Genomic DNA, 121,896 nt, shown 5'->3' with positions numbered 1-121,896 from the left:
AAATTTTTAGATGCCAAATGTGTCCATGGAGAAAATTTTGCAGCTCAAGCTCACCTCTGGGGCAGGGAAGACCTCTCAGGGTCTTATTCATTCAATCATATTTACTGAGCGCTTACTGTGTGCAGAGCACTGTACTAAGTGCTTGGAACGTACAATTTGGCATTATTAACTGACAACTATTTCTCTTAGATTGCAATGCCAAAATATAACAGCACTGCCCAGTCGCTGAACAGGGATCAAAAGACTACATCTATATTAATGGAGGGGCCAAATGCAGCTTGTATTTTGTATTTTTGAAGGTAGGAAAAATGAAGATTTTTGTATTAAGAAAAAAATACAAAAAAAATCTATTTCTATGAGAAAGTTCAAGGAAGAATGCCTAAGAGACACACAAAAACTTTGCAGCAGACACCTGGGCTTTTCCATCTGAACTTGTTTAGTTTCTAACATATTTGTTTACATTACCACTTTCAAAATATGCTGACAAAATTTAAGGTTAGAATTTTTATTCATAGTTAAATCAGTACTACAGAAAAAAAAACTTTCCCAAAATGAAGGTTACCAATAAATTATAAGCACTTTAAATAAAAGCTGGATTAAAAGGGATTCCTATTTCTAAGTTCTGCTAAAGACTTGCATTCATAAATCTTCAACAGATCAACAAAGTGCAATATAAGCCAATTACATGATTTTGTACTTCAAAAAAAAGTCAGAAGTCGAGGGCTTGAAATAAACTAATTTTGTTCAAAGGGAAGCTAGACTGCAAACAGGTAAAGCTTTGGATAGAAGCTATGGCTATGATTGATGATAGTGCACTTCCTTAGACAAGTAAGTTCAGTAGACACTAAATCAATGTGAACGTAGTAAGGGTGAGAAAGGCTCCTAGGTGAAAATTTCCTAGGTTTGCAGATCTTTTGGGACTTATATGGTGGGTTCACTGCTTATCAGCATCAATGGTATTTATTGCATACAACTGTGTGCACAGCACTGTACCAAGTGCTTGGGAAAGTACAATAGAACAGAGTTAGTAGACAGGTTCCCTACCGACAGGGAGACTGTGTGCCCTTTAACAGAGGAAAAGGAATACCAAACTTAAATAACCTGGATCAAAATAGAAGAAACAACTCCATTACCTAAACTATCAGGCTACCCATATTAGCCACAGTCTCATGCTTACTGGATAACTGAATTTTTACTGTAATAAATTTTAACTTGCCAGTAAAACAGGTATTTTGGGTCAGGCTTCAGACTAGGTGAGAATTCAGGGTAGTAAAGTTGCCTGTAGCAGCCAGAAAATTGAAGCCTACACTCCAAGGTCCAAAATGACCTGGTTACATTTGGACACAGGATTCAGAAGATAAGGCACGGAGACAAACCAGCTGTATTTCTGGAAGGTTTCGTTGAGACTCAGGATTAATAACATCATGAGAAGCTAACAAATGTAGTTTAGGAAAAAAAATTATAAGTCTAAAGTCAACTGACCTATGGCAATTTAGAGCCCAGAAGCTAAACATAGAGGCAGAATCTTTATTTCACAAGATTAAAGATATAGTACAAAATGAATCTGTACATCTTTCTATTAACAGGATTTTTGTTTGTACAATTATATTATACATTCCACCAGCCTTTATACTGCATTTTTAAAAAATACAAAATAAGTTTACAAAAATGCTTACCGGGTTGTTTCTTCAAAATGTCAGTTGGTAACTTAAGGTCTTTTCCACATTTTCTCTCCCCTAAACAGTTGTAGTGTTATCTTGACCACACTAACCTTTTTGGTTATTGTTGAATCAAAATGTATTTTTGAGGGGGGAGGGGAATGCTAAAGAAAATACTGGTGTGAGGCAGATACCCCCCACACCTGCCACGTTAATGCATTACATCAACTTTTTACTGAGCCATACCTGATCTTTACTGGAGAAAACAGGGAGTCAGTTTTTGAAGCTATAAAAATTCTTATGTTGCAAGTTTTTAACCAAGAAAGAGCATCCTGGAAAATAAAATTATCCAGTTTTTATTGTCTACATTTAAATTGCCTTGGGCAATTTCACCCCTGCTGAAATATCACCCCAAAATACTTCATTTCCATTTTAATTTTGAAAGCTGCATGAGATTAAAAAAAATTGCATCAAAACAGAATCCTTCAAGCTTTACAGACTGCTATTATTGACTCTTCTTTGGCAGCCAAAGTATTGTGACACATCTAAAGCCAATTCCAGAATAATTACAGGTGATGCTAGCCGTTAAAGGAGGAAATATTTAAAACCCCGAAGTCTCTTCTTGGAGGTAAAAGGAGCATTTTACCCAAGCAGTCTGTTCTGAGCTGTGTGAAATAAGTCAATCTATCTTCTATGACTTTCCAAAGAATATTAGAAATTTTCATAAAGGGCTTCATAAAAGTCTGTGGTGATCAATTTAAGAGACTATATTCACACACATTTCTAAATTATTGGATTGAGGGAAAAGAAAGATAGAAGGAGGATAAAAGAGGAAGAGAACTCCTTCCTGAAATTAATTTAGGCTTTTGGAGAGGTATCAGTGTCACTGTAATTAAGTACATCATCAAACAACATTACATGCCAGGTGGAAGTTTCCACTTTGTTGTCCGAATCAGCCCAGAATGCTTCAAACCAGATAGCCAAAGACCTTCAATAGTACCAACTTCACTGACTCACAATTTGATTTGGCTGTATGTATTAAGCAATGTCTTTTGAATAAAGAAGTGATTCATCCTCCCTTTTATGTGCCATGCTCACTAACAGAAAATGAGGTGTACCACAAAACTAGGAAAAATGAAAACCCAGTATTAGAGCAAAACAAAAATCAAAGATTCAGCCAATATCATTAGGAATCTGAAACAGTCAGGCATTCATGAGCCTAAAGGCTCATGGTAAAATATGCTAAGAGTCCTACCCCTTTCATTCTTCTTAGAAGCCAAGGTTACAGTACGGATTGGACGAGGAGAGCAAGGATTACCACACAGAAATGAAGCTGTTCTCTAAGTTAGTTGCCTATGCGTTCTATTAAATCTCCCTAACCCCTGAGTTACGTTAATGTCACTGACATTAACTAGCTTCTGCTACTGTCATTGTATTCAAATGGATGCCATTCAATTAGATTGGTGGAGCTCATTAGAATAGGGAGAAATATTTAAAAAAACCCTTATTGCTTGCATATGATGCCTTCTTGGAGAAAATAATTTCAAGGATAACCTGGGGTGGGGTGAAAAAGGGTGGAGTTTATTTCCTTGGATCAATTATCTGAAGACAGAGAACACACTAAATGATCATAAGAGGCCCACTTTGCCTATTGCTAGGACCAACTCCAGAGTAGGCTGGGATTATAACGATGATTCAGGAGGAAAGGCAGGCTGGTCAAGCAGCACACTGACTTTAAACTAATGCATTTGCTGGCAAATAGGATTAGGTTTTCCACCAGCCTTCATGTGGATGCATCTTGTGCCAAACAGAACACAATGGAGGGGAAATGAAGACAAAGGTGAAAATGTAGAGGAGAAATTTAGCTGATGGTGAAGGGAAATAGTCAAGGAAAAAAATAATTACTGACATTGATAAACATCATGAGTTAACACAGCTCTTATAAATTCTATACTGTTTCCTCTAGAATACTGGGGCATGATGGCCCCTTCACCTCTTCTCATTTGTCCCCAACTCCTCAACCCTAGGCCAACTGGATTCCACCACAAGTCCCCCTGAGAAATGAGGAAAGTGGTGAGGAGCAGCAAGAGGAAAGAGATCCACACTGCAATTTCAGTATTCAATCTCGAGCTTCATTTGCATTGGAAACTAGAACAGCCCAAAACAATGTTCTTTTTTAACATTTAAGGGGAAGGGTTCTAACTCAGATGTTTTTAATTATTCAATATTTGTATCCTCCCCAGTTATTCTTTTGCTTAACAACTTCTTCATAAATCACTGGATAAAAAAAATAAATCAAAAAAGGTTCACAATTTCAGCTTCAAAGCTCTTGTGAATATCCCAGGTTAATCAAACCAGGTTCTAAAGAAAACCCAAACCCCAGAGAACAAAACCCTTTTCTGGCCATGGAGGTGATTGGCTCCAAGTACTCCAGGGGATAATGGATTATGAAGGTGAGGAAGAAGTACCGAAATCGGAATTTACAGACTACACCCCCACCCCACTGGTAAACAAGTCACAAACTGGCCTCTTCATATAGGGACCACTGGCGAGTCACATCTAACAGGCAACAGACATCCAGCATATCAAGTATTTATTCAAATACATTCTTTTTCCTACCAAGGAAACAGAATTCCCATTTTCTTCCATCTATTACTGACCTGGGAAAGCCTGGCAGATTTGAGTTGGAATTCTCTCATTATTTCCCCAGTGCTACCTGTCTGATAAGGAAAGGGTGAAATAACTGCCAAGCAAGCAGTTCATCTGCTATTGCAACAAACATCTTGAGGGAAAAAGAGGGAAGCGACCCCTAAAAGGTTTTTCTTTTCTTTCTTAACCCACTGAGGTGAACCAACTTTTGGTTCTCTTACCCGACATTTCAAGTTCAGAGCCATGATAGTTTCCCCCTGCACCCAGGTGACAGTGATCTTTCGTCCGTGACAATCCATGAAATGGATCATATCTTTCACCCCTTGTGCAAAATCAAATGCAAGTTATAACAATTGCAGGGCAAATGCTTCCGCTTTTCACGAATGTTTCTTCAACTTGTCAACACCATGCAATTTCTCTTTTTCCAAAGAGAAAGCTCGAAGCCAACATTTTTTTTTCTTCCTTACATTTACTTCATCTCCTCGTTTCTGGACCAGAAGCTCAAAAATAAACACGCAATTATAATTGGGCGAGCAATTGGTAAAGTAAAACAAGAAAATGGCTCATTGTATTTGAAAATTTCATGTTCCTAGGTCACATTTCAGGTTCTCTTTAACCACGATTTTCACTGCTGTTTGGAAGAGAGAAGCTATGCAGTATACAATGTTAGGTGATTCAGAATTACAAGGATCGGGAACCCACTGTCCTCTCCAACCTTGGAAATTAAGAACAAATAGGAATACGTAGAATATGTACACTTGTGGTATACATAAGTAAAATAATTTATATCATTTATCACAGTTCTGGAACACTCTGAAGACATCAATCATTTCACTTCTAAGGTACGTTCTGTGTTTCGGATTTTCGCACACATGAAAGGAGACCCTGTGACTGGATTCTCCTTTTTACACAGACCAGCTTCTCAAGACCTTAAAGTTGGGGACTAGAGCTTCCACGCTCTGAGAGAATGATGACTGGCAGGCCTCAAGAAACACAGCTGCCTACGGCAGGCATTACTCTTGAACACCTCGCTTGGGTTTCCTGGAAAAATCAAATGAAAGCCACTGAAAGTTGTTACTCAAACAAACAATCAACTCAGTCTATGTAAGAGTTACTTATCCCTGAAAACCAAGGCATCAAATTTGAAGCAGCGAAAATAATTAAATGCTCCTTGGGGTGCCCTTCGGGGGGATGTGGTCACCAATCCAGAGTCTGAGATCACCGTCACGGGGTTCCCAGGGAGCAGGTCCAGCTCGTCCCTGGTGGTCATTGAGGGATGCGGCGTTCGGTTACTGCTATTGCTGGGGCTGCGGTTCTGGGGCTTCTTGTGGGGGTGGGGCAGGCCGGGGCCCTGCTGGTCTGAGCATGGCCTGATGCTGCCTCTGCCGGTATGCTATGACAGTCCCCAACAGCAAGGCGATGATCGTCATGAGGTAAAGGTCCCATTCTGGCCCCAACAGCTGGTCCATATCGAGCTGGGAGAAGATTTCCCGGACCTTAATGAGAATGACACCGCGTGACGGGAGGGGGAAAAGGACACGGTCAGTATCATGGTGGTGCCTTTCCAAATTCTAAAAATGAGTCCACACCCAAAAGACCACATGGGAAGCCCAACAAACTGCCCTGAAGCTGCACGGCTACCATTTGGAGTTTTATGACAAAGTCCCATCACCTAAATGCAGCTTGGACTTTTTGACCAATTATCCAATGAGGGAGAAGACCTAAGTTGCTGCCTCTGAAATAACTGGATTTCAGAGCTTCCTACATAGCGTGTTTCAGCTAAATTCTTCCTTACAGCTTAATCGCACCTGCCCACGCAGTGTGGCATAGTGGCTGCTACTTAACCCACATACCCATAGAGGGTTGGGGAAATAATTCTTTCTCCCTGCTTGCACACTCAGAGGAAATCTGACGGGAATCTGCCTGGAAAGACTTCATATAAATTCACTGTGGGCAGAGAACATGTCTTCTGACTCTACTGTTGTATGGTAGTCTCCCAAGCATTTAGTACAGTGCTCTGCACATAGTAAGCGCTCATTAAATACAATTGGTTGATTGACAGATCTGAAGCATCAAGATCACGGAGAGGCGCAAAGGTCCTGAAGGGCCACTTACATTTGCATCCCGGATATACTGCAAAGAGTAGACGACCCCAAGTTTGCAGAGTGCTAGGAACACAGGAACTTGAGCATCCGGGCTGGCTTCAGCTGCCATGTCGTAAAAACGTTTTGCTAGGTGAATATCCTGAAAATAAACACACAATCCATTAAGACTAATCTTGGAAAGGAAAAATAAAGAAAAATCAGTTCAACCAGCATCTACTTCTGGGCGAGGATTCAGTCTTTCCATTTCCTTAGGGAATCAACTAGAAACTCAAGGAAGTTATTAAACTTAACAAGCCTCCATCTGTTTGATATATCTGTTTACTACCTTTGATTTTAAAAAGAAACATTTTTTTAAAAAAACCTTCAAAGCTTGCTTTCCTTCTCACGAAGTAGCAATTTTCTTTTTCCTAGGTCATATCCACCTCCTCCAACACCACCTAAACTCTTCTGAGCCAATTAAGCACTTATGTGTACTCCTGCAGCCTTCCTGTACAAATTGAGTTGCATTCTTTACTATTAAAATCTTACTCCTCCACAGCCCTGTTCTTCCCTTCCTCTTCTTCTGTCTGTAAATAAGTGTCTGTCTCCCCAACTACACTATAAGATCCTTGAGGACAGAGAACAGGTCTTCTAACTCTACTGTACTCTCCCGATGCTCAATAAATACTATTAACTGACAGTATAATTTCAACTCCTTGTTTTTAACAACCCTTCTGGTGAATTCCAGAGGAAAGCCTGATACTCCTTACTTGGCTGTAGCCAGACTAACTTCAAGTTACAGTACTACTGCAGATGAAGATAGCTGGAAAATGTTATTTTGAAAATTGTTACACCAGGGTCCCGTTCTGCACTTTAGAATGTACGAACTTTTTTTTTTATCCTCAATGGTATTAATGGTATGAGTCAGGTACCAAACTAAATGCTAGATTAGATACAAGTTTATCAGGTTAGACAAAATCCCTGTTCCCACATAGGGCTCACAACCTTTCTCTCTGTTTCATGGATGAAGGAACTGAGGCACAGACAAATTAAGTGAGTTGCCCAAGGTCACACCAGCAGATAAGTGGCAGAGGCGGATTAGAACCAAGGTCCTTCTGACTGCCAGGCCTGCACTCTAGCCCCTAGGCCATGCTGCTTTGTTGTTTGGCAGGGAACATGCTTACCAACTCTTGTTTTATTGTACTCTCCCAAGCATTTAGTACAGTACCCTGCATGTGGTAAGGGCTCCATAAATATGCTTGATTGAATGTCTTGTTGAAAACCACCCCCAAAAATCAGAGACACAAGAATCTGGTGCCCCAAGTGTGTTTCCCACTAGAGATCCGGGAGGTGGGAAGTCATAGAGTGGGCCCCCACACCCTGAGTGGGGGAGAAGATAGAATCAAATCCCTACAATGTCTCTATGTTTGGCTAGTTGGTTCACTCCTGGCTGACGCTCAAGTTTCTAGTGACAAGTGCAGTATTGAGCTTCCTCTGTGCACTGGAGGAAGGAGACAGGGGAGCAGTGTCTCCTACACAGACATGGATACCTGGGACCCCTAGCCACTCGATACTGAGGGATCCCACTGTGCTACCCCTTAGGATAGACAGACACCTCTTTGGTCCATGCCCATGCTGACAATAGGACAAGAACCCCTGGAAACCTCCTGCAAATTAAGAGCAATGTTCAAGCCCAAAGTACTTGAAAAATGTTTATTTTCCAATTTTCTAATACTTTTCTAGAGCTGGTGAAGTCAATGCAATTTTTTAATGGTATTTGTTAAGCACTTACTATGTGCCAGGTACTCTAAGCACTGGGGTGGATATAAGCTAATCAGGTTGGACATAAGGACATGTGCCACAAGAGGCTCACAGCCTTAATCCCCATTTTACAGATGAGGTAACTGAGGCCCAGAGAAGTGAAGTGACTTGCCCAACATCACACAGCAGACAAGTGGCAGATCCGGGATTAGAACCCAGGTCCTCTGACTGCCAGGCTCGTTCTCAATTCATAACCTCCACATGTGACAGAAAGCCAAGCTGGAGAACTAGAATTTTAAAGAATTTGAATCCTGGCATTCTTGGACCAAGCTCGGTGCCCCAGGCTAGTGCCTGGAGGCAACAGTGTGGCCCTTGTGTGTTGAGATGTAGGTGAGATGCAACAACAGCAGCCATAAATGTGCCTCTGTTGCAGTGCCGTTACTAACGTGCTTCAAGATGAAAGAATGATGAAAAATCCAGACTCTAAGACAGCATTCTCTCTCGTGGCTTAGTGGATAGAGCACGGGCCCGAGGGTCAGAAGGACTGGAGTTCTAGTCCTGACTCTGCTACATGCCTGCTGTGTGACTTTGGGCAAGTCACAACTTCTCTGGTCCTCAGTACAGTACAGGGGATCTGAAAAATGGGGATTAAGACTGTGAGCTCCATGTGGGACAGAAACTGTGTCCTACCTGATTAACTTGTATCTACCCCAGTGCTTAGAACAGAACACAGTACCATAAGTACCATAAGTACTTAAGTACCATAATTATTATTATTATTGTAACATAAATGAAGACTTCGAAAGCTTCAGGTTCACGTGGCAGCAGAATGTCTGCTGGAAGCTGTGCTCACCTGCTTGATGCCAAGACCTTTCTCATGCATGTAGCCCAAGTTAAACATAGCCTGGGCACTGTGCTGTTGCTCCGATGCCAGGCGATAATGGATGAATGCAGTCTCGTAATCCACGTCAGTACCAAATCCATAGAAGTGATAGTCACCAAGTTTAATTCTCGCTACAGTGTAACCTAGAACAAAAAGATCACATTAAAATAATGTTGGCTGGACAAGTGACATATTGCTGGCTTCACAAAAAGACCTCTGGCCCCATAGGGACAACTTGTTTTCTACATTTTCTTAATAACGTCTCTGCTTTGGCTATTGGGAGAAACAACAGACGTAAGGTGGGACCTCTCCCATTTGGAGCTCAGGAACGAACTTCCCAACAAAATGCAAATCTGTGAAAAAACTGTATTGGGGAGCAGGTGGCTTCTGTGACCCTGAAAAGGGCTTTGCAAAGGTAGCTGCTTTTCATGCTGCCGTGGGCTCCCAATGTGGCCTAGTTGATAAGGCTTGGGTCTGGGAGTCAGAAGGACTTGGGTTTTAATTCCAGCTCCACCATTTGTCTGCTGTGTGACCTTGATTGATTGAAAGCGGCATGGCCTAGTGGACAGAATACAGGCCAGGAAGTCAGAAGGACATGGATTCTAATCCCAGGTCCGCCACTCGTTTGTTATGTTACCCTGGGCAAATCACTTCACTTCATGCCTCTGGGCCTCAAATTACCTCATCTCTAAAGTGGGGATTAAGAGTATGAACCCCACACAGGACAGGGACTGTGTCTAACCCAATTTGCTTATATCCACCTCAGCACTTAGTACAGTGCTTGGCACACAGTAAGCACTTAATACCACAATTATTATTATAACAAACAGCATTAAAAAGGGTTGGCAGGGGGATGGGAGTGGCAGGGCACTGCAGCAGTGGTCACGACATGCTCATTTCAGGACTGACTCCAAGCCAAGAGCTACTATTCCTAGGGTTTTAGGGTAGCAGAGGGTGGGTTGAGCTGTGAGCGATGAGAGAAGAATCTAGCTGATTTGAGCCTTGGAGTAGAAGTGTGCAGGCCAATGCCGACAGCAGGGCTAGGAAGGGGATAAAGCAGTAATTTTGCCTATTTTCGTTCCGTTCGTTTGCCCAGGTTGGAAATTCATTAAAACAGGCAATGTGCCAATGCTTTGAAGACCAGTACAGAGCCAGTGGTAAAAACATCTGCACAGAGACAAAATCGCACAGAGCTAACGCCTCGCCAGTTGTAAAGCCTGATCTCTACAGATGATTCGTGATTTTAAAAACCTCTAAAAATCCTACCCTTCAGGATGACTATAGGACTCGGAAACAATAGTACCAGATTTCCACAATGAGTCTATTTCTAGGATGAAGGTGGAACTTGCCAAGCAGGAAACCAATTTACCATGGGTTAAAACAACCTACTTAATTTTCAGGGTAAAAATCTCAGGGCAGAAGGAAACAAAAAGGACCACGGCAAAGTGCCCAACAATAAAAGGAAATCTTACCTTGGGAGGCCGCCCTGTTCCAGTGCAGTAAAGCTCGAGGATAGGTTTCATTTTCTCCTACTATGCTGGCTTCTTCTAGAGGGAAAGAGAGTTACAGAACCATAAGGCATTTCAGGGTCCTGTGAAGTCTTCTCCATCCCCCTGATCCCTGTAGCTAACACCCCTTCCAGTTCTCTGTTCCCATACCTGTCTAAACTGCTGGAATGAACTGAATACACCTGCTGCCTCCACTTACTCTCTTCCAATTCCCTGATTTACTACAATCTGGTTTCTGCCCCCTCTGCTCCAGGGAGACTTTACTCTCCAAGAACACCAATAACGTTCATCACTCCCCCCGTCCCACCCTTGATTTCTAAGCCACCTTCGACACTCTGGATAATTCAATCGTATTCATTGAGTGTTTACCACGTGCAGAGCACTATACTAAGAACTTGGGAGAGTACACCATAACAATATAACAGAGTTGGTAAGACACGTACCCTGCCCACAATGAGTTTATAATCTAAAGAAAGATTAGGAACAATCTAATCTTGGCTTTCTCATCACTTTCCTCCCATCTCTGCACACTCTTTTTGCTTGCACATATTTTGCCTCACCTCCTGTCAATCAATCAGTGGTATTTATTGAGCAATTACTGTGTGCAGAGCACTGCACTAAGGGGTTGGGACAGTATAATAGTAGGTTGACACAGTCCTCTACACTATAAGCTCCCTGTGGGCAGGTATGTGTCTTCCAATTCTGTTCTACTGTACTCTCCCAACCACTTAGCATAGTGCTCTGCACATAGTAAGTGCTCAGGAAATACAATTGATTGATCAATCCCCGCCCCTGTAGGAGATTAAAACATATGGGCGAGAGAGATGGAAATAAATTACAGATGGGGAAATAGCAAAGTATAAGGCTATATACACAAGTGCTGTGGGGATGAGGGTGGGCATCGAAGTGCTTAGGAGGTACGTATGTACGTACGTAAGCGCTTAGTACAGTGCTCTGCACACAGTAAGCGCTCAATAAATACGATTGATGATGACGTACCCAAGTGCACAGTGACAAAGAAGGGAGGGAGAATAGAGTGAGAAGATGAGACTTTTGTCAGGGAAGGCTTCTGCTGTGTGACCTTGAGCAAGTCACAACTTCTCTGTGCCTCAGTTACCTCATATGTAAAATGGGGATCAAGACTGTGAGCCCCATGTTGGTCAGGGACTGTGCTCAACCTTATCAACTTGTATCTACCCCAGTGCTTAGAGCAGTGCACTGCACATAGTAAGTGATTATCCAATACCACTATAATTATTATTGTTAGAGGAGATGTGATTTGAAGGCTTTGACGAAGGGGAGAGTATCTGACCCAGATATGAAGGGGGGAAGGAGATCCACATAGAATGGAGGATGTGTGCAAGGGGTCAATGGTCAGAGAGATGAGATTGAGACAAAGTGAGTAGGTTGGTGTTAGATGAGTGAAGTGTGAGGGCTGGGTTATAGAAGGAGACTAGTGAGGTCATGCAATAATAACGATGGTATTCGTTAAGCACTTACTAGGCACCAAGCACTGTCATAAGTGCTGGGGTAGATACAAGGTAATCATGATGTCCCACGTGGGGCTCACAGTCTTAATCCCCATTTTACAGATGAGGTAACTGAGGCACAGGCAAGTTAAGTGGCTTGCCCAAAGTCACACAGCAGACAAGTGGCAGGTCTGGGATTAGGACCCACGTCCTCTTACTCCCAAACCCATGCTCTTTCCACTAAGCCATGCTGCTTCTCCAAATCCACCTTTTCCTCTCCATCCCAAAGGCTACCACCCTGACCCAGGTACTCGTAATATCCCACCTTGGTTCCTGCATCAGCCTTCTCATCAGTTTTCCCCACTTCCAGCTTCTCTGGTCTATACTTCTCCCTGTTGCTCAGATCATCTTTCTAAAACAATGCTCTGCTCATGTCTCTCCACTCCTTGCATACCTCCAACGGTTACTGGCCTTCTTGTGCCACACAAACTCCTGACCATTGGTTTAAAGGCTCTATCAGCTCTCTCCCTCTTACCTAACCCACTTTTCTCCTATTCTGCACAGAACTGGTGCTTCCCAAATACTGCTGATTGATACAACAGACCCTCTGAGACCCAGATATTCAATTTATATGATCAAGTTACTCTTTGCAAGAGTCTACTGCTAATATCGCCCTACTCTGCTTCAAAAAAGAAAAGGTACAATATAATTGGTCAGGAAGAGTCTTATAAAATACATGTGAACAACTAAGCAAAAATCTTCAAAGCCAGCATTTGCAAGGATGATCGCAAAGTCTTATTTCATTGGCAAAGCACTTGAAATGGATGCTTCTGATGGTTCATAATTACAAATGCCACAAGTCAGAGGAACCAGAAATGCAATGACATAATCAATCAAAGGTATTTATTGAGCACTTACTGTATGCAGGGAACTTTACTAAGCATTTAAGTCACATTATAAGCAATCCCAAACTCTGGTGACATGACTAACAAATCCATACTGAGGGGGTGCCCTTTGTGCTTGGTGCCTGGCCAATGCAATATTCAGTGTTACTTAAATTCTAAAGTCCATGATTCAAATCAACTCGGATTTAAAATTTTCTCAAAGTTCCTCATATAACCAGAGGGTGGTTGGAAGTGTATGGAATAAAGGTAATAAAGCCTAATTCTAGCCAATAATGGACATCAGAGAAAATCATAATTACACACTCCTCCTCACACTCCTACTCCATTTCACTATTTGAATGAAAACATAATAACCACAGTAATAATAATAATGGCATTTGTTAAGCGCTTACTATGTACCAGGCACTGTACTAAGCACTGGGGTGGATACAAGCAAATCTGGTTTGACAGACCCTGTCCCATATGGGGTTCACAGTTTCAATCCCCATTTAACAGTTGCAGCAACTGAGGCCCAGAGAAGTGAAATGACTTGCCCAAGGTCACCCAGCAGACAAATGGCAGCTGCGATTAGAAGTCATGACCTTCTTACTCCCAGGCCCGTGCTCTATCCACTATGCCAGGCTGCTTCTCTGTCCATATCCATTCCCCCAGCCCGTTCATAAGCCTTATACATTTATGATTACTTATATACATATCCATAATTTATTTATAACAACATTTGGCTCCCCCTATAGATTGTAAGCTCGTTACAGGCAGGGAACATGGCTACCAACTCTGTTCTATGGTACTGTCCCTAGCATTCAGTACTATGCTCTGCACACAGTACATGCTCAAAATATAAGATTGATTGATTTGATTTAGCTGGAAGGGGAGACCCAGAAACATTCACGAGCTTAGTATACTGCTCCACGTATAATATGAGCTTCATGAATACCACTGACTTAAGAGTAAACCATCATCTTTTCTCAGCAAAGTACTTCTTCTATGACTTCTCTTAACAGGGACAGGAAGAGGCAACTTACTCTGATCAAGGATGAAGGCGGCATTGCTCTGTGCCACCTCATAGCCTTGTTCTGCCAACAGGAGGTACTGAACCACTGCAGCGTTGGAGTTTCCATCTTTATAACTGCTGTAGGCGGACATGAGCCTCTCTGACCAGCGGCCTCTTTCGCATACATTTTTAAACAACTGCCAAAGAGGAAAAAAAAATAAGTGACAGGAAAACTTATCAGCTAATCCCTATAGGAAATACGTTTAGGAGGCTGAGGAAGATAGGGTGAGTTACCTGGCAAGCAAATGTGGCATATTTATTTCCTGGGAGGTGTGGATTGTGCACAGAGGCATCATTATCAATTATTTACCCAAAGCAGTAGCCCAGTGGCCCCTCCCACAAGAGTTTCCAGCTGCCTCTTGCTCCCCACAGCCCTCCCTCACCTGGCACCTTCCCCACCCCACCAAGGCCTGCTTTCGGCCCCTCACTGACAGTGTCCCTAACCTCAAAACCCCTTCCACCACCCAGTTTCCGCAGTCTTTGCCAATATCACATTTTTAACTTGCGACTCTTCGGTCCCAAATGCTTGGCCACCCCTGTTTCGTGAGGAAAGTTTCACTGAGCAGCCTGCAGTCACTCAAAGATGCTTGCTGGAAAAACATCTCCACTTTCATTTTTCTTTTCAAAGTGATCTCACTAGCAACCAGCAGGGCACTTGCATGGTGACTGGGTAATACACTATTATTGGAATTCTAAACTACACATTTCAAATCAACTCATATTTAAAATTTCCTTCAAGTTCCTCACAAAACTACAGGATAGTCAGGAGTGTATTTAATGGCAATAAAGCCTAATTCTGGCCAATTGTGGGCATCAGAAAAAATTTGACAGGCCCCATACCAGACTCTCCAGTGGCTGTTGTGGCCAAGGCAAGGGGGGCCTGGAATCCACATTTCTCTCAAAACCCCATTTGGTTTAAATGCACTTGCTCAATAGATACTTACACAGTGTAATCTGCAGCGAAATCTTTAAAAGTGGACACATTTCTTCCCACTAACCATCCCCAGTACTTCTCCATCCTAAGGAAGCCATTTACCCAGCAACAATGATATGGTTCCACTGGCAGAACACGTCGGGAGCATCACCATTTCCCTCAGGAAGATTGGGTCCTGCACTGAAATGCTGGAGCCATCCCAATATGGAATCCTATTAAGACTTGAAAACCAGAACCCACAGACTATTTCCACAGCAGACATCTTGGTTGGCAAGACTGGGATTGAGGGGGCAAGATTTTCTCTTGGGAAGAGCCATTTCGGTCATAAAGCTGATGGAAAGCTGAGAGCTCTTACCTCCACTGCTGTAGGACACGATCTCATCACTCCAGTACCCGTTGCATGCATCTGGGCCAGGTTATAAAAAGCTAAGATATGGCCCCCTTGGGAAGCCAAATTGAAGTATTTCAGAGCCTGTTTATAATCTCTCTTGACGCCAATGCCATCTGAAAGACAAATCACCTTAGAGATTAACAGTGAATTTGATGAGCAAAGGAGCAATCTGTTTAGAAACCAGGAACCACTACATCAATCAATCATAATTATTGAGTGCTTACGGTCTGCAGAGCACTGTATTAAGCACTTGGGAGAGTACAGGATAACATAGAGTTGGTAGACACATTCCATGCTCACAACGAGCTACATGAATTACTAATTTCAAATGACTCATATTGAATTCAAGATTCTTGCCATTTCTTGGAGGCTGGGTAACGTTCAAGACTTCCAAAGTTAAAGCATGATATGAAAGAATACTATAGGCAATTACTATTACGACAGCACTTACGTACACATCTGTAATTTTATTTATTTGTATTGATGTCTGTCTCCCCCACCTCTAGACTGTAAGCTCAAGGTGGGCAGGTAATGTGCCGAATGTTGTACTGTACTCTCTCAAGCGCTCAGGACAGTGCTCTGCACACAGTAAGCACTCAAATACGATTGAATAAATGTCAGAACTGAGTTTTCCTGAGGTCCTATTTCTGTAGCAACAGCACCACTTGGTGGACATTACAGTAGTTTTATTTTATTTCCAGGGTCTCTAAGTATTTGACCCTACTTACTGTAATACATAGAGCCCAGCTGAAGTTGTCCATCCACCCATCCTTGTTCGGCAGCCTTCTGAAAATACTTCAGTGCCAGATCGTAGTTCTGAACAAAGAGAAGTCATGTCATGGTGGAGTTTGAAAGAAAAGTTAAAAAAGGGAGTTAATCAATCTGCATAGTTAGTTCTAAGGAGAACTAACAAATCCTCATGATGAATGAATTAATGGTATCTGGCACTTGTGTGCAGAACAATATACTGATCACTTGGGAAAGTATAACAGAATTAGTCTCTACATGATCCCTACCCTCATAGGTTTACAATCTAGTGGGAATTTACTCTTCCAAGTATGCTAAAGATCAGAGTGCTCTGCACAGAGTAAGCACTCAATAAACACTACTGGTTGACTGATTTGATCTTTGCTTAAGCCAACTGACAGTTGCCCTTAATCTGCTTCTCTCAAAAGAAGTAACTGAGCCTTATGTCCAAAGGCATATAATAAGCTAAGCTAAGACAGGATTTAAGAGACAATTCCCACTTCTCTGTGGTAAGATTGTAGGAACCTCATTTTCTACACTTGCAGTACATGGCTTCTACTATTTATCTCTCCCCTTCCTAACAGGGAGTTTAAAAAAATCATTTTAGCTCAACGGAAAAGATATGAGAGATATTAATGGCCCACAAAGCAATGTCTAAATAAACACTGTCAATTTTCAAACAAATTCAGGAAGTGTCTACCATGGCTCATCCTCAAATAAATCAAAACTAATATAAATATTTTTACAATTGCTTCTCTTGTTTTCTGTTTCATGAATTACCTGCATGCTCAAATTGGAAACAGAGCATGTACACGAATACATTTACCATAGTTTGTTTTTTTTTATTTAATGGTATTTGTTAAGCACTTACTATGTGCCAGGCTCTATACTAAGCTCTACCATTTCTGCTGTGTGACCTTGGGTGAGTCAATTCACTTCTCTGTGCCTCAGTCACAGAAACTGTAAAATGGGGATTAAGACTGTGAGCCCCATGTGCGCTATGGATTGTGTCCAACTTGATTAGCTTCTATCCACCCCAGCATTTAATACAGTGCCTGGCACATAATAAACACTCAATAAATGTAACTGATTGATTGCAAGCACTTGAATATCATAAAAAAGTGACGGTCCCATGTTTGGCATGTAGGAGGCACCAAAGATGCTGTTGAGGTGATGTGTAATATGACTGCGAGTTAGTTACTTCTTCAGCAAACTGTCAGATTTAATACTTACCACAGGAACTCCTCTTCCATACAGGTAAGCCATCCCCAGACCACTCTGCCCAACTGGATTGCCCTGAAATCCAAAGAAACAAAATCTGATCAAATAATCATTGGTATTCATTGAGGGCCTACTACGTGTGGATCACTGGATTAAGTGCTTGGAAGAGTATAATACAGTAGTGTTGGTAGACATGTTTCCTACCCTCAAGTAGCTTACAGTCTAAATGGGAAGACAGACATTACTATAAATGAATTATTGATATTCATTCATTTAATGATATTTATTGTGCTTACTGTGTCCAGAGCACTGTAATAAGCTCTTGGGAAAGTAACAGTGACATTCCCTGCCCACAAGCTTACAGTCTAGAAGATGAAGGTATGTACATAACTGCTGTGGGAACGAGGGTGGGGTGAATACCAAGTGCCTAAAGGATACAGTTCAAGGGCAAGGGTGGCAGAGAAGGCAGAGGGAGGTGGGAAAAAGAGGACTTAACTGAGGAAGGCCTCGTGGAGGACATATGACCTTAATATGGCTTAACAGATTGGGAAGGGAGCAGGTGCATATGGAGGGGGAGTGGGTTCTAAGCCAGAGAGAGGATATGGGACAAGGGTGGCTGTGTGATACACAAGAGTAAGCAAGCTAGCACCAGAAGAGTGAGAGGAGATCAATGAGGTAAGATAGGAGGGGGACAAGTTGACTGAGTGCTTTAAAGCCAAGGGCCATTTAAAGACAAGCAAATAGCTTGCTCCGGCCTGGAAACCCTATGAAATTGCCAAACTGCCCAACACCCTGCTTTGGTAGGTGGAAAAGGCTAAAATTAACAGTGTGTGTGTGTGTGTGTGTATGTGTGTGGGGTTGGGAGGTTGTTTGTTGGGGGAGGAAATTAGAGATTAACTGGGGAAGGCTTTCTGAGGACATGATCTCAGGAGGACTTTAGAAACCCCGAGGCACTTTTATATTCTATTTCTCCTCACTATAAAAGTATTAGTCTCCCTTAGTGGATTGTCACCTCTTTGAGGGCTGGGATCTAGTCTTTTGTACTCACTGAAGTGCTTGGTACAGTACTCTGCATACAATATGTATTTGATTAATGCTTTTGAAGGATTGATTTACTGGGGGAAAGCCTAGGTTTTAGATTTTTCCACGTGAAATAAGTATTTCCTGACTGAAATCAGCAAAGGGTGACACTAATAGTCAAAGCACAACCAACAACTGCTAAGGGAGTATTGTGTGATGGGGTGGCAGTGGTGGTGGTAATCAATGAAAGCTTACTTACTGTGTGCATAGCACCGTACTAAGTGCTTGTGGAGACCTGACCATCCCAGATTCTTGTCAGCATGCCAACCTGATCTGACAAAACATTTAGGGCTTTACCAACACTTTCCCTTAACTCCACTCTGCTGTTCCGCAAGTTGAGGCTGCAAGCTGGCAGGAGGAGGGAGGGAAGGAAGGAGGAAGGCAGGGAGAGAGGGCTAAGACAACTGAGTCCCTGGTATTCTAAGGCAGTAGCTATCAATAAATTAGACTCTTGAGCCAATCAAGAAGCACGAAAGAGAATGACTGAACTCCTTGTCTTCCCTCCCAAACCCTGCCCTCTTACTTTCCCATCACTGCTGACGGCACTACCATCCTTCCCATCTCACAAGCCTGCAACCTTGGTGTCATCCTCTACTCCACTCTCTCATTCACCCCTCACATTCAAGCCGTCACCAAAACCTGCCGGTCTCAGCTCCGCAACACTGCCAAGATCTGCCCTTTCCTCTCCATCCAAACCACTACCCTGCTTGTTCAAGCTCTCATCCTATCCCGTCTGGACTACTGCATCAGCCTTCTCTCTGATCTCCCATCCTCGTGTCTCTCCCCACTTCAATCCATACTTCATGATGCTGCCCAGACTGTCTTTGTCCAGAAACGCTCTGGGCATGTTACTCCCCTCCTCAAAAATCTCCAGTGGCTACCAATCTGAGCATCAGGCAGAAACTCCTCACCCTCGGCTTCAAGGCTCTCCATCACCTCGCCCCCTTCTACCTCACCTCGCTTCTCTCCTTCTACAGCCCAGGCCGCAACCTCCGCTCCTCTGCCACTAATCTCCTCACCGTGCCTCGTTCTCACCTGTCCCGCCGTCAACCCCCGGCCCACATCATCTCCCCTGGCCTGGAATGCCCTCCCTCTGCCCATCCGCCAAGCTAGCTCTCTTCCTCCCTTCAAGGCCCTACTGAGAGCTCAACCCCTCCAGGAGGCCTTCCCAGACTGAGCCCCTTCCTTCCTCTCCCCGTCGTCCCCCTCTCCATCTCCCCGTCTTACCTCCTTCCCTTCCCCACAGCACCTGTATATATGTATATATGTTTGTACATATTTATTACTCTATTTATTTATTTTACTTGTACATAGCTATTCTATTTATTTTATTTTGTTAATATGTTTGGTTTTGTTCTCTGTCTCCCCCTTCTAGACTGTGAGCCCACTGTTGGGTAGGGACTGACTGTCTCTATATGTTGCCAACTTGTACTTCCCAAGCGCTTAGTACAGTGCTCTGCACACAGTAAGTGCTCAATAAATATGATTGATTGATTGATTGACCACACATCCAAGAATCCTATATTTTTTCCTTTCAAGGGAATATTTGTTTTGTCTTCTACTCCTCTAACAGTGTAGACCTCTACCACGCGCAGACTCTTAGGTGTCCTATGAAATGTGACAATTGTGTTCTATCTACAACATTTGCATCCTTCAACTGATTTGGCTGCAGGAAAAAGAAGTGAACACTCCAAATATACCCTGTGTTTTTAGAGCGTTGGGGCTTCCTAAAACCCTTCTTCTTGAAAGCCGATCTAACTTGTTTTAACTAGTTAAACTATGTAAGGTTCTCTTAGCTGACACAACTTGGGCAATGATGCCCTTACTGGAATATAGTTAATTTAGCACTCAAGAAAGAGATGCATGACTCTAAATGTGCAATCTTGAAGAGTCAGCCACTCAGTTCAATTTATTAGAAACTGTACCTAATTTCTTCCACTACCTTTAAAGTTACAAATTGGAAGCACTTTCCTAGACTCAGGAATGACTCTCCTTGATCTTCCTCAATAGGACTGAGCCATGAAAACTTACCATGTCGGCAGCTTTCTTAAAGTAGTGAAGAGCTGTTTCATTGCTTTGGGGCACAATATCACTTCCCTCTGAATACATCTGGAGAGGGAAAAAACCCAGTAAGTTAAAGAGTTACCTAGAAACATCAAACTTCCTCAAAGTTAATGTTTCTACTTTATTTTTTCATTTTTAAATGGTATTTGGGAAACACTTACTATGTGCCAGACACTGTACTCAGAGCTGGGGTTGGACAAAATTCAAGTCCCTCATGCGGCTCATAGTCATAATCTCCATTTTGCAAATAAAGTTGCTGAGGCACAAAGAAGTAAGTGACTTGCCCAGGGTCACACAGCAGATAAGTGGTGGAGCCAGAATTAGAACCCAGGTCTTCTGACTCCTTCCTGGGCCCATGCTCTTTCCACTAGGCCAAGCTGTTCATGTGCTGTATTAGCAATGAAGCTACACAACACTACATCTTTTGCTAAAAACACATAAGGTATTAAGAATATGAAACAATCTTTACCACCATCAGATATGTCTTCAAAAATGATGTGTTTTTGAAATGGAGAAAATATATACTGATGCCAATAAAGAAAACAGATCATTGTAATATTCTGGTCAGCCCAAGAGAACAGCCTTCTTTCAATTCAAATTTTAAAATCATTTATTCAAAAATTAGCTCAATTTAACATTTGAAAAATGGCTAAGCCTCTTACAACAAAAGAATACAGGAATTTGCTCCCCAAGGCACTTACGTACATATCCGTAATTCGTTAATATTAACATGTCTCACCCTCTACACTGTATGCTCATTGTGGTAAGAGAACACAACTCTGTTCCACTGTACTCTCCCAAGCACTTAGTACAGTGTTCTGCACACAGCAAATGCTTAATAAATATGACTGATTGTTCCTAGATTCATATTTTTCTTCCCCTACACCACCTCAGCTCTTAAGCCCAAGGGCAGAACTGGATTCACTTCATGTTATGGCTACACCTCATTTTGAGGGAAGAAACTGAAGGCTGGCACAAAAGCTCTAGTCAAAAGAATACTGTTTGTTCCATTCCCATAAGGGCAGTGCTGGAATGAGGCTGACAGGCCAATAAGAAAAAGCAGGACTCAGAAACATACTAAATACTTTTTCCTCCTGAGGCAAGTCACCTTACACAAACCAAAGGAGGCTACCAATAGAGGGCAAGTTAAATGTAGAGCAAGAACTAAGGGGATTGCAAACAAGAACAACTAGAATTTCTACATTAAACAAGGGGGTTTGAAGTATTTCTTTGATAGGGTTGTGGAAAATCCTATTCAAAACTACTAGAACAATGTCAACTGGTGTTTAACCTCTGCTGGGGTCTTATTTGACTTTCCTTGGTGCAATGGCAGGATTTAATGTTATATCCCATCAAATGTAGTAATAGCATTTATTAAGTGCTTACTGTGTGCAGAGCACTATACTATGCACTATTTCTGACTTGATTACCTTAAGAGATTTTCAGTATATTATTTACTCAGCACCAGTACTCAGAAGAAATGACTGACTCACATAAAAGATTAATTTTACCTGAAAGTACAAGTTCAACCCAGTTAGCTTTAGGGTTTTTTGTTCATAAGAACTACAGATTGAAAAAAAATGGATGGATTTTAACTTTGGATCTTCCAAAACACAGCTAAAGGATGGCACATTTTATTTAGAAAGTTCAAAAAAAAAAAAAAAGGCAATTTGGTCTGTTTTCTTCAAATGTGAATTTTTCATCCTCACAATGGAGGGAAAGCAAATTGATCATGGAATTTTATGGTTCTCGCTACCCCAATTCTCCCGACAATGTGGGAGTAAAATGAGTCAAGCTGCACCCTGTCAAGAGGAATTTAAAATGGCAAAGGACAAGAACTGTTTTCAATTCAATATTCAAAGAAAATGTACCAGGCAGCTATTTGGGGGAATGTTTCACTTCCAGTTGATTTTTGGCAAAAAGAAGAAGTGGGCAGCCTACTGAGAATGCCCAATTTGCCATAGCAAGTCAGCATTGCATAACACACATTCAGCATACACCATATACCATACCTTTCCCAAGAAAGCCATAGCGTGAGAATTGCCAGCATTGGCTGCCAGATTGAAGTAGTCAAAAGCTCGCTGAAAGACAAGAACATGAGAAAAATTTTAGCTTCTATAGTTCTTGGGGAAGGGACAGTCAGATGCCATATCTGACCACTAGTGTTAATCAAATGCCCCAACCTTATTCTAAGCTTAATTGTTCTTGCAATGAAAAATGAGATTGGGCACTCACTCTTCTATAAGTACATGGCCAAAATTTTTACAAACTCACCCACATAAATCCTGCTAGAATGCAAACTTCTTGAGAGCAGGGAAAGGGTCTACTGACTTCTACTGTACTCTCCCAAGTGCTTGACAGAGTACCTTGGCCAGAGTAAGTGCTCAACAAATACCTGCCACTGACTGGCTGAAAAATACAATGGAAAGATGATGAAGCTCAGTCAGAATAAGCAGAATTCCTTTTTGCCTCCCCAAAAGATATACTGACAGATTGGTGGAAAAATCAAATCCCACTCAGCTGTTGTAAAGGTTGATTTGGATATCAATCCATCATATATATTGAGTGACTATGGGCAGAGTACTCAATTAAGTGCTTGGGAGAGTACAACACAAAATAATTATAGCACTAAAATCAGCAAACAGCTGCAGGAATAAAGTGGAGAAAGGTTTATAGCTACACTTAGTACACTGAACTAAGCACTGGGGTGGACACAAGCAAATCCAGTTGGACACAGTCCCTTGTCCCACACAGGGCTCACAGTCTCAATCCTCATTTTACAGATGAGGTAACTGAGGCACAGAGCAGTGAAGTGACTTGCCCAAGGTCACATTGCAGACAAGTGGCAGAGTTGGGGTTAAAACCCACAACCTTCTAACTCCCAGGCTTCTGGTCTATCCACACCCTGCTGCAATGTAACAGAGTTGGTAGACCTTTCCCTGCCCACAACAAGCTTACAGTATAGAGACGAGCTTAGAGGCAGAGTTCCCTTGCACCCTACCTCCTGGCTGACATGGAGTAGCAAATCTAGCTTGGCATATAATGGAGCGTGCAAAGACTCCACCTATTTTAATTTCCCTTTCCCACTCTGCTAGCTGGCACTTTTAACTGCCAATATTTTGTACAGCAGAGGTGAGTACCCCATTCAATATAAGCGTACAAACTGGATCCTGGCAACAGAAGGGTAATACTATACTAATTCTGGTACTAGTTAAGTGCTTATTATGTGCCAAGCCCTGTTTTAAACACTGGGGTAGATACAAGTCAATCAAGTTGGACACAGTCCCTGTCCCACATGGGGCTCACATTCAACCCCCATTTTACAGCTGAGGCCCAGAGAAGTTACGTGATTTGTCCAAGGTCACACAGCAGACATGTGGTGGAGCTGGGATTAGAATCCAGGTCTTTCTGACTCCCAGGCCTGTCCTCTATCCACTAAGTCATGCTGCTTCCCTTCCCTTCTGCTTAGGCTGAGTTCCCCAGTGACTGTATCCAACCTGATTATTTTGTATCTATCTCAGTGTTTAGTACAGGGCTTAGCATATAGTAAGCACATAACAAATACCACAGTTATTCTGGTTATTATTTTCACTGCTGTGCTACCCTCTGAAATCACCATCCTTGGCCTGAATAGGTCCTGACATTTCTGTTTTTTCCTTGCCCAGTTAGTCTAGTTGTGTGAAGGAGAACTGCATTTTTGTTGTTGTTGCTTTGTCTTTCATTTTCTATTTTTTGCTTTTCAGAAGTGGAAAAGACTCTGTGACCCTCACCAATTCACCCTGAACTTCATTCTGAATGACAATTTACACAATGGGGGAGGGCAGAGTGGTGTCCATTCCGGTCGAGATCTCAAAGACTCGCTCTTCTATGATCACAGATGGCCTCACTTTGCCCCCAGCTGTCTTGTAATGTGTGCCACCAACCAATCTTATTTATTGAGCACTTTACTGTAATAATGATTGTATTTGCTAAGCGCTTACTATATGCCAAGCACTGTTCTAAGTGCTAGGTTACATACAAGGTAATGAGGTTGTCCCACAAGGGGCTCACAGTCTTAATCCCCATTTTACATATGGAGTAACTGAGGCACAGAGAAGTTAAGTGACTTGCCCAAAGTCACATAGCTGATAAGTGGTAGAGCCAGGATTAGAACGCATGACCTCTGACTCCCAAGCCTGTGCTCTTTCCACTGCTTCTCAGTGCAGAGAACACTAAGTGCCTGGGAGAGTTCATTCAATCATATTTATTGAGTACAGAGCACTGTACTAAGCACTTGGGAAAGCAAAGTATAACAATAAACAGAAACATTCCCTGCCCACAGTGAGCTTACAGTAGAGAGGGAGAATAATACTAAGTTCCAAAAATTGTTCTAAGTGCTGGGGTAGATACAAGGTAATCAGGTTGGACACAGTCCCTGGCCCACATGGGGCCCACACACTTAATCCCTGTTTTACGGATGAGGTAACTGAGGCATAGAGAAGTGAAGTGACTTGCCCAAGCTAATACAGCAGACAAGTAGCGGAGCTAGGATTACAACCCATGGCCTTCTGAATCCCAGACCTGTGAGAAGCAGCATGGCTCAGTGGAAAAGAGCCCGGGCTTTGGAGTCAGAGGTCACGGGTTCAAATCCCGGCTCTGCCAAATGTCAGCTGTGTGACTTTGGGCAAGTCACTTCACTTCTCTGGGCCTCAGTTCCCTCATCTGTAAAATGGGGATTAACACTGCGAGCCCCCTGTGGGACAACCCGATCACCTTGTAACCTCCCCAGCGCTTAGAACAGTGCTTTCCACATAGTAAGCGCTTAATAAATGCCATTATTATTATTATCCACTAGGCCATGCTGCTTCAAATTATAATTGTGGTAATTTGTTTAGCACTTAATATGTGCCAGGCATTGTCCTAAACGCTGGGGTAGATACAAAACAATGGGGTTGGACACAGTCCCTATTCCAATGGGTCCCAAACTCTTAATCCCCATTTTTCAGATGAGGTCAATGAGGCCCAGAAAAGTGAAGTGACTTGCCCAAGGTCACAGAGCAGACAAGTGGCAGTGCTGGGATTAAACTCAGGTCATTCATTCATTCTTTCAATTGTATTTATTGAGCACTTACTGTGTGCAGAGCACTGTACTAAGAGCTTGGAAAGTGCAATTTGGTAACAGATAGAGACAATCCCTACCCAACAATGGGCTTACAGTCAAGGCTCTTGCTCCATCCACAAGATTACCAATTTAGAGTTGGGAGACATGCTCCCTGCCCACAAGTTTACAGTTTACTTTGCTAGGCACCAGGGGACTGGCTAGGAGAGTGTGGGTAGCCCAATGCACACATCACCATTTCTGTAATAATTCTAATATACGTCCTGTGGCTGGGAGGAAATATCTATTGCCATTAAACCACTGAAATCTGAGCAGTGCTCACGCCCAGTAGCCTGAGACCAAGAAAAGAGCATTAGTACAATTTCATTGTCAAAGTCTGCAGGTGAGTCTCAAGGACACAGGATTAAGATTTTGGGCCCCATGTGGGTCACAGACTCTGTACAACCTTGTGTCTACCCCAGTGCTTAGTACAGTGCCTGACACAGAGTAAGTGCTTAAGAAATACCATTTTTAAAAAAGAAAAAAGGTACCTCCTAATCTCCATTTTACAGATGTGGAAACAGTCTCATGGAAAAATAGAATGCCTTGCCCAAGGTCACACAGCAGGCAAGTGGTGGAGCTAGGATTAGAACCCATATCTCCTAATTCCCGGTCTACTGGTCTTTCCTTAAAGCCATGCTGCTTCTCAGACTATGAACAGAAGGATGTAATGCTTTAATATTTGTTCCTAATAATGAAATGAACGTACGTTGGCATCAAGCTCCTGCAACTTGCACCCCAGTTACGAATAACATGTAGGTCTTTTTTCAGAATTGCAGTTATTCCCTCTCTCATCCCTTCCAGATACTCCTGCAGAAGGATAACTAAATGCAGATAAGCCAGTTACCTGGTGATTTTGTTCCACACCCCGTCCTCCATGCAAATGGAGTTGTCCAAGACCAACCTGAAATTTAAAGAAAATAATTGGGCAGGAATGCTTGATTGGATTTATATTACACAACTAAAACCAGACCTGAAACACAATGCAAGAGTATTCAAACATATAAATCTAGTTCAATACACAGAGATGAGAAGTTTTAAAAAGACAGACTATGAATGATGCTATAGTAATTCAATAAACCTACAATTTTAACCAAGAGCAAATTATTTCCCTTTTCATATTCCCATACCTTCTGGGATCAATGCGGCAGGTCACAGACGGATCCATCTATTTGTAAGTGCTTAGTACAGTGCTCTGCACATTCATTCATTCATTCATATTTATTGAGCGCTTACTGTGTGCACAGCATTGTACTAAGTGCTTGGAAAGTACAAATCGTCAATATATAGAGATGGTCCCTACCCAACCACGGGCTCATATGTTAAGTGCTCAACAAATATAACTGATTAACAGAAGAAACCTAATATTGTAATTATCACTTTTTTTTACCTCCACAACAGGAAGCTGGTGAACCATCTACTGTATTTAATTGCCACCACAGCTTAACTACCCCAAACTGATTTTTGAGAAAATAAAACACTTAATTGTTAACAGTGACAGCCATGGGGAACAAAGCAGGTGGGGATTATTAATTCATTAAGAATGTCCAGGGCCACGACAGGAGAAGCAGAGAAGGATGAGAACTCCAACTATACAGTGGTGTTGGGGAGAGTTAATTCACTGAATGCTGAATGTATGTGGCATTTGGGGCAGAGCAAAAGAAGTAAGGAACACAGTCTCAGGTGCACTCTTTCCTTATCAATAAATCAACAGTATTTATTGAGCACTTACTGGGTGCAGAGCACTGTATTAAGTGCTGGGGAGAGTACAATACAACAGAATTGGTAGACATACTCCCTGCCTTCAAGGAGCTTACAGTCTAGAGGAGGAGAGAGACAACAGATTAGATATGTACATAAGGGCTGATGGATGCATGACCAATTATCAAGGGCTTAATAATAATTATGGCATTTGTTAAGCACTTACTACGTGCCAAGCACTGTTCTAAGCACTGGGATAAATACAAGGTAATCAGGTTGTCCCATGTGGTGCTCAAAGTCTCAATCCTCATTTTACTGATGATGTAACTGAGGCACAGAGAAGTTAAGTGACTCTCCCAAGGTCATTCAGCAGACAAGTGGCGGAGCTGGGATTAGAACCCACGACCTCTGACTCCCAAGCCCGTGCTGCTCCTCATTAAGCTCCTCACATCTTAATGGAGATGCAGAAGGGAGAAGGAGTAGGGGAAAGAGGAGTACAGGAAATAAGGGCTTAGTTGGGGAAGCCTGCTGAAAGGAAATGTAATTTGATTAAGTGTTTGAAGGTGGGGAGAGTGACATTCTGTCACATATGACCAGGGAGGGTGTTCCAGGCCAGAAGGAGGACGTGGGCTAGGGGCCAGATAGATAGACGAGGTACCCTGAGTAGGTTGGCTTTGGAGGAATGAAGTGTGAGGGCTGAGTTGTAGTACAAAATCAGGTAGGAGTGGGAGAGCTGTTTGAGGGCTTTAAAGCCAATGATAAGAAGTCTCTGTTTGACTTGGAGATGGCTGGGCAACAATTGGAGGTCCTTGAGGAGTGGGGAGACATGGACTCAACTATACTTTAGAAGAATAATCTGGTCAGACCAATAAAGTATGGACTACATGGGGGAGAGACAGGAAGCAGGGAGGTCAGCAAGGAAGATGATGCAGTAGTCAAGGTGGCATATGATAAGTGCTTGGAAGAACGAAGCAGCAGTTTGGATGGAGTGGAAGGACGGAAAATAAAAATAGTAGCCATGATCTCTGCTCCCAAGGAGCTGACATTCTAGTGTGGAAGACAAACATTAAAGTTATAGGTAATGGAAGGGACTGACTACCATGATAAGCACTTAAGGGCTGTGGGGGTGAGGTGAGTAAATGTAAGCTCGCTGTAGGCAGGGAATGTGTCTGTTATGTTGTACTCTCCAAAATGTTTAGTACAATTCTCTGCACAGAGTAAGCATTCAATAAATATGATTGACTGACTTAGTGGGTGGCAGCAAGTGCATGGGCAAGGCAGTAGGGAAGGAAAATAGAGTGGGATGAGGGTGAGAGCTTAGTCAGGGAAGGCTTTCTAGAGGAGATATGATTTCAACAGGGATTTGACGATGGGGAGAGTGCTGGTCTGTTGGATATGTGGGAGGAGTTCCAGGCAGGATGGAGTATGTGAGCAATTGGTCCACGAGACTGGGGGAATGAGGTAAGACAAAGGGAAAGTACATAGTAATAATAATGATAATCACTGTGGTATTTGTTAGGACTTCTTAAAATGTTTTATTTATTAAGGACTTACTATGTGGCAAACACTGTTCTAAGTCGTGGAGTAGGTACAAATTAATTAGGTCAGATACAGTCCCAAGGAGCTTCCAATCTAAGCAGGAGTGAAAAGTGGTTTGGAATCCCCATTTTGCAGTTGAGGAAACTGAGGCAAAGAGAAGTTAAGTGATTTGCTCAAGGTCACACAGCAGGCAAGTAGTGAAGTCAGGATTAGAACCCAGGTACTCTGGCTCTCAGGCCCTTGCTTTATACACTAGGCTATGCTGCTTCCCAGTTCTGCCAAGCACAGTACTAAGCACTGGGGCAGATGCAATAAAAGGGTAGGGAGACAGGTATTTAATCCCTATTTTACAGATGAGGAAACTGAGGTACATAAGTTTAGTGACTTGTTCAAGGTCACACAGCAGGCAAGTGCCTGATCCAGGATTAGAAGCCAGGTACTCTGACTCCCACGCCCTACACTCTTTCTGCTAGGCCATGGCTAAATTGGCGTTAGAGGAGCAAAGTGTGTGGGCTACCTTCTTTTCTTCTCTTTTTTCTCCTGCTCCCCTTATTACAACAATCCATTGTTTTTTATGGTATTTGTTAAGAGCTAGGTGCCATGTTCTGTTCTAAGTGCTGGGGTAGATAAAAAGTAATCAAGTTGGACACAGTCCATGCCCCACATGGGGCTCACAGTCTTAATCCCTATTTTACAGACCCAGGGAAGTGAAGTGACTTACCCAAGGTAACATAGCAGACAAGTGGTGGACCCAGAATTAGAACCCGGGTCCTTCTGACTACCCATGCCTGTGCTCTATCCACTAGACTACACTGCTTCTCATTCCCATGTAATAACTCCACCCTTATTTTGGGGATGCACACTGTATGCAAAAAAATGGGGGCAATTTTGTGACTAGATTAGGGCATTTGTCAATTATTTTTGTTAATCCAGACAGTAATAATAATAATGGTATTTGTTGAGCGCTTACTATGTGCAAAGCACTGTTCTAAGTGCTGGGGGGGTATAGAAGGTGATCAGGTTGTCCCACATGGGGCTCACAGTCAATCCCCATTTTACAGACGAGGTAACTGAGGCACAGAGAAGTTAAGTGCCTTGCCCAAGGTCACACAGCTGACAAGTGGAGGAGTCGGGATACAAACCCATGACCTCTGACTCCTAAGCCTGTGCTCTTTCCACTGAGCCACGCTACAGCTAACACTACTAAATCTGAATATCACTTCAGGGGAGGCAGGAGTGGCTAATACAAAACACTTGAGCCTTAGACTTCCCTCAAGAAGATCATGCCAAACGTTTTGCTCTAAAGAAAACGCAAGTATAGGCACTTGAAGTGATATTGGTCACTTCACTACCTAGTAGAGCAGCAGCACCTGATGTCCGCTAGTTAGCTAATACAGATGGCTTATTCCTCTGTCCTAAGCCACCTCTTGCCTTTATTTTGTCAATGTCCCCTCCCACAGAGCCCAGAAAATGACCAAATAGAATTACACATTTCCTCCAAAGGCTGAATATGCTCTCAGCTCACCTCAAGTCCACCAGAATGAAAGGCAACACATGCAAGCCCTCAGTCTGGAGCTTTAAGCATACCTGAGCTTGCACGTCTCCCTTCTCTGCTAGGAACTGGTAATACTGAATCAAATCTTCTTCTAGCATGCCACTGGCCATCCCGGGATTCTCCACTTCATCAGGCAGGCGGATTCTCTGCACTACTGTGCCTCCCGTCAGCGAGATGTCACTGGCCACTGGAGTTGAGAAGAACCATGCAATAGACAGGGAAGTTGAAGGGAAAAAAACAAAAACACAAGAGACCTGTGATCTAACTACAGATGCCAGTGGTGTCTATACAAGTTTGGACAAACACACCTCGGGACTCATTTATTCATTTCTATTAAATGGAAACCACGGATTGGCTGCCTCACTTTCCCAACTCCTTCTCCCTTCTGCATTGCCCAGGCACTTGGATCTGCCCCTTTAAGCACTTGATATTCACCCCACCCCCCACCCCACAGCACTTATGTTCGTACCCATAATTTAACGTCTGCCTCCCCCTCTAGACTGTAAGCTCCTTGTGGGCAGGAAATGTGGCTATCAACTCTATTGTATTGTACTCTTCCACGCGCTCAGTGCTGCCCTCTGCACACGGAAAGTGCTCAGTAAATACCACTCAATGGCTAGTAGTGTATGGGTTGGCAAATAGAACACACGCCTTTTCAAAAGAATCCAAGTAAAATGGAAGGGGAAAACTAAGTATTCCTGCAAAAGTCAGTCCAAGAAGTATGCTACTATTAGGTCATGCTGCTTCCAGTTCATCACAGTAGGTGCATAAAAATTAGGTGCCACAGTGTAGGTAAGTCTGTGTAGACACCAATTTTACCTTTAAATGTTTCTTAAATCATATACCTCTACTCCTGACATGAGCTCTTGCGGAAAACCATTCCTCTTCCCCCATGGTTCCAAGCAACAGTTTTGCAGTACAGCCTACTCCTGTCCTCCCCAGGGATCTGCTTTCAGTCAGTCAGTCAACTGTATTTATTGAACGCTTACTGTGTGCAGAGCACTTAGTGCTTTGGAGAGTACAATATAACAATAAACAGACACAGTCCCTGCCCTCAACCATCTTCAGTCTAGAGGGGTCTTCAGATAAGTTGAAGAGATTCAGAAGAGACAGGAGCATCTGAACCAATGACGGCGCTAGAGATCCCATACTCCTCCTCATGCCGCCCACAACCCAAATGTTGCTACGAGCTAGCTTTAGTGTCCCTTGCCACAGAGTGCCACATCATGTCGGTGCACCACAGAATGAGAAGCAATTTTCTTACGTCAGCAGAGACACAGCTCTGCGGACTTAAGGCAGACCGATCTCCTGCTTAGGGAGCAGAATTACTCTCAATTAGAGAAATGGGAGAAGGAAGCAAAAACAAGGAAGAGATACCATGATTGGCTACAAGACGGTAGTGAGTAAGGGCAGATTCACAGCTCTGTAGGACCCCAATCCCAGCCCAATACCGGTAACCCTGAAAGAGAAAAAACAAACAAAAACACCATCATGAACAACAAAAGACTTGTAAGTTTCACTGGCACCTGCCACTGAGCTATTTCAATGAATAATAACCAAAACACTACCCTGGCTTCATTATGACTTCAGTCCAGGGAATTCATTAATTTGTTACTGCTTTTTTCCACAGAATCGCTCCAGGACAAGACCCTTGAGAATTAGGTGAGTGGCTGAGTCTGTCACTCCTCAGTTTGAAACCAAGGAATTAAGGGCAAAAGAGGTCAGGAGACCCACTAGGAGCACAAGCCTCTGGCCTGGAATGTCCCCCCTCCTCAAATCCGATAAACAATTACTCTCCCCCTCTTCAAAGCCTTATAGAAGGCACATCTTCTCCATGAGGCCTTCCCTGACTAAGCCCTCTTTTCCTCTTCTCCCAGTCTCTTTTGCATCGCTCTGACTTATTCCCTTCATTCATTTCCCCATCCTAAACCCACAGAACTTATGTACACATCCGTAATTTATTTACATTAATGTTTGTCTCCCCCTCTGGACTGTAAGCTCATTGTAGGAAGGGAATGTGTCTGTTATATTGTACTCTTCCAAGAACTTAGTACAGTGCTCTGCACACAGTAAGTGTTCAATAAATGCGCTTGACTGACAAACCTACATCAGAGTAGCGTTTGACAGAAAGCCACTATTAAGTTCTAATGCAAAATCCCACACTTTACATTAGACTAGCACCAGTAAGCCCTTTCTTTGGTATCATTTACCATTACCAGAAAGCCCAATCCTTTGCTTGGCATGTGCTTATCAATCTGAATGCACAGTTTTTGATGACTTCATTACTGTCCTCTAGACTGTAAGCTCATTGCAGGCAGGGAACATGTCTACCAACTCTGTGGACCTATATTCTCCGAAGTGCTCAGTACAGTCCCCTGCACAAAGCAGGTGCTCAATAAATAAATACCACTGAGTGATTGTAAAGTGTTTCTAGAAAACACATTCTACTCCTCAATAACATCTTTTCTCCCACTCAGAGGTACACTGTAATGAGCTAAGTTTTACGCTGGCCTCGATTTTTCAATTTTTCACTGTGCCACTAGGAAATACCTTTGTATTTGGGGGTGGGGTTCAGTATTTTAGATACAAAACCAAAACAAAACAACTTGCTTAAAGTCAGACATAATGACTTAGATGACCGCTTAGTGGGAAACATTTAAATTATTCACTAAGGTAAATAGATTTAAATCACCTGCAAAAAGCTGTCAGGATGAAAACCAGAAAAACCCAGAAGAGCCTGCAAATGACATAACCTAATACTGTTTGCTCTACAGTTTGTCTAACTTCCTTCTCAAGGAAACCCGTAACTCCCCAGATAACACAATTTACTCACCAAAACCATGTGAGCTATCAGATTGCCCCCGAGTGCTCCAAACGTATAATATACCAACGCCTGTGAAACAACAGACAGTTAACTGAATAGATACACATTTTTATCCAAGACAAGAAAAAGCATAATGAAGCTCTAATAGTTACCTTTGCTTGACTCGAGTTGACCCCAAGACCAGAGGCATAGAGAAAGCCAAGAGCCTGAAATTAAAATATGTGATAAAAAGAATGGGCTTTTAGTAACAGGGTTCTGAGTGAGGGTTGGCATAGAAACTCAGCAATAATGCAAGGACAGGCCAAATTTTAGCATTGTAGCTTGTGTTTATAACTCTGCACTGGAGACTGTATCTTAAGACCTGCAATTAAGACACTGAAAATTTATTTTTCTCTTGTGAGAACTCTGACTGTAAAACAAAGGGATTTCTTTTTCCTCCCCATTCCCTTCTCTCTCCCAGGGATTAGTATGACTAAACATGATTTCACCGGGTCTTCCATTTGAAAGCAAAATTTTAAATGACACACAATCTGTATTCAGAAGGATTTGGAAAACTTTTTCTCTTGATCTTCCCCTTCTGTAACACAAAAATATTCCTGGGATATTACATATTGTTTATTTCTGAATAGGGATAATACCTCCAGATGCTCCTCTCTTTTCTCTCTCTCCTCCAAAACATGGGGAGGGGGAGAAGTTGGAGGGATTACAACAGGAGGAGTTAAGAGGTGGCCTGTGGGTATGGCATTTGTGTTCAAACTTCAAGGCCCTGCTGAGAGCTCACCTCCTCCAGGAGGCCTTCCCAGACTGAGCCCCTTCCTTCCTCTCCCCCTCGTCCCCCTCTCCATCCCCCCATCTTACCTCCTTCCCTTCCCCACAGCACCTGTATATATGTATATATGGTTGTACATATTTATTACTCTATTTATTTATTTATTTATTTTACTTGTACATTTCTATCCTATTTATTTTATTTTGTTGGTATGTTTGGTTCTGTTCTCTGTCTCCCCCTTTTAGACTGTGAGCCCACTGTTGGGTAGGGACTGTCTCTATGTGTTGCCAATTTGTACTTCCCAAGCGCTTAGTACAGTGCTCTGCACATAGTAAGCGCTCAATAAATACGATTGATTGACTGATTGATCAAGTCTGTTTCTGGGCATAATTATGGAAATGCCTGCTCCTTGACTTGGAAGGATCGGGAATTATAAATGTTCCTAAAATGAAAAGGAGCGGGGTGAGATTAAATGGGGCAGGTGCAGGGGAAAGGAAAGGATAAAATTCACAATGAGGATATCAATTACATTTATTAATTGCTTATTGTGTGCAGAGTACTGTACTAGACACTTGGGAGAGTAAAATATAACTGTGTAACAGACACATTCCCTACCCACAATGATATTACAGTCCAGACGGGGAGCCAGACATTAATATAACTACATTACTGATCTGTAAATGTTGTGGGGTCAAGGAGGGGGTGCTAATGAATAAAGGAAGCAAAACAGAGTGACAAGAAATGGAGTGGGAGAAAAGGAAATGAGGACAGTTAAAGAAGGCCTCTTGGAAGAGATGTGCCTTCAGCAGGGCTATGAAGGTGGGGAGAGTAATTGTGGGATATGAAGAGGGTGTTCTAGGCCAGAGGCAGGACGTGGGAGAGCAGTCAGCAGCAAGATAGACGAGATCGAGGTACAGTGAGTAGGTTGGTATTAGAGAAGGGAAGTGCAAGGGCTGAGTTGTACGAGGAGAGAAGCGAGGTGAGGTGGGAGGGGGCAAGGTGATTGAGTGCTTTATAGCTGATGATTAAGGGGTTTCTGCTTGATGTGGAGGTGGATGGGCAACCACTGGAAGTTCCTGAGGAGTGGGAAAACATGGACTGAATGTTTTCATAGTAAAATGATCCAGGCAGCAGACTGAAGTATGGACTAGAATGGGGAGTGACGGGGGCAGGGAGGTGAGCAAGGAGGTTGATTCAGAAATCAAGGCGGGATAGGATAAGTGTTTGGATTAACGTGGTAGTAGTTTGAGTGGAGAGGAAAGGGAGGATTTTAGCGATGTTGTGAAGTTTAAACCAACAGGATTTAAAAACAGACTGAATAGGTGGGTTAAATGAGAGAGAAGAATCAAGGATAATTCTAAGGTTACAGGCTTGTGAGACTGGAAGGATGGTGGTGCTGACAACAGTGATGGGAAAGTCTAGGGGAGGACAGGATTTGAGTGGGATTATAAGTAGAGATGTCTTGAAGGCAAGAGGAAATGCGAGATTGCAGAGAGGGAGAGTTATCAGGTCTAGAGATGTAGATGTATCTGCACAGAGGTGGTAGTTGAAGCCACGGGAGCAAATGAGTTCTCCAAGGGACTGGGTGTAGATGGAGACCAGTGGCTTGTAAAACTACATTACAGCAAGATGCTCCTTGAAGGGTTTCAAATACAGAATTAAATTTCTTCCCAGAACAAGATAGTTAGGAGACTAGTACAGAATGCATATCAATCAATGGTATTTATTAACCACTTACTGTGTGTAAAGCACTGTACTTCACGTTTGGGGGAGTACAATGCAAAAGAGTTGGTAGACACATTCCCTGCCCACAGTGAGCTTAGAGTCATTTGTGTGACATTTGTGTGACATTTAACTCAGCATATGGCACAAAAAAGAATTCCATATTAGTTTTCCAGCAGCTCTGTGACAGGTCTTCTTTTAGTGCATGTAACTAAACTTAAACTTCTCTGTGCCTCAGTTTACTCATCCATAAATAGAGGATTAAGAATGTGAGCCACACATGGGACGTGGACTGTGTCCAACCAGACTAGTTTGTGTATCTGGCACATAAAAAGTGCTTAGCAAATACCAAAAACAAAAAAAGGGAAAACATATCCCATATGCATCCCATGATACATCCACATTTCAAAGAACATAGCCACATGGTATTGTGGGCAATCCCTGGATCTAGATGTTTGCTTCACCTAACAGAAAAAATATATAGGATCTTTAGGGATTTCCATAAATAAGTAAAAGATGAGAAGCAGCTTGTCCTAGTGGATAGAGCATGGGCCAGGGAGTCAGAAAGCCCTGGGTTCTTTGCCACTTGTCTGCTGTGTGACCTTGGTCAAGACACTGAACTGCTCTGTGCCTCAATTTCCTCATTTGTAACTGGGGATTCAATACCAGCTCTCCCTCTTACTTAGACTCTGAGCTCCAAATGGAATAGGGACTGTGCCTCACCTGATTATCTTATGTCTACTCCAGTGCTTAGTATAGTGCTTGGCACAAAGCAAGCACTTAATACCATTAATAAGCTATAGAAAATAATGCAGTATGCACAGTTCTATCATGTCATGTGTTTTCACTAGATGTACAGGCTACAATGCTATTACAGAATGTTTGCTTGACAATGTTATTAGGGCATACCAACATGTCAGAAAAAAATAGCTTAAGCACATTGGGTGCAGCACTGGAAGGGAGAGTGCTACAGCACACAATTTTCTTAATTTTCTTAAGGTTGGGTTTTAAAGAAAGCATTCTTCACATTATAGGAGAACTGCGTTTCTAACAAAAAAACCCAACTTTCACGTAATCAGTCAATGGAATTTGAGCACATGCTATGTGCACAGCACTGTACTAAGCCCTCGGGAGAGTCCAGAGTTGGTAGAAACAAATATGTACAGACTAGAGAAGCAGCGTGGCTCAATGGAAAGAGCACAGACTTGGGAGTCAGAGGTCATGGGTTCAAATCCTGGCTCCACCGTCAGCTGTATGACTTTGGGCAAGTCACTTAACTTCTCTGTGCCTCAGTTACCTCATCTGTAAAATGGGGATTAAGACTGTGAGACCCATGTGGGACAACCTGATCACCTTGTATCCTCCCCAGTGCTTAGACCAGTGCTAAGCACATAGTAAGCATGTAAACTATGCCATCATTATTATTATTATATTCGTTACCTGTATCGTGAACAAAATACTGCCTTGAATCTTGATGCAATTAATAATAACATTGGTATGTATTAAGTGTTTGCTTTGTGTCAACATCTGGGCTAAAAGCTGGAAACAAATCATCCTACTCCGCCTAATGTGGTCTGACAATGGAAAAACACTACATTCAAGGCTAAGGGACATTTTGTAGCATTCCACCTCATGGTACACAGCTGTTAAGATTCCCAATACTTTTTGATTGCCTTGAACAGGATTATTTTATCTTTGGCTAGTTTTATCTTACTCAAATTCTACACTATAAAGAACAAGTTAATTTTTGTTTCAACCAGCTTGTCATTTAAAGTTTTTTTTTAAATGCATGAGGGTATGTGCTTCTAAACTAAGCCAAGCCAATTTCACTGTAAAACACATTCAGATCTAAGGTTCTGCTAGAACAATTGTTAATGTAATAAGCTGCAGTAAATTGTTGAAGTTGATGGTAGCCTGGTCAGTCAGGACTAGTTGTAATTGTCAACTTTAGGATACTACCTCACAACTGCCAGGAGTCACACTGACCAAGAAAGTAGATGGTCAAGAGTTATTTTTCTTAAGGTTAAGTGCTTAGTACAGTGCTCTGCACACAATAAGCGCTTAATAAATACCATTGATTGATTAAGGTTAAAGTAGGTTGAATAGAAGTCGAATAGCAGATCAATAGTCTTACTTTTTGTAAGGATATGAAATGGAAAGCATGAAAACAGATCTTTTGAACATCCCCCTCTAGACTGTAATGTGGGCAGGGAATGTGTCTACCAAGTCGGTCACGTCGTGCTCTCCCAAGCACTTAGTACAGTGCTCACAGTAAGTGTTCAATAAATATGACTAACAACAGCCTGTCATGACAGTATTTATATAATAAGATGTTCCTAAAAACATGCTTACCATTTGCCCTTTAGGAGACCCCTCTTCCGTGAGTTTCTCGAACAGCTCTTTAGCTGACTGGACATTCTGTTTCAGGTAATCCCCAAACAAAAAAGCATAGGACACTTTCTCCATTGCTTTGGTATGGTTCATGTCTGCAGCTTTCAGAAGGTACTGATAAGCTCTAAAAAGATGCACAAAACATAAAGGTTATGATCTATGATAGAAAGCAAAAAACTAAATGAACTCACAAAAATCGGAGGGTCAAAATCAGCCCCATATCATGTAAAGTCAACAGGCACTTCAGTCATCTCAGAGTTGAGATGACAGAGAGTATACACATAAAGTATAAGGGTATGATTTTCTGAACATCTAAAACCAGAATGCTCTGCATATCATTATAATACCTGATAATGCTTCTCAAATATTAAAGTCCACAATGAAATACAGAACTCAGAAAGAAAACTAGAGGGACATGCTAATTCTGATGGGACTAATGAAGGAATTATTGCAATGCAATTACTGATCACTGCTTTCCAAAAATTCTTTCATCATGGGGACTAATGCCATTTGAAATTCTAAGACAATTGTTTCCCAAGTGGAGATCTTAGATCCCCTAAGGCAATCCTGAGATTGTGACCCCAGGACTGTGAACTGCTGCAAGGCCTCAGGAGGCTTTTGAAAGTCTGAAGCGAAGGGGTTTTCTTTGCTTCAAGGCACCCTGCATGAAGAAGTGCATTTGGAGGCAGCAAAAAGACCACATCCACAAATCAGTTGGGAAAAGACTGCAGACCACCACATACTGATTTTTTCCACCACTTGGATCAGCATTTCTAAATATTGTGAAGACAGCATATTTAAAGCTTTGGGGACAGAGAAGAAGAGAGAACTCTCTGCTGCAACACAGAAGGCCTTTTGTCCAACTAAGAGGGGATGCGGCTCAGTTTCCAAAAGACCCAGAATTCCCCAACAGCAAGGACAGTAACTGTAAAAAATTAATAATTCCTCAGGACTGTTAGGAAAGGAGAATTTTATGAGAAAAATACAAAAATTCAAGCTTTAATATTTATGTTAACTGTCCAAATTCTTCTCAGGCATAGACACTGGAGACATAATAATTTTTAAAAGGTGGTATTAGCTAAGCATTTACTATGTAATAATGATGATAATAATAATAATAATAGTATTACTATGTGTCAAGCATTGTACTAAGCACTGGGGTAGATAAAAGATAATTAGGTTGGAAATAGTCTTTGTCCCACACGGGAATCACGGTCTAGGTAGGAGGGAGTAGGATTTAGTAAGCATGTAAGTAAGCTCCACACTAAGCGCTCAAGGAAATTCAAGATAACCACATTAAAAACAGTTTCTGCCACACATGGAACTCACAGTCTAAGCGGGGAGGGAGAACAGATATTTTACCCCCTTTTACAGATGAGGCTACTGAGTCACAGAGAAATTAAGTGATTTGCCCAAAGTCACACAGCAGGCAGGTTACAGAGTTGGGATTAGAACCCAGGTCTCCTGACTCCCTGACCCATGCTTTATCAATTTTCCCTAGTGTTTCTTAATGGCTTTAATATTCACTTTCAATATTTAACAAGTGTTTTGACAAGTCAGTGAAGACAACCATTGTATTGCTCCCTCAATATACAAATGTCAAAGACAGAAGACTCAGCTGAATAAATCAGAATGAACTTGTACATTTTCCTGCAGCCCAATTAATTATTTTTTCATGTTTGCAAAAGGATTTTCTCCCTCAGGTAGGAACTGGAATGACTTTACTGCATTTGTTTTTATTTGCCTACTTCACAGAATAATGAAAGCATACTATTCTACCCTATTAGAGTTTCCTTCTACAGAGATGTTCGTTTTTAGCTATTTCAGGGTAATTGCTATAGCTAATGAGAGCTATTTGAATTCATTCTATTCTGCCGCCCTAGTACCTCCACCTAGAAGGATTTTTCTCCAAGTTCAGCTATGACATGAGGTTAAAAGAATGTACGTGTAACAAGGACCTGATTTTTCAGGATTTTCATAGGCCTCCCCTAAATCTTCCAAAGAACAATTGTTCTGAAGCAGGGATACCTCTAGGAGAGGGGGTCAAACAGGACTACTGCCTTAGGCCACTCAGGGAAGCAAGGGGAGACTGAATGTGGCCATGCATAGTCACTGTTATCCCCCTGTCTCCCCAACCTGGGAGGCTGGGAGCCCTTTACCCCATCCTGAGGATGTTTTGTGAGGCATCCACTGCCCAGAATCCCTCTACATCACCTGATCATTTTCCCCAGAGATAGCCTATTTTTGTAATTAAACTAGAAAGGGAGGGGGCAGGACAATGCTTACTCTTTCTTCTGAGCCTTTTTACTGCTTTCATTTAGAATTTTCATTCCAATCTGGTACAAATCTTCTGCTTCCTGCATCTGCCGTCTCTTATTAGCTTGTTCTTCAGCTATGAAGGAAGAAAACGGGCCACTTAAGTTATTCAATTGTTTCACTTCATAGCAAAAGTTGCTCCTCCACACTCTTCAACACTCAGGATCTCCTCAAATGCCTAGAACAGTGCTAGGCACACAACAGGCTTTTAATAAATTTATCAATCAGTACCACTGGTACCTAGAAAGCATCTAATTTCAACAATTTCCTAAACATTATTTTACAACACCAGCTGCGTAAGCATTGGACAAAAGTGATTTAAAAAAGAAATGAATCGGTCATTCATATTTATTGAGCGCTTGCTGTATGCAAAGCACCATACTAAGTGCTTGGGAGAGTACAATACAACAGTACTGGTAGGCTCGTTTCCTGCCAAGGAGCTTACACTCCAGAGGGGGAGACTGACATTAATATAAATGACGAAAATAAGTGCTGTGGGGTTGAGGATGGAGTGAATAAAGGGTGCAAATCCAAGTGCAAGAAGAGGCTCATTTGAGGAAGTGGGTCGTATTTGAATATGGACAGGGAATCAGAATAGCCATAAAATGGAATCAACAGATAGTGATATGTACTTTCACAGAAGCCCCACTTCTCATCGCTCTTGTAGTCATAGGTCGTGGCGCACCACAGCCTGCCATCTTCCCTGCCATCCGCTGTGCACTCTGCATACTCCTTCTCGAGGAAGAGGAACGGGAAGTGACAGGGCTCCCCATCCGCTGTTCCTGCGATGGCAGTCAAAACTAGGGAGAACAAAGTAGAAAAATGTTCATCGGACTATCCCACAGTCAACCTTTTCATCCATTATTCATATTTCTTGAGCACTTACTATGTGCATAACACTGCACTAAGTGCTTGGGAGAGTACAATACCACAGAATTAGCCGACATGTTCCCTGCCCATAACGAGCTTGCAGTTTAGAGGGGGAGTCAAACATTAATATGACTAAGTAATTTACAGACATTAATATGAATAGATCACTAGAAAAGGGTCCACAGAACCCAAAAGAATCCAAACAAATCCCTCCCATATGCATCATTATCAACATACAGAAGTATACACTAATATCCCTTCACCTGAAGTTAATTCCATTTTCCTAACGATGATGATGTTGGAGTATTCTATCGCAACTGACGGGCAAGCCTCAGTCAAGAAAGCTCTGGAACCAGGCTCCTAGTCAGTGTCATTTGCCACTTTCATTCATCCAGTCATTTATTCATTTATTCAATTGTATTTACTGAGCACTTACTGTGGGTAAAACAGTGTACTAAGCACTTGGGAGAGTAAAATATAACAATGAACAGGCATATTCCCTGTCCACAATGAGCTTGCATTCCTGCCAGTCTTATTTTTGCCATGGCTGATACCAAAATGGACAGAGTATGGCCAACAATGAAGACAGCGAGGCGGGCAAAGTAGCTTTTTACATAATTAAAAAACACACCAATTTCATCTCTTTTGGACAAATTGATTCTGCCATTAACTGCTCAGACTGCCCAGACTCCCACCTATCTTCCCTGGCTTGGCTGTCCCCATTTTATGCTCATCTCCCCAAGAGAGGCCTATCTTTGCTCTCACCCTTCTCAGTCTTCCAGCTAGATGGTAATCTCCTTGAGTGCAGATATAGGGTGCACTAACTCTATTATACTCTCCCACGTGTTCAGTATGTGCTCAATAAATATTATCGATTGATGAGTCTCTAGCTCTTCTTGGCAACGGCCCTCAGGCCCTTGCCTTAAAACCTATGTGCATGTGTGTGTGTGTGTGTGTCTGTGTATTGTTGTGTATGCACCCGTACACCCCTGCCAGGCAGCCAATCACAGGCTAGGGTGAAATCTGGGAGTCTGGCAGTCACATCAACAGCTGAAATGAAAAAATCAGAAAGCAATCACAAGCCTGCCCTTAGGGATTATTGCCCACTGGAGAAGTCAAAATGTAAGTTACCCAAGCTAACAATTACAGTCCTTTCCACTTTGTGAAATTAACTCATTTGGGCAGTACACCTTGAGTGATTACCACAACAGGTAGTCTAGTTATTTTTGGCACCTTCTTGTGGAAAATGTTAAGAGCACAGGCAGAGTTGTCTTTCGAACTTGACAATTGTGAAAAGGGAAACAAAATTTACTGTAAGAGTCTACGGCAATTCCTTAATTCCAAAGACAAAACGGAAAAATAAAATCTGACTTTGGCGTTAGAAAAAGAAAGTCCATCATAAAATGGGTATTTGAGGAATTTCAAGCTGCACAACAGTCCTTTAAAGCGTGGGCAGCAGAGTGATACTCAGCAGTTTTTCTACCCTCTCCCAACCTCCATACCACAAGCTGAATTCCTTCCCCATTCCTGCACAGAAAGGGGAAAAAAACCCCCAAACCCAGGACCAAGCATGAAAGAATGACAGGAAAACAAAAGAAAGGAACTGCCTTCATTTTAGGAAAATTCCAGACAGAAAAACCCAAACTGAAACAGGACATCCTTCCCCTACATCCTGTAAAGAAGGAATCAATCAATCATATTTCTTGAGTGATTACTGTGTGCAGAACACTGTACTAAATGCTTGGGAGAGTACAATACAACAATATAGCAGACACATTCCCTGCCCACAAAGAAAAACAATAATGATGATATAGTGGAATTTGTTAAGTACTTACTATATGCCAAGCACTGATATCAAGCACTGTTTTAAAGAAAGGGACAGATAAAAGGTAATCAGGATGGACAGACTGTGAGCCTCACATGGGACAGCGATTAAGTTGGAGGGTAGGATTAAATCCCCATTTTACAGATGAGGTAACAGACACAGATCAGTTAAGTGACTAGCCCAAGGTCACATATCAGACAAATGGCAGAGTCAGTATTAGAACCCAGGTCCTCTGACTCCCAGGCCCATGCTCTCAGAGTCTAAGGCAGTTTGGCTTCAACATAGGTCACCCTGCTTTGGGAATAATACCATACTTTATAATGTCCATATTCACTTTAACACTCCACATGCCACTTCAAATCTGAGTACGTCTAATACAGCATTTCTCAAACTGCAGCCTGACAGTTTTGCTTTGATCAATGCAGTTTAATCTCCCCTGCCCCCGGGTGCTAATTTACAATTCTTACATGCCTGCCTTGCTCAGAAAAAGGGCTTCATTCAAAATGATACACAGGCATCGTCAAAAAAAAGATAAAAATACAAAATACAAAATGTTGAATTAAGACCTTTTCTCCAATTTGGACATACCTTAATCTGGGCAAAAAACTTTTAATATCTCTCTCTCTGCCAAAGTTTCTTTCCACCTACTAAAGGGCAAAGTCCCAGCTAAATCAGCATGTTTTCTAAGAGGACATGTTTCCTCTACCCTTCCCAAGTGCTTCTAGGACACTGAAGGAGGAGGCTGGCTCTCCTACACCACTAGACTGTAAATTCCTTGGGGGCAGGGATCATGTCTTCCCTCTCTACCATTATCTCCCAAGTGCTTAGTACAATGCCCTGCACAGGGTAAGCACTTAAATACCACTAATTGATCAACTGAGTAATTAATGAAGAGCTCCTTCCCTCCCCATGACCCTCCAGCTCCCTAGAGGCAGGATGTATGCTTTTGCTCAAGGACACTTTGGAAAACCAAATTCTGGATTGTGATGTGCTGTTTCTGATCTCCTCCTGATTTGGACCATACCAGAAGAACAGTTCCCTGAGGTAATGTATTTGTCTCTGCTTAGAGTATTTATGTGGGGTAAAAAAAAAAAAAATATGGAACCTAGCTATAGGGGATGATTATAGTCCACAGGAGAACCCATGCCCATCAAAATAAGATTTCTCTGCCTTTACTCTTTGGAGAAGCAGTGTGGTCTACCTTGTTCTTGCCCGTCCCGCCACTGACCCCCAGCCTACATCCTTCCCCTGGCCTGGAATGCCCTTCCTCCACACATCCGCCAAGCAAGCTCTCTTCCTCCCTTCAAAGCCCTACTGAGACCTCACCTCCTCCAGGAGGCCTTCCCAAGCTGAACCCCCTCTTTCCTCTCTTCCACCCCATTCCCGCTACCCTACCTCCTTCCCCACCCCACAGCACTTGTATATATTTGTACAGATTTATTACTGTATTTATTTTACTTGTACATATTTACTATTCTATTTATTTTGTTAATGATGTGCACATAACTTTAATTCTATTTGTTCTGATGATTTTGACACCTGTCTACATGTTTTGTTTTGTTGTCTGTCTACCCCTTCTGGACTGTGAGCCCGTTGTTGTGTAGGGACCGTCTCTATATGTTGCCGACTTGTACTTCCCAAGTGCTTAGTACAGTTCTCTGCACACAGTAAGCGCTCAATAAATAACTGAATGAATAAATGAATGAATGAACAAGCAGAGGACTGAGAGTTGGGAGACCTGACTGCTAACTTTGGCTCTGCCACTTGCCTGCTGTGTGCCCTTGCGCAAGCCACTGACCCTCTCTGTGCCTCAGCTTCCTCATCTGTGTAATGGGGATTAAAATCCTGTTCTTGCTCCTCCGTAGTTTGTGAGTCCGATGTGCGACAGGGACTGTGCCTGACCTATCATTTCATACCTGCCCTGGCACTTAGTTCAGTGCTTGCCATACGGTAAATGCTTAACGAATACCATAATTGTTATTACTAGCTCCAATACATGCCTTTGATGTGACCTCTTCTCACTTTCTGCCTTTAGACTGTCAGCTCATTATGGACAGGGAACATGTCTGCTAATTCTGTTGTACTGTACTCTCCCAAGTACTTAATACAGTGTTCTGCTCATAGTAAGTGATCGATAAATACAACTGATTGAATTCCGCCCTTACTGCCACGACTGTATATACGACAGCACCTGTATATATGTCGGTACATATTTTTTTTACTCTATTTATTTATTTATTTTATTTGTACCTATCTATTCTATTTATTTTATTTTGTTAGTATGTTTGGTTTTGTTCTCCGTCTCCCCCTTTTAGACTGTGAGCCCACCGTTGGGTAGGGACTGTCTCTAGATGTTGCCAATTTGTACTTCCCAAGCGCTTAGTACAGTGCTCTGCACATAGTAAGCGCTCAATAAATACAATTGATGATGATTGATGATTCCACAGTCTCTTGGTGGCCCAGAACAACACACGTTGGAAGGCCAAAAAGCATTCCTGATCTGCTGACCTAAAAATAGAAATTGAAAAAATATACCCTATCTTAATAAGGCTGGAGGAATGGCCCTAGCTACTCTAAATCCCTCTGTCCTGCAACACCTCAGCCCTAACTCACTTAAATTCAGCTCATGGACTCACACATTACTATGCACTTTTCTCCTGGTCAAAGGGTCCAAAGCATAATTACACAAGTTAGCTTATAGCGATAATTTATTTTGGCCATTAAAAAACTTGTTTTTGCTAAACACTGGAGTAGATAGAAGGAAATCTATTCAGAGATAGACCTCACCCCAAATGGGGCTCATAGTCTCAAAGGAAGGGAGAGGAGGAGAGGCATCATATCACTATAATGTCAAGAAGTCAAAGCAGGCGGAAGTGACATTCCCCAAATCATACAGCCACCTAGTGAGAGAGCTTTGGACTCTGGATCAATCCCTCACTAGGTTGGCGATAATGATAAAAGAAGATTATGGTATAAACTAGCAGTACTCTGTCTCCATTCCATGAACTGTGAAACTACTCCCCTGACTACTGTACTTGAGACGAGAGTTACGTAAAGGTCTTGAGAGCCTTTGCTGTGAAAGAGCTAAAGCTGCTTTTCAGGGCAAAGAGAATCGTGGGGAAAAAAAAAAGTCCAGGCTAACAACTTCGTGTTTTGGGACTCCTGATTCTTCTCAACCACCTCCAGTGCCCCCGAAAAACAAAAACAAAAAACAAAAAATAAATCTGTTTCCAAAATTTCAGAAATAACTTCTATATGAAACAGAACCTATCTAGTTTCAGGTGATGCAACATACTTAAACTGCTACCCATTCCTATGTACCTGTTTTCATGTGATGCAACTTGGCAGTAGGCCAGGGGCAGGAAAGCACTAGAAAGGATTGAAACCTACAAGCAACGTGGCATTAACTATGAAAGAAGGTAGAAGAATCCTTGGGCTGCACCTGCTGGATCTAAAACTAAACTGAAACTCCTCAAAAAAATATCCCAGTTAGTAACTGGACAGGCAGCTGGTGGGGAAACACCTGTTCTTTTGATTGTCTTTACCTTCTGAAACCTAAACAGGGAAATATGTGGTAACAGCACCCCCCAAATCCTTCAGCCCCCCAGGGGAAAATAAACAAAGATAACAAAATGCTGGGTATCACTGGGAAGGGTACCTAGGAAACCAAACAAAGGCATGATTCTGCCATCCTCCTCATCAACAATGGCATTTACTGAATGCTTATTTTGTGCAGAGCACTGTACTAGGGACTTGGGAAAGTGTAATACAACTGAGTTAGGAGACATGTTCTCTGCCCATAATGAGCTTCCAGTCTAGAGGTATTAATTTACATAATTTATAATATAAAATTTATAGATTTAGAAGCACTGTTACCTGCACCTTGAGTCCTACATTTCATTCTGGTTGCCAAAATTTAGAGAGGCGAAGAAGCATGGCCTAGTAGAAAGAGCACAGGTCTGGAAGACAGAGGACCTAGGTTGTAATTCCGGCTCCACCACCTGTCTGCTGTGTGACTTTGGGGATTCAATATGTGTTCTCCTTCCTACTTAGACCATAAGCCCCATGTGGGACCTGATTATCTTGTATCTACCCCAGCACTTAGTACAGGGCTTAGCCCAGAATATGTGCTTAAATGCCACAGCTGTTATTAAATTGGAAAATGAGAAAAAGAACAGAGATGAGAAAAAAGAATGATAAGGGAGAGGGAGCAGAATCTGGATGTCAATGGACTTTTTAGTTTGGAAAGCTGAAAGCTGAAAAGAAACATGCCTTCACTCAGGGGTGGTGACTCGGACCACTAGTACAAAGTGTGCACACCCAGATATACCTTTGTCTCCCATGTGCCAAAAAGCAAGTTAATGGCACACATGGAACTGTCATGGAATTTCTCATTTGTCAAATCCACATGACCAGGATCAGGGAGCAGCCTCTGACACTTCACAGAAACTTGTCCAGAGCAAACCAAAGGAAAAATATCTTTGCCCAGCAGGTGGAATTCATTGCCACAGAAAGTTGGGTGCTTGAAAATATACATAGGTTCAAAAATCTGTGAGTTAAATTTAAATGACCTTTCTAGAAGGTAAAGTTAGTGATACCAATGATAAATATTTGGGATGTTACAAGGATTTCTATTAATTCAAGGATAATTGCTTAATGAAGGACTATTCAATACCAGAAGGATGGATGGTCTATTCCTAATGTATAGATATGTGTCAAGGAGGAAGCCATTCACTGTCCCTACCCACATCCTTGAATTACTTGGCTTTTGCAAAATAATCCTTTCCTCCTTTTCAAAAAACTGCAGGCTCCCATTAAAAAGCTCCATACTTTAATGAAACACTATAAACTTATAGGTTGATAGGCCTATGCCATGAATCTATTACACCAGTAAGAGCCCTGCTGTAGTGCTTTAGCCAAGGGTTACACAAATGGTCTAAGGATTCATTTACTCATACAAGAGCACACTCTCATTAAGTACTCTCCTCAACCAGTAGTGTCTAGATCTGCACAAGTATGGTAACAGTAGTAGTAATAATAATAATAATAATAATAATGGTATTTAAGTGCTTACAATGTGCCAGGTGCTGTACTAAGCACTACGGTAGATACAAGCAAATCGGGTTGGACAGAATCCCTGTCCCACATGGTGCTCACAGTCATAATCCCCATTTCAGAGACAAAGTAAAAGACCAAAAGAAGTTTAGTGACTTGTCCAAGGTCACAGAGCAGACAAGTGGCAGAGCTGGGATTAGAACCCAGGTCCTTCTGACTTCCAGGCCCAAGCTCTTTCTGGTCATGATTTCTTCAATCAGGGAAAGGAATGACAAGGCCAAGAATCTGATGAAGGCAGTAAACTCTGGTTTACTATATTTAGCAATACACAACAGATGTAAAATTCAGATAAACCTCTCCTGCTTTTGGCATAACAAACCTGATTTAAGCAATATGAAGAGACCTTGGACTAACAGAAAGCAAACAAACATCACCTTTAACAAATGAAAGGAAATCTAACAGCTGTGAAGACATATAACAGCAAGCCTCTGGGAAAGGCTCAGGTGCAATAGTGTGAGTGTGTGGGCTGCTTTTATAACAAGCTAGCTGAGAATTCCCCAATGTACAAAAAAAAAAGGATTTTAATATTGCCACCAGTACTAACAAAGTATTTTAGTGGTTCCCTAAATGATTTCTCAAGCAGAAACATATGAGGTAAAGTAGTCTTCAAGCGCTTAGTACAGTGCTCTGCACATAGTAAGCGCTCAATAAATACGATTGATTGATTGATTCTGACAAAGTAGAAGACAGGGAGTCAGACGACCAGGCTGAGTTCATCAGTTTTTTTACTGGAAGCCAACTTGCTTAAGGAGACCTTTCACTGTTTTACAGACTTTAAGCTCAATGGGTGGCAGGGAACATGACTATCAACTCTGTTGTACTGTACTCTCCCAAGTGCTTAGTACAGTTCCCTGCACAAAGTAAGCACTCAGTAAAGACCACTGATTGATTTATAGGTAAGGCACAGATTTGTCCTCGTGGGTAGGAAACACATCTATCAACTCAGTTTTACTGTACTCTTCCAGGCATTTAGTAGAGTGTTCTGCACACAGTAAGTACTCGATAAATATGACCGACTGATTGACTGCCCCTTGGGCCCAACTAAGGCCTCATCAGATCCCCTCACGTCAAAATAGATCCCAGAGGTGCCACAGACAGCTTGAACTTCAGATGGTGTCAGCAAGGTGCTACAGTCTTCTGGTTTGCCCTTTCAGAAATGGGTGAGAATTGGGGACCTCCACCAAGCAAACCCCAATTCTTCCACCCAAAGTCTGCTACCACCACACCCTGGATCTGAGGTAATAATAATTGCGGTATTTAAGAGCTTACTATGGGCCTATGCATTGTTCTAAGCGCTGAGGTAGATAAGATGATCAAGTCAGACACAGTTGCTGTTTCATATAGGGTTCTCAGTTTAAGTACTCCGACCGGCAGGAGGATCACTTGGAGTTCAGCCAGCCCCTGGCTCCTCCCCAGGTTGACCAAAGGAAGCTCAGAGGAGTCTCATCTCCCCTGGCTTCCCACAGAGACTCATCCCCCCGGCACAACGAGACTACTCAAATCCCTCTCCCCCATGTAGATGCAGGGATGAGTGCTCTAACAGGGGATTTAATATGCAATGAAAATGATTAGAACGAATTAACCAGGTAACAGGATAGGCAAGAATGCTGATCCCAAAACACTTTTCCCTTCCTTCTAATGAGTTCCCCTCCCTGAACCCTTCCTGCTTTCCTGCATGTGTCTTGGGGTGCATGCTCCTCTAGTCCATCCCCTCAACCTCACTTGAAGGGCACCAGGTTTTGGGTTCACCCCAGGTTCCAGGTGAAGTTGCCGGTTAAGTACCAGGATCTTCAGCTGGTCAGTCCGTTAGTCAGTCATACTTACTGAGTGCTTACTGTGTGCAGGGCACTGTACTAAGCACTTGGGGGAGTATATCCCACAATGAACAGACACATTCCTTGCCTACAAGGAGCTCAGTAGATTTGTATTCCCTCTAGGAGGTGGTCCTCAGAACTGAGGTTCTATCTATTCTAGGAACTTTTAAGGGTTTCCTCCCCATCCCACTTCTTTGTGTGCAATCAGTTTTCGTGACCACTAGACTTTTTTTTTAAATGGTACTTGTTAAGTGCTTACTATGTGCTAGGCACTGTACTAACCACTCAAGCAGGTATAAGATAATCAGGTTGGACACAGTCCATGTTCCACATGGGGCTCATAATGTTAATCCCCATTTTACAGATGAAGTAACTGAGGCTCAGAAAAGTTATGTGACATGCCCAAGGTCATACAGCAGAAAAGTGTCAGAGTCGGTATTAGAACCCAGGTCCTCTGACTCCCAAGTCTGTGCTTTAGCCACTCTTGCTCAACTACGCTTCCAGGTGATTTCCTAAAGAGTGATGGTTGTTTATTAAGTACTTACTATGCACTAGACACTGTGCCATACCCCATGGGGTAGATTCAAGATAGCCATTTGGACACTGTCCTACTCCTTCATGGGATTCACAGTTCACAGTTCAGGAGAGATGGAGGACAGGTATTTTATCCCCATTAAATAAATGAGAAAACTGAGGCACAGACATATTAGGTGACTTGCCCAGGTCACACAGCAGGGAAGTGGTGTAGCAGGAACCAGAACTAGAAGAACTAGAGCACAGTACTATGCTCTTACCACAAAGTCTGCTATGTTACAATCTGTTTCTCCTATCAATTCCCATTTTCTTTGGTTTACATGAGAATCCACATTATTGGAAGGAACTCCTGAACTGCTAAAGAAAGAGGCTTGTCTTTTCTGAACCTGTTGATTGGACAGAGAGTGGAGTAATAAGGTGCAAAAGACTACAGAAGAGAATGGGGAAATCAATAAAGAGTGATGAAGTCTACTCCATGAGGGGAGTATAATAATAATAATAATAATGGCATTTATTAAGCACTTTGTGCAAAGCACTGTTCTAAGCACTGGGGAGGTTGCAAGGTGATCAGATTGTCCCATGGGGGGCTCACAGTCTCAATCCCCATTTTAAAGATGAGGTAGGTAACTGGCACAGAGAAGTTAAGTGACTTGCCCAAAGTCACAGAGCTGACAATTAGCAGAGCCAGAATTTAAACCTATGACCTCTGACTCCAAAGCCCATGCTCTTTCCACTGTGTCAGCTGCTTCTCTACTATATATAGTATCGTACTATATATATATACTTTATATATATATATATAGTACGATACTATATATAGTAGAGAAGTATACATATATATATAGATATATATATATAGTATATATCTATATATATATATATATACTGGAATATACTTCTAGGCCTCATGACACCTGAAAATTTTTTGCAAGGAAGTTACAGGGCACTTTGAAAATGGTTCTAAAAATGAAATCTGGAATTACCATGAATAATCAAAACAGAAAATTTAGCCCTTAGACTAAGTCTCCTATGTCATTACTAAAGAAAACAAATCCTAACATTTAGAATTGAAAAAAGACACATTTGTTTGATTTCAGGACAATTGTTGCTCCTGAGACTGACAAAAGTCCAAAGATCTGGCAAAAAAGCAGGATTTCTGCTCTGTGTACTTAGTCTAGCCTGCAAAGTTTCCCCAAACCTATTATAATTTTCATCATTATAAATATATCTTTCCAAAAATTTCAAACCATCCCTGGTAAGGTTAGACAATGGACCTTATAAGGACAATGATCCATACATTTGACCAAGAAGCATAAATTGCAAGCTCCATTTTCCAAGTGTCAGATCGAAACAAAAAACGAAAGGAAACCAAATGGCCATTAAGAAGTCTTGTTTTTTGAAGAACATGCAAAACACGATTAGGAACCCAATTAATCAACCCACGTGCAGCTTGGGTGGCAGCATCCCTACCTCTCAGCAGATGGAAACGTTCTGTTCTGGGTGATGGGCCGTCTGTTATACTGGCCTGACTTTCTAATGAGTCACTAATCAGGTTTCCAAGATGAGCCACTGCTCCCACTGGAGTCTTATTAATCAACATTCAATGGGGGTAGAACAAGCATTCTTTGGTCCATATCAGTTTGTTGGCTTCCAGGGGATGGGGATTCTAGGCAGTGTATGCAAGTTCAATTCCTTTCTCTAACACTAGGAACATAGTATAAGCTCTTCAGGACAAGGAATTCACTTGCTGCTGCTGTTGTCCTTTCCCAAGTGTTCAGGGCAGTCCACTGCAGTCTGTAGGCACTCGATAAATACCAGGACTTCTGCAGAAAAAAGCTGAAGTTCTGACGGCTATCCTATTTAACCCCTCTAGTCTAAAGACAGTCCCTTAGAAAGCTAGTTTTGTATATCCCCTGGTGCTTAACAACATGCCACATTTGAAGAATGTCATGGTTCAGCATGAATGTAATTTGGATTTTCATATTATGGGACCCTGGGTTCGAATGCACAATTCAGCTCAGCAGTTGAGATGATGTCTTTAGAAGAGAGTAACCACACTTTATGTAGTGCTGTGACTGCCTGCCAATCAGAGTTTCTGACTGTCTAGGATGGAGAAAAATTATAGGGTCTGTGAGGAGGCACTGGACTGTGGACTCCATTTTGAGGACCACAGAGAAAAGTGAAGCTATCCAGTGTGAACGAAGCTGCACAACCCCTGTCTCAATTTTTCATCATAATAATATTGGCAATTATCAAGTATTCACTGTGTCCTAAGTGCTGTCCTAAGTGACAATCAGATCCGACACAGTCTCTGTCTCACAGTCTAAGAGGGAACGAGCCGATATCTTATTCCCTTATCCCATCCCCTCCACCCTACCTCCTTCCCCTCCCCACAGCACCTGTATATATGTTTGTACAGATTTATTACTCTATTTATTTTACTTGTACATATTTACTATTCTGTTTATTTTATTTTGTTAATATGTTTTGTTTTGTTGTCTGTCTCCCCCTTCTAGACTGTGAGCCAGTTGTTGGGTAGGGACCGTCTCTATATGTTGCCAACTTGTACTTCCCAAGCACTTAGTACAGTGCTCTGCACACAGTAAGCGCTCAATAAATACGATTGAATGAATGAATGAATGACAGGAGAAAACAGAAGCACAAGAATTTAAATGACTTGTTCAGGGTCACACAGCAGCAGGCAAGTGGCAGAGCTGGAGGTAGAACCTAGGTCTCTGATCACGTCTATCTTGGCAGAACGTTTTTGAATATCTTGGGGCCTTTCAGGAACCTAACCCAAGCAAATGGTGAGGAGAATGCACTCTTCAGTGGTATTTTGGAAGGTAAATTAGAGTCTCTGTATTATTATCCTTCTCGTTCCTCTGTTTCACAGCTCCTATTATCTTTACAAAACCTTCCCCTCAGATGAAGTGTCGGAAGAGTAGCATCACAGTCTGTGAAATGGAGATGGAGGGCTGCTGGTTTATTTATACTATGATCTTACATATTCATTTTGCATTGAGCTCATTAGAGATGGATCCAGAACAGGAATAATCATCTCGTAGGCCCTTTAGCTGACTAAGAGAAATGTGTGATTTTATAAATAATTAGGCCATGTGAGTCCTGAGGCTCAACGTAGTGACTCAGTCAGGGCAGGTAAGTCCCATGCCAAAGGGATCTAGCATGGTGCAGGCCATTCAATGAGCCTCACTGATAAAGATAGGGACAAATTTTTAAAATTTCTCATTTAAAGATGACACAGCAGAACTGATTCTTTAGGCCTTGCTCAGTGAAAAGATGGTGGGTCTGTAAGATGATGGGAATCAGGAGAGACGGTGGAAGTCAGAAAGGGTCAGAGAAGGCCAATCCAGGAGCAAAGGTCACACACACAGGCACGTGATGGAGGCAGGCTAAGAACCCAGGTCCCAGGCTGGGGCTCTTTCCACTACACCACACTGCTTCCCCTGTTGCTTATGTTGAGCAAACAAGAAAAGCAGCAACATAAGCCTAGAAAATATATACACTGTAACAGATACTGGATTTTAGCTCCAGTCAGCTCGTTGTGGGTAGGGAATGTGTCTACCAACTCTGTTATAGTGTACTCTCCCAAGCATTTAGTATGGGGAACTGCACACAGTAAGCACTCAATAAATATGATTGATCAATTGACAATCCAACTGACGACCCCCAGATTACAAAATAGGGCTTTGTGCTAACTTTAGGTTGCGGAATCTAGAGCCATTTGTAGACTGGGGTCCGCTGGTGGGTCCCAGGGATTCCAAAGCATGGGCTGATTAAGCCTAAAAAGGCTCAGGCTCTCCCTGACTCTCTGCCCCATCAGGTACGTGCCCACCCTGCTCAGGCTGGTGGTGCGGGACAGGGTGGGGGTTAACCGCAGGGAAACTGCAGTGTGGCAGCTGAACCCTTGGGTCTGCCTGGCAAAGACCCCCTCCGCTCTTGCCTCCTGGATAAAGGAAGCATGGCTCATGGAAAGAGCACGGGCTTTGGAATTAGAGGTCATGGGTTTCCTCTCCATCCAAACCGCTACCCTGCTGGTTCAATCTCTCATCCTATCCTGAATGGATTACTGCATCAGCCTCCTCTCTGATCTCCCATCCTCCTGTCTCTCCCCACTTCAATCTATACTTCACGCTGCTGCCCGGATCATCTTTGTGCAGCAACGCTCTGGGCATGTTACTCCCCTCCTCAGAAATCTCCAGTGGCTACCAGTCAACCTACGCATCAGGCAAAAATTCCTCATTCTCGGCTTCAAGGCTCTCCATCACCTCACCCCCTCCTACCTCACCTCCCTTCTTTCCTTCTACAGCCCAGCCCGTACCCTCCACCGCTAACCTCCTCGCTGTGCCTCGTTCTCGCCTGTCCCGCTGTCGACCCCCGGCCCACGTCCTCCCCCTGGCCTGGAATGCACTCCCTCCGCACATCCACCTAGCTAGCTCTCTTCCTCCCTTCAAAGCCCTACTGAGAGCTCACCTCCTCCAGGAGGCCTTCCCAGACTGAGCCCCCTCCTTCCTCTCTCCCTCGCCCCCCTCTCCATCCCCCCCTCCTTCCTCTCCCCCTCCCCATCCCCCCCGCCCGACCTCCTTCCCCTCCCCACAGCACCTGTATATATGTTTGTACAGATTTACTATTCTATTTATTTTATTCTGTTAATATGTTTTGTTTTGTTGTCTGTCTTCCCCTTCTAGACTGTCAGCCCGCTGTTGGGTAGGGACCATCTCTATATGTTGCCAACTTGTACTTCCCAAGCGCTTAGTACAGTGCTCTGCACACAGTAAGTGCTCAATAAATACGATTGTATGAATGAATGAATGAAATCCCAGCTCCGCCCACTGTCAGCTGTGTGACTTTGAGCAAGTCACTTAACTTCTCTGTGCCTCAGTTACCTCATCTGTAAAATGGGGATTAAGACTGTGAGCCCCCGTGGGACAACCTAATCAGCCTGTAACCTCCCCAGCACTTAGAACAGTGCTTTGCACATAGTAAGTGCTTAATAAATGCCATCACTATTATTATTATGGCCTGGGTCCCTTTCTGAGGCTGACTGGATTCAGGTTGGACTTGGAGGCATTAGTCCTGGGGCGGAGTTTGGGCGATGACAAGGGTAGTGCCAGGCTGTGCAGAGCTCTGGCCGACGCTCTCCTCTTAGCCTTCCTCTTCAGAACACTCCCAGTACATGCTGTTATGTAAACACAAATGCGAATAGTCTTGGCTAATTTGCCCTCATTTTCTCCAAATATAACGTGTAACTGTTTCGCAGAGAAAGCAACAGTGGGGTTACCTGGTCTTGGCACCTCCTCCGCTTCTTCTGAATCTCTTTTTTCTAGGTTTGACCTCTCTATAGAGCCAGAGTCTTCTTCCACAGCACCATCAGAGTCTCCCTCTGGTTTCCTAAAGCTGTGATCCTCCTCTTCTTCATGGGTTTCCAGGTCCAATTCTGAGTCCTCCGAGTCAAGGAAGATTTGACCTGCAACAACTCGATCTGCTGTAGTGTGGTCCTTAACCTGTTCTTCTGAGGGTAAGGCAGTCTGAGAGGAGAAGGAAACTCTAATTAGAACCTTCAGTACCCTACCCACCATGTGAGTAATACTACTCAATCCTGTAACACTACTGGCTATCTCAAATCGATAGCTCCTCATTTCCCTTGGAATTCATTCATTCATTCATTCAATTGTATTTATTAAGTGCTTACTGTGTGCAGAGCACTGTACTAAGCGCTTGGGAAGTACAAGTTGGCAACATATAGAGACGGTCATCATCATCATCATCAATCGTATTTACTGAGCGCTTACTATGTGCAGAGCACTGTACTAAGCCCTTGGGAAGTACAAATTGGCAACATATAGAGACAGTCCCTACCCAATAGTGGGCTCACAGTCTAAAAGGGGGAGACAGAGAACAAGACCAAACATACTAACAAAATAAAATAAATAGAATAGATATGTACAAATAAAATAGAGTAATAAATATGTACAAACATATATACATATATACAGGTGCTGTGGGGAGGGAAGGAGGTAAGATGGGGGGGGATGGAGAGGGGGACAAGGGGGAGAGGAAGGAAGGGGCTCAGTCTGGGAAGGCCTCCTGGAGGAGGTGAGCTCTCAGTAGGGCCTTGAAGGGAGGAAGAGAGCTAGCTTGGCGGATGGGCAGAGGGAGGGCATTCCAGGCCCGGGGGATGACGTGGGCCGGGGGTCGATGGCGGGACAGGCGAGAGCGAGGTACGGTGAGGAGATTAGCGGCAGAGGAGCGGAGGGTGCGGGCTGGGCTGTAGAAGGAGAGAAAGGAGGTGAGGTAGGAGGGGGCGAGGTGATGGAGAGCCTTGAAGCCCAGGGTGAGGAGTTTCTGCCTGATGTGTAGGTTGACTGGTAGCCACTGGATATTTTTGAGGAGGGGAGAAACATGCCCAGAGCGTTTCTGGACAAAGACAGTCCGGGCAGTGGCGTGAAGTATGGATTGAAGTGGGGAGAGACAGGAGGATGGGCGATCGGAGAGGAGGCTGATACAGTAATCCAGACGGGATAGGATGAAAGCTTGAACGAGTAGGGTAGCGGTTTGGATGGAGAGGAAATGGCGGATCTTAGCAATGTTGCGGAGGTGAGACCAGCAGGTTTTGGTGACGGCTTGGATGTGAGGGGTGAACGAGAGAGCGGAGTCGAGGATGACACCAAGGTTGCGGACTTGTGAGACGGGAAGGATGGCAGTGCGGTAATTCAGATATCAGCTACCTCCAGCTCACTTTAGATTCCCCATTATACTATTTCAGAGTTACATTCCCCACAATCAACCATTTTTCTAACTCAATAGCCATCAACTGGACTGATTTTCATTTGTGTTTATTTTAGGAAGGACCATTTAAAGACATGACTAATTGCACAGAACAAGTGTACTGGTATGTCAAAAAATATCTTACATGGATTAAGATACAAAGACTGAAAATTAGAAAATTTAAAACACTGGGAAGAATGACATTTACTGCCTTAGACCCCCTTCAATAACTCACAGTAAAACACACAAAAAAATTCAAGCACAGTAGAAATATTTCTAAGAAGAGAAAGATGTTTCACCTTTTCTTCTGAACTTGGTCTCAGGCAGGCACACACACACGCACACACACACACACACAATATCAATGATAATTTTTTCCCTAAAAAGGAAATGCTAGCTATACTTGCTTCTTAAGTTGGACACATTTGACTTCAGTGCACCTGCAAATGCATCTTCTCTGTACTCTGCATACAGCACCAAAGTGGTACAGCTTATCAACCAGTTTGATGATGAAGGTCTTTATGGCTTACTATCAATCAAGTGTATTTATTGAACACTTACTGGGTGTACAGCACTGCACTAAGTTCTTGGTAGAGTACAATTTAAGAGTTATGTAAATATAACAGCTCACCTTTGATTCTAAGGATTCATCTTGACTTCCTTCTTCATCTGAAAAGCAATTTGAAACAAAATTAAGTTACCATTTCTTTCATTCATTCATTCAATTTCTTCTTTTAAAAGATCAAATGAAACAAACAGTAACTACACAAAAATAGTGTCTCCCTTTCCCAGATTTGTAATACGTCCCCTGGCTCTTAAGAAGCTCAAATTGAGCTCCCCTGCCATAGAAATGTTGCCCCAATTATAAAAGACAAGAACTGCTATTGGTTCACTATTTAATGAACCAAATTAAATGAGCCTGTAAAGCATAAAACTTTAACTGGCTCTAAGGTGAATTTCTATGGGCACAAAAATATTGCTCTTCACTTTTCTTCAGGAAGTAATTTCAGATAGAGAAGAGGGAGTGAGATGGATCCGGACCCAAAACGAAACCAAAGGCTTTTTTGCCCAGGCAGGTGGGTATGCTTTTTGAGATTTGCACAAAAAAAAAGCTAATTTTGGGTGTCAAAGGGACAGTGAGCGGGGATTGTCCACTAGAGCACGATATTTGCAGAACTGCACATCACTGGTTCCTTCTCAGACCTCTCCCCAGAACCCTGATGACAGCACAGCCTGCTTTATTCGCAGATGGCACTTCGGGTTTTCCTACTCTCCATCTTGCCCCTACCCTGCTGTTCCCTTGGGGAGGCCCTCAAAAGCGGTCCCCCAAAAACTTGCTAACTGGCAGTGATGGGAGCAGCCCAGTACTGCTAGCACCCCAGGCAACAACTGCCAATCAGGGCCCCAGGGGACTGGGGACTTATGCAAGAGAAGCTAATCTTACATGAAACCACAATGCAATGCTTTTCAGTTCTTCCAGGCTAAACTACGAAAGAAAATAAAAGAAAAAGATAGCCTTCTCATTAGCAGGCTTTGTGTCTTTAGAGATTTCCTTTTAGAGCAGTAAAACTCATACACGTGCACACATATCGTGTAATATTTTTTCTAACAGATGTCAGAGTTGCCCTGTGTGAATTCACTCTCGGTCAAAAGCACTTTTTGGAAGTCATCAAGTTTAAAGACCAAATGGAGGCAGGGGTGGCTTAGTGGAAAAAGTACAGAACTGGCAGTCAGAAGACAATGGATGTGGCCTCAGCTCTGCCCCTTCTCTGCTGTGGGTTCTTGGGCATGTCATTTAACTACCTCATGTCTCAATTTCCTCATCTGTAAAATGAGGATAAAGTACTTGTTCTCCCTCCCCCTTCCTCTGTGAGCAATCTTTGGGACAAGAACTGTGCCCTATCTGATTACCCTGTTTCTACACCAACACTTCCCCTCTCAGGATCACACCTAGAGAGTTTCCAGTACTCTACCAGTGTCGGCTACGGGAGGGAGAGTCAAGCAGAGGCCTACCCATTCCATTCCTAGCTTGGGCAGGCACTCTGCTATAAGTCAAAACTCAACTGTGCTGGGCAGCAGCAGCATGAGAGAGAGTCAAGTGTGGAGACTCAAGCTTACTGCACGGAAGAAGGCAATGGTAAATCACTTCCGTATTTTTACCAAGAAAACTCTATGGATACACTACCAGAATGACTGCAGATGGAGGTGGGGAGTTCTGTCCCTGGAATCACTATGGGTTGGAGACGACTGGACAGCATAAGACAAAACAAGACCCCAAAACCTGTTATACAGAAATTGCTTAATAAATATCATCAAGGAATCATTTGCTATCCCAGGTCAAGTCTCCATGATTCAATTTCTAGAATGAGTGAGGTTCCACTCATTATGTCTTTCACTAGTCTCAGCTTTTCCTTCTCCATGCTAGGCAAAGTGGAGTGATCCTGATACTCTGGGCCTCAGAGAAGAGATGGCAAGTGAAGCCATGGGAGCAAATAAGTTCCCTAAGGTTGTGTGGGTACAGAAGGAGAAAAGAAGGGGCCCTAAAACTGAGCCTTGAAAGACTCCCACAGTTAGGGGGTGGGAGGCAGAGGAGGAACCTGCAAAATGTACGGAGGAGTGGTCAAAGTGATAGGAAAACCAAGAGGAGATAGTGTCAGTGAACAAAAGAACACACACCAACTATTTGTGTTCCACTCATTTTGGGCAAGAAAGCACAGAACCTGAATGGCAGCAGGCTTAGCAGCCCATAAATATCTGCCGGTGACCCACTAACAAAGAAATGTGAAGTGCTCGTGAATAAAGATTCCAGCAGAAGAACAACACAACTTATCCCTTGACAATTATGAGCTGCTGTGGATTTGTTCTCATGAGGTGTTCCACCTCTCAGGTGTCCCTACCATTTTCTTACATTCCTGTTACTCTCCTCTTTTCTGAGGTTTTGCTTAAATAAATGCACTAGGCTTCCCATTTATTGCAAAGTATTTGACCTTTGTTTCCCATGACCACTGTTATATGAAGCTAAATCCAAGGTCTTGGCAAAACCTTCTTCAGTACTAGATGAACAAAGATTTGAAAGATTATAAAAACATGTTGCATATCCATCTTTCAAGGGATTAAAAATTCAAATTCAAAGTTAAAGCTACCTCTTAGTCCCTGTTTCACTTCTGAAAACATACTGAAGAAACTCAGAATAACTTAAAATAAACAACTAACTTAAAATAACTTAAACTTAAATAACTTAAAATAACTCAAAAATCTCCAGTGGCTACCAATCAACCTACGCATCAGGCAAAAACTCCTCACTCTCGGCTTTAAGGCTTTCCATCACCTCGCCCCCTCCTACCTCACCTCCCTTCTCTCCTTCTACAGCCCAGCCCGCACCCTCCGCTCCTCTGTCACTAATCTCCTCACCGTGCCTCGTTCTCGCCAGTCCCGCCATCAACCCCCGGCCCACGTCATCCTCCTGGCCTGGAATGCCCTCCCTCCACACATCCGCCAAGCTAGCTCTCTTCCTCCCTTCAAAGCCCTACTGAGAGCTCACCTCCTCCAGGAGGCCTTCCCAGACTGAGTCCCCTCCTTCCTTTCCCCCTCCTCCCCTCCCCATCCCCCCGCCTTACCTCCTTCCCTCCTCACAGCACCTGTATATATGTATATATGTTTGTACGTATTTATTACTCTATTTTATTTGTACATATTTATTCTATTTATTTTATTTTGTTAATATGCTTTGTTTTGTTGTCTGTCTCCCCCTTCTAGACTGTGAGCCCACTGTTGGGTAGGGACCGTCTCTATATGTTGCCAACCTGTACTTCCCAAGCTCTTAGTACAGTGCTCTGCACACAGTAAGCGCTCAATAAATACGACTGAATGAAATGAATGCTAAACTCTGCGCAACTTTACCCAAAAAAAAAAAAAAAAAAAAGGCCAGCCACACCATTTCAGGGCAATAGTTTTTAAACACGATATTTTAAGTACTTCAAGGCTGCCCTGAATACCAGTATACCACTACCCTGTAGTGATTTTATACCACCTTTAATCAATGAGTGGAAATATAACGGGCCAAGGAGTCATGAGACCTGGGTTCTAAATCCAGTTCTGCCACTCGCCTGCTGGGTGACCTTGGGCAAGTCACTGAACTTCTCTGGGCCTCGGTTTCCTGATCGATAAAATGGGGATTAAATACCTGTCTTCCCTGCTCCTTAGATAAAGAGCCATGTGGGACAGGGACTGTGTCTGACCTTTCAGTCATTCATTCAGTCATATTAACTAAGCACTTACTGTGTGCAAAGTACTGTACTAAGCACTTGGAAGAGTACAATATAACAATAAACAGACATTGCCTGCCCACAAGCTGACCTGATTGTACTGTCTGTCCCAGCTCTTGGCACATATATACTTAATACCACAATTACAGTTATTATTACCATCATCATCCTCATCTCTATGGTGATATTGAGTAGTACCCCTGCAGAATTGCCTGCAGGTGGCTCCTTTAGAAGAGAGGCAGTGTTTAAAAAATACAATACAATAGAGTTAGGGTTGGATGTTCACATTCTTTACTTTTCAGCTGAGGCAGTTTCTTTTTTCTTTTTTCTAATTTAACTATTCAAGAAATCATGGCCACTGGAGAGTAATGTCTCTTGATTTCTAGTTTTCTCTCTCATTTTCCCCCCACCCCAGGAGTTCTGCAAAGATTGAATGCCAAAAAATAATGATGTTCAATAAAAGCAGTCGACATGGTTAGGGCAAGCGCAAAGCATCGGTCCTGTGCATTTCACCTGTTCTTCCAAGTAATCGCACAGTAATATTTGAGTCTTCACCCTATGCACAACACACTACTGTACCTGTCAGGTACAAAAAGGGCAAAAGACAGAAACCCTGTCCTCAAGAAGTTTACAATCTAAAGCATGAGAGATACATGATATGATAAACAGTTAGAAGAAAATGGAGAATGGAAAGATAGATAAGTGAATGAATAAGTGAATAAATACCAGAGACAGTCAACCAGTGTGTATATTGTAGCCCTACAGAGGACTTTAGGTGCAGGATTTGAAAAATAAAATTTTGCACCTCTTAATGACTGGAAGGCCGGGAGTTTCAGTCAGTGAGCTAAAATGCCTATCAGTGGGTTGAATTCTCTGGGGCTAGAGTGGATTCAAACTGGCTTGGAAAATGTAGCAAATTCCATTTTGGCTCACTGATGATTCCCCAATAAAATGAAAAATAAAGTATGTCAAGGACACATAAGTCTTGTATACTTTTTTAAAAATGGTATTTGTTAAGCACTTGCTATTGCCAGGGACGGTTCTAAGCCCTGGGATAGATACAAGGTAATCGGGTTGGACACAGTCCCTATCCCACAAGAGGCTCACAGTCTTAACCTCCATTTTACAGATGAGGTATCTGAAGCACAGAGAAGTGACTTGCCCAAAGTCATACAGCAGACAAGTGGCAGAACCGGGATTAGAACCCAGGTCCTTCTGACTCTCAGACCTGCACTCTAAAGGACCCAAGAGAGATTACTGGGCAATCCTGGAGGGCAGTAAGGTAACAATAATTATGGTGTATTAAGCGCTATGTGCCAAGCATCTTAGTAACCACTGGAGTAGATATAAGTTAATCAAGTTGGACACAGTACTTGTCCCACATGGGACTCACAGTATAAGTATGACGATGAACAGATATGGAATCCCCTTATCACAGATGAGGAAATTGACGCACAAAGAATTTAAAAGACTTGCTCAACCTGGGATTAGAAGCCAGGTCCTCTGATTCCCAGGCTGACACTCATTCCACTAGGCTACACTACCCCTCTGAGTTAACATAACTTTCTCCCCTTAACCAGCAATGTGTTGGACTTAAAACTTAACCACTGTGAAAGCACATCATGGTATAGATATAGAATAAGACAGGCAACAACAAATTAAGCTTTTGCTTTTTTCCCCCACTTCTATCAGAAAGGTTCTCAGGTGTACCTTTATATCACTGATCGCTGGCTGACAACTTCAACAAACATACATCTTAAGAACATAAAGGGTAGCACCACCGCATCGCACTAATGATTCACTTTGATGTTGGCCAAAGGTTGCCTGGTGGGCCCGTGTGACTGACATCCAGAAATGCCACTAGTTTAGTTGCAACCCAATACCTATAATTTTTTCATCTACATGCCCAACTTTTCCTTCAGTTTCCTATTACAGTCAGTCCATTCATGAGTTGATATAAAACCCTTTATCCTATGGATATTTCCTATCCAAAATCTCCCTGCAGTAAGTATCCTATAATCAAACCATTCACTTTGGGAAGAAAGGTTTCCTTTAGTTTCTTGGGAATCTACCACATTCAAGTTTCAATAGGTGACTTGCCAAACACCCCACAGGAATTCGTAGACTTTAATCATGTCTCCTCTCAACCTGTCTTTCCAGAACGAAGAATCCTAATCTTTTCCACTAATCTCATATGGAAGCTTCTAAATCCCCTGGAATAACTGGTTAGCCCATTTCTACACATCCTCCAGCTCAATCAATCCTATTTATTAAGCACTAACTGTGCAGAGCACTGTACTAAGCACTTGGGACAGTACACTATAAAAGTTGGCAGACATATTCCCTGCTCACAAGGAGCTTACAGTCTATGATTCCTCTAATGCTAACCTTCTCACTGTCCCTCAATCTCATCTATCACACTGCTGACCTATTGCCCATGTCCTGCAACAAACTCCCTCCTCATATCTGACAGACAATTACTCTCCCCAAGATTCAAAGACTTATTGAAGGCACATCTCCTGCAAGAAGCCTTCCCTGACTTCACCCTCTTTTCCTTTTTTTCAGCTCCCTTCTACATTGCCCTGACTTGCTCCCTTTATTCATCCCCCACACCCAGCCCCATAGCACTTAGGTACATATCTGTAATTTATTTATTTATATTAATATCTGTCTCGCCCCCTAGACTGTAAGATCGTTGTGGGCAAGGAATGTGTCTGTTATACTGCTGTATTGTACTCTCCCATTAGCTTAGTACAGTGTCCTGCACGGAGTAAGCACTCAATAAATACAATTAACTATGACATTTATAAAATTCTTACTAAGTTCCAAGCACTGTGCTAAATCTTGGGTAGGTGCAAGTTAACCAGATTAGGCAGCCTATACCCCAAATGGGGCTCATAATCTAAGAGGAAAGAGAGGCAGGGTGGTCTAGTGGATAGAGGCCTGGGAGTCAGAAGGACCTGGGTTCTAATCCCAGTTCCAACTTTTATCTATGTGACCTTGGGCAAGTCACTTAACTTCTCTGTACCTAAATTACCTCATCTGTAAAATAGGGATGAAGACTGTGAGCCCCATATGGAACATGGACTTGTGTCTAACCTGATTAGCTTTTATCTACCCCAGCATTTAGTACAGTGCTTGGCATATATTAAGCAATTAACAAATACCATGATTATTTAAAAAAAAGGTAAGAAAGGCAAGCATCGTCTCATTTTACGGATATAACAGATAACCAAAGAGATAAAGGAGGTTAAGGGACCTGCCCAAGATCACACAACAGTGATCTTGGAAAGACAGGTTGAGAAGAGACATGATTAACAGGGGTTACATCTGGAATGAAAACCCTGATCTCCTGATCCCTAGGCCTATGCTCTGTTAGCACACAACTAAGGTTTTCCCAAACGCTTACTATGTATTATGGGTAACAAAATGATCAATGGCCTCCTGAGGGCACAGGTTAAGGCCACAGAGGTATTTGCTGCTGTTGAGGTCTCCAAGAGAGTTTGTTCTGTGACCACAGTATGCACCGAGTCTCCCTTCCAGCCATCTTTTTTTTTTTAATGGTATTTGTTAAGTGCTTATTATGTGCCAGGCACAGTACGAAGTGCTGGATAGATACAAACTAATCAGGTTGGACACAGCCCATATCCCACGTTGGGAGTCACGGTTTTAATCCCCATTTAACAGATGAGGTAACTGAGGCCCAGAGAAGTGAAGTGACTTGCCCAAGGTCACAAAGCAGACAAGTGGCAGAGCAAGGATTAGAACCCAGGCCGTTGGACTCCCCAGACCTGTGCTCTGATAAAGAGTTTGGCTGTCCCAGCGCAAACCATCACCTCTACTGCAAAAATAACTCAAACGTACGTATTCCCTCCTGATGGTAAAACTGCCTTTCCATTTTAACCGTGGGTACCTGAACAATGCCCATCCTGAATGGCAAGGAGTCCGAAGGTGTGCACTGTACTAAGTGCTTGGGAAAATAGAATTAACGTAGCACACATCATCCCTGCCCTTTAGGAGCTTACTATCTAACAGGTGAGACAGACACTTGGATAATTCACACACTGAAGGAAGAAGAAAAAGGGGTCCTCTTCTCCACTTTCTTCTGCATCACCCTGACTTGCTCCCTTTATTCATCCCCGCTGTCAGCCCCAAGGCACTTAGGTAAATATCTGTAATTTATTTATACTATTATCTGTCTCCCCCTCTAGACTGTAAACTTGTTGCAGGCAGGGCATGTGTCTGTTATATTGCACTTTCCCAAGCACTTAGTACAATGCTGTGCATACAGTAAGGACTCAATAAACACAACTGACTGGATTAGAGGCAACCGGTAACTGCTGCCTCTCCTCTGCGGCCCCCAGAAGTCATTCATTCAATCCTATTTATTGAGCACTTGCTGTGTGCAGAGCACTGAACTAATCTCTTGGGAAGTACAAATCGGCAACATACAGAGACGGTCCCTACCCAACAACAGGCTCACAGTCTAGAAGGGGGAGACAGACAACAAAACAAGTAGAAAGGTCCTGTTCCTGATACTCTGTGAAACCTGGGTCCCTGTTCCCGCTCTGTGAGCACCGAGTTGCAAGGCCAGAAGATGCAGCTGAATGCCCTTGGCGTGCCCCCACCCTGGCACAGCCACAGGGACTCCCCGGAAACCTGCACCATCAAGGGGACCCAACCCATCCAGGTTTCCACTACCCCAGTGGAAACAAGCAGCAGCACGCCCTGGACACCTCTGCCTTGTACCATCCCTGATGACCCTTCCGCTTCCTTGGGATCCCACCCAGGACCTCCTCTACCCACTGGGGGCCCTCCAGCCCATCCTGCCCACCACCACCTTGTGGGGCAAAGAAAAGACAGCAGCACCCACAGCATGGGAAGACTAGGGGCTACTGGAGCAGCCCCTGTGGTTGTGGGTGGCCCTTGGACCCTGGGCCACAAGGAACCTCAAATTTTGCTTCTCTAACCACAGCACCTGATCGATTTGACTTTTGCCTTTGGGTATTTATGCTGGTTTTTTATTCATCCATTCATTCTATCGTATGTATTTAGCGCTTACTGCGTGCACAGCACTGTACTAAGCACACAGTGCCCAGCGTTTAGAACAGTTCCCAGAGCTTAGAACAGTGTTTTGCACATAGTAAGCGCTTAATAAATGCCATTATTATTATACAAGTCAGCAACAGAGACAATTCCTACCCAACAACAGGCTCACAGTCTAGACTCCTGAGGTTCTAGGTCCCCTCCAGCTCCCAGAGGCTCTAGGTTCCCAAGGCAGCTCCAGAATAGAGTGGCTCTAGGTTCCCAAGGCGGCTCCAGCGCCCCAAGGCTCTAGGTTCCCCGTGGTGGCTCTGGCATCCAGGGGCTCTAGGTTTCTGAGGCAGCTCTGGTGCCCTGAGGCTCTAGGTTCCTCCCTTGCCTAGTCTTAGTGCCTAGATCATCGAGGTTCTAGACTCACAAGGTACTAGACTCTTGAGGTTCTAGGTCACCAAGGTTCTAGATTCACGAGGCGCTGCACCATTGGGGTTCTAGATCACTGTGGTTCTAGGCTCGGTAGTTCCTAGGTCACCCATGTTCTAGATCATTGAGGTTCTAGAGCATCGAGGTTCTAGGTGCCTGAGGTTTTAGATTCCAGCTCCAGGAGGCTTTAGGTTCCCAAGGTGGCTCCGGTGCCCCGAGGCTCTAAGTTCCTCCCTTTGCCCTGTCTTAGTGCCTAGATCATCGAGGTTCTAGACTCATGCGGTTCTAGATTGCCGGGGTTCTAGATTTTTATGCTATTTTATGGCTTCAGTGCTCCTTATGTAGGTCTCTAATTCCTTCTCCTGCTCTGTATTCTGAAATTTGAGTCCCTTAAGGACCAAGGTCTGTGCTTAATTACCATCCATGCAGTCTTCCCCAGAGCTTAATACAGTGCTCTCTCCACACAGGAAGAGCTTATTACTGCTACTATTACTAGGTGTGCAAGAAATAAACCAAAGTGCTAAGGATGGTATAGTTGGTACAGAAGTGTTGCAGCAGCAGTAGGTAGGGAAAAGAATAATGATTGCATTTGTTAAGCGCTTACTATGTGCCAAGCACTGTTCCAAGCACTGTGATAGATACAAGATAATCAGGTTGTCCCACATGGGGCTCACAGTCTTAATCCCCATTTTACAGATGAGGTAACTGAGGCACAGAGAGGTCAAGTGACTTGCCCAAAGTCACACAGCTGGCAAATGGCAGAGGCAGAATTAGAACTCACAACCCCTGACTCTCAAGACCATGCTCTTTCCACTAAGCCATGGAGATGAAGATTAATCCAGGGGAGGCTCTCGGAGGAGATGGGACTTTAGGAAGGCTTTGAATATCAGGCAAGTAGAAGTCTGCTGGATTTGGAGGGGGAGGGATACTAAGGGGCCCCCTGGGCAAGTGATTTTCAGTGGGTCATCCACTCCCGTGATGCAATACAACTACATGACCATGGTCCTGGAACCAAAGGATAGCTCTATTATAACAGCAAAATAGTGACTTTTGTGAGATTTTTTTTACCACTTGGATGAGGTCCAGCAATTTACTGGCCTTTACAATTGTTGTTACACATGGGAGCACGCATATAAAAGCACAGCTTTCTTAAAAAGAGCCAGTGATTAACAGTATGAAGGTATCTAGTCTCCTAATATCTGGAAAATAACTCAAAAAAATTTATGGACACATGGGAACAACAGCTCATGAGAGGAACAGTTCTGATGAAATTTGTTTTGAATGTCAAGTAATAGGATTCAATGTTCTCTGATGTCTATTTCATTTGCATTGCATCATAATCACAGCACCTCTCTCCAGAAACAGGAATCCTTGCTAACTAATAGTCTGAGTAAAGAAAATGCTGGGGGCCCAAACCAGGTTAGAGTGCTTTTTACCACTAAAAAAGAGAAAGAATTAAGCAGATGGCAGTCGGAGAACTATTCTCAGAACACAAACTCCCTTCCCCTGTAATAGACACAAGTTTAAAATGGGGCCAAAGACACTGAAGTTCAATCATTTCCCGAGATTTCAGTGACAAATGAGAGATCAAGCAATAAGACCAGAAAATAGAAAGTTCTTGCTTTTCCGTACATTGCTCTCAGATCTGTCCTAAAATCACATCTCTTCCAAGTGGCCTTCCCTGATGAAGATGTCAGTTCTCTATTCACACTTCCTTCTTCATCGTCTACACACTTGGATATATACCCGTAATAATAATAGTAATTATGATATTTGTTAAGCGCTATGTGCCAAGCACTGTTCTAAGCACTGGGGTAGATACAGGGTAATCAAGTTATCCCACATGGGGCTCACAGTCTTGATCCTCATTTTACAGATGAGGCAACTGAGGCACAGAGAAGTTAAGTGACTTGCCCAAAACTGACAAGTGGCAGAGTCGGGATTAAAACCCACAACCTCTGACTCCGAAATCCGTGCTCTTTCCACCCCAGAACTTAAATATATATCCTTCTACTCTGCCATTTCCCCTATCCATAATTTATGTAAATGTATGTCTCCCCCTCTGGACTGTAAGCTCTTTGTGGGCAGGGACTGTGTCTACCAACTCTACTGAGTCTCTGTATACAGTATGTGCTTAAGTACCTTAATACTAATAATACTACTAATAATAATAATTATGGTATTTGTTAAGTGCTTACTATGTGCCAAGCACTGTTCTAAGCACTAGGATAGATACAAGATAATCAGGTTGTCCCACATGGGGCTCATAATCTCAATCCCCATTTTACAGATGAGGTAACTGAGGCACAGAGAAGTTAAGTGACTTGTCCAAGATCACACAGTAGACAAGTGACAGAGCCAGGATTAGAACCCACGACCTCTGGCTCCCAAACCCATGCTCTTGCCACTATGCCATGCTGCTTCTCGATGTACTTGCCCAAAAGCTGACATACCATGGCCCACGGTTTAGATTGCTTTTCTAACTGTGAATTTTGGTTTTGCAAAAGAGGGTCAACTTTCATCTGATAGATTATGTCATAAGACTGTAAAATGACACGGGTGTTCTTTCAAAAAAGAGAGTGCCAAATTAATCTGTTGTTGAACAAATGAACAAGGACATATATTACATTTTATATTATGAACAATACATATTATGATCTACAATGTATTGTATAATATAGACTATATATATATATATATATATATATATATATATTCAGAGAAAGAGAAGGGGAAAATATCAAAAAATAATGTTTCACCAGGAAAAGAACTAGTCAGGGATATGCCAGAGGTAGTCTGGCTATGTAGCCTGTTGTTTAATTCATTCCATTGCAAGGCGCCCCCTCCCCTCCAACTATGTCCAGTGGCTTTGGGGGCTGTGGGGTATGGTGGGAGATGCTGACAGCATAAACTGGGTGTGAGTCCAGGAAAGAGCAAATACAATGGCTTCCACCTCTTAAATCACCTTATCCCTTCCTCCCCCTCCCATTATTGCCTGAGGGATAGGAAAACTGTACATTCCCTACCAGGTAAACACATTCAGAGCCCTTCAGCCCAAATACTTGCCCACCCCTGATATGCTACCTACATACTCTCTCTCTCTCTCTCCCTCCCTTTGGTAAGCAGCAAGATAAACTCTTTGGGTCGCCTGTAAAACTAGAAAAAAAAATGACAGCCTCTGCCTTGTGGTCTCAGGGATACTGCAAGAGAAAGCCAAATTTGCAAAGAAGCATTTGGCTCTTTGGACAAAGACTGCCACATGTCTCCCAGTGGTATTATTTCTCTTGTACAATCTTGTGGGTAGGAAGCTGTTGCTAAACTCTTATAGATCTGTTGGTTTGTAATAATAATAATGGCATTTATTCATTCATTCATTCAATCGTATTTATTGAACGCTTCCTGTGTGCGGAGCACTGTACTAAGTGCTTGGGAAGTACAAGTTGGCAACATATAGAGACGGTCCCTACCCAACAACTGGCTCACAGTCTAGAAGGAAGAGACAGACAACAAAACAAAACATGTGGTCAGGTGTCAAGTCATCAAAATAAATAGAAGTAAAGCTAGATGCACATCACTGACAAAATAAATAGAATAGTAAATATGTACAAGTAAAATAAATAGAGTAATAAATCTGTACAAACATATATACAGGTGCTGTGGGGAGGGGAAGAAGGTAGGGCGGGGGGAATTGGGGAGGGGGAGAGGAAAAAGGGGGCTCAGTCTGGGAAGGCCTTTTGGAGGAGGTGAGCTCTCAATAGGGCTTTGAAGGGAGGAAGAGAGCTACCTTGGCGGATGTGCGGAGGGAGGGCATTCCAGGCCAGGGGGAGGAAGTGGGCCGGGGATCGACGGCGGGACAGGCGAGAAAGAGGCACAGTGAGGAGGTTAGCGGCAGAGGAGCAGAGGGTGCGGGCTGGGCTGTAGAAGGAGAGAAGGGAGGTGAGGTAGGAGGGGGTGAGGTGATGGAGAGTCTTGAAGCCGAGAGTGAGGAGTTTTTATTAAGCGCTTACTATGTGCAAAGCACTGTTCTAAGCATTGGGGAGGTTACAAGGTGATCAGGTTGTCCCACAGGGGGGTCACAGTCAATCCCCATTTTCGAGATGAGGTAACAGGCACAGAGAAGTGAAGTGACTTGCCCGAAGTCACACAGCTGACAAGTGGCGGAGCCGGGATTTGAACCCATGGCCTCTGACTCCCAAGCCTGGCCTCTTTCCACTGAGCCACGCTGCTTCTCTGGGCCTAAGTGGAGAGAGGCAACCTCTGATGGGTCTAATGCATTTCTCGGGATTGGAAACAAGATGGAGGTAGGGCTGAAGTTCTGGCTCCCCTCTTCCCCACAAAGTCAGACGCACTGTGCCAAGCATGCTATTCTAGGACTAGATCATAAAATAAGGACAATTCAGTTTATCGACATTGAGTTGGTAGTTCTGCCCTCACCCGGACCCCAAGAAGCACGCTCTTTCAGCACGTGATAAGTTTTAGATCTCTTCAATTCTAAGATGGTTCAACTTTCCAACTACATCTGATTTTGTTCTACTTATGAGGTTCTCAAATTATGACTCTTCCAGAGACGACAAGCACTACTTCCGATGTTTCTAAATATGATGTGGCACGTGGGCTTTAGCTTAGCGATCACAAAAAAAAAAGATTACTAACTGGGGCAAAAGGCGGGGGTGGATGGCGGGAAGAGGGGGCTGCTGCCTCAGCCCTCCTCCCTGACTGACCGTCTCCCCATCCTCCTCCGCTGGCACCACACAGACCGGCCCCCAACCTTGTGATGGCTGTGTCAGCTGCAGCTGCTAAGCCAAAGCCTGAAGAACTGAAACTACAGAGAAGAGAGATGACGACAGTGATAAAGACAACAGAAGAGGACTGGGGGCTCGGAGAAGGGGTCGGTGTGTTTCGTTAGGCCGACGGGTCAGTCTGGGACACAGTTTGCTAGCTACTCGGAAATGGCATCCAAGATCAGTAAAAACTCATTCATGTAGCTACACTGCTCTTCGAGCACTGCTGAATGTGTACATAACTCTGGGCAATTTGGGTATAGAGTACCCGGCCTGGGTTCGGGAACCGGTCCCCTAGTTATAACGCTGATCCCATAAGAAGACTGACTCCAAGCTGTGTTTTGGCTTAAGACAGTGTCCAGGCACCAATTATGTCCTAAGTCTGAGGGCAGCCTCTCTTGAGAAACCCCAGTTAACCCTCTTTATTGGTTCCCCAAGAATGGAATGTTAAGAGAAAGAGCACTAAATGACAAAAAGACACAGAGCACAAGGAAAATCTCCATTATCCAAAAAAACCTGATTACAGCAAAATATATCTTTCTGGCGATGAAGCAGTTAAAACCATTTATACTTCAAATGATCAGATGGCAGTGTAACGATATAGAAGCAGACTATGAGTTCAAACTAGAAAAAGAGAAGCAGCATGGCCTAATAGATAAAGCCCAGGCCTGGGAGTCAGAAGGCCCTGGGTTCTAATCCCAGTGTGACCTTGGGAAAGTCACTTAACTTCTCTGTGCCTCGGTTCTCTCACTTGTAGAATGGGGAATAAGACTGAGTGCCACATGGGACAAGGACTGTGGGTCCAACCTGATAAGCCTGAATCTATCCCAGTGCTTAGTACAGTGCCTGGCACAAAGTAAGTACTCAATAAATTCCATTAAAAAAAACAAATAAAAAAAACGAACCCTAATTGCCTTATGGCTGATCCGAGCAAATCAAGAGCTTTGCGTACAGCAATTTGATGTTTACCTGGGCCTAGACAGTTGAGTACATCTAATTTACCAGTCCAAGCTTTTAAACTCTTATCGCCCTGGTATTTCCCAGCATACTATGATCCGTTACTGGAGTTTCACATTGTACTGTACTTATTTGCAAGGACTAAGTTAAAGGCCCTTCCAGCTGTGTGCGGGTGCCTGAGGCTGCCCTGGGGGCCTGGGTGTGCCCAATCGCTGGACACACGGTGGCCGCTGCTCTGACAAGCCTGGCAAACCCACCATACAATCGCCAAGTGGGAGTGACACAAGAAATCACCAAGTATAATTCCACGGCATACCCGGGGGAAAGTTCTGATCAGTTGCTACTACCTCAGGGGATGGCTGAAAACCAAATAACCCTGGAGGGAGAACAGAAAGAATTTCTTTTAGGACACCTTCCACTTGCAGAAGGCTTTTCCGTACCTTGCTAAGGCTCGCAGCGGGAATTCTAGTCGTCCCCATTTACCAGATGAGGAAACTGAGGCAGTAATTTGCCAAAGGCATATAGAGATTCAGGGGTAAATTTGGGGTTGGAATAAAAAAACGCTCAGCTTTAAGGGTACTGCTTGTCCTGCCCCAGAAATCAGTTCTAAAGCAACTTGGAGGATCACAGCAAATGCTGGACAAGGGCCCTGGGCACCTGAACCACATTGAGGTATCACAGAGGGACTGCTGAGCAAAACCCAGCTTAGCTCTAGCAATAATTTCTTTTGCTGCCTTGCATTGGAGCAGCAGAAACTGGAGGCAAGAAAATCAACTGAAGTTTCGGGATTTGAACCCTTTTGCCTATCTCCTGTTTGATCATTTAAGGTATACAATGCCAGCAACCAAGCAGTATGGTCAGTTATGCCATTACAAGTGTTTGCATTATGCAATTTGGAGGATGGTGATGATAATGAGAAGCAGCATGGCCTAGTAGATAGAGCACAGGCCTGGGGGTCAGAAGGATCTGGGGTCTAATCCCAGTGTTGTCACATGTCTGCTGTGGGACCTTGGGTATTCACCAATCACTTCACTTCTCTGTGCCTCAGTTACCTCATCTGTAAAATGGGGATTAAGATTGTGAGCCACTTGTGGGACATGGGTGTGTGTCCAACCTGATTACACTGTATCTACCCCCTGTGCTTAGAACAGTGCCTGGCACATAAGTGCTTATCAAATACCACAATTATTATCATTAATGGAAACAATTGATGAGCTTCAGTCCTGAGACTTCAGGGAAGAGAACCTGCACAAGGGAATGGATTACTAGACTCACTCTCTTTTGCTATGGCCCTCCGGTTCTTGCTGGGGCTCGGGGTGCAACAAGAAGGAGGGCAGAGATGAACAGGCTGGGTTTTTCCATGCAATGGCCACCGATGACCAAACACCAGTGAAACAACAATGCTGCCTGGAGAGCCCTAAGGCAGCAGCCCTGGCGGCTGCTGCTGCTGTCTTCGCTGACCATGTGAGCCAGTCGTCTTTCAGGGCTCTTGCTGAGGTGCTCAATAAATAGACCACAACACTTGAACTCTCTGGGCCACAGTAAAATGTTAAAGGGAAAAGTCACAAAAGATTTTGCACCCAAATTCCTGACCGCTCCAATTTCAGAGTCTGAGAAAGTGAAGCACTGGGAGATTACTTAGTTGATAATTGGCACAAGGTGAAAGGAAACAACTTTGCTCTTTACTGCGCACACATCACATGAAAATCCTGCCTGGGGAGTAGTGGGCTGATTTCATTTTAAGGATTTCTGAAACAAAATACTAAAATGTCAGGTGGTAAGTGACCCAGTTGATTGCTTAATCAATCATATTTACTGAGCACTTACTTGTGCATAGCACTGTATTAAGCCCTTGGGAGAGTACAATACAACAAAATGAGCAGACAAGTTCTCTGACCATAACGCGTTTATAGTCTAGACCAACAAAGTTTTCATTTCAATTTGCCCAAAGTACTCCATGTACTAGGCACACAATTAATTGTCATTCCCCCAGAAGGTGGGTGCTTTATCAAGATAAAATTCAGCAAGAAGAATTTCCCATTTGGAGTAGTACCAAAACTTAATACCTGATATTTAAGACTGTCTCTAACAGAAAGGGATAAACCTCCAGGCTAATATGCCATGTAAACTACAGCAGTTTAAACAATGAAAGAAAAGAGTCCATTAGAATCTGGAAGATTATTTTAACAACCATCAAGGAGCTCTGGATGACACGAGCCACAGAGTAGAACAACGCACCTTTATTACCTTTAAGGCCTACAACTGTTCAAATCCTTGTCAGGTAAGGTTTTCTTTCACCTCACCAAAATATTTCTAAGTCAGGTAAGTTGTTAGATGCTATGCAGAACAAGATTCTGGGGGCAGTGAGGGGTGGAGAAAGGAAAATCAAACTCTGTTCATACAGGGGGACTATTACATCAGCCTCCTTGCTAGTCTCCCCTTTCCAGTCTCTCTCTCTCTTCACTTCTGTCAATAGACCACTCTGTCAAAAAGATCATCTTCTCAAAAGGTTGCTTGGCAGGAATTTTTTATGGTATTTGTAAAGGGTTTGCTCTGTATACAGCACTGGTCTAAGCACTGGGGTAGGTACAAACTCATCAGGTTGAATATAGTCCCTGTTTCACACAGGGCTCACAGTCTAAGTAGAAAGGAGTAGGATTTAATCCCCATTTTTCAGTTGAGGAAACTGAGGCACAGAAAAAGCTCATTAAGGGCAGGGTGGCGTGCCTCCAACTTTATTATACTGTAAGTGTTCAATAAATACGAGTGATTTGCTCAAGGTCACACAGCAAGAAATTGGCAGAGTGGAGTTTAGAACACAGGTCCTCCGATTCCCAGGCCCATGCTCTTTCCAATTAGCCACGCTGTCTCTCTTCAATCCTCCAAGACTTCCACTGGCTTCCCAATGTCTGCCACATATATAACAACAACAACAAACATAGTATTTGTTAAGTGCCAATTATGTGCCAGGCACTGTACTAAGCACTGGGGTGGATACAAACAAATCAAGTTGGACACAGTCCCTGTCCCATGTGGGGCTCACAGTCTCAATCCCCATTTTACAGATAAGGTAACTGAGGCACAGAGAAGTACAGTGACTTGCCCAGGGTCACACAGGTGACAAGTGGCAGAGTCAGTATTAGAACCCATGACCTTCTGACTCCCAGGCCTATGCAGGCTAAGAGGACCAGCTGCATGACACCTGTCTACATGTTTTGTTTTGTTGTCTGTCTCCCCATTCTAGACTGTGAGCCCGTTGTTGGGTAGGGACCGTCTCTATACGCTGCCGACTTGTACTTCCCAAGCGCTCTGTACAGTGCTCTGCACACAGTAAGCAGTCAATAAATACGATTGAATGAATGAATGCAGGGCTTCCAGCCTTCATCATCAGCTCTCCACCCACTCGCTCTCTTTATTCTTCCAGAGCAAACTCATGTGTACCTCTCTCTACTTGTTTCCTTGGACTGCAATGGTATCTTGCACCAAAACCTATGTAGAGACTACAGCTCTCCCCATGTTCAACTTCCTCTTAAAATCCCACCTCCTCCAACAACCATCCCAGATGAAATCCCAACACCCCAAGTCGAACCACCTCAGCAGCCATCTCGAGCACGCCTGCATTTCCTACTGGTCACACTATGGGTAAATATTTTTGGCCTCCCTCTTTGGAGTGTCAGTTCCTAGTGGGCAGGGAATGTGTCTCCTCAGCCACTCTGCTGTCCTCACCAAGTCCTTGATAAATATACAGTGTGCTGCACCCAGCAGGTGTTCACACCCAATCACCACTGCCTTTGCCTTTTCAAATTCTCCATGGAATACTAGCAAGTGTTGCTAATTATGAATTGTACAATGACACACTTGACTTTGTTAGGGGCACTACCCTCCCTCCTGCCCACCCTACTGCTCTCAAAACAGAATTTAAGGCTGCATATTGGGCAAATCGCATTTTGAGCCCATGGCGGGTGTCACGTTGAATTCTACCTAATAATAATTGTGCTTTTTGGTAAGCACTTACTAGGTGTCAAGAGCCAGGACAGACATTATCAGATCAGATATAGTCCCTGCTTTACATGGGGCTTAGTCTAAGAGGGAAGGAGAACAAATAAACTGAGGCACAAAGAAGTCAAATGACTTGTCCAAGTCCTCTAGACTGTAAACTCCTTAATGGGCAGGGAACTTATCTATCAATTCTGATGTAAATAGAGAGCCCAGCATGGCCCAGTGGACATAACACGGGCCTGGGAGTCACAAAGCCTTGGGTTCTTGTCTCCTATGTCTTGTCTCCTATGTGACCATGGGCAAGTCACTTAATTTCTCTGTGCCTCAGTTACCTCTTCTGTAAAATGGGGATTAAGACTGTGAGCCCCATGTGGGAAAGGAACCTGATTTTCTTGTATCCACCCCAATAAGAGCTTAACAAATACCACAGTTATCATTATTATTATTGTACTCTCTCAAGCGTGTAGCACAGTGCTCCACACACAGTAAGAGCTCAACAGATATCACACACAGCAGATCAAGGGCAGAGCTGGGATTATGAACCAGGTCGCCTGTCTCCCTGCCCTGTGGGTCCATCAGGCTACACTGTTACTCTTATTCAAAGATCACCACGACGGTCAACGTCGATTGCTGGATGGTCCCTTCGCTGACCGCGATTGCGCCTGGAGTACCTGAGGCTGCCTCCCCCAGTGACAAAGGCCCAGATCCTCTGACACCTCCGACCCACAAACAGGACGAGTGAGGGTGCTGAGGGACAGATTCTCCAACGGTTTTGGGCCTGGCCTGAAATCAATCAATCAATCAATCAATCGTATCTATTGAGCGCTTACTGTGTGCAGAGCACTGTACTAAGAAATTAGGTACAGTTTCTAATAAATTGAACTGAGTGGCTGACTCTTCAAGATTGCACATTTAGAGTCATGCATCTCTTTCTTGAGTGCTAAATTAACTATATTCCAGTAAGGGCATCATTGCCCAAGTTGTGTCAGCTAAGAGAACCTTACATAGTTTAACTAGTTAAAACAAGTTAGATCGGCTTTCAAGAAGAAGGGTTTTAGGAAGCCCCAACGCTCTAAAAACACAGGATATATTTGGAGTGTTCACTTCTTTTTCCTGCAGCCAAATCAGTTGAAGGATGCAAATGTTGTAGATAGCACACAATTGTCACATTTCATAGGACACCTAAGAGTCTGCTCGTGGTAGAGGTCTACACTGTTAGAGGAGTAGAAGACAAAACAAATATTCCCTTGAAAGGAAAAAATATAGGATTCTTGGATGTGTGGTCAATCAATCAATCGTATTTATTGAGCACTTACTGTGTGCAGAGCACTGTACTAAGCGCTTGGGAAGTACAAGCTGGCAACATATAGAAACAGTCCCTACCCAACAGTGGGCTCACAGTCTAGAAGGGGGAGACAGAGAACAAAACCAAACATACTAACAAAATAAAATAAATAGAATAGATATGTACAAGTAAAATAAATAGAGTAATAAATATGTACAAACATATATACATATATACAGGTGCTGTGGGGAAGGGAAGGAGGTAAGATGGGGAGGATGGAGAGGGGGACGAGGGGGAGAGGAAGGAAGGGGCTCAGTCTGGGAAGGCCTCCTGGAGGAGATGAGCTCTCAGTAGGGCCTTGAAATGGAAGTAGTTTTCTCTGGGCATAACGGCTCTAATCCCAGCTCCTCCACCCGTCTGCTGTGTGACCTTGGGCAAGCCACTTAACTTCTCTGTGCCTCAGTTACCTCATCTGGAAAATGGGGATTAAGACTGTGAGCCCCAAGTGGAACAATTTGATTATGTTGTATCTACCCCAGCACTTAGAACAGTGCTTGACACATAGTAGGCGCTTAACAAATTCAATTATAATCACGGCAGTCCCCGAACAAGCCTTCTGCAGCACCCAAATGTCAAGGCCTAATAGACAGAGAACAGGCCTGTGAGTCAGGAGGCCTGGGTGCTAATGTCGGGCCCGCCACCTGCCTGCTCTGGGCCCTTGGGCAAGTCTCTTAAATTTTCCGTGTCTCAATTTCCTCATCTGCAAAACGAGAATTAAATACCCTTTCTTCCTCTCCCTTCCACTAGAAGCCTTACGTACATGAGGGTCGCATCTGATTGTATTACATCTACCCCAGCGCTCGGAACACAGTGCTTGCCACACAGTAAGGGCTTAGCAACCCCTTCGGTTACTATTATTGTTATGAATAACTATCATCATCATCATCATCCCAGCGGTTCGAACCTGCGGCTCCGCACCCAACGCTCATCGCCCGGAACGGGATCCCGGGGTGGGAGAAGGGAAAACGGCGCTCTGCAGGGGACGGCTCGCGGCTCCCCGGTTCATTCATTCATGTATTCAATCGTATTTATTGAGCACTTCCCGTGTGCAGAGCACTGCACTAAGCGCTTGTGGAAAGTACAATACAGCAATAGAGACAATCCCTACCCAACAACGGACTTGCAGTCGGGGGGGGGGGGGGGGGGGGGGAACGGGGGACACCAAAACAAGTGGCAAGGCATCGATGGCATCAATACAAATACAAGGAATTGGAGAGAGATACACATCATCTCAATTACCTCATCTATAGAGTGGGGATTAAGACTGTGAGCCCCACATGGGACAATCTGATCACCTTTATTACTCTATTTATTTATTTATTATTACTCTACTTATTTTACTTGTACATATCTATACCATTTATTTTATTTTGTTAATATGTTTTGTTTTGTTCTCTGTCTCCCCCTTCTAGACTGTGAGCCCACTGTCGGGTGGGGACTGTCTCTATATGTTGCCAACTTGTACTTCCCAAGCGCTTAGGACAGCGCTCTGCATACAGTAAGCGCTCAATAAATACGACTGATTGATTGTCAACCTGATTACCTTTATTACTCTATTTATTATTACTCTATTTTACTTGTACATATCTGTTCTATTTATTTTATTTTGTTAATATGTTTTGTTCTCTGTCTTCCCCTTCTAAACTGTGAGCCCACTGTTGGGTAGGGACCGTCTCTATATGTTGCCAACTTGTACTTCCCAAGCGCTTAGTACAGCGCTCTGCACACAGTAAGCGCTCAATAAATACGATTGATTGATTGATTGATTGTTGGGTAGGGACCGTCTCTATATGTTGCCAACTTGTACTTCCCCAGCGCTTAGTACAGTGCTCTGCACACAGTAAGCGCTCAATCAATCAATCGTATTTACTGAGCGCTTACTCTGTGCAGAGCACTGTACTAAGCGCTTGGGAAGTACAAGTTGGCAACATATAGAGACAGTCCCTACCCAACAGTGGGTTCACAGTCTAAAAGGGGGAGACAGAGCCACCCCAGCGCTTAGAACAATGCTTATTTATTTTACTTGTACCTATCTATTCTATTTATTTTATTTTGTTAGTATGTTTGGTTTTGTTCTCCGTCTCCCCCTTCTAGACTGTGAGCCCACTGTTGGGTAGGGACTGTCTCTATATGTTGCCAGCTTGTACTTCCCAAGCGCTTAGTACAGTGCTCTGCACACAGTAAGCGCCCAATAAATACGATTGATTGATTGATTGTTGGGTAGGGACCGTCTCTATATGTTGCCAACTTGTACTTCCCAAGCGCTTAGTACAGTGCTCTGCACACAGTAAGTGCTCAATCGATCAATCAATCGTATTTATTGAGTGCTTACTGTGTGCAGAGCACTGTACTAAGCGCTTGGGAAGTACAAGTTGGCAACATATAATAATAATAATAATGATGGCATTTATTAAGCGCTTACTATGTGCAAAGCACTGTTCTAAGCGCTGGGGAGGTTACAAGGTGATCAGGTTGTACCACAGGGGGCTCACAGTCTTAACCCCCATTTTACAGATGAGGTAACTGAGGCCCAGAGAAGTGAAGTGACTTACCCAAAGTCACCCAGCTGACAGCTGGCGGAGCCGGGATTTGAACCCATGACCTCTGACTCCAGAGCCCGGGCTCTTTCCACCGAGCCACGCTGCTTCTCTAGAGAGACAGTCCCTACCCAACAGTGGGCTCACAGTCTAAAAGGGGGAGACAGAGCCTCCCCAGCGCTCAGAACAATGCTTTGCACACAGCAAGCGCTTAACAAACTCCGTCGCTATTTATTTATTTGTTATTAATGTAAGGAAATAGAATCATAAATACGCAGATATCGACCTGAGCGCTGCGGGGGGGAGGAAGAGGGAGGGAGTCGGGGCGACTTTTAGACTGTGAGCCCACTGTTGCCAATTTGTACTTCCCAAGCGCTTAGTACAGTGCTCTGCACATAGTAAGCGCTCAATAAATATGATTGATGATGACTGTCTCTATATGTTGCCAACTTGTACTTCCCGAGCGCTTAGTACAGTGCTCTGCACACAGTAAGCGCTCAATACGATTGATGATGATGACTGTCCCTATATGTTGCCAACTTGTACTTCCCAAGCGCTTAGTACAGTGCTCTGCACATAATAATCAATCAATTGTATTTATTGAGTGCCTACTGTGTGCAGAGCACTGTACTAAGCGCTTGGGAAGTCCAAGTTGGCAACATATAGAGACAGTCCCTACCCAACAGTGGGCTCACAGTCTAAAAGGGGAAGACAGTAAGTAATAAGCTAAGTAATAAGTAGTAAGCGCTCAATAAATATGACTGATGATGATGACTGTCTCTATATGTTGCCAGCTTGTACTTCCCGAGCGCTTAGTACAGTGCTCTGCATATAGTAATCAATCAATCAATCAATCGTATTTATTGAGTGCTTACTGTGTGCAGAGCACTGTACGAAGCGCTTGGGAAGTCCAAGCTGGCAACATATAGAGACAGTCCCTACCCAACAGTGGGCTCACAGTCTAAAAGGGGAAGACAGTAAGTAATAAGCTAGGTAATAAGTAGTAAGCGCTCAATAAATATGATTGATGATGATGACTGTCTCTATATGTTGCCAACTTGTACTTCCCAAGCGCTTAGTACAGTGCTCTGCACATAGTAATCAATCAATCAATCGTATTTATTGAGCGCTTACTGTGTGCAGAGCACTGTACTAAGCGCTTGGGAAGTCCAAGTTGGCAATATATAGAGACAGTCCCTACCCAACAGTGGGCTCGCAGTCTAAAAGGGGAAGACAGTAAGTAATAAGCTAAGTAATAAGTAAGTAGTAAGCGCTCAATAAATATGACTGATGATGACTGTCTCTTGCACCTCCCGAGCGCTTAGTACAGTGCTCTGCACACAGTAAGCGCTCAATAAATACGATTGATGATGACGGGCGGAGGAAAAGGCTCAGGTTGGGAAGGCCTTGCCGGCGGCCGGGAGAGAGCAGGGCATGGAGGTGGAGGAAGAGGAGGAAGAGGAGGAAGAGGAGGAGGAGCCACCCACTGACCTGAGGACGAGAGTACCGAGCCGCAGCAGACAAGTAGCCACAGCCACCCCGCGACGCGCATCGTCTCGCCGAGGCCCGTCCGCCCTTCCGAGCGCCGCCTCTGCCACTCCGCGCTTCCTGCTCCGGCCGCTAGGCCCCGTCTCCGCGGCCCGCGGCGCAGCCAATCCCCGCCCGCCGCTGCGGAGGGCCCGCCCAATCGCCGGGCTCACCTCCCTCCTCCGCCCCGGGGGGGCCGCTCGGCGGCCAATCGGACGTCCCGCAGGTCGCAAGGCAGCCACCCGATTGGTCCACGGCCGCGCAGACATGGCCCCCGCTAATTGGCCGCTCCCGGGCCCCTCCCACCTAGGGAAGGGAACTACATTCCCCATAATGCCCTGCGGCCCGCCTGCGTGGCTCGGTGGGGATCAATCCATCCATCAATCAATCGTATTTATTGAGCGCTTACCGTGTGCAGAGCACTGTACTGAGCGCTTGGGAAGTACAAGATGGCGACATATAGAGACGGTCCCTAATAATAATAATTTGTTTGTACATATTTATTATCATCATCATCAATTGTATTTATTGAGCGCTTACCGTGTGCAGAGCACTGTACTGAGCGCTTGGGAAGTACAAGATGGCGACATATAGAGACGGTTCCTAATAATAATAATTTGTTTGTACATGTTTATTATCATCATCATCAATCGTATTTATTGAGCGCTTACCGTGTGCAGAGCACTGTACTGAGCGCTTGGGAAGTACAAGATGGCAACATATAGAGACAGTCCCTAATAATAATAATTTGTTTGTACATATTTAATCATCATCAGTCGTATTTATTGAGCGCTTACTATGTGCAGAGCACTGTACTAAGCTCTTGGGAAGTACAGGATAGCAACATATAGAGACAGTCCCTAATAATAATAATATGTTTGTACATATTTAATCATCATCAATCGTATTTATTGAGCGCTTACTATGTGCAGAGCACTGTGCTAAGCGCTTGGGAAGTACAAGATGGCAACATATAGAGACAGTCCCTAATAATAATAATTTGTTTGTATATATTTATTATCATCATCATCAATCGTATTTATTGAGCGCTTACCGGTGTGCAGAGCACTGTACTGAGCGCTTGGGAAGTACAGGATGGCAACATATAGAGACAGTCCCTAATAATAATAATTTGTTTGTACATGTTTATTATCATCATCATCAATCGTATTTATTGAGCGCTTGCTATGTGCAGAGCACTGTACTAAGCGCTTGGGAAATACAAATTGGCAACATATAGAGACAGTCCCTACCCAACAGTGGGCTCACAGTCTAAAAGGGGGAGACAGACAACAAAACCAAACATACTCACAAAATAAAATAAATAGAATAGATATGTACAAATAAAATAAATAAATAAATAAATAGACTAATAAATATGTACAAACATATATACATATATACAGGTGCTGTGGGGAAGGGAAGGAGGTAAGATGGGGGGATGGAGAATTATTACTCTATTTATTTCACTTGTACATATCTATTCTATTTTATTTTGTAGTACATTTGGTTTTGCCTCCCCCTTTTAGACTGTGAGCCCACTGTTGGTTAGGGACTGTCTCTATATGTTGCCAATTTGTACTTCCCAAGCGCTTAGTACAGTGCTCTGCACACGGTAAGCACTCAATAAATACGATTGATGATGATAATAATAATAATAATGGCATTTATTAAGCGCTTACTATGCAGTGCAAAGCACTGTTCTAAGCGCTGGGGGGTGTACAAGGTGATCAGGTTGTTCCACGTGGGGCTCACAGGCTTCATCCCCATTTTACAGATGAGGGAACTGAGGCCCGGAGAAGTGAAGTGACTTGCCCAAAGTCACACAGCTGGCAATTGGCAGAGCCAGGATTTGAACCCATGACCACTGACTCCAAAGCCCGGGCTTTATCCACTGAGCCAAGCTGCTCCTCCAAGTCCCTACCCAGCAGTGGGCTCACCATCTAGAAGGGGGAGACAGAGAACAAAAGCAAACATACTAACAAAATAAAATAGAATAGATAGGTACAAGTACAATAAATAAATAAATAAATAAATAAATAGAGTAATAAATATGTACAAACATATATACATATATACAGGTGGGGAAGGGAAGGAGGTAAGATGCGGGGGATGGAGAGGGGGACGAGGGGGAGAGGAAGGTAGGGGCTCAGTCTGGGAAGGCCTCCTGGAGGAGGTGAGCTCTCAGTAGGGCCTTGAAGGGAGGAAGAGAGCTAGCTTGGAAAGAAGACGGGCTGGGCAGGCAGAATCAATTAATCAATCAATCGTATTTATTGAGCGCTTACTGTGTGCAGAGCACTGTACTAAGCGCTTCGGAAGTACAAGTCGGCAACATATAGAGACAGTCCCTACCCAACAGTGGGCTCACAGTATAAAAGGGGGAAAGGCAGAAGTGGTGGGTTCCAGTCCTCCCTCCGCCATTTGTCAGCCGTGTGACTTTGGGCCAGTCGCTTAACTTCTTTGTGCCTCAGTTACCTCATCTGTAAAATGGGGATGAAGACTGTGAGCCCCACGTGGGACAATCAGATTATCTTGTTGAGCAGCGTGGCTCAGTGGAGAGAGCCCGGGCTTTGGAGTCAGTGGTCGTGGGTTCAAATCCCAGCTCCGCCAATTGTCAGCTGTGTGGCTTTGGGCAAGTCACCTCAATTTCTAGACTGTGAGCCCACTGTTGCATAGGGACTGTCTCTATATGTTGCCAACTTGTACTTCCCAAGCGCTTAGTACAGTGCTCTGCACATAGTAAGCACTCAATAAATACGATTGATTGATTGATTCTCTGGGCCTCAGTTACCTCATCTGTAAAATGGGGATTAAGACTGTGAGCCCCCTGTGGGACAACCTGATCACCTTGTAACTTCCCCAGCACTTAGAACAGTGCTTTGCACATAGTAAGTGCTTAATAAATGCCATTATTATTATTATTATTGTATCCCCCTCAGCGCGTGGAACAGTGCTCCTCCAGGAGGCCTTCACAGACTGAGCCCCCTCCTCCCCCCTCCATCCCCCCCGCCTTACCTCTTTCCCTTCCCCACAGCACCTGTATATATGTATATATGTATGTACGTATTTATTTCTCTATTTATTTTACTTGCACATATTTATTCTATTTATTTTATTTTGTTAATATGTTTTGTTTTGTTTTGTTCTCTGTCTCCACCTTCTAGACTATGAGCCCACTGTTGGGTAGGGACCGTCTCTATATGTTGCCAACTTGTACTTCCCAAGCGCTTAGTACAGTGCTCTGCACACAGTAAGCGCTCAATAAATATGATTGAATGAATGAATGAATGCTTGGCACAAAGTAAGCTCTCAGCTAATATCATTATTTTATTATTGTTATTATTAGTAGAGAAGCAGCGTGGCTCAGTGGAAAAGAGCATGGACTTTGGAGTCAGAGGTCGTGGGTTCTAATCCTGCTTCTGCCACTTGTCAGCTGTGTGACTTTGGGCAAGTCACTTAACTTCTTTGTGCCTCAGTTACCTCATCTGTAAAATGGGGATGAAGACTGTGAGCCCCACGTGGGACAGCCTGATCGCCTTGTCTCTCCCCCAATGGTTAGAACAGTGCTTGGCACATAGTAAGTGCTTAATAAACGCCATCATTATTATTATTATTATTAGCCCCTGAGGTGAGCTGTCCCACCTGTAGTCCCCTCCCCACAGCACTTGTATATACTTGTACAGATTTATTACTCTACTTATTTTACTTGTACATATTTACTATTTACTTTGGTAATGATGTGCATATAGCTATAATTCTATTTGTTCTGACGATGTTGACACCTGTCTACATGTTTTGTTTTGTTGTCTGTCTCCCCCTTCTAGACTGTGAGCTCGTTGTTGGGTAGGGACCGTCTCTATATGTTGCCGACTTGTACTTCCCAAGCGCTTAGTATGGTGCTCTGCACACAGTAACTGCTTAATAAATACGATTGAATGAATGAATGTAGAGAGGGGATGGGCGGTAAAGTGATCCAAGGCAGGACTGACCATTAGCACTGTGGTCTAGTGGAAAGAGCAGAGGACCGGAGGCTAGGAGACCTGGGTTTTAATCCCGGCTCTGCCACTTGCCTCCAGTCTAACCCTGGGCAAATCACTTAACAGAGCAGTGCCTCAATTTCCTCACCAGTAAAATGGGTGTTTTCATTCAGTTGTATTTATTGAGTGCTTACTGTGTGCAGAGCACTGTTTTATATATCCTTTCCCCCCTCCCACTAACACTATAATCATAATAATAATAATGACATTTATTAAGCACTTACTATGTGCAAAGCACTGTTCTAAGTGCTGGGGCTGTTACAAGGTGATCAGGTTGTCCTATGTGGGGCTCACCGTCTTAATCCCCATTTTACAGATGAGATAACTGAGGCCCAGAGAAGTGAAATGACTTGCCCAAAGTCACAAGTGACAAGTGGCGGAGCTGGGATTTGAACCCATGACCTCTGATGCCAAAGCTTGTGCTCTTTCCACTGAGCCACATTTCTTCTCTATGAGCCCCACGTGGGCACTATGAGCCCCATGTGGGCCAGGAATTTTTTGGGGGGATGGTATTTGTTAAGTGCTTACCAGGGTGGTTTAGTGGAAAGAACACAGACTTAGGAGTCAGAGGTCATGGGTTCTAATCCTGCTTCTGCCACTTGTCAGCTGTGTGACCTGGGGCAAGTCACTTAACTTTTCTGTGCCTTAGTTACCTCATTTTAAAGTGGGGATGAAGATTGTGAGCCCCACCTAGGACAACCTGATTACCTTATATCTACCTCAGTGCTTAGAAGGGTGCTTGGCACATAGTAAGCACTTAACAAATACCAACATTATTATTATATTATCATAATAATAATTATTATATTATTATTATTATATGCCAGGCACTGTACTAAGTGGTGCGGTAGATAAAAGATAATCAGATTGGACACAGTCCATGACCTACATAATAATAATAATAATAATAATAATAATAATATTTTTAAGTGCTTACTATGTGCCAGACACTGTACTAAGCACTGGGATGAATACAAGCAAATCTGCTTGGACACAGTCCCAGTCCTACTTGGAGCTCACAGCCGCAATCCTCATTTTACAGATGAAGTAACTTAGGCCCAGAGAAATGAAGTGACTTGGCCAAGGTCACACAGTAGACAAATGACAGAGCGGGGATTTGAACCCATGACCTTCTGGCTCCCAGCCCCATGCTGTATCCCCATGCTGCTTCTCACGTGGGGCTCACAGTCTTAATACCCATTTTACAGATAAGGTACCTGAGGCACAGTGAAGTTTAGTGACTTGCCCAAGGTCACACAGCAGACAAATGATGGAGTCAAGATTAGAACCCAGTATCTTTTCACTCCCAGGACCGGCTCACCTGTCTCTCTTCCAAGGTTAAAATGTCCCAAGCCCAAGTTCCATTGATTCTCCTTGAAGACATGTTTGTGGCAGTGTAGAAACTGATTGTAACAAGCACATATATAAAAAGAGGAGGCTTGCTGAAGGAAGAGAAAAAACTATGATAATGTTTTGGATTATTCTGTTTTTGACAGATTGTAGGCTGGCTTTTGACAGTTTCCTGGAAAGAACCTTCTACTGGCTTTGGAGTAATCACAGCAAAAAGATTCATTTGGTATTGTTGCCATACGTGAGACTGAATTATTTAACTATTTGGCCTCAAGCAACATAGAACTTGTATGCAAAAATCCTAAAAGATAACAGTTTGTCCAAAACAAAATCAGAATAATCCAAGTAAAAGTTTTGGGGAAGAAAATACTTCCTACAATTACAGGCCTGCATTATAAAATCAATTGAAAAGATATTTATTTTAGTCATTATAAGAGCTTCCTATACAACAAAATGTAATTTTGTTAAAGTACAGTATCTTCTTTGCAACCTGAAGACTTTGTGTGTGTGTGTGTACTCTGATAGTATCTGACAGCATTTACATTATACAATCTAGCTCCTCTAGAGCATTTCTCTGCCTCCCTTGGCTAGATTAACTGCTGGAGTTTACTCTTTAAATTATCTCTCTCCCACCCTCCACCTGATTGCTGAGAATTATTTGTTTTTATTGTTATTACTAGTAGTAGTAATAATAATAATAATAGTATTTGTTAAGTGCTTACTATGTGCCAAGCACTGTTCTAAGTGCTGGGGTAGATCCAAGGTAATCAGGTTGCCCCACGTGGGGCTCACAGTCTTAATCCCCATTTTACAGATGAGGTAACTGAGGCACAAAGAAGTTAAGTGACTTGCCCAAAGTCACACAGCTGACAAGTGGGAGAAGCAGGATTAGAACCCAAGACCCCTGACTCCCAAGCCCATGCTCGGTTCACTAAGCCACAGTGTTTCTCACCATTTTATGTAGCAGTGCTCTGCACACAGTAAGCGCTCAATAAATACAATTGATGATGATGATGATGATGTAGTACTCTCATGGTAGAAAAAAAGTTGGGCTCTGTGTAACAGTGTTGTAAATGAGAAGCTCATGAGCTTCATGAAAGCCGTGCTCCCAAAGCAATAACATATATGGCATAGCAGTGCTGGGAAGCATGCTAAATCTCACCACATCTGGAAGAACAGGGCAAACAATAGTTTATCCTCCTCTCCATATGCAAATGAGGTAACATTGTAAAGTTGATAAGGAATTAAGGAGGCAGTGAATTTAAAAAGTCTGGTGGAAAAAGCAGAGGCTTATGAGTGAAGAGATCTAGGTTCCAGTCCCAGCTCTGCCACTAACCTGCTGGATGGCCTTGGGCTTATCACTTAACTCTCTAGCCTCTGTTTCCTCATCTGTTAAATGGGGGTAATAATACCTGCCTCTCTCTCCCCCGCAAGGATGTTTTAAGGGACAAAATGAGGTAATTGATGAAAAAGACCTTTGGAAAAATTCAAAAAGCACTTATAAACGCAAGGTATGTATTAATGAATATGAGGCACTGCAAACAGCTAACCCCTCTGTACAACAAAGGGGCAGCATGGACAGTGCTCTCTGTTCTCCACTGACCTTTTTAGCCACACTAGTACCCAGAGAGCAAAGGTGACTAGTGGAGTCTCCTCTTCTAGACTTTAAGCTCACTGTGGACAGGGAATGAGTCTTTTTATTGTTCGTTTATACTCTCCCAAGTGCTTAGTACAGTGCCCTGCACACAGTAAGCGCTCAGTAAATATGATTGAATGAATAATGATAATAAAAATTATGACATTTAAGTGCTTACTATGTGCCAGGCAAGGTAGTAAGCATTGTGGTGGACAAATGGGTAGGACATAGTCCCTGTCCCATATGGGGTTTACAGTCTTAACCCCCATTTTTTAGCTGAAGTAACTGAGGCACAGAGAAGTTAAGTGATTTATCCAAAGTCACACAGCAGAAAAGTGGCAGAGCCAGGATTAGAATCCAGGTCCTTCTGACAGCCAGGCCCATGCTCTATCCATTGGGCCACACTGCTTCTCAGTTGCTGACATGATGTGTCCTATTTGATTACCTTGTGTCTACCTCAATACTGAGTAGATTGCTGGGACAAAGTGCTTGTTCATATTATTACTATTTTCATTTTCATTATTATTTTTATTATTATAATGAATAATGATCTACGAAGATTACAGGAATGTGAACCTAGGTGCAAAAAATACCTCATTTTGATTTTCAGGGTCAATAGAACCACCAGATGGAAATGATCTCTACCTTATATCATCTTGTCTTAGGCTGTCAAGTCATCTCCGACCCATAGCGATATCATGGACACATCTCTTCTAGAACGCTCTATCTCCATCCGAAATCGTTCTGGTGATGTATCTGGTAGAGTTTCTTGGTAAAAATACAGAAGTGGTTTACCATTGCCTACTTCCACACGGTAAACCTGAGTCCCCTCCCTCGACTCTCTTCTATGCCACTGCATAGATGAGTTTTGACTTGTAGCAGGATTGCCTTCCACTCGCTACCCACTGCCCAAGCTAGGAGTGGAATGGATATGCCTCTGCTTGACTCTCCTTACTGTGGTCAAGACTGGTAGAGTACTGGAAACTCTCTAGGTGCGACCCTGAGAGAAGCTTATATCATCAGCATGTGTCAAAAAACATCTCTTCTTACTTTGACTTGAGCTCTTTCCCCTCCTTTTTTCTTCACTCATTCACCTGCAGAAAATCATTCTTGCTACATTTCCCACATTAGATTGTAAAATCCTTGTGGGCAGGAAATGTGTCTTTTGCTTTTGTTGAATAATAATAATAATTATGGCATTTATTAAGTGCTTACTATGTGCAAAGCACTGTTCTAAGCGCTGGGGAGGTTACAAGGTGATCAGGTTGTCCCACAGGGGGCTCACAGTCTTAATCCCCATTTTACAGATGAGGTAACTGAGGCCCAGAGAAGTGAAGTGACTTGCCCAAAGTCACACCGCTGACATTTGGCAGAGCCAGGATTTGAACCCATGACCTCTGACTCCAAAGCCCGGGCTCTTCCCCAAGTGCTTAGTACAGTGTATTGCACTCAGTAGATGCTTATTAAATATCATCACCCCTCCTCTGATGTTTGCTTCTGAGTTGATTCTATTTTCTCTGGGGTTTACAGATGAAGATGTATTATTAAATGGGGACACCAAATACCATAACTCCAATAGGCAAAGAGTTATTTTAGGAAAGTTTCTATGCAGCAGACATCCTCCTTCCAACCACTAGTTTTTCCCCCAAATGGGTGGAAAACCCATTTAAGAGCCTGGTTGCTCCATCCCTGACCAAAAACAATAAGATGTGCAGAGAAGGGAAGTGTATGGATAACTTCATTCCTTCTTTGTAACCTTGTCATTAACAGCCATCAATACTTGTGGTACCCAGCCCTATGTGTCATACCTACGTTGAGATTATGTCCCACACCACACCACCCTGTTTGTTAAGCACTTACTATTTGCCAAGCACTGGAGTAGATACCAGGTATAATCAGGACAGGCATAGTCCCTGTCCCACATGAGGCTCACAGTCATAATCTCCATTTTGCAGATGAGGTAACTGAGACACAGAGAAGTGAAGTGACTTACCCAAGGTCACAGAGCAGACATGTGGTGGAGCTGGGATCCGAACCCAAGTCGTCTGAGTCCCTGGCCTGTGCTCTTTCCATTTGGCCATGCAGCTAATCAGTGGTATTTTTTGAGTGCTAATTCTGTGCAGAGCACTGTACTAAGTGTTTTGGAGAGCACTATAACAGAGTTGATAGACATATTCCTTGCCCAAAAGCAGCTTACATTCTAGAGAGGCCCGTCCTATCCCCAGTGGACCAGCAGAGAAGTGGAGCTGGAGGGGGAGACAGGGGAGGAAGGAGATGTAAACTTTTGGAGTGCAGAATAGGTGGGTGAGAGAGAGGCTGGGATGTCTACTGTTCTCTTCTCTTTTTCACCTAGCAGAGTCACTTGAGAGGCTCTCATAGACACCTGGCACATTTATATGCTACCTTATGTGCATTAGGCAGGTTAGATAAAGTAATGTAAAGTAATGCCATCTCAGAGAAACTTTTAAGGAAGTCTGCAGAACTGGAAGGACAATTCCTGACTGCCAGAAGAACCCTGCCTCTCCCTTTGCTCAAGAGCCGTTGGGTTCCCTTCTCGGGTTCATTCATTCATTCATTCAATCATATTTATTGAGCACTTACTGTGTGCAGAGCACTGGACTAAGCGCTTGGGAAGTACAAATCAGCAACAATTCATATCATCAGGGGCACAGAAGCTTTTTGTGGGCAGGGAACACGTCTACCAATTCTGTTGTATTGTACTCTCCCAAGTGCCTAGTATAGTGCTCTGCACACAGTAAGCACTCACTAAATACCACTGATTGATTGATAAAAATTTCAGGTGCCTTATCACTATAGGACAGGGGACAGAGCAATTGAAAATTGGACTATCCAGTTTAAGACCATATGGTTGGCCACACCGATTTTCTTTCTCCCTCACTTCCTTGGGCCTAATGGAAATCAAATAAATTATATTTATTCAGTGCTTACTATGTGCAGAGCACTGTACTAAGCACTTGGGAGAGTAAAATATGACAATATGATAGACCCATTCTCTGCCCACAACAAGCTTATAGTTTAGAAGAACACAGCTCTGCCACTTGCCTGCTGTGTTACCTTGGGTAAGTCACTTGACTTCCCTGTGCCTCAGTAGCTCTTTGTGATCAGGGAACATATGTTGTACTCTCCCAAGTGCTTAATAGAGTTCTTTGCACACAGTAAATACTAAATTGATACCACTTATGGATACCATAATTATTATTTCCCCATGATGCCTCCTCATTCTGTGCCCTCAGAATTTTCACATCACTCCCCTCTTCTCCCTTTTCATCTCCATTCTTCACTCTCCCGCTGACTTCCTCTCTCCTTCTCTTCTTTCTTCCCCCTCTTTTTTATGGCATTTATTAAGCGCTTACTATATTCATTCATTCATTCATTCAATATTATTTACCTAGCGCTTACTGTGTGCAGAGCACTGTACTAAGCGCTTGGGAAGTACAAGTTGGCAACATATAGAGACAGTCCCTACCCAACAGTGGGCTCACAGTCTAGAAGGGGGAGACAGACAACAAAACAAAACATATTAACAAAATAAATAGAATATGCACAAGTAAAATAAATAAATAAATAAAATAATAAATATGTACAAACATATATACAGTATATATATATATATATATATATATATATATATATATATACTATATGCAAAGCACTGTTCTAAGTGCTGGGGAGGTTACAAGGTAATCAGGTTGTCCCAAGGGGGGCTCACAGTCTTAATCCCCATTTTACAGATGAGGTAACTGAGGCACAGAGAAGTTAAGTGACTTGCCCAAAGTCACACAGCTGACAATTGGAGGAGCCAGCATTTGAACCCATGACCTCTGACTCCAAAGCCCGTGCTCTTTCCACTGAGCCATGCTGCCCACTTCTTCTCCCTCACTGCCTTCTAGTGGTGAGTATGAAGCAACTCCCACCTCTGTTCATGAAGCTGGGGGGGGCTGGGGGGGGGGAATCCTAGAAATGTTTTGGGAGGGGTTTCCTTACTCTCAGATGAGATGAGTCAGAACTGGATGGTTTACACTCTACTCCATAAGTGTGTTACTGTTCCCCATCCTAAATAGGCTGTTGCACTCTCATATAAAGCAAATGTACATTTGTGAACTATGTTCTCCTTGGGTGCAGCCCTTTCCCAGAAAGTCACTTTGGCTGCTGCATGAATGGTAGAAAACTGCAGTCTTCAATCCATCAATCTATTCTATTTATTGAGAGCTTACTGTGTACGTAGCATGGTACTAAGCACTTCGGAATATTCAATAAAATAGAGTTGATAGATATGAAGCAGAGACACAGCATGGTCTACTGGATAGACCATGGGCCTGGGAGTCATAAGGACCTGGTTAATAATTGCAGCTCTGCCACTTGTCTGCTGTGTGACCTTGGGCAAGTCACTTCACTTCTCTGTGCCTCAGTTACCTCATCTGTAAAATGGGGATTAAGACTGTAAGCTGCATATAGGACATGGATCATGTCCAACCTGATTTGCTTATATCTACCCCATGCTCATTATAGTGCGTAACACTAAGCACTTAACAAATGTCATAAAAAATATCGAGAGCTTACAGTATGCATAGACGGTATCAAGCTGTGGTTGACCATCCACCTCAACATCAAACAGAAACTTCTTACCATTGGCTTTAAAACACTCAGTCACCTTGCCTTCTCCTACCTCACCTCACTATTCTCCTATTACAACCCAGCCCGCACAATTTGCTCCTCTAATGTTAACCTTCTCGTTCATTCATTCATTCATTCAATCGTATTTATTGAGCACTTACTGTGTGCAGAGCACTGTACTAAGCGCTTGGGAAGTACAAGTTGGCAACATATAGAGACGGTCCCTACCCAACAACAGGCTCACTCATTGTACCTCGAACTCACTGCCGACCTGCTGCCCACATCCTGCCTCTAGCCTGGAATGCCCTCCCACTTCATATCCGACAGACAATTACTCTCCCCACCTTCAAAGCCTATTGAAGGCACATCTCCTCCAAGAGGCCTTTCCTTAATCCTCTTTTCCTTTTCTTCCGCTCCTTTCTGTGTCACCCTGATTTGCTCCCTTTATTCATACCCTACCCTCAGCTCCATAGCACTTACGTACATATCTATAATTTATTTCTGTTGTCTGTCTCCCCCTCTAGACCATAAGCTTGTGTCTGTTTTATTGTTATACTGTATAATCCCAAGTGCTTAGAACAATGCTCTGCACACAGTAAGTGCTCAATATATACAATAGATAGGTTTATTGATTGATTGAGCACTTGGGAAAATACAGTATAATAGAGTCGGTAGAAATGATCCCTGCCCAAAAGGACCTTACGGTTTAGTGGGGAGACAGACATTAAAATAGATTATGGGTAGGGGAAATAGTGGAGTGTAAGAATATTTATATGTGCTGTGTGACTGAAATGAGGATCAAAGTGCTTAAAGGGTACACAGTCAAAGGCACAGTTGACACAGAGGGGAGGGAAGATAGGGGAAAAGAAGGCATTGTCAGGGAAAGCTTCTTGGAGGAGGTGTGATTTTAGTAGAACTTTGAAGGTGGGGAGAGTGGTGGTCTGTCAGATATGAAGGGGGAGGGAGTTCCAGGCTTGGGGAAGGATATGGACAAAAAATTGGAAGTGAGATAGACGAGACTGAGGTACAGGGCTACAAATACAGCTTTACAAAAGGGCTATTTTTTATAGTATTTGTGAAGACTTTATTATGTGTCAAGCACTGTTCTAAGCGCTGGGATAGATACAAGTTTAGCAGTTTGGACACAGTCCTGTCCTACATGGGGCTCACTCTAAATTGGAGGGAGGAGATTATAATCCCTATTTTACAGATAAGGGTAACTGAGGCACAGAGGAGTTAAGTGACTTGACTAGCACACAATTGGCAGAGCTGGGATTAGAACTCAGATCCTGGGATTCCCAGGCCCGTGGTCTTTCCACAGGCCTTGCTGCTTCTGTTTAGTAAGGTACTGCCTCAGGGAGCTGAAAGTTACCCTGTTGACCTAAAATAATTCAACACAGCTTCCAGAAAAGCTAAGCAGACTCCCTGGGTCTACCCTGTGAACTGGGAAAATGTGGCTGAGTGTTTGGGGAAAGTGACAGTCTGAAAAGCCAGCAGAATCAGAGTGTGCTGAGACTTCACAAACAATCCAGAGAAACCTGCTTTGGGGATCGTCCGAGAAAACCCTTATGGTGGGAGTTAGGATGTGTGAGTACTCATCAATTCTGTGCAGAGTTTGCTATTTAAAGTATTTGCTTATGACCCGATTTGGCAAGAACTATTTGTTCTGCAAATAAATAGGCCAGGGACACATGCTCTTCTACTGATAAGTGAATTTAGTTTTCTTCCAAAGGGCAACACTGCTTGCTCCCCAAGCTTAATGTTAATCAGAAGAGAAATACTGTTTATGATTTTAGGTTTGACATCCCAAAAAAATATTTTTTGGTGGGGATTGGATGCCATCATTTGCCTGTGGTATGATGAACTAAAACAGGATTTTATGCTTCTCTTTAAGGGTCAGAGAATGAAATTTCAACAGTCTAAGATCATTAGCTAAAATGAGCAGCTTGCAAGACTGGGCAGATTACATAGGTGGCTTTGAATAAAAGAACAGTAATGAGGTTGGCACTTATGCATTTGCACCCCATTTAATTCCAGGAACAATAACAAATAGCTAATAAGTAGTTGGAGGGCTAAAATAATCATTTCAGAGGCCTTTCTTGGCTAGGTTTACACCTGTTAGATCTGGGAAGGCCCAGAGAGCCAAAAAATTAGAAAAGAGCAGGGGCATAATGACTTTAGAAAATTGGAGGGGGTTAAAGGATCAAATGTCTCTGTGGCTGAACAGAACAGATTTATGAAGACGGGGTGTGTGGGAGAGAAGGCAGCTGAGGAGGTTTGTGGTTGGATAGAGGGATTTCAGAGTTGGTAAGGGTGGAGATTGTACAGTGATTAAGGATGACAGGATAGAGCATGTGTGCAAGTTGGTGGGGTGAGGTGCAGCAGGAGGTCATTGGATACCTTGTATCTACCCCAGCACTTAGAGAAGCATCCTTGGGAACCTTCACATGGATATCCAAGACCCCAAGAATCAATGTAGGGGTATGGAAAGAGAAAGAGTGAGAGAAAGGGGTCAAAATGGTTCAGAAAGTTCATCTTACTTCTACAGTCCAACCTACACACTTTGCTCCTCTATTGCCAGTCTCCTCACTGGGCTTGATCTTGTCATTCTTGTCCTCAACCCTTGCTTACATCTTCCCTCCTGTCAGGATCTCCTTCGTCCTTCCTACTCGACAGATCACTACTCTCCCCACGATCACACCCCTACTAAAATCATATCTCTTTCAGGAAGCTTCCCTTAATTAGCCTCTCATGATGATGATGATGATGATAACAGCATTTGTTAAGTGCTTACCATGTGCCAGGCCCTGTTCTAAGCACTGGGGTGTATATAAGTTAATCAGGTTGGACGCAGTCCCTGTCCCTCATTGGGCTCGCAGTCTTAATCCCCATTTTATAGATGAGGGAAATGAAGCACAGAGAAGTGAAGTGACTTGTCCAAGGTCAAAAGGTAGATGGGTGGCGGAGCCAGTATGATAACCCAGGTCCTTCTGACTCCCAGGTCTTTGCTCTATCCTCTAGACCACACTGCTTCTCTTCTTTCCCCTCTGTTATCTCCTTCCCTTCTGTGTCTCTTATTCACTTAAATCATTACCCCCTCAACTCTTGTATACTCACTCTGCCACACTTTGGCCCTTATCCTTCTACTCTCTACTCTACTCTCTTGCTTCTACTACCTGTAACATCAGCGTGGCCCAGTGGATAGAGTATGGGTCTGGAAGTCAGAAGGATCTGGGTTTTAATTCCAGCTCTGCCCCTTGTCTACTGTGTGACCTTGAGCAAGTCATTTCACTTCCCTGGGCCACAGTTACCTCATCCACAAAATGAGGATTGTGACTGGGAGCCCTATGTGATACAGGAACTAGGTCCAATTCAAGTATCTTGTATCTACCCCCTCACTTAGTACAGTTCCTGGCACATAGTAAGTGCTTAAAAAATACCATTATTATTTTGTAATGTCTGCCTCCCCATCTAGATTGCAGGCTCCCTGGGGATGGGGATGATGCCTACCAACTCAATTATACTACCAAGGATTTAGTATAGTGCTCTGCACACAGCAAGTGTTCAATAAATGCCACTGAGATTGCTTGATTCTTGCTTTGTTAGTACACAAGATGAAGTCCTGCAACTCAGACCATTCTCCAGTGTAGAAGTTATGTTCATTGCAACACTTCCCCAGGGACCGAATGACTGGAGGATTCCCAAACAGCAGTTATATGTCGAACTGAAGTGAGGACACCATAAGCAGGGAAAACAGAAAAATCTCTTTTAAGGACAAAAGAACAAAAGCCCAGACTGTGAGACATAGCTGTGAATATCAGTGAGATAAATGCTGCAGGCAGATTACGGTAGCATTTGGCTATTAAGAGCATGGTAGACCATAAACTCGTCTCTAAACTACAAGCTTGTTGTGAGCAGGGACCTTGTCTGCCAAATCTGCTGTATTGTACAAGTGCTTAATTCAGTGCTCTGCACACGGTAAATACTCAGCAAATACCATTGATGATGATGCTAGCTCAGAGAAGAGGCCTCAAGATCTCGAAAGCAGGAGGCAGAAGCAATAAGGCTCAGTTCCCTCATCTGTAAAAGGAGGATTAAGTCTGCGAAATTAGGACTGTGTCCCACCTGATTAGCTTGTATCTACCGCAGTGCTTAGTAGAGTGCCTGGCATATAGTATGCGCTTAAGAAATACCATAAAAAATGGCCACCAGGACTGTAAATAGCAAGTGTAACAACACAGCAAGGAACAATCTATATTTGCACCATCTTACATAGAGTGCAGGAGGGATTGTTGGTTACATGTTGGTGTTTCAGCCCCCTTCCACTCCTTGAGAAAAATCTCACCATCAGTAGCGTCATCTTTGCACTTCGAAGGTCAGTTATAACCAAACAGTATTTCAAAGACTGCAGACAATGTTGCTGTACTTAATATATTCAAACACTAGAGAGCAGCATAATTTCATCCATATAGCCACACTGCAAAGCTGGGTTTCATTTTTATCCTGGTTCTTCACTGCACTATTAAATTCTCATGAGTTTACCTTTGAAACTTTCGGTGTAGCATCATAGCATTTGGTGGTGGGGTTGGGGCTGTAAAACAGCCAGAAGGAAGGAGTACCATCAGTGATAGCAGTAGTAATAGTATTTATTGCGTATTAAGTGCCTACTGTGTTTTTTTACGGTTTTTTTAAGCACTATGTGTCAAATACTGTTCTAAACCCTTTTATGTCTTATGCTGCCGAATCGTCTCCGACCCATAGCAACTCCAATGGACTCCCAGAACACCCCACCTCCAATGGCCATTGTTCTGGTAGTGTATCCATACAGTTTTCTTGGTAAAAATGCAGAAGTCGTTTACCGTTGCCTTCATCCACACAGTACAACCGAGTCTCCACCCTCGACACTCTCCCATGCCACTGCTGCCTAGCACAGGGGAGTTTTGACTTGTAGTAGATTGCCCTCCACTTGTTAGCCACTGCCCAAGCTAGAAATGGAATGGGTATGCCTCTGCTTGACTCTCCCTCCCTTAGCTGAGAGTGGTAGAGTACTGGAAACTCTCCAGGTGCGATCCTGAAAGGGAAAGTAGGAAGGAGAGCAGGTATTTAATCCCATTTTACAGTTGAAGAAACTGAGGTATGGAGAAGTTAACTAACTTGCCCAAGGTCACACAGCAAGCAACTGGCAGACCCCAAGATTAGAACACAGGTCCTCCAACTCAGAGGCCCATGTTCTTTCCACCTGCCTGCCTGCACCAAGTCTGAGATACAGGGTGGTGGACAATCAGCCAGCCTTTGCCTGGACCAAGCCCAGGACACAGTATGGTGGACACCAGCCTGCCTGTACTGAGCAAGGGACATGGTTTGGTGGACAGCAGTTTGTCCTTCCCAGACACAGCCTGGGATGCAGTGTGGTGCGTGCCAGCCAATCCTGCCTGTACCCAACCCGGGACACAGTGTGGTGAATGACTGATTGAGAACTGGGCTGTCAACAGGCCCCAACAGTGATTCCTGCACCAGTGGGCCCACCTGGAAGAGGGGCGGGGCCTTCCCCTAGTGTTACTGCAGAGCCCTGGCTGGATCCATTCCTGTGGGCTGAGAGGAGGTGGCCATGCACCTATTGGGGGCGGGGGGAGGTTCTCACCTTTAAGCCCAGCTCCCTCAGGGAACACCGAAGGCACCAGTGAGGAAGTTATTGCACTGACACTGCTGAAAGGTGACCACAATGAACAACTTGTGCTTCTCCACCCTGGATTCCAGCTTGGCAAGGTCAAACGGTTCAGGAGGCCTTTCCAGAATGTCCATCCCCAGGGTCTTCACCTGCTGGCAGGGACCCAGGGAGGAGCAAGGGTCTGAGGCCACAAAGGCCCTGCCAGAGGGTCTTGGGGGCCCTGGAGGGAGGAGGGCTCATTATTTCCTGCTCTGGCAGCTCTGACACTGCCAGGCCCCGATTCCATGGCCCTGAAAGGAAGGTCCAGCATCAACACTGACATTCTGCCTCTCTCAGCACTGAGGTTGGGGACCTGAGGCAGCCTGAGGATAGGCCTCGGAACTCCAGGGGACATGAGGCAAGCCTGCCCTGAGACCTCCAGACCGGAGAGGCTCAGCCTGGGACCGCAGCCAACCCCAACTCCACTCCCTGGGCTCCTCCCCACCAAGGGCCCGGGTCCCATGGCCTAGTGGCAAGACCGGGATTGGGAGACAGAGAACTTGGGTTCTAATCTTGGTTCCACCACATATCCACTGTGTGACCTTGAGAAAGTCACTTAACTTCTCTGTGCCTCAGTTACCTCATCTGTGAAATGGGGATTAAGACGTGAGTCCCATGTGGGACAGACTGTCCAACATGAATACCTTGTATCTACCCAAACACTTTGAACAGTGCGTGGTACAAAATAAGTGCTTAAATACCATAATTATTATTATTATTACATTTCACTATATCCTTTCTGTAGGATGTAGTTGCAGGGTCTTATTTAGGTAGTTGTGGAGGAAGCAGTGATAAGTGGTGTTTTGTGTTCTTGGCATAACCGGTGGAGGAACCCAAGAGTCGTGTAGATGGTTTCCTTTAACATGGGATTTTGAGAGAACACTGCATTTGCGTAGCCGGCACATCCTGTACCATTTTACAATTTGTGTTTTTTACATGTTGTAGGAGTAAGGGATTTTACGGAGACGATAAGCTACAGCCATTTTTCTGGCCACAGGAGAGTGGTTACATACATAATTTATGGATATTATCTAAATCAGTATTTATATTAATGTCTGTAACCTTGCCTAGACTGTAACATCTTTGTGGCAGGAAATGTATACTCTTCCCAAACTTTTGGTACAGTTCTCTGCAAAAAGTGGGTTCTCAGTGAATACCAATTGATTGAATACGTGGGGAGAGGAGGGCTCATTCTTTACTGCTCTGACAGCTTCAACACTGCCAGGCCTGATTCCACAGCTCTAAAAGGAAGTCCTGAAAACCTCTAGCAAGTAGGTGTAGCACAGTGAAATACAATAAAATAGTTTAAAATCAAAGTTAATAGTAAAATCACTAACATATAAAATCACTGATGTATAAATATATATATACAACACTCATTCCATTGAACATAGACATCTGGGATTTCTTTGGATTTAAAAAAAATACTGTGCCTTCGAAGACCAAAAATGGTGAGGCTGATCTCTCTGCCCTTTCTAACGGGATTAGATGATTGGCTTTGTGAACAGAAATTGACTAGAACACTGTAGACCCCTCCCCCCCCAAAAAAAAGAACTTCAAGGGAAAATTCAGTCCCATTTCCAAGCAATTTGACTTGATTGATTTTGTTTAAGAATGTCTGTCACATGGAGCATTTTTCCCTCAAAGTTTGGCATCTGTACAGATTTGGGGGGGCTGCTACTCATGGATCTTGCCTGTCTGTGGTAGGCACTGACAGGAGCAGAGATAAGTGTGGGCCAGGAGGTTAAACTATACCAAGGTCAAACTGTACCAATTCCCCTGAAGGGGGTTTTGGGGGAAGGAGTTGAGGGGAGGGAGCGTTCAAGACCAGGCCTGCGAAGGTGGGACGAAGGGTCTAAACCCACGGGGGCACTGCCACTAGGTGCCCCCTGATCCTTGGTGGGAAGCCCGCTGCAGGGGGCACGGTGGCAATGCAGGGGAGGGAGCGGCAGGGAGGAGGATGTTGCCAGGGACCCCTTCTCTCACTTTTCCCCTCTTTGCCTGCACTCCTTTTTCTCCAGCCACTTCCATTTCTCCTCCTTCCCTTTCTTCCCTAAAATAAAAGTCAAAAATGTTGCTTCCACAGTACTCCAACATTCGAGGACCACAGCCCTTCAATCACGGCAGCTCTACTTTCCTCCTGGACTCTCCGTAGCCTGAGGGAAGCCATCCAGAAGCCATGCTGACTTCACCCCAACCCCTGCCAATCTGATGACCCAGGCCTCAGGAGGGCAACCATCCTGAAGCCCTCCTGCCTGCACTCCAACCCCTCCCAACCCGAACACCCAAAGCTCAGGAGGCAAACCATCCTGAAGCCCTCCTGACTCTACCCAAAACCAAAAACCCAAGCCTCAGGAAAGAAACCATCTGGAACCCCTCCTGACTTCACCCCAACCCCACTCAACCTGAAGACCCAGTCTTCGGGTTGTCTTCTGAGTCCTGGGGTTGTTTGTGACCGCCCGCTGTGCCGCCATCCCACCTGTCCCTGTCCCTCCCTCCTCCCACCACAACATCCTGTCCCACCACAGATATTCAGAGAAAATCTTTTCTTCCCCTAAACCTGTGTTAAGGAATAAAAGTTGAGACAATCCCATCTGACACCTGGTGGTCTTTCTTGTGGTGTGTGGATTGGATCTCTGTATGGTTCCAAGAGATGGTGTCTGCACAGGGTTAAGACAGATGTTCAGGGCTAATGACTAAAATTCCTCCTTGTACCAAGGAAAGTGAAGGTGACAGCCCTGCCTGAGGGCTTTCCAGTAAGCTGATGGATGGGCACCCCTGAGCCAGCCAAAGTTAGGACATTTCTGTGGAGCAAGTGGGAGGGTGATCTATGGCACTAGATGGTGTTGGTATTGGTTCAGCGCTTACTAGGTGCCAGGTGCTGTACTAAGCACTAGGGTGGATACAAGCCATTCAAGTTGGACCCAGTCCCTGTCCCATGTAGGGCTCCTTTTCTCAACCCCCATTTTACAGAGGAGGAGTTAACTGAGGCCCAGAGAAGTGAATCGACTTGACCAAAGTCAGCCAGCAGACAGGTGGAGGAGTTGGGATTAGAACCCATGATCTTCTGGCTCCCAAGCCCGTACTTCATCCACCATGCCATGCTGCTTGCCCAAAACGTTGGGCTCGTCTGGGATATGAACCCAGGACTTCTCACGCCTCAGGCGAGACTCGTACCCCTTAACGGTTGAGCCGGCAGTATGCCCCCTTTTCTTCACCATTTGGGCTTTGGGGACTTTTTTTTTCCTCTGCCGGATGAGATCTGCTCTCTGGGTAGTGCAGATGAAAAAGACTTGCTGCTGCTGCTGCCACCCCACCGCAGGTCTTGAGAGTTGCTCCTGTGCCTAGACCAGCATACTTTACCAGGGCAAAAACTGGAATTGCTCATTACTAATCTAGCCTTATCCCTCTCCTTTCAAGCATCCCCACTGGTATTCTTAGCCCATTCCAAATGTTGGGACCTGTAGAATAGCCATAGAAAATTAAATCCTTCCTTCCACATACAGTGGAAACAGTCTTTGCACCTTTTTTTTAACTATTGAGCCTATGAAAGTTATGTGACACCTGTATGACAGTAAAACATTTCAGATAGGCAGTGTTTTTCATTGTTTTTAATGAAGAGAAAGAATTCATTATCAGGCTCCACCCCGAGGATTTCAGAAACCAGGCTTACAGGAAAACATTAAAAGAGGTGTGAGTATTCTGATATTCTGATGAAACATCAGAATGATCATTGGTTCCTACTGGCCATTCACCCAGTGACTGCTTGCTTTTCTCCCGGAGAGCTTTCCGGGGCGTTATGGAGATTGGGCTCTCAGTCAGTTCTAAGGTAACCCTGATGGTGAGACTGCACCTCTGAGGATCTCTATTATCGGGAGAGACCACTGCACGTTTTATCCCGTTAAAAACAGAGTCGGACATTCATTCATTCATTCAATCGTATTTATTGAGTGCTTACTGTGTGCAGAGCATTGTACTAAGCGCTTGGGAAGTACAAGTTGGCAACATATAGAGACGGTCCCCACCCAACAGTGGGCTCACAGTCTAGAAGGGGGAGACAGACAACAAAACAAAACCTATTAACAAAATAAAATAAATAGAATAGTAAATATGTACAAGTAAAATAGAGTAATATATCTGTACAAACATCTATACAGGTGCTGTGGGGAGGGGAAGGAAGTAGGGCTGGGGGGATGGGGAGGAGGAGAGGAAAAAGGGGGCTCAGTCTGGGAAGGTCTCCTGGAGGAGGTGAGCTCTCAGTAGGTCTTTGAAGGGAGGATGAGAGCTAGCTTGGCGGATGTGCGGAGGGAGGGCATTCCAGGCCAGGGGGAGGACATGGGCCGGGGGTCGATGGCAGGACAGGTGAGAACGAGGCCCAGTGAGGAGGAGGTTAGCGGCAGAGGAGCGGAGGGTGCGGGCTGGGCTGTAGAAGGAAAGAAGGGAAGTGAGGTAGGAGGGGGTGAGCTGATGGAGAGCCTTGAAGCCAAGAGTGAGGAGTGAGGAGGAATGACATCTACTAACTCATTTGAAGTCTCCTCCAAGCACTTAGTACAGTGCTCTGCACTTCATGATTGATCAATACTATCGCTTGAGCAGTCAGAAGGACCTGGGTTCTAATCCGTGCACCGCCACTTATCTGCTGTGTGATCTTGGAAAAGTCACTTCACTTTAGAGAAGCAATGTGGCTTAGCAGAAAGAGCCCAGGCTTGGGAATCAGAGGACCAGGGTTCTAATCCTGGCTCTGCCACTTGTCTGCTGTGTGACTTTGGGAAAATTCATTCATTCATTCAATCGGATTTATTGAGCGATTACTGTGTGCAGAGCACTGTACGAAGCGCTTGGAAAGTACAAGTTAGCAACATATAGAGATGGTCTCATCTGGTCCCGTGACCTGTGGGGGATGTTGCTCCACCACCCCTGTTAAACATGGGAAAGGGATTTCTTCCTGCTGGCCGGTTAGGTGACAAAAATGCCCAACATCAACGTATCCACCAACTCCATCACTCCCCCCAATTTAACAATAGTCATCGTTAGGATTGGGGTATCTGTTAGGCGCCCACTATGTGCCCGGCACCCTTCTAAGTGCTTGGGTGGCTATACGAGGCAATGGGGTTGGACACGGTCCCCATCCAGAGATGGGGATCACAGTCAACCCCCACACCCCCGTTTAAGGGATTTGAAGCCCAGAGAAGTTAAGTGACTTGCCCAGGGTAACACAGCAGACAAGCGGCAGAGCAGGGATTAGAACCCACATCCTCAGGCTCCCCAGCCTGGGCTCTTGCCACCTGGACATGCTATACTGCTTCCCCACTTGACTTTCATGTCTGTCTTCCCACTGGGTGGAAAGTCCTTATGGGTAGGGATCACGTGTCTTCTCAACTGTGTATTGTAGACTTCCAAACACTTTAGTAATGTGCTTTTAAAGCCCAAAGCCAGGTGTGTCCAAGGTGACAACGAAGGGAAAGGAATGGGGGCAAGAAGACCTTCGTCCAGGGCAGAAAAGAAACATGTCTTTTAAAATTTTTCTTTCTTTTTTTTTTTAAAGTCTGATGATTGGTTTGATGAAAGTATTCATTACAGAAATCTCCTACAACTGTCCTTGGTGGAATCCTAACGAAGAGAGTTCAGCATTGGACAAACGTTAGCGAGTTTTAGGGGTTCCTTGGATATCTAAAGGCAGAATGAATCGGGTTTAAGGTAGGAAGGTAGGTAGGTGTCTTTTCCCCCCAATCGGGGTACTCTGTGGGGAAGGGGAAGCGGAAGGACAGCTTTGGCTCCACCCACAGGGTCACCGACCTGACCTCCCGGTGACTCCTGGGGTCACTCGGGCACCCACCTGACCTCCCGGTGACTCCTGCGGTTACTCGGGCATCCCCCTGACCTCCCGGTGACTCCTGGGGTCACTCGGGAACCCACCTGACCTCCCGGTGACTCCTGGGGTCACTCGAGCACCCCCTGACCTCCCGGTGACTCCTGGGGCCACTCGGGCATCGGCCTCATCTGTCGCTGACCCACTGGGTCACCGAGCCCCTGACTAGCCCTCGGCCTAGAGGTTTCAGTGAGGGGCGATTAGAGTTGCCAGGAGGAGGCAGGAGCAGAGGGCACAGGGGAGGAGAGGGGGAGAGGGAGAGGGGCTCTGTCGCTGAGGGGAGTCGGAGGGAAAGCCAGGTAACTGGGGCCCAGAGAAGTTAAGTGTCTTTTCCAAGGACACACAGCAGCCAAGGGACGGAGCAAGGGATTCGAACCCGCGCCCGCGGACTCCCAAGCCCGTGCTCCTGCCGCCAAACCACGCTGCTTCTGTCCAGGCTCCAAATTAAGTGTCTCGCAAGAGAAAAGCCCACGCCGTTGGGAAAACCTGAGGAGTTGCTTTCCCATTTAATGTACTGGTTTTTTTTTTCTCTGTCCCTTGCGGGGAGTGTGTGGGTGAAGAAGGCGGGCTTCTGGAAGCAGATGGCCTCCAGGCGGAGCCCCAGAGCGAGCCCTCCTTGGCTCCTCCCCCCCGACCCCCCTCTCTCCGGCGGGCGGAGTTTTTCTGTGTGGAGCAGGCAGAGCTGAGGGGCGGTTGCGGCCCCCCACCAAGCCGCTGGCTCCCTCAAAGCCCGTCTGAGGGGTGACGGCAGGTTCAGGAAGAAGGACGGGGTGAGGGGGTGGGGGGGGAGAGAAATGGTAAAAAAAAATCACCTCAGAAAGCCCACATCACCGACGGGCACCTAAAGACACCGTGTGAGAATCACATTCTCAGAAAGGACAAAATGACTCGGCTGCCCGACCCGATCTGAGGGAAAAATTGACGCAGAAACAGAAAGCAAATCCCGTTTTCGCGGGAGGGCTGACCCTCCGTCCTGACCGTCTCTGACTGAGATGACTCCCGGCGGGGTGGCCTTTGTTTCCCCCAACCGTTCCTTCCAAATGGTCCCTCCGACTCCTCATTTGGGTCACTGGGGTAGCGCTCTCCTGAAGGGATTTCTTTCCGAGGGAGCGGGCCAGAGGAGAGAGTGAGGGCCCAAGTCAGTCTGTGGGCCCCCGGCTCTGTGGGAGAAGCCCAAGAAAGAAGGAATTGCCCCCAACTCCTGGCCTGTGAGAAAGATTGCCTCCCCTACTAACCAGATCCTCCTTGGAAAAGCCCCTCCGAATTTCGCCACACTCCAGGAATGGCAAATCTCACTTAGTAAAAATGAACTTTAGAGTCATTTCCCTGCCTTCACGTTTACTTTGTCTTATTCAGGGACTCCCTGTCGCTTCATTCACCCATTCCTTCCCTCGTATTTCTTGCGCACTTACTGTGTGTCGAGCCCTGTACTGAGTGCTTGGGGGAGGATGGTATAAGGACAGACAAGACACTTTCCCTGCTTACAGCCTAGGGATGCACTTCACTCTCTGCTGACTCCTGGCATTGGGGTCCCGACGTCCCTGGGAGGGTTTGATCCAGATAAAGCGAGGGAGAGAGACCGAGACCAAGTAAATGCCGTAGACGTCTTGCAGCAATCCGAATGAATGGTGGCTTTGGAAAAGGACTCCCTGTGGTCCCCTAGGAAAGCCCTGTTGTCGCTTTGTGTTCCAACCCAGGTTTGTCCTCACTGCCCAAGTTGGAAGTGCCTGCTTCACCTGCGGCTCCAGGAGATGAGGAGAAGAAGCCCTGGAGCAGGCAGGAGGAGCCTTTAATGTCCTGACCCCCAGCCCCACACCAATGCAACCGGAGCCTAAACCCAGCCGGCCAGGCAGATCAGGGTGGCAGCAGTGAGGAGCCAAAAGGTAGGGGCAATTATTCGTTTTGGAGGAAAACGATTCTAGCCCGGCCCTCAGGGGAACGGGAGGCATGTTAGCGGTAGGAGGGATTGTCCGTCTCCTTGGGGATCCGGGAAATTGGATTGGCTCATCCGACTTGGAGACTAGGTGTAGCACAGTGAAATACAATAAAATAGTTTAAAATCAAAGTTAATAGTCAAATCACTACCATATAAAATCACTGACGTACAACACTCATTCCATTGAACGTAGACGTCTGGGATTCCTTTGGATTTAAAAAAAACAATACCGTGCCTTGGAAGACCAAAAACGGTGAGGCTGGTCTCTCTGCCCTTTCTAACGGGATTAGATGATTGGCTTTGTGAATGCAAACTGACTATAACACTGTAGACCCCCCCCCCCCCCAAAAAAAAGAAAACTTCAAGGGAAAATACAGTCCCATTTCCAAGCAATTTGACTTGATTGACTTTAACTTTGTTGAAGAATGTCTGTCAGGTGGAGCATTTTGCCTTCAGGGTTTTGCATCTGTACAGATTTGGGGGGCTGCTACTCAGGGCTGGATCTTGCCTGTCTGTGGTAGGCACTGGTAGGAGCAGAGGTAAGTGCGGGCCAGGAGGTCGAAATGAACCAATTCCCATTAAGGGGGGGTGGGGTGGTTGGGGGAAGGGGTTGAGGTGAGGGAGGGTTCAAGGGATATCCTCAGGGTGGCCCTGGGACCTGGCAAAGTGTTGCCCTAATGAATGTCAGTGCATTTACACCTGCCTCAGCTTTTCCCCTTCCAAATCTGCTGGTAGGGTTTTTGTTCCCCACATCCAGCAAGGAGAGATTCAGTGCTCCCAGATCCAGGGGACAAAGATGAAGTGAAGGTGCGGCCGGCGGACCAAGATGGAGAATTCAAGTGACACGATGGTGTCTGCCGTCGGAGGCGCAGCCTCTGTCCCTGCGGCCCCTTATTGCAGCTGGGGGGTGGGGGACAGGGGAAGCAGGGGCATCCCGGTGAGTGGGGACCAGAGGAGTTGGGAGGTGAGGGATCAGGCCTGCGGAGGTGGGACGGAGGGTCTAAGCCCACGGCGGCACTGCCACCAGGTGCCCCCTGATCCTCGATGGGAAGCCCGCTTCAGGGGGGATGGTGGCAGTGCGGGGGAGGGAGCGGCAAGGAGGAAGGTGTTGGGGGGACCCCTTCTCTCACTTTTCCCCTCTTTGCCTCCCCTCCTTTTTCTCCAGCACTCCCATTTCTCCTCCTTCCCTTTCTTCCCTAAAATAAAAGTCAAAAATATTGCTTCTCCACAGCACCCCAACATTCGAGGACCACAGCCCTTCAGTCATGGCAGCTCTACCTTCCGCCTGGACTCTCTGCAGCCTGAGGGAAGCCATCCAGAAGCCATCCTGACTCCACCCCAACCCCCGCCAACCCAACGACCCAGGCCTCAGGAGGGCAACCATCCTGAAGCCCTCCTGATTCCACCCCAACCCCTCCCAACCCAAAGACCCAAAGCTCAGGAGGCAAACCATCCTGAAGCCCTCCTGACGATACCCCAACCCCTCCCAACCCGTAGACCCAATCACCAGGAGGCAAACCATCTAGAATCCCTCCTGACTGCACCCCAAATCAAACAGCCCGATGCCTCAAGTCTCAGGAGGGAAACCATATTGTATCCCTCCTGACACCACCACAACCCCACACAACCCGAGGACCGACCCTTAGCTTCAGGAGGGAAACCATCCTGAAGCCCTCCTGACTTTACCGCACCCCCATACGACCTGAAGACCCAAGCCTTTTCGATACATCCCGGAGGGTTTCAGCCCAGAGAGCTGCACCTACGAGGATGAAGGCAAGGGAGAAGCGACTGGGGACACCCTGAGAGAAGACCAGAGTCGACCTGTCCACCGGGGCCGGGGGAAAAAAAGAAATATAAGTATCTAACCCTGTACAAACCAAAACAAACTTGGAAACATTTACCAGTCGTTATCAAGTGATGCGAACTCTGACAAATCTCTCTGCCATTTTTATACTCAACATGACCAAGTATTTGGACTTTTCCTCACAGAATATTCCCCCAATCCATTTTCAGGGGAAAGAACTCTGGTTAGGATGTGGCTTTTACGCCTTAAAATTCGGTCAGGGGAGAGAGAGAGGGCGTTCAGGGAGCCTTCAATTAGGAAGAAATCCTAAGGAAAATTAAAAAGAGATTGAAAAAGTAGTAGGGTTAGGATATTTACAAGTAGATTAGAATACTGAACCTTTCCGTAAATTTCCAAGGGAAATTTACCTCCCATCGCCTTAAAAAGAATGAATGAAATATCTTGAGACGAGGCTCCCTGATCTGAGGACAGTTCACTCTCCTGACTAGTGGGATTGGGTTCATATTCCATGTGAGGTTTGGATGAGTTGAAGGAGAGAGAAAATAAAATTAAAATTCTTGCACATCCTCTAACGGTGGGATTTGGAATGAGATCTGGAAAAGAATTTGTGCTGTACCTTATGATAAGGACGGAACAGTCTGTGCTCCAACCCCAGGTTGATATTTTTCAGAGGTGTCACCTGCCTTCCTTCTGGAAGCGCCCCATCCAGCCAGCACCCACCCAGGCAGAACTGCAGCCTCTGGCAGCGGCTGAGGTAGGAAACAAGGAGGGAAGGGTTTGGTGTGTGTGTGGGGCGGAGGGGGGACGGACGGAAGAGTGAGCTACCGAGCTATTTCAGATTCTTCCGCCACAGGACTGCCATCTGAATTCAAAACCTCTGGTTGGCTGGTTTCTCCAAGGATATTAGAAGAATGAAGGCTGCAGTGAGAGAGACCTTCGCTCCGGATCATGCGGCAAGAGATGGATAAAGGGAAAACTCTTTTAGGCTCTGAACTGATCCCCAGGGCTGTGTCCTAGGTCTTTAAGACCAGGCAGATTGAGGCGGGTGAGGGAGGGGAAAAAAAATCGTTTTTGTATTCAGGCAAACAATCTCCTGCTTTTAGTTATGTACCCTAAGTCTTCACGAACTGAGAAGATGCTATGGGGTTAAAAAAGGAGAATTTTACTTTATGCAAAAGCTCTCCTGCATATTTGTCTACCTAAGGCCTTAAAGGCCTTCAAGGAATGAGACACAAGGAGGAAAAGGAGAGATCTGCTCTATGCCGAAGCATCTCCTGTGCATCAGTCCACCTGGTGTCTCCGAAGCCTTTCACTGGAGAGCGGCTAGAGAGTAGTTGAGGTGCCAGGGAGACAGTGACTTCATGCCAAAAATTCTCCAAGATTGCGTTTCCCTACTGAAGGTCTTCAAGGCCTTCGAAAGGATGTGTGAGGTGCAAAGGGAGAAATTTGCTTCATGCAACCCATCTCCAGGTTGGATTTCTCTGCTGAAGCTCTTCAAGGCCACAGAAGAGAATATTGAGATGAAAAAGAGGAAATTTGCCTTATACCAAAAGGTAAATGAAGAAATAAATAAATAAATAAACCAGCTGGATTTTTTCTCCCTCAAGTCTTCAAGGCCTGAAAAGACGATTCTGTGGGGTTAGAAAAAAAGGAGAATTTTGCTTCATGCAAGCACTCTCCGGCTTCTTTGCCCAGCTAAGGTCTTCAAGGCCTCAAAAGAGCATATTTGAGGGGCTTCACGTCAACCGCCTCCAGCTTGCATTTTTCTATCTGAGGTCTTCCAGTTCTTAAAAAAAAATATTTGATGTGCAAAAGGAGCAATTGACTTCCCTTAAACCAACTCCAATTTCTGTTTCTCTGAGGTCTTTAAGACTTGAAAAGAGAATATCTGAGGTTCAAAGGGAGAAATTGGCTCTGTACAAACAGTCTCCTGCGTTCTTTCTCTGACTAAGGTCTTCAAGGCCTAAAAAGAGTGTCCGTGGTATTGGAAAAGGAGAATTTTGCTTCCTGCAAACATGGTCCTGCTTTTCGGTCCACCCAAGGTCTTCAAGGCCATCAGAGAGAAAATGGGAGATGAAAAAGGATGACTTGGCTTCATGCAAACAATTCTGGTTCTTATGCCTCTAGACCAGGTCTTCAAGGCCTTGAAAGGGACTATTTTAGGGGAACAAAAGGAGAAATTTCCTTCATGCAGATACACTTCCTGTGCATGGGTCCACCTCAGGCCTTCAGGGCCTTTGAATTGAGAATGAGTAGAGAATATTTGAGGTGTAAGAGGAGAAATGTGCTTCCTGCATACAAACCATCTCCAGCTTTTGTTTCTCTACCTAAGGTCTTCGAGGGCAGAAAAGAGAATATTTGAGGTGCTAAAGGAGAAATTGGCTTCATGCCAATGATCTCCTACTTTACTTCTCTACCTAAGGTCTTCAAGGCCTCAGAGAGAACATTGGAGGTGAAAATTGAGAAATATATTCATGGTTTATGCGAATCCTTCTCCTACTTCTGTTTCCCTCCCTAAGGTCTTCAGGGCCTGAAAAGAGAATATTCGAGGTTGATGGAGAAATTTGCTTCACTTAAGCCACGTTCCACTTCCCTTTCTCTACCTACGGTCTTCAAGACCTGAAAAGAGTCACTCTGTGTCCAAAAAGGACACGTTTTCTTCACGCAAGCCATCTCCTGCTTTTATTTCTCTACCTAAGGGCCGGAAAGAGTAATGAACGCATGGGGTTCACAGTGTGCCTCCTACTAAAACCTCACCTCATCAGTTTTCTCCCTAAGGTCTTCAAGACCTGAAGAGAACATAGTTGAACTGAAAAAGGAGAAATCTGCTTCATGCAGAAGCATCTCCTGTTCATGACTCCATTTGAGGCCTTCACGGCCTTTTGAAAGACAACGAAGAGAGAATATTGGTGGTGAAAAGGAAAAATTTACTTCATGCAAAAAACTCCACTTTGATTTCTCTTCCTGAGGTCTTCAGGGCCTGAAAGGAGACGATTTGAAGTGAGAACAGAGAAGTTTGCTTCATGCAGAAACATCTGTTCATGATTCCACCTGAGGCCTTCGAGGCCCTTGAAAAGACAGGTGGTGAGAAGCAGAGATTTGCTTCATGCAAGAAACTCGGCTTTGATTTCTCTACCTAAGGTCTTCAGGGCCTGAAAAAAGGCTATCAGAGGTGAGGACAGAGAAGTATGCTTCCTCCAGAAATATCTCCTGTTCATGACTCCGCCTGAGGCCTTCAAGGCCTTTGAAAAGAGAATGAATAGAGAATGCTGATGGTGAAAAGGCAAAGTAGCTTCATGCAAAAAAACCCTCTGCTTTGATTTCTCTACCCCAGGTCTTTCAGGGCCTGAAAAAGAGACTGCTGGAGGTGAGAAAGGAGAAGTATGCTTCATGCAGAAACATCTCCTGTTTATGACACCACTTGAGGCCTTCAAGGTCTTTTAATAGAGAATATTTGAGGTGGAAACAGGAGAAATTTGCTTCATGAACACAGTCTACCACTTTTGTATCTCTCCCTAAGGTCTTCAAGACTGGGAAAGAGAATGTTTGTGATGCATAGGGAGTTTTCCCATTGCAGTCTCCTGCTATTGCTTCTCTACCTAAGGTCTTCAAGGCCTTCCAAGAGAGTAACTACTTCCAGGGGAAAAAAGGAGAAATTTGCTTCGTGCAGATAGATTTCCTGCACAATACTCTCCACCTCAAGCCTTCAAGGCCTTTGAATTGAGAATGAATAGAGAATATCTGAGGTGCAAAATATCTGGCATTTGCTTCATGCAAACCATCTCCAGCTCTTCCTTCTCTGTCTGAGGTCTTCAAGGCCTCCAGAGAGAGTATTTGAGGTGAAAAAGGAGGAGGTTTCTTCATGCAGACAATCTCCAGCTTTGCCTTCTTGATCTCAGGTACTCGAGGCCATAAAAGAGAACATTTGCAGTGAAAATGGAGAAATTGGCTTCCTAAATACAACCCCCAGCTTTGATTTCTCGAAGGTCTTCCAGGCCTCCAAAGAAAACACTTGGGGCTTTAGAGGAGACATTTGCCTCATGCTAAAGCTTCTCTTTCTTTTATTTATCCACCCAAGGTCTTCAAGACCTGCCAAGAGAATATTTCAGGTGAAAAAGAACGGGTTTTCTTCTTGCAAACCATCTCCTTCTTCCATTTCTCCACCTAAGGGCTGGCAAAGGCAGTCTCTGGAGTTAGAAAAGCAGAGATTTGCTTCATGCCAACCACTCTCCTCCTGATCTGCCTAAGGTCTTCACGACCTGAAGAGAAACTACATTACCTGGAAAAGGAGATGTCTGCTTCATGCAGAAATAGCTCCTGTGTGTTAGTCGATTTCAGGTCTGCGAGGCCATTTAATGAAGAATGAAAAGAGACTATTCCATTTGAAAAAGGAGAGTGTTGCTTCAGCAACACTATCTCCTGCTTTGATTTCTTTCCCCTAAGGTCTTCAAGGCCAAAGAAGGGAATATTTGCGTTGAAAGTTGCTTTGAAAGAGAAAGTTGCTTCATCTGGACAACATCCTGTTTGTTATGCCACCTTCCGCCTTTAAGGCATTTTAATTGAGAATGAATAGAGGCTAGCCCATGTACAAGAGAAAGAATTTGCTTCATGGAAAAAAAAAGAAATATCCCACTTCTTTCCCTACATTTTTTGCGGCCTGGAAAGAGAATCCATGTGAGCTGGCAAAGGAGAAGTTTGGCTTCATGCAAAAATATTACTGTTTGTACCTCCTCCTAATTCCTTCAAGGCCTTTCATTGAGCATTTAGAAAGATTCACCAAGGTGGAAAAGGAGAAATGTACTTCTGGCGAACTATCTCCTGCTTGAATTTGTCTACCTAAGGTCTTCAAGACCTGAAAAGAGACTCTATGAGCTTGAAAAAGGAGAAATTTGCTTCATGAGGAAAGTCACCCAATCATTTTTCTACCTCAGGGTCTTCAAGGCCTGAACAGAAAATGGATGAGCTGGGAAAGGACAACCGTGCTTTGTACAGACGTTTTTCCTCCACAGGCCTCCAAGGCCTTGTCATTTAGACGGAGTTTGAGGTGAACAAGGGGAAGTTTGCTTCCTGCAATCAACCTTCTGGTTTTATTACTCTACCGCAGGTCTTCAGGGCCTGAAAAGAGAATGTCTGAGGTGGAGAGAGACAAATTTGCTTTACGCAAAAACTCTCCCGTCAGCGTGTCTCCATAAGGCCTTCAGGGGCTTTTGAAGAGAAGGTATATGAGGTGGAAAAGGAGAAATTTTCTTCGTCTACATTATGTTCTCCTGAACATATGTCTCCCTGCAGCCTCCAAGGCTTTTTGATTGAGAATGAATAAGGAATACTTGAGATGGGAAAGGAGAAACGTGCTTCATGCCCCAAGTTTCCTGCTTTGATTTCTCTCCCTGGGGTATTCAAGGCCTCAAAAGAGAAGCTATGAGATGAAAACGGAGGCATTTGCTTCATGCAAAGTATCTCCAGCCCTTCTGTTTCTCCACCTCAGGCCTTGGAGGCCTTGTAATTGAGGGTGGATTCAGGTCATTTGAAGTAGAAAAGGAGAAGTTTCCATCGAGCAGAAAATCTCCAGCTTTCCTTTCACTACCGCAGGTCTTCAAGGCCTGAAAAGAGAATATTTGAGCTAGAAAAGGAGAAATTTGCTTCATGCAAAAATGATCCCATTAATTTGCCTACCTAAGGTCTTCAAGACCTGAAGACAAAATATGTGAGCTGGAAAAGGAGAGATTTACTTCCTGCCGAAAAGCCCCTGCTTTTCTCAACCTGAGGTCTTTAAGGCCTGTAAATTGAAGATATGAGGGAGAAGTGGAGAAATTTGCTCCGGCACTACTCCAGAAAGGGCCCTCTTCCTCCACAGTATGTTCACCTCTAGAAGAACAGAGGACGAAGGTAAATCAGATGCTGGTCGGGTTTGGAGGAAATTCCGGCTATTGGTTAAGAGGAACGTGTTCTGGACCCAGGGCTCATTCTCGAGCCTCGGGTCCAGGATCGCGGAGGGCAATAGGAGACAATTTGAGGTGGAGGAGGAGGGATTGTGTATCTTGCTCGATCCTTGGAAAGCTCAGCTTCATGTGGAACAGCCTCTCTCCTCTGACGATCTCCTGCCTTGGGTCTTTACGGCCCAGGGGCGGGTAGGGAGAAAGTAGCTTCATGCAACAATCTCCCGTTGGCTCCAACAGCTTCCCGCCCTGGCTACTCTGGACTTTGTGGTGGGTGGTGGGGAGGGAGGGCAACCCCAGAGAACCTCTGCAGGGGCAAATGGGAGGTGCTCTTCTCACAGAATCTTGTGAAAGATATGGTCCAGCTGTCTAAGAAATCCCCAGTTGGTCTTTATGGCTGCACCTCTGGACCAAGAGATTATCCTCCTAGACAATCTGGGCTTTTTCTCTTGTGAGCCTTCTGGTTATCGGAGAGGGTAGAGCTGCTCCAGTTCAACCATGTGGGCTCGTTTTCCGTGCAAATCGAATGTCCGGTTTTACAAGGGAAATCCTTTTCCCAACCAATTCTACAGTGTTATGTCAGGATTACCGTTTCAAAGCCCGTCTGAGGAGAGCACAACCGAGAGAACTCCTTGTCCTTCTCTAAATCCTGGGTGCCCAACTCAATGGTCAATGGAATGTTATTTTTCACTCATTCGGTTGATATAAAACAACTAAAAGATTGATGCAGTCCATCCCACCGGCATTTCAGAATAGCTAAATAGCAATAAAATAGCTAAATAAAATGAAATAAAATGAAAATAAATGTAAAAAGCAACTAGGTGTTGTACAGTGAAATACAATAAAATAGTTTAAAATCGAAGTTAATAGTAAAATCACTAACATATAAAATCACTGACATATAAATACATATGCAGCACTCATTCCATTGAACATAGACGTCTGGGATTTCTTTGGATAAAAAAACAAAACCGTGCCTTGGAAGACAAAAAATGGCGAGGTTGATCTCTCTTTTCTTTCTAACGGGATTAGATGATGGGCTTTGTGAACACAAACTGACTATAACACTGTAGACGCCCCCCACACCCCCAAAAAAATGAAAGTTCAAGGGAAAACTCAGTCCCATATCCAAGCAATTTGAGTTGATTGACTTTGGTTAGGAATGTCTGTCATATGGAGCATCTTGCCTTCAAGGTTTTGCATCTGTACAGATTTGGGGTGCTGCTACTCGGGGCTGGAACATGCCTGTCTGTGGTAGGCACTGGTAGGAGCAGTGGTAAGTGCGGGCCTGGAGGTCTAAATGTACCAATTCCCATGAAGGGGGGGGGTTGGGGAAGGGGTTGGTTGAGGGGAGGGAGGATTCAAAGGATATCCTCAGGGTGGCCCTGGGACCTGGCAATGTGTTGCCTTGATGAATGTCAGTGCATTTACACCTGCCTTAGCTTTTCCCCTTCCAAATCTGCTGGTAGAGTTTTTGTTCCCCACATTCAGCAAGGAGAGAATCAGTGTTCCCAGATCCAGGGGACAAGGTGAAGTGAAGCTGCGTCCGGCAGGTCAAGATGGAGAATTCAAGTGTGGTGAATGGTGTCTGCTGTTGGAGTCATGGCCTCTGTCCCTGCGGCCCCTTATTGCAGCTGGGAGGTGGGGGGCGGTGGAAGCAGGGGCAGCTCGGTGAGTGGGGACCAGGGGAGGAGGGAGGTGAGGGACCAGGCCTGTGGAGGTGAGACGGAGGGTCTAAGCCCACGGCGGCACTGCAACCAGGTGCCCCCTGATCCTCAGTGGGAAGCCCGCCGCGGGGGGACGGTAGCAGTGCGGGGGAGGGAGCAGCAGGGAGGAGGGTGTTGCTGGTGACCCCTTCTCTCACTTTTCCCCTCTTCTCTTCCTCTCCCTTTTCTCCAGCCACTTCCATTTCTCCTCCTTTCCTTTCTTCCCTAAAATAAAAGTCAAAAATGTTGCTTCCACAGCACCCCAACATTTGAGGACCACAGCCCTTCAGTCCCGGCAGCTGTACCTTCCTCCTGGACTCTCCGCAGCCTGAGGGAAGCCATCCAGAAGCCATCCTGACTCCACCCCAACCCCCGCCAACCCAACTACCCGGGCCTCAGGAGGGCAACCATCCTGAAGCCCTCCTGACTCCACCCCAACCCCTCCCAACCAAAGACCCAAAGCTCAGGAGGCAAACCATCCTCAAGCCCTCCTGACTCTACCTGGGTCTTCAGGTCTTCAGGGACAGAAAAGAGAATGTTTGAGGTGGAGATAAACAAATTTGCTCTACGCAAAAACTCTCCCGTCAGCGTGTCTCCATAAGGCCTTCAGGGGCTTTTGAAGAGAAGGTATATGATGTGGAAAAGCAGAAATTTTCTTTGTCTACATTATGTTCTCCTGAACATACATCTCCCTGCAGCCTCCAAGGCTTTTTGATTGACAACGAATAAGGAGTACTTGAGGTGGGAAAGGAGAAATGTGCTTCATGCCCCAAGTCTCCTGCTTTGATTTATCTCCCTGGGGTCTTCAAGGCCTCAAAAGAGAAGCTATGAGATGAAAAGGGAGGCATTTGCTTCATGCAAAGTATCTCCAGCCCTTCTGTTTCTCCACCTCAGGCCTTGGAGGCCTTGTAATTGAGGGTGGATCCAGGTCATTTGAAGTAGAAAAGGAGAAGTTTCCATCGAGCAGAAAATCTCCAGCTTTCCTTTCACTACCACAGGTCTTCAAGGCCTGAAAAGAGAATATTTGAGCTAGAAAAGGAGAAATTTGCTTCATGCAAAAATGATCCCATTAATTTGCCTACCTAAGGTCTTCAAGACCAGAAGACAAAATACGTGAGCTGGAAGTGGAGAGATTACCTCCTGCCGAAAAGCCCCTGCTTTTCTCAATCTGAGGTCTTTAAGGCCTGTAAATTGAAGATTTGAGGTAGTAAAGGAGAAATTTGCTCCAGCACTACTCCAGAAAGGGCCCTCTTCCTCCACAGTATGTTCACCTCTAGAAGAACAGAGGACGAAGGTAAATCAGATGCTGGTCGGGTTTGGAGGAAATTCCGGCTGTTGGTTAAGAGGAACCTGTTCTGGACCCAGGACTCTGTCTCGAGCCTCGGGTCCAGGATTGCGGAGGGTGATAGGAGACAATTTGAGGTGGACGAGGAAGGACTGTGCATTCTGCCCGATCCTTGAAAAGCTCAGCTTCATGTGGAACAGCCTCTCTCCTCCGACGATCTCCTGCCTTGGGTCTTCACGGCCCAGGGGCGGGTAGGGAGAAAGTAGCTTCATGCAACAATCTCCCGTTGGCTCCATCAGCTTCCCACCCTGGCTACTCTGGACTTCGTGGTGGGTGGTGGGGAGTGAGGACAACCCCAGAGAACCTCTGCAGGGGCAATTGGGCGGTGCTCTTCTCACAGAATCTCCTGAAAGATATGGTCCAGCTGTCTAAGAAATCCCCAGTTGGTCTTTATGGCTGCATCTCTGGACCAAGAGATTATCCTCCTAGACAATCTGGGCTTTTTCTCTTGTGAGCCTTCTGGTTATCGGAGAGGGTAGAGCTGCTCCAGTTCAACCGTGTGGGCTTGTTTTCCGTGAAAATCGATTGTCTGGTTTTACAAGGGAAATACTTTTCCCAACCAATTCTACAGTGTTATGTCAGGATTACCGTTTCAAAGCCCGTCTGAGGAGAGCACAACCGAGAGAACTCCTTGTCCTTCTCTAAATCCTGGGTGCCCAACTCAATGGTCAATGGAATGTTATTTTTCACTCATTCGGTTGATATAAAACAACTAAAAGATTGATGCAGTCCATCCCACCGGCATTTCAAAATAGCTAAATAGCAATAAAATAGCTAAATAAAATGAAATAAAATGAAAATAAATGTAAAAAGCAACTAGGTGTTATACAGTGAAATACAATAAAATAGTTTAAAATCGCAGTTAATAGTAAAATCACTAACATATAAAATCACTGACATATAAATACATATGCAGCACTCATTCCGTTGAACATAGACGTCTGGGATTTCTTTGGATAAAAAAACAAAACCGTGCCTTGGAAGGCCAAAAATGGCAAGGCTGATCTCTCTGTTCTTTCTAACGGGATTAGATGATGGGCTTTGTGAACACAAACTGACTATAACGCTGTAGATGCGCCCCCCCCCCCCCCCCCCCCCCCCCAAAAAATGAAAGTTCAAGGGAAAACTCAGTCCCATTTCCAAGCAATTTGACTTGATCGACTTTGATTAAGAATGTCTGTCATATGGAGCATTTTGCCTTCAAGGTTTTGCATCTGTACAGATTTAGGGGGCTGCTACTCGGGGCTGGAACTTGCCTGTCTGTGGTAGGCACTGGTAGGAGCAGTGGTAAGTGCGGGCCTGGAGGTCTAAATGTACCAATTCCCATGAAGGGGGGCGTTGGGGAAGGGGTTGGTTGAGGGGAGGGAGGATTCAAGGGTTATCCTCAGGGTGGCCCTGAGACCTGGCAAAGTGTTGCCTTGATGAATGTTAGTGCATTTACACGTGCCTTAGCTTTTCCCCTTGCAAATCTGCTGGTAGGGTTTTTGTTCTCCACATTCAGCAAGGAGAGAATCACTGTTCCCATATCCAGGGGACAAGGTGAAGTGAAGCTGCGTCCGGCAGGTCAAGATGGAGAATTCAAGTGTGGCGAATGGTGTCTGCTGTCGGAGGTACGGCCTCTGTCCCTGCGGCCCCTTATTGCAGCTGGGAGGTGGGGGGCGGGGGAAGCAGGGGCAGCTCGGTGAGTGGGGACCAGGGAAGGAGGGAGGTGAGGGACCAGGTCTGCGGAGGTGGGACGGAGGGTCTAAGCCCATGGCGGCACTGCCACCAGGTGCCCCCTGATCCTCGGTGGGAAGCCCGCCGCAGGGGGGACGGTGGCAGTGCGTGGGAGGGAGTGGCAGGGAGGAGGGTGTTGCCGGGGACCGCTTTCTCTCACTTTTCCCCTCTTTGCCTCCTCTCCTTCTTCTCCAGCCACTTCCATTTCTCCTCCTTTCCTTTCTTCCCTAAAATAAAGGCAAAAATGTTGCTTCCACAGCACCCCAACATTCGAGGACCACAGCCCTTCAGTCCCGGCAGCTCTACCTTCCTCCTGGACTCTCCGCAGCCTGAGGGAAGCCATCCAGAAGCCATCCTGACTCCACCCCAACCCCTGCCAACCCAACGACCCGGGCCTCAGGAGGGCAACCATCCCTCCGGACTCCACCTCTGAGCCATCCAATGGTAGGACAGTTCTGTGAAGTGAATGGGAGGATGATCTATGGCACTAGATGGTGCTGGTATTGGTTCAGTGCTTACTAGGTGCCAGGTACTGTACTAAGGGCTGGGGTGGATACAAGCCATTCGAGTTGGACCCAGTCCCTGTCCCATGTGGGGCTCGTCCGAGATGTGAACCCGGGACCTCTCATGCCTCAGGCGAGACTCGTACCCCTTGACGGATGAGCTGGCAGTGTGCCCCCTTTTCTTCACCAGTTAGGTTTTGGGCACATTTTTTTTCTTTGCCAGATGAGATCTGCTCTCTGGGTACCGCAGATGAGCAAGACTTGCTGCTGCTGCTGCTGCTGCTCCCCCCACCCCACCCCCACACTCCCCAGTGCTTCTCGAGTGTTGCTCCTGGGCCTAGACCAGCCTACTTTACCAGGGCAAAAACTGTAATTGCTCTTTACTAATCAAGCCTTATCTCTCTCCTTTCAAGCATCCCCACTGGTATTCTTAGCACCATTCCAAATGTAGGGACCTGTAGAATAGCCGCAGAAAATTAAATCCTTCCTTCCTCATATTGTGGAAACAGTCTTTGCACCTTTTTTTTTTTTACTATTGAGCCTATGAAAGTTATGTGACTCCTGTATGACAGTAAAACATTTCAGATAGGCAGTGTTTTTCATTGTGTTTTTAATGAAGAGAAAGAATTATCAGGCTCCACCCCGAGGATTTCAGAAACCAGGCTTACAGGAAAACATTAAAAGAGGAGTATTCTGATATTCCGATGAAACATCAGGATGATCATTGGCTCCTACTGGCCATTCACCCCTTGAATGCTTGCTATTGTCCCAGAGAGCTTTCCGGGGCTTTATGGAGATTGAGCTCTCAGTCAGTTGTAAGGTAACCCCGACGGTGAGACTGCACCTCTGAGGATCTCTATTTTGGGGAGAGACCGCTGCACATTTTATCCCGTTAAAAACAGAGTCGGACATCTCATCTGGTCCCGTGACCTGTGGGGGACTTGGCTCCACCACCACTTGTTAAACATGGGAAGGGGACTTCTTCCTGCTCGCCGGCTGGGGGACAATAATGCCCGACATCAACCTATCCACTGACTCCATCGCTCCCCCCGATTTAACAATAGTCACCATTAGAATTGGGGTAGCTGTTAGGCGCTCGCTATGTTCCCGGCACCCTTCTAAGCGCTTGGGTTGCTATGCGAGGCTAGACGTCCAAACACTTTAGTAATGTGCTTTTAAAGCACAAAGCCAGTTGTGCCCGAGGTGACACTGAAGGGAAAGGAATAGGGGAAAGGAGACTTTTGTCCAGGGCAGAAAAAAACCATGTCTTTTTAAAATTTTCTTTTTTTTTAAGTCTGATGATTGGTTTGATGAAAGTATTCATTACAAAAATCTCCTGCAACTGTTCTTGGTGGAATCCTAACGAAGAGAGTTCAGCATTGGACAAACGTTAGCGAGTTTTAGGGGTTCCTTGGATATCTAAAGGCAGAATGAATCGGGTTTAAGGTAGGAAGGTAGGTAGGTGTCTTTTTCCCCCAATCGGGGTACTCTGTGGGGAAGGGGTAGCGCGGAAGGACAGCTTTGGCTCCACCCACAGGG

The 121,896-nt window shown here is 44.4% G+C and overlaps 1 protein-coding gene and 1 non-coding gene across 2 annotated transcripts; both read right to left on the bottom strand.

The window, feature by feature from the left end:
- Positions 1 to 489: 489 nt before the first annotated feature.
- Positions 490 to 82,244, bottom strand: SEL1L (SEL1L adaptor subunit of ERAD E3 ubiquitin ligase). The gene is made up of 21 exons (XM_038752571.1): positions 82,142 to 82,244; positions 57,935 to 57,972; positions 55,817 to 56,063; positions 40,992 to 41,159; positions 40,330 to 40,435; positions 38,005 to 38,167; positions 33,314 to 33,367; positions 33,171 to 33,230; positions 31,715 to 31,796; positions 30,370 to 30,524; positions 26,390 to 26,446; positions 22,418 to 22,486; positions 20,373 to 20,450; positions 17,274 to 17,336; positions 16,022 to 16,109; positions 15,258 to 15,406; positions 13,940 to 14,105; positions 10,508 to 10,582; positions 9,006 to 9,178; positions 6,423 to 6,551; positions 490 to 5,803 (listed from the first exon to the last, which is right to left on the bottom strand). Exons 1-21 carry the CDS (start codon positions 82,200 to 82,202, stop codon positions 5,603 to 5,605), a joined length of 2,382 nt encoding a protein of 793 aa, XP_038608499.1. The 5' UTR covers positions 82,203 to 82,244; the 3' UTR covers positions 490 to 5,602.
- A 16,534-nt stretch (positions 82,245 to 98,778) lies between these two features.
- Positions 98,779 to 98,916, bottom strand: LOC119934690. The gene has a single exon (XR_005452998.1). It is a non-coding gene; the product is annotated as a small nucleolar RNA SNORA7 (small nucleolar RNA).
- Between the last annotated feature and the right edge of the window lie 22,980 nt (positions 98,917 to 121,896).

The sequence above is a fragment of the Tachyglossus aculeatus genome, chromosome 1, assembly GCF_015852505.1.
Source record: "Tachyglossus aculeatus isolate mTacAcu1 chromosome 1, mTacAcu1.pri, whole genome shotgun sequence".
In the NCBI taxonomy this organism is placed as follows: domain Eukaryota; kingdom Metazoa; phylum Chordata; class Mammalia; order Monotremata; family Tachyglossidae; genus Tachyglossus; species Tachyglossus aculeatus.
This window is presented reverse-complemented; position numbering and strand designations above follow the sequence as displayed.

What these genes read in the sequence shown, in the direction of transcription:
- SEL1L (XM_038752571.1), bottom strand. Translation starts at nt 82,202, where the DNA reads ATGCGCGTCGCGGGGTGGCTGTGGCTACTTGTCTGCTGCGGCTCGGTA. An exon ending in TTAAGAAAGCTGCCGACATG is followed by an intron (nt 17,337 to 20,372) that starts GTAAGTTTTCAT and finishes TTTGGATTTCAG; the next exon opens with GGCAATCCAGTTGGGCAGAG. An exon ending in GCTGGGCTCTATGTATTACA is followed by an intron (nt 15,407 to 16,021) that starts GTAAGTAGGGTC and finishes TTTGTCTTTCAG; the next exon opens with ATGGCATTGGCGTCAAGAGA.